The sequence below is a fragment of the Battus philenor genome, unplaced genomic scaffold (genome assembly GCF_028537555.1).
Source record: "Battus philenor isolate CCGP_79_NKW_IND1 unplaced genomic scaffold, ilBatPhil1.0.hap1 SCAF_18, whole genome shotgun sequence".
NCBI classification, from domain to species: Eukaryota; Metazoa; Arthropoda; class Insecta; order Lepidoptera; family Papilionidae; genus Battus; species Battus philenor.
In genome coordinates this window covers 9,320,100-9,441,995 of record NW_027181680.1, presented here as the reverse complement: position 1 = coordinate 9,441,995, position 121,896 = coordinate 9,320,100, and the positions used below count along the sequence as shown (strand labels likewise).

The following is a 121,896-nucleotide window of genomic DNA, read 5'->3' as shown; positions in this document are numbered from 1 at the left end:
ACGTCACAGTAATCCAATAGGATAATAATAAAACTATGTTCAGATAGATCAGTTATACAATAATAAATTTAAATTTGTGTTTTCATAGTAGATAGCACTAGAATTTGTGTATGCCTTCAGGCTATTTTAGTGTTTATTAAATATGTTATTCTATATTTTTCACAAAAATGCTTAGTCGCAGTGAATTTCTTTTGTTTGTTCTTCTCCGATCTGAGACATTTATTGTCGGTATTAGACTCAACTTTACGTCAATAAGAGTACATCTCTTGTATGTCGATATTGTTATACACAAAAAAACATTAAAAAACAAAGGTACTGAATAAAACCAATTCTTTTAAAAATTCTTAATTATTTTATTTGGAGAAAAAAAATTCTTTAATTTTCGTTTCATCGATTAAAGTAAAAAAAAACATTAAATTAAAACATTTCAGTTCACGAGAAAAAAATAAAAATCGAACATTCGTGATATAAGCCTATTCCCAATTATTTTTATATTTATTACAGCTTTATTACAATTTTAATGATAATTCCTTAAATTTACGATACATTAACGAAGCCTGTAGAAAACAAAACAAACTTGTATTGCACAGTATTAGAATACATTATCAATTTAATAATTATTTGTATAACACCTAAATATCTAATTATAAAATTACACATTTTTTTACAGTAAATTCAAAATCTCTTGGAATAAATTGGAATGATTTGAGTATTAATTATTTTAAACGAATTATATAATTTATTTGTCATGAAAAATTAGTCTAAATGATCGATCACAAACCAGAGACGTCAAAAGATTCTAGAACAATCTGGTTCTCTGACATAAATAAAAAAAAAACAAAAGTCATTATGCATACAATCGCTATTAATTTCGATGTAATTTGTATCGTTAATAATTTACAAGTCTTATTTAATTTTCGGCTATTATATTTAATATCTCTAGTTAAAAAAAAAAAACAAATGTAACAAAAGTCTTTGAGCCTTGACAACTAAAGAGTGGCCGCATTATTCTAGCAAACAATATTATTTACAATCAAATCTTATTTTCTCTATTAATAATATTATACAGTACGTAAAGTCTAAAATTTACAAAATTCAAGTCACATTTATCCTAAAGACAGTCGTGAAATACTATTGTACAATAATTTACAGGAAAGCTTATGTTTATGAAAGAATTGATATGCCACAAGCTATATAACATAGCTTTCGTTATATATTAATACAAAAACGTAATTTGTGTTATAAATTTATAAACATATCGTGCAAAAATTGAAATGGAGGATTTTGTATTTGTGTCTAAAGAATTAAAAAAAAACTCCCTTTCCGCCAACGTAAATTGTAATATTTGACACTAATAACTATTATTCATTTTTAGAATCTCCGTAAATTAATATTTTATTTTGTATATTTCGTTATTCCGATACCATATTAAAGTGAAATTTTGACGACGACCAAAAAGTCGAATAGATTTCTTAAACGAAAAAATGTAAATATTGTTTTTATTACAACAGTTGGATCAATGTTGGAAAAAAAATATCTTGTCTGATATTCAATGTCTGGCAGCCACATGGCCACATGTCCTTTAGTGTAATGTCTAAGTATCAATTAAATGATTTTAAAACTGTTCCTTAAGTAAAGAAAATAGTTTATTACTTGTGCCTTTAAAATTCGGAAATTAGTTTCTTAAATTGTCAGTAATATTACGGATTATAGTATATACATGAGCAATATTTATGAGAGATACTAATTGCACATTTCGCAATCAAGCCAAACAGTTATAACAAGCACCTGTTTTTGGCACATACACTAACAAAATAAATTTAATCATAATTTCCTAACATTTGCGGAAAAGTCTCATATATCCGTATACAATAATGTTTTTAACATCCGGCCTACAAATTGCACATAATAAAAAAAAAAACTTCGACTAAATCTCATAAACGATAACAAAAGAATCGTACTTAACAATAAATTTGCACAAACATGAACCAATGCCACATGTTTAGCCAACATTCAGATTCCAATACCAGCCGTTAATGCGGCTATGAACCCGCGGAGTACCAATTTGTATTAGGCGGTGCTGTTTTATCTACGGGCTGGTGCGAGTGAGTTGGATGCGCCGAATGCGCTTGTGGGTGATAAAGATGGAATGATGATGGCGGATGGAAAAACTGAGATTGATCTAATGGAGACGCGTAATCTAATGCTCCCGGAACCGCTGAATATGCCTGAGGTTTCAAAGGCAGTGGAGCTTCACCTAAATACGAGTGTCTAAGAGCATCTGAATAAGCAGTGTTGTCGTATGATATTGCATATTGTTGCTTGTCTCTAGGTGAAACTGAACCGGGAGGTGTCATCGCTGAATGGTAATCTCCATAACTAGTGTACGCTAATGACCCGATTTCGGTGCCTTTGTGACCGAGCTGTTCGCCGTAACCGGATCCTTCGCTCCCCGGCGGAGTAGGCAGAGGTCCGGTTTGTCCGTCGCTGGAATAATATCCACCACCTCGGCCGTCACTTAAGAAGTTGCTACGAATAACGCTCTCCCTATTCGCGTAGAGTTGTCTTAAGAGTGCTGATGCAGGGTTAGGTGTGTGATTGCCGGGCATTTGCCTATTTAGGTGATTCAGATGATGATTCTGCGTGCCTATCCACTGGATTGTCGACTTCTGTTGTTGCTGTTTTAATAAAGCATCCGTTGAGAAGTCAGTTGGTCTGTGCGAAATTTCTTTTCCATCCAAAGCGACGGATGGCAAATGTTTGGACATCGCATTTTCCAAATCCCTTACTGATGTGGCATCGCTAGCTCCTTCCGGTATTGACAAGTTTGTCTTGGTCATATCTCTGTCGGCTGGGGATATGGCTGCTCCTGGATTAGAGTTACTCTTACGTCTATCTTCTTCTCTGTCTGCTTCTTCTTCGCAGTCCGTGGTGTGCTTTCGTTTTTTCAGTCTTCTGGCCGGCATTGGCGATGTTCTTTCGGTATTAGTATGGAGAGGTAGAGGCTGCGTGTCGTTGAGTCTCGTTAGATGTGTGACGTCGGAGGTCGGAGGTACGGAGGAAGCTGATTCGGAGTTGGCGGGAGGGTCGTTGCGCTCGGCAGCGTGTCGCGGCGGCGGTGGCGGGGCGCCGGGCGTGTCCGCGTCCGGAGGTCCGTTTTCGGGGTCTCCAGTGGTCTCCTCGCGTTTTACTCCTTGTACACTCTCCTCCAGCTGGCAGCAGTCCATCACTGTGTTCGGGTATTCGCGGCCGCTGAAACGAAATAAATAATTTTTATATTAATCCAAAAATATTCATGTCTAGGAGGATAGGTAGATAGGTAGCAAAGACCCGAAAGCCCTTAAAACAGCTGTTCAGTAACAGATTTTGAGGGCGCTCTCTCTCTCTATTATTACACTTAAGTGATCACTACATAGAGTAATGAATCGCAAATATTTGTTTTATTTTGTGTTATTATCGTTGTGCAGATAGGAAAGTCGGGTACAGGTTCAGCTTCAGTACAGAAGGCTTTTACAGATTGCATGGAATTCAATTTGAGGCGTAGCCGATTGTAAAAATATTAGGGGGACCGGAAAGTAATATGGTTTCTGTCGATATATTTTCCAAAAAAAAAAAAACCGATAGATTTCTACCGCTCCGGTGTTGAAAATTTGTATACTAGATGGCAAAAGGTTGTTGATAACGAAGGTGAATATATTGTTGATTAGAAATAAAAACTTGTTAAAATGTAACCGTGTGAATTTAACTTAAGAAAGCAACATTACTCTTAGGACCTCTTGTTAGATTCGATATAGTAAACATAAAAATTTTAGCTCAAGTTTGAATATTAGCTTTGTGAAGACAATGACGCTGTTTGCAAAAACAATAAGTTGATTATTATGTTATAGACTATAGAATTAGATAGATAACTATTATGTTATAGCGTTTCTCCCGTACTCCGTTCTTACAAGAATTAGTAAATGACGTTGCTTACCTAATGACGTAGTTGACGCAAATAATGTTCTGTTCTTCGGCGTTCTTGGAGGAGCAGACGACTGTGGCGCAAGTCTGCATCCACGTGTATCCTCCGAGCTTGTTCATGATGCGATAGTAGTGCGTCAATACTTGTCCTTTGTTTATTACTGCAACAAGAAAATAATTTTTGTTGCCTGTGCCATTTTTACCGGTAAATGGTCATTTAATATTGAGGTGGGTACAATTTCGACGACTATTTCTACTGCCAAGAGTGTGTAATGCTTACATGCATATTTTCGGGGAATGTCCGTGCTCTTAGTTCAATGGTTCTCATAGAAATGAGGTAAGAAAATTAGTAATACTTATATCTGTGAATTGTAGATATCATTATCTTTTATTCATTTAAAAAGACACACCAATAATAAGTACCTACTTATATTAGTTCAGTTAGCAAAAAGCTTTGGCTTTATTAAGTGAATACTCTGAAAAATATTACATTAGTTATTTTTCTTTATCGGTTCGTGATAGGCTAATAACTTCTGCTACAAAGTGTGCAGGTACAGATACATAATAATTAATTTCACATTGTAGAAATTTAAATTTTGAAAACGCATTTTCTCACAATGTTATCATGACATTATTTGTTATTTCTGAAACTATTGATTTTGTATAGGATGTATTCAAGATTACTTAACAGCAAATAAGCTTTACATTCGCCCCTTTAAAGTCTTTACATCTATTTTAATCAACTTGTACACTGATATAGATGTTTAACTAGCTCCTCCATCAAAGCAATCCAGTGTAATTCAGACCGCTGTAAAGTAGCACTCTTGGAATTCACTTGTTACTTCGTGGATGGCGAGTATCCCATTGTCATAGTGTCCGAGCCATATGAAGGCTAAGGTAACTTAGTTTTAATGTATAATTGAGTAAAAGTTTCAAATGATATTGTTTATACGAGTATGTTTAAATTGTAGCCGTATTTACCGATAAGAAAAAATAATAATAAAATGCTGGGAGAAGAGTCCATATCAAATAGCTGCAATCTCTATCCCAACTGTCTGCGCTCGGTAAACGGGATATACAAAACACCCCAGCGTCACAAATAAGAATTAATAAAAAAAACCGTTATTAAAGATATACTCATACAAATAATATAAAATATATGTGTAAATAAATATTCGATATATTACATCAATGTACATTGTATTAAAACCAATACGAGTTATTGTCCTCGTGTGTTCACAATGACTTGAATTACGTCAAGCGTGGATTGGTCATCGATCGGCCAAAAATTCAAACGCATTTCATAAAAGGGTATGCCAGCCGTAGTGACCTAAAGCCTTCTAATCTCGACCTTGAATTAGTTCCCTTAATCGATGATCGATGACGATATTATTCATATTGTTCTCTACAATAAATTCGAAGAGCCTAAACTGGGATTACCCTTGTGCCACATCGTTTGGATATCCAAAATTATTTTATATTTAACCACCCCATCAGGCATCTCACTGTCAAAATTTGCTATTTTTTATGGATTAAGATATTTCTTTAAAATTAGACTAAATGTAATAAATAAACATTAGGTCCACTGAGTGGACTGCCGACACAGTTAAGGTCGCGGCAAGTGGCTATATGCGGGCAGCATAAGTTCTGTCATCGCGGCGATCTTTGGGGGGTGACTTCATATTATAGTGGGCGTCTTTCAGCTGAAAATAAGAAAATAAAATATACAGCCATTTATTTTTCATAAATAAACGGCTCAACCAAATCTACTTCTCCATTATAATATGTTCCATAAGACAAGGTTGTAAAGAAGAGAAGAAATATGAATGCGTTGTCATTTAAGTAGTTTTTAGTCGTAAATAACTACTTATTTAAATTTATTTTTTGACAAACATGGAGCTATTCCTATTTTTATAGTTGAAGATAGTTTCTGTTTACAGCTATGGGTAAATTTTATGTTTATGTCCTAAATTACGATATTTCTAATTAATACTGGTGACAGCTTCGTGATCCAGCGAATGGGTTAGCACATTTATAATTAATCGCAGTCAGAAACAATGTGAACGACACGTGTATTGTGCTACGTGAATCATTAGCGACGGAGCGTTATTTGGTTTTGTTGTCGCATTGTTTATTGTCGGTTAGAGTTTTAACCGATGCGCTTGGACGGGGTCCAACGGGCGAAACTTTAAAGGCGCCATTTGTCGATTGTTGGGACTCATTGTTGTGGTCCACTACGATATCTTTGCCTGCTTAAACAAAATCCGTAATTGTTTTATTTTTATGCAAATTAAGACAATTGCGTTTACAACAATGACTCGCCTACTAATTTAAAAATTCTATATATGAAGTTGTTTATTTTTATCCTACTGCTTTTTCAGGATGGATGCAAGTCCATACTACAGCTGAAATTATGGTAATGACAAAGATTCGACGTCACAGATGTATAACATTTTGTCGTAAAAAATAAATATTTAAGTTAGAAATTTTTTTATAAATTTTTTGCTTTACAGAGCAATTAATTATGTAGATTCTTAATTCTCGCAATAAGACTGAGTATGTATACTTTACAATAGAAACATAATTATTACTTAATGAATTGCAATTTCATTTATGTTATAAATGAAATTATGTGTAATACTAACATTTAAATTAATAATATTATATATTTTGAAATGAAAATATAAAACGATTTAACAAGTAATTGAAGTAAAAAAAATATTAGGTATTATTAAAACTAAGCAAGCATAAGAGGCAGTGGACAGCTCACATAGTATAACAGTTGGCCGCTGGGGCCTTAAGGTTCTAGAGTGGAGGTCACGGATCGGCAAACGCTGCGTGATGCGTGATGAGATCCATCCACAAGGATGGAAAACATTTTTAAGACCGTTGGAAGACACTGAAGACGCAGGCTTTACAACTGGTTCCATTGGAAATCTATGGTGGAGGCCTATGTTCAACAGCGAGCATCCTAGAGTTGAAATTTACTTTTCATTACGACAATAAAATGATGATGATGACGATGAGGAGGAGGAGAAGGCGGATGATGATGATGGGGATGATGATAATGATGATAATGACAACGATGGTGATGATGATAAAGGGAGCATAACATTGACTAACGTCAAGTAATGCTACATACTTTCTAAATTTTTAGGTACATTTCGACTGGTATGAAAATTCCTCTTGGGTGACTTGGTTACTTTCTTGTAAAGTTGAAAGAGATTGCAATAAAAATAAATGTAGTTTGCGTAAAAAAATGTTCAAATATTGAACGTTTTAATTAATTGCAAATGATATTAGTGAAACAAAGACGATTAACAATTTTATCGTTATAAAAGTATTCAGGACCATGACCAATTTAATTACAATACATATTTAGTACGCGACATTCTCATGCCTTTAATACAACTGTGTTATACGTAAATGTATTGATAGTAGTTTGTAGATACACTCAATGTCCTAAAAATGTATAAAGTAATTTGCTTCAGCAATTCCATAATGTTTTTATATTCTTTGGTTCAACTTCTATTATACAAGGCAGCTAGATTAAGCCTCGGCTAAAATTATAGCATATTTAATAAAGTTATTTAAATTAAAATAAAGTTACTTAAGATATCTCAGACCGTCCTTTTGTTACTTTTAAATCTAAAATTAAAAGTACATTACTAAATAAATCTTATTACAACATTTAAAGAGTTCTTAGTTGATCGAAATGTACTTGGTCCGTGGACTTATTTACATGGTTAATATTATAACGTAACATTTATTTAAAAAAAAAACTTCATTAAAAAGGAGCGACTGTTGAATTTCTTGCCGTTTCTTCTTGCAGATCAGCATTCTGACACTGTGGTAGCCTACTACTAATAATGTTAAGATAATAGACAATTTTAAAGTGCATTTAAATGCCTATTTGAATCAGTTTTTTAGAATTTTTGCGATATTGCTAAAAAGCAGATTTTTAAAAATATGCCGCTATAATAAATGAAAAAAAAAACTGTTTTAGTACTTTTGTTTTATAACGTGGTCAAAAACGTGTTGAATCACACGAACGTTTAAACTTATTAATGTAACTCTAAGACAAATATATACATTTGCTTTGCACGCAAAATTTGATTTAATGGTGTAATAAAAGAAATTAATTGATCAGGAAAATCAGAAGAAGATTTATTAAGAGCATTTTAAGACCTCAAAGCCTAAAGCTGAAAGTTCCCAAAAAATATTGACGCATTTAACATGTTAAAAAAACGAAACGATTATTTCTGCTGGCTTCTATTTACGTCATTGAGGTAAGTAGCAGCTGTCAAGAAAACAGTCCAGTTCTTAGAAGCCGTTTTAATTCGATAGTTTTACATTCAGGGGCTTGTTTTTATATTGTCGGAAGTCCCAGACGTAAGTATTCAATTTTATTGCCTTATGTACAAAATTTGAATATCAGGCGGCCAGTTATCGCCGCTGGCAACATCAGAAATCCTGTCCGCGTATATAGTTGTAACCAAATTACCCGCTTTCTAACAAACGCCTGGACTTTTATGTTAATTCCCACAATTGGTATTCTACACCCGGATTGTCCACATTTGACCGGCATCTGTAGAGACATTGGGCATTTTAAATTTAAATTAATCGTCTCGTAAAGCTATCAACGGTTTTGGTACTAGAGAAAAACTATGACGTTAACGCTCGTGATTCGTGTACATAAGCGTCCGCCATCTTGTTTTCGTTTGGCGCGAACGATGACAAAACCGTTGCATAATTGTTGTCCTTCGATTCATAACGTTTTATGAGTTATTTTGAATTTTAATCCTGGATTACGTAATCTAAATCCCATTGTTGTTATAATTTTGGTTTTATACAGGATAATTCATTACAGTAAACAGTAAAGGCTTTAACGGGATGAAAGTATAGCTCATTCGTCAGCAAGAACTTTAAAACTTTTACACTATATTTCCTTTATATTTTCTACAACACAGTATAAAGTAGTGATTACTTTTTTGAAATATTAATCAATAACTTCTAGCGGTACAAAGTCTACAAGGACCGATAGTAAGCAATAATTCATTATAATATGTATGAATCCGAATTTGGAAAACGTTTCTTCTTATGATATAATTATTGTTATTTATTATTTCTGAAACCATTTATTTTTGAATAAGGCGTGGCATACATTAAGTGACAACACATGAGCAATATATTCATGCCTTTAAACTTTTACGCCAATAAACAATCACTGAATAATTATAGTTAGTATAATTTAAACGAAAGATTAAAAGTTATTAATATTACTTAAACATTATTTTTTGCTCATGGTATTTTTCTTTTATAAAATATGTAATGAAATAGTAGCTAGGAACGTCGGAGGACATTACGGAACGACTTTTCCCACGTCTAAACCCAAGGAAAGGAAGCCAAAATTACATTCGTGGAATTATTATTCAAATCACAATTCATATGAAGACGAGACGGCGCATGGCGTCAGCGTAAATAGTATTCCTTTGACGAATACGTAAGAAGTAATGACTTCAGGAAGCTTATGGAGTTTGGGATTATGATCATTAATCTGATCTGATCTGTCATTTTAAGCAGATAAAGTTAAGGTTAGGTTAAGTTTTTTAAAGAACACAAACACAACAAAAACAATAACATTTATACAAAATAAAAACACCTCATTATAAAAAGTTGATACAAAAATATTGCGTAGTATTGGTCGAGCGTTAGTTTTCAATTTTGTTTAATACTCCATACTTGCTAATACCATAAGATTACATTTATTTTCTAAGTTTCTAATTTATTTCTTACGTAATGCTTTCTGAGCCCCTTTAAGATACAGATTGTTATATACCGTAATTTGAAAATTTATCGTTTTTTTTTGCATTATTTTGTTATAAAAAAAACCCAAAACTGAAGTATAAATAATACAATTAAAGAAACATTATGTAAAATTGCGAAAAAAGTTACGCTGACACGGTTAAGAATGCGGATACGAGAACCAGGAACTGTCGTCTTTGAAATCGCTTCGTACAACCAAAAGTTACCCTAAAAACTCAGCGGAGTCGTAAATTTTCCTCCTAACGTACCTCCTTCAACCGCTAGTCGTCTTGACATGGATTTCTATATGTCTCAGACTGAATACAAATCGTCTGTTGCGACATTTACTGGCAAAGGATTTCACCGCGCGTAGTGGGTCATGGATGGACGATCGATAAGTCGCTCATCGTTAATAAGAACAATCGATGATTAATCCTGCTACGATTGTGAAGCATTTTGTTTAGAATAGACTTGGTAAGGTTATCGATCTTCACGAGGTTGTTAACAGGATAAATTGAAGAGACTTATATATTGCCGCTATATATTTTTCTTTTAAATAAAAATAAAAAACGACTAGCTTTGTCTTATATAATTGCTCCAATTATGAATATAGTATGAGCATTATATTAGCAGGACCGGAAAGTAATGTCGATTTCTTAAGTTAAATTCACACAACTACATTTTTAACAAGTTTTTATTTCTAATCAACAATATATTCACCTTCGTTATCAACAACCTTTTACCATCTAGTATACAAAGTCTTTCAAGTACGTAATAAGCTACCAAATGACAATCAAATATCAACAGGTGCAGAAACGACATTATTTTCCGATCCCACTAATATTTGGACATTTTAGACAAACATTAATTTGTCTGTTACTATTAAAACGAAACATTAAAATTCTTGGTGGCATGGCGAAATAGTGAGTTCTTATTGGTTCATTACTAGGATCTATTCTATTATTTCTTATTAATTCTTTTATTTTTATATCTTGTATTAAGCTGTATTTATTATAACAGCCTTTTTATCAGACTTTGTAAAGGCTATGTTATCTAGTGTTAACTTAGTGCTTAATCTTTTCCAATCCTCTCTGTCTTCTACCACCCTTCGGCACATATTTTTCCCTATATATATGGGGGAATTTTTCTTTTGTGTGGCGGTACCTTTATTTCGGTTGGTGGGTCTACGCGGGGACGTAGGTCACGACTTGGAAGGTGCATTAATCTCATAAACATTTAAATAATGAAATATTTAAAACTACTTACAATCTACATGGCATTTTCTTAACTTGTTTGCGTCCTCGCCGTGACAAAGCGCGTAGAGGTTTTTCCCCGTCAGCTCTTCCGCGGTGTAACCAAGGAGTTCCGATACCCTGCTGATATAAATTTACATATAAATCAGTTTGTATTTATTTTGTTTAATTATTTTGTACAGTATATTGAATAGAGCATCGTGAAATCGTTCGAGATATCACTTTTTTCTTATTACATCAAACCAAAGACTCGGTGTAATGATAACTCAGTATGTGGGAGGTAAATTATTTTGCGTCACAAAATTATTAAAAAAAAAACTCAGATCAATTTATAAACTATTTTTTATCAAATATATGTATGTAAACTCATTTATAATTATCCTAACACTGGACTGGCCGTTTCCAAGCGGATTTATTAGCAAATTTGTAGGAGTGGCCTAGGTCCAATTGGACGTCCAACTACTGAAATGATGATAATGATGATATTTTTTTTAAAATGTATTCGATTTTTATTAAATTATGAAAAAGAATTAAAATTATGTATCAGAAATAAAAATGTGATTGTATATGTAATACCTGGGCTCGCAGTGCGCTATTCGGAAATCGAAATTGATTCTGGTGACGAACATATCGGACTCGAGACGTATCTCGTGGACAGATGGCGGTGGTAGCGCGATGGCCAGCGCCACCATCCCCAACAGCGCCGGTGGCGATTTGCGGCTGTGGGAGAACGTGTACTGCGGCCGGAGACGACATAGCATCAACACCACCTGGAACAGAGAAAAAACATTTAATAGATGTGTTATTAAATATAAAACAAACATAATAATTTCCTGATAAAGTTGTTGTTTTAATACAAAACGCTGAAAAGAGTCATCTTTCAAGTCAATACTTTTCCAATGGGAACAGTTGAAGATCTTAAGGTGGGCAGAAGTGGCCAGCGCTGCACTCGCAGCTCCGTGATCTCCATTCTCATCTCCATATTCAAGACCCCAGCGGCCATCTAATTACGTAATTTCTGATTTGATCCGTTGAGAAATCTCGTACAAGAGCCCTTTCCATGGTTGGCTGTGAGCTTTGTTTAAATTAGTGTTTTTTTTTCTAAATTTCAATATCAAAGTTGTCCGTAATATACATTTATTACGGCTTAAAAATTACCCAAGTACATTAAATCTGGTAGCACGTACGTAGGTCCAAAGTTCCTAGAATATTAAAACGTAATCAAAACTTTCTGAATATAAATCCCGTTGATACAGAACGTGTTTCATACAGCGAAGAGAACTTGGAACGGCACGTATACTGAAAATTTTCAGGTAACAAGCTCTCAATGAGGAATCGTGCCTGAATTTAGGCAATAAAGTACTCGCTCGGGGCGGTTCTCGGCTCTCGGATGTAATGAATGGTATTACTAATTGTCTATATCGATATTATGGCAAACGGGGGCCGTTAAGATGTAGATAATTGCGAATTATGGGCTTATTTCCAAATCGGATTCCTTGCGACGTAATTTATTTTAGTTCGTTAGTGTTCTCGTATCTATAGAAATTAATTTGTTAAGTCTTGCCATTATTATTAGAGGCTTTATATATAGCCTCAGTCGTTGCTTTATTTAAATATTACATCACATTTTTTATGGATATAGGTATCATGATCATCATAATTTCAGCCGTAAGACGACAAGTGTCAATAACGGACTCCCTTAGAGATTTCCGATAGAACCGGAAGGAAGCGGCCAGCTTCTCGCGTCACCTTGTGGATAGACATGCGCTTGTCGGTCGGTGGTCTTCACTACAGTACATTAAAGCCTTAGCGGCTATTTTCTGCACGCTATGTGGACTGCCACCTCTACTTGCCAATTTACTGGGCTTAATCGAAGAATTTCGTTTATCTACTAATCTTATCCTGATTTCGATCTAGTTGGGAAATCCTGTACATAGCCATCTCCACGGCACGCTGAGCAACTATGAGTTTGCCAATAAGGCACACAATGAGAGACCATATTACAGCGTTCTATACCATCAGTTGTAACATACATTGGTCGTAGACTTTTTTCTAATAATATTTTAATGTATTTTGAAATGTTAACAAATTAAATATTGTTAATTTTGAAAATGTACACGTATTTTTAATACATATCTATATTGGTGTGCAATTTAAATAGTTATTATAGTGTAATGGAAATCATAAAAATAAATGGTATCTGTTTAACGAAAGATCAAATACATTTTTGCGCCATAAAAAACGTCCACAAGTGTTCATGAAATAAAAGCGAAATTTTCACCCCGGAACAATCTATTAGGGGCAATTTTACGCACCCACTAAGATATTTTCATGTCGAGATATAATCACATTTTATGTTCTAACACTGAGTTCAGGAAAAATTATGGGCCATAGAGTTTGCCTTGTGGCACCCCGCGAACTACCATAACTCTTGCCAACGATGGTCGCGATCACGGGAGGATAAAGGCGCTACAATTATTTATTTAAGCGTTACTTATCATGATATCTTTACAACATTACTTTATAATGAATAAGAATATTTTACGATTACAGAATTATTTGTTACAAGTGTTAACTTATTGGTTGCTTTAAAGTCATGAATATGTAACTTATTTGTTGCAAAATAATGTGCGATAGATGAAATGTCAATAGTTTCACAGATAATAAATAAGGTAATGATAAAGTAGTAAGATTTATTTATTATTTACTACCTGTCCCTGCAAACTTTGTACAGTTAGAAGTTTTTTGCCTGTCGCATTCAAAAAGAAAAAATAAATTACTGTTATGTTACATTTTTAGTAGTATACAGTTTTCAGAGAGATCACTTTATAAAAGCTAATTGGAAATAATCGTACATCAGTTCATTATCGTAAAATTAGTTTAATGAAATATTTTTTCGTTAAATATAAGGTCGTTAGTAAAGGCACCGTTTCATATTAAAATTAACTTTTTGTGGACAACTGTATGTAGGATTACAATAAATTTCCATTTTATCTGTGTCATTTTGTAATAACACATTCAAGAAGTTTCTAAATCAAAAATACTAAAAAAAATCCTTTTGCCGTCTGAAGGGTTTTTAAGTAATAATAAAGATTAGTTATGATTTGCCCAGTAGAGCGAATCATGACTAATCATTAATACAGTAATAACTGTATCAATGATTTCTTAAAAGTGACCATAATCAAATCGTTTAAATTTGTTATAAGCTCTTCTTAGATTAAGGCGCGTTAGGAACGCTCGTAGTTTTAATTATAAGGATGCAATTATTCCAGAAATCAATCTGATATTAATTTCAATAAAATCGAAGTCTCTAGACATTTTTATCATGACAAACACAAGCGGTCTTTGTAAAGGATCCCTATCTGCATAATAAGAAGACTGGATGAGAAGATTAATAATACTTAATTACGTTGTTGTATGTTAATGTAAAAAAAAATGTAACGCGGAGAATTTGTTGTTTTAAAAACCACCGGAGGCTAATTTTAATGTTTTCATTCTATTTTCTTCTCGTTTAGATACCCACCCGCCAATTACCACTCTCTCCGTATCTCGTCGTATCCCCCTCCTTGCTTCTTGCAACCTATATCGAAAATGAAAATTCAGGGTACATTTAATTTTCTCTCTACAAACTAGATAAGAAGAAAAATGTCCGCAAATTTTCAGCTTCTAATGACGCGGAAGCTATAAATTTTTCTTTCGACGATAACTTTGTATCTCCATTAATCATCTTATATTTAGATAAATATGTTATAACTGATAATATATATAATAATGTTTACATTAACAGTCGTTCAATTTTAATGATTTTTTCTTCGGAATTGTGCGAAATAATTATTTGAATTATCTTAGTGTTTCGTTTATCTTACCCTGTATCCGGATGATTTAAAGTGGCAGCCTCGTTTTGTGAGTGTACTCTTCATTCTGACGCAGAAAGCTCGGTCCATTCCTCTGAACAAGACTCCACTCGCCGCAAGACTCATTTGTGATGACACTGCGATAAAAGTGATGTAAAATTATATAGAGTGACTGTTGATAGGTGTGAAAGCTTTAAAAGTTTAAATGTACGGCTGATTTACTGTCATTTAAGATATGATACACAGAATCAATTCTTTAAGAAATAATAAATAATATATAACGATAATACAATAAGAATAAGCATTTTCAAAATTCAGATTACTACATTTTAAAATTTATTATTGTTTACTATATATCCCTGTAGATTTTGTACCGCCACAAATTATTGACATGTGGCATTCCAATAAAAAAAAATGAATGTATCTTATTTCACTTCATACAAATTGATTGAAAATACCTGTAAGACACTTAACTTGTAAGCTTTTTGCGGACGTATGTGTCATACTCAAGTTTAAAGCTTTTAGAAGTATGTCCAATCATTTGTGGTAATATTTTTTATTTAAAATGTAGGTAATAGAGATAGGTGTTAAAAAGCATTAATCTTTCACACCATGAAAAAGCGAGTAATCATTTTAAATTAAACTATGAAGAAGTGATTGATTGGTCGACTGGGTAGCTAATTAAAAGATTCACGGGACTCCGCATTGGGTCCCAACCGATCACACTTACCGGCTAATTGATTTTACTTGGCTTCGTAATACTGAGAAAGTAAGCAGAGAATTTTAAACTTTCAATATCGAATTGTGAAACCAAATATTTGCAATTATATAAATAAATTTGTCTAAAAAAAGACAAAACAATTCTCAATAATTAATAGATATTATAAATTAAATATTTATGAAACTATGTTCGATGTTATATGTATAAACAAATAAACTCATATATATTTTGTATTTTCATTCAAAAAATATACGCCGCTGATTTGAATTTCTGTGACAAATTATTTTTGGACATGATTCAACCGATACGCAAAAGAACCTTGTATATATTAAATATTCTCATACTTCTGAATGACCTTCATAAGGTTTTTTTGGCAGAGGTGACATTGAGCTTTGACTGTATATTCTGGAGTCGAAGTTTATAATCTAAGTCTAACGTCAATCGTCCTAGACATATTTATGGCTTCTGTCTTTTTGCGTTATAAGCTTCAATAAATAAAGCACTGACGACATTGAATGTTACATAACCTATCGATTGACGAATTTATTTGCTGTTTTTATTGTATCTAATTAACGAGAACACAAATTAAGCCGGATTTGTTCGCGAACTTTTGCATGACGTTGAAGATAATATTAAATAATTCAATAAAAACTTAGTTTGAGAGTAACCTGTTAGTCTCCAGGCTATTTCAATCATTATTAAACAGGTATTTTTAAATTATTAAAAGAATACAATGTCAAAGAGTTTCTTTGGCATTTTCTTCTCAGGTCTTAAACTGAGACGGAAAATCGCACGTTGAAATAGATTTTTTTATTAATTTGTATTAATATTATATTTGTGGCCGAACTGTTTCTATTTATTGTCATCATAATTTAAAAGCTTCATCTCATATCACCAATTGATGTTCGTTAATATTACTTATTACTACCGTTAATATAACAATTTCCGTTAAATAATATTTATTATTTTACGGTACTGTTTTACTATCTACATGTAATTTAAATATACTTTTATACCATTTAATATTACTTATTTTAATATAATTTATGTACGAGTGTTGAGAACCTCTGTCTTCTTAAAATCAACTGCTGACACCATCACACGGATCTCAACCATTTTATGGTCATCACTCAATAATGTGCGCTTCTCCGCGCTCCTGTGTTCTCTGGTCCCTTTAACCACGCCAGTCAGACCACAATAACTTGCTGTCACATCGATCCCTGATTGATTTTTTACTCCACCATCATTTTTTTAACACATCACCGGCCTAAATTGAATTCAAGTGTTCGCTGAATGCAATGTTATTCCTTCGTAAAAAAAGGTCAAACAAACTATGTAGATCGTTAGTTGCCTCGTGTTTACATCTCGATTAATTTGCTACGAGATCAGTTTTACTAGGTGTCTTAAACCCGCTTTTTCTGAACTATAAATCTAAAATTAAAAATATATTAGCAGACACATCTTACTATAGCTCACGCAAGTTTTTAGTTGATCGAAATGTGTGCGACTTGGTTTATTGACTCAACTGTATAGTTGATGGTAAAAATCATTTTTAAATTTCTCTTGGCTTTTAATATAAAATAACATGTTAGAATTCATAGAAAGCTTCATTAAAAGAATTTTGAATTACACAACTTTATTTCAGCTTAACAGTTCCTCTCAGAACTGTATTAATAACGTAAGAAATGAAAGGTGACAGAAAAAACACAAAATCGCAAATTAAAATTTCTATATATCCATCTATATTTATATATCTATATATTTTTTCATGCTTATCTGAATTAAGTCTCAGACTAGAAGGAGATTTATTAGTAGACTTTTAACACGTTTAAGGCGTTCCACAATAGGAGACCCATCACATCCTTCACCATCTGTCAACAAGTTTTCCGTCTATCATGATGTTTCAATCGTATAGTTTAACTAGATATCTTGTTGATAAAAAATACAAAGAGAAACTTCTAAGAAAAATTTGTGCGGTCGATTTTCCTTCAACACATTATGAAACAGTTTTGGATGCGCACAAAAACTATATTAAACATGTCGGCCAATAACCCCGTTTAAATAACGAATACATTTTAATTTTTAAGACCAATTTAGATTATGATCTCAATAGTAATAGAAACAAAGTCTAGCAATTGACGGTAACAAAGTACGGGGCAAATACATTGATAAACAAAATTGTTAGTTGAAATATATTTTTCAGATGTTACGAGCACATCTAGGTGTACCTATAAATAATATATCAGAGATGTATACAATATCCAATATTCTTAATATGAATCAACGATTGTATTTGAATATTTTAATTCCGTTTTTGAAAGTCATTAGACTTTGCAGTATTATTATTCAAGTTTTCTGTCAATCATCATTGTCATTATCATTTTAGCCGTAAGATATCCACAGCTGGACGTGGGCTTCCCCTATAGATTTTTAATAGGACCGATTGGAAGTAGCTTTCGTCCATCCAGTGCCTTCCGGCGACCTGAACTAGGTCGTTTGTCCACCTTGTGTTTGGTCGTCCTAAGCTGCGTTAGTCGGACTGTGGTTTCTACTCCAGAATCTTAAGGCTCCAACTGTCATCTCTGCACTATGTGGCCTGCCCACTACTGGTTTAACTAACCAATCCGCTGGGCATAGCTAGTTTTAGTTACTCTAATTGCTAATGACATAATTTAAGGGATTAATTATTGATTTTTAACTGAATTGGCTTACCTATCAACGCTTCGGTTGGGTTAATATTAATGTAATTTGAAACCTAATTCATCTGTTGATAATTGGCTGAAGAATGGCGCCCATATTTCGACAAACTTTAATTCATTCCCATAGCGATGAGAAATATTAATCAATGGTATAAAAGTCTGTAGTGACTCCCCATTGACCGTTTCATAAGGTGGAACACGCCGTGAAGAGTCCATAATCTAATTTAAATTTGGTATACGACTTATTACAGGCCGCATTCAACGATTCGATGTACTGAGTGAAATTTTCTGGATCAGTATTGTCACTGGTTGAAGTAGATGCAACTGACTTGGAATGAGAAAATTTTAATTGAATTTCGTCTAGTTTTTTTTTTACATTCCTTTAAGATTTATCGACACGTTTTGTTTGGTTTTTATACGAAATATTTTTAATTAGACAGTTATGAATGAGCTTGGTCAAAGCGTTTAGATAAAAATATAAAAATTGCATCTCTGGAGATTTTTTAACGACAAGATTTTTTTGTTAATTTTATTTTTAAAAAACATTGTTTAATGAGAAAATATATTTGTGCTTAACTTAAATGTTATTTGAATGTGTCAATTGCACATAAAATTTCCACAACAAAGAAAAAGCTTGTGAATATTAATGTAAATCGTAAGCGGAAAATGATGAAAATACTGGGTCAATAAACGATTTATGTTTGACCTTGTTGGCATAAGAGGAAGAAAATTTCTTTATTAATGAAAGTATTAACATTGATGCCTCTTCTTAACTGCGACTTAAATATTTCTCTTATTTTTCAACGTTTGTAAAAAAATACTTCATAGCAGAAGTGAATAAATGATGTCAGCCTAGAACTGCATAGGATAGAAAGGACCCTGTTCAGCAATGTATAGACTGGTTCATGGTGATATATTCTATACACATATCTGATTGGTTCATCATCATTTTTGCTGCAAGATATAGGATATATATCTCCTCATAGATTTCTAATAGACACTTTGGAACGGCTGCGGCCAATGGTCTTTGCCTTTATTGTCACCATAACTTGCCAATCTGCTAAACTAATTCGGTTACTTTAGTATATGTAAAGATTTCCTCTCCTCTGATTCAATCTCATAAAGAAATCCCGAGAATAGCCATTCTTAGCTCGTTGAGCGACTATGAGTTTACCAATGAGGCATATCCAAAATAACAGCGAGATTTTTTAGATAGTGTAAACAAATCTTGACAATATTATTTTAGGAATTTCTTATAATACTTTACTACTTACCGTCAGGATTATTAGTTCCATGCTGACTGCCTTCTTCACTTCCTGATGCAGGACTGTTGAGACCGGTACCACCTCCTCGTCCAGCTAACGACAAGCCGAGCTGCTCTGCGATTTCCGCGTGATCGTTTTGATGTACGTAATCGAAGATGCTGCTACCCGTCATCTCTACCTGGGACAAGCAATTATTTATTAAAATATGGTCCAGATTTATGACAGTTTAATGAGACGAAAATAATATTTATAAACTTGTAAGAAGGTAAATGTCTGGGATTTTAACCGATTTTTTTTTAATTATTTAGCTTTTCCTCAACAGGTATAAAAATTATTTGACAACTAGTCATTATTCTGCTCCCAGATTATGGTTGTCTGCAACAAATTACCTTATAAGTGATTAGACTGCCTATAGTACACTTATTTCATCGTATTATTACCATATGGTTGTCTTTCTGCTGATGCGTGTGCAAAAAATATTAAAATTTAATAAGTAAATTAATATTAAAATTAAATCTTCAGTCATTCTAAATAATATCATGTTTAAAATATGTATTTAACAAGACAGTTATAATAAAATCATTAAAAACATTGTATTATTTTTATTTTACGATATTGTATGTATTGCTATTTAGACAACATGGTTGAAAATTTTGTTAAAAGAATAGGCATCTGTACACGTAATTATAGTAGAAATAAACAAAACTGTTTATCATTTAAAGTCTGCTAAAGTTATTCTGATTCAATAAAATATTGAAAAGTTAAATTTTTGTAAGAAAAACCTCGTTGAAAAAATCAAATTTCACAGGTGAATGTTATGAATGAATCTTAGATTCGTTTCATTTGATTCATAATCTAAATTCTCAACATTGTATACACTATGTACGGTGCACGAAATAAATCAAACAATCTTAAAAACCCGCACGCAATTTTTACCATTGCTGTTCACATAATAATGACCAGAATCGCTTATTATTTCGGACGGTCAATGTTGTTGAGAGGCCTACTGTAATTAAGCGGAGCCGTCACGTAGTCAGTCATCGTTATGAATGAACGGGCTGTTATCAGACATCGCATAGCAGGTGGCTTCATAGAAATACCAATAAAACTCGCATGTAACGAGGAAGTTGACGGAACCATCGGAGAGGATTTAGAGGCGGCAGTCGCTCACACTATCTTTCCTAAAAATTTACGTGATATATTAAATAATACATTGTATTTATTAATAAAAATGTTATTATAAATTTGATAGAATATACTATTCTCTTCTCAATAATCTCTTAATTTCTGAATGTCGTAACTATTTTGAAACATCTTGACTTGCGCTTGCTATACCATCCTATCCTCTGCTTTTAATTGCAATAGTAATAAAAAGTGCAGTCATTCTTGACTTGATGAGGTGGGTAGGTGATCATCTATGTGGTCTTTTGCTTTTGTTTGACCGACGAAGTTACTTTGTTTACGGGCGATATGGCCTAAATAACAAAGTATCTATACTTGACGAATGTTAAAAATAAATATTGTGCTACTAAATACTTGAATACTTTGAAGGAATAGCTTGTAAGAATAAAGACAACACGAAGAAACTAATGTTTGCTAAAAAAAGATCCCACTGTCTCAGTCTAGGATGATTAGCTGGAGAAATACGAAAGGTAATCGGCGTACAACCCTAGCATTTGATATATGTAGGGAATTTGACAGTATTAAGAAGTTTATTGCAGATAGAAGCCGTAATCTATAGCCCTTAGGAGTCGAATTTTTAAAAATGTACGAATTAAAAAATATGGCTGTTGACACAAAAAGATGCTGCGCAGTTATAAATATAATTATAAATACGTAAAAAGATATATAAGTATATAACGAAAAAGAAAATGAGGTTTCTGTTTTCATTTTCGCTTTTGTGTAAAAGGTGGTCTGAAAATAATACAATTTCCGCCAGGCTCGAAAATGCTCGAGCAGTTTTCGGGCTGTTGCCAGGCAGCTTTCACATCGAGCCTTTCACGGCGTATGCAAATGTATCTTTAAATAAATTTATCAAATATAATTGTGGGACCGTATTAAGCATTCAGCGCGCGCGTATCCGCAGTGTGGACTGGCATGTGAATACCACAGACAATGGTGACGTTACGGTGGTCGCTTCTGGGAAAGATGCTATGGATTTTATGGTGTTTACCGATTCGCCGATTGATGGGCCACAAATTTAAAGATGTTGGCAGGTGATTTGACGTTAGGTATTACATGAATAAGCTTTGCGGCTTCCTTGACCACGTTTCATTTTATTGCAGTTTTTGGGAATAATTAGGCATGACTCAGACTATAAACATATAAACTTATGACATCCGTTACGATTATTTACTTGCTATACCTTAAAAATACATTCCTTTGTATTAAATTTACAACAAAAACATTTGCCTTTTAAGTGGTTGTTGCACAATAGATGATATTAACAAAATATGTCTTAAAAAGTTTGTAAATACTTCAAATGAATTTTATATTAATTAATAATATAACAGTATACTGCTCGTATATAAAATTTCTTTGAAAAATTGTTACTTCTCTGAACATGTTGATACAATAAACAAAGTATCCATTATGTTTTTTATATAGGCGAAAATATGATTTCCCTTTGTCGAATCTATCATCAGCCGAGCCCCGAAAAAATGCCAGTAACAGAATTTAATATAGGAGCGTTGCGTGGCTCGTTTATAAGAAAGTTGTATCTAAGGTTATTTACCAGGAAGTTTATGTATTTTACGCTCACTCACACTGGCTTACGACGGAGACTTATGAAGGTACATGTGTTAGGTGTTTGGATGTCGCTTGTGTCTGTGCGGGTGTTTGGGGGTGTGTGAGTGGTTATGTCCGTATTAGGATGTGGATCACGCGCGCGCCTCGCCCGGGACGTGACCGGCATGTCGCATCGTCCCTTTCCCCCTATTCCCCGTCTCGCTCGCACCACCCTCCAGCCATGTTGGATTTTAGTTTCCCAGTTTTCGGATCTTTTCCCAGTTCCCTTTAATTTAGTAATGTTTAATTTTGTTTCACATGTTTTTTTTTTACAAATTTTCTCTTTTCTGTTATAATACAGACATTATTAAAAATACACGGAATTCATTAAGTTGTCATGATGTATCTTTTAAATAATGCTCTAAATATAATCAAAAGTTTGCAACAGATATCAAGATAATGAAAGACTGGAGCATCGAGAATTGCTGACAGATATAAAAACTTCATTTGACAATAAAAATTTATACTCATATCAAAATAATATAGTATATATGAATAAAGTTGTTTGCTACGCAGAATTCGTATTGGCCAGACGAAAATGACGTAATCGGCCACCATCATTAACTACGCCTGGTACTTGTTTATTATTCGTTTTCCGTTGTAAAACTGCTTATTCATTATACTCCTTGCTTCATATAATAACGTCACATTGTACAGTGTAATTGGTTACAGGTGCAAGAACTTTGAAGGTGTGGATTTTGGAAATTTTTTGACATTAATTTCTGTAACTTTTAATTACAACACTATATACTATACATTTATACTTGTGGCAGCTACAGTAAAATATTCCTTGAATAGATTCGTACAATGAACAATAGCTGATTCGATACAAAAGTCGCGATATCACTATTAAATTCAAATCAGCTGATGTGATTGTTTTCGGAATTCTATTTGGAAAAATGTGGGAGTATTGATTTACTATGTAGGCAAATGTATATGGAGATTAAGTAATACATCTTAAAAAATGTATGATAGAAGATCTCGGAAAAATATGCATATATACCCGGTACAAAACGCTAAAACTAAAAATTTAATATTACAATTAAAAATCAAGATAAATTATTTTTAAAAATATTATATATATTTCAAAATATTACTAATGTATTTACCTCCTATTTGAGCAGTGGTAGCTTAGTGGGACTGAGACTTAGATTATTAAAGTTTGATTCCCGGGATAACAGTACCCCATACAAGATGATTGATTATGGTGGGTGAAAGCTTTAAAAAAGCCTTCATTTAGCTATACTTTATCCATGTACAGTTCATTTGCTGTTAATTATTGTATGGTACACTCTGTCGGAAAATTCATATTACTACATATTAAAATAACCTTAATTTACTATCTGTCCATTCCTATAAAAAAATGCTTCATATTTCAGAGTGACCACTTTATACAGGATGATTGGAAATATGTGTAAAAGCTTGAAACTGCTGACAGATGAGCTAAACATTCGCCCCTTTAAAGATTTTACAACTATCACCAATCACCTTGTGTAAATTTATAAATTGGTGCCGCAAAGCCTTGAGAAGAGAGAGAAATTCTCTTTTACCCCTACATGATATTTACATTTATAAGCAATGTTTATTTATATATACAGTATATAAATAAATATGTAAAATACATAAATGACTAGTCAGATTGTCAATTTAAATTAATAGTGTTTAAAAAAAAACAAAGATGGGGGAGGTAAGCCTATATAAGAGATAAGGTTGACAAAGGCGTATCGATACAAGATTAACAAACCGCGTAAGACCCTTCCAGTCCAGCGTTTAAAAAGCGTCTACCCACGTAGCAGGCATAATGCGACACGTGTAGCGTTATCTCCGATCGGCCGCCATTACACCGGATGTCTATCCAGCGCCGAAAATTTCTGATTAAATCGTAGTGCCATGTGAAACTCGGAGCGTGTCTGAATGAATTCCGTTCAACACTGTAGATAACGCCCACAACCTCAGCCGGCGTTTAAACTTTTACAGTGATACAACAATATAAATACTTAGTATGTTTCAAAATATTTTATTAAGGTACCGAAAACACGTTGGTAGAAGTGGCGTGGGCAGAGCCCCACAAGGTGGACCGACGACTTAATTAAGGTCTTTGAGGGAGGTCTATGCCTTGAAGTGCGTATCTATTGCTATGACGATGATGGCAGGAAAGAAACCGTAATATACATAAAAAAATAAACGTAGATTTTTAAACATAACATATGATATATAGACTCCTTAGAAACCATGAATATTTCACTGTATCCATAACAGATTTTAGTTAAATATTTTTAATCATATAGCCTTCAAGACGATTGCGTGCCGGAGAAAAAATTTTCAAATTAAGAATTATTTTAGTGTCTAAAGTAAGTCAGATGTTTCCTCTAACATGCGATCACTTTTCCCATCAAGTTTTCTTGATTCGATGTGGTTTGATTTTACTTTCTGCAATATTGTATACAGTTTAATTTTGAATGTTGTGTCACTTATAAAGGAATACATGACCGAAACATTATTTATACGGCAATTTTATGTACTTTTAACTTATGTATACTACTGGTGTACCTAAATAAGTAAATAAATGTGATACTAAAGCAGCTTAAAATCTTTTAAATATATTTTTCTTACATGCGATAATCATACTAAGACAATTTTAAATATCATTAATATTTAAGAAGTCATAGTATTGTTAAGAAAGGTCATAAGACACTGGACGCAAAAAGGTTCTATTGAAAACCTATGGAGAGGCCTATGTCCACAAGTGGACGGACATCTTACGGTTGAAATGATAACGATGATAAATATTATAATAGTACCAAAAAAATTCTTTGGAGTACGAACAAATAAAATGATCGTCTTCAAAGTATTGTATAATTCTGTTTAGCTTATTTTAGTTCATTGTATTGTGATAACGTGGGTAGGAATAGAGTCCTAATTATTTATGAATATTCTAACATAAAGTCTTATTAAGCATACATGACCCTTATTTACGCATATTTAAATATAATCAAGTAGTATTTTGTATCTCAAAGTCATACAGGTTTTTAACATACTGCCTCTTAATTCGTCATGTAATAAATTTTAAACGTTCATTAAACAAAATCTTGTAACAGTATAAAGGATTTTTGAGTAATAATGAAGCTTGAAAATTTCACTTACTACCTAATTAATATAACTGTGAAAATTATAAAAAAACTGTCTACCTACATATTAGTTGTGAGCTTTTCTAATTGCAGGCGTCTAAACTTATAACAGTTCAAACGCTGGCAAATGTATGTATAAATATACCAAATTAATATTTTACTTACTTGTGATAATCCTAAATATATTGAGACAGTTTCAGATATGTACAGGAACCTCCCGTCAGCCGCCACAGACAGCGCGAACCCATCCAACGACTGTGAATAAAAACATTATAATTTAATTACTTGTATAATTAAAACGTACGAATTATATATGTAACTAAGTTGAGGCGATATACAGTGAATTCTTTCATCTGCTGACATATTTAGACCTATCAAGAGTGAAGATCAGATCAGTATTTAAATGTGCTTCCAAAATGGTATAAGTATCATTTAAAATTTAATTAGATAGAGAAGTCTGATCAGCAAAGGTGAACACCAGTATTTCTTTAAATGTCGTACATCATCAGCCAGGAGCAAACACGAATCCGGCACCAGCACGTTAAATCCGTGGATTGCTGACTAGTTACGTCTCGCTAGTATGAAATAGCCAAAATTATTCTAAATAAAAAAAGTAAAAAAATAATTCAAAAGACAAGTTTAAAATGAACACAGGTATTTGTAGTTCAAGATCAAGGCGTCAGTCTGGAGGCGTTGGTCGTGAAATTAATTGTAAAAAGAGAATAATCTGCTTAGCAAAAACTGCCGGTTTATGATCGATTTTCTTTTTAAGCTATCTAGGGTTGGCACATTTTAATATTGATACAAGATTCAAACATTTTTAGCCACGATATAAAATATTTAGACAATTTATCATTCCTAAAAACATATTGTCAGAATAGTTGATTTTTAAAGATATTTCGTTAGTGTACACATAGGAATTTAATCAAAGACAAGACGAATACACTATACATAAAACTTTGACCATTTGACATTTTTGTTTTCATAAACAGCCGATTTCAAACATAGTTTCGAGAAAGCAGTATTAGTATTTATACTGTCCGTGTCAATAAGGATCGAAGAGAGAGTTCGTTAAGTATTGAAAAATCTCTGTATCTGATTCAGGATACGCAATAGACTCTCAGCGCTTTCCAACACAATTTATTACAATTATAAGATTTCGTGTGTTGACCCTTTTCGGAAAGTTTGTCGCGCACGATGCTACACCATCTGTGCGGATCTTCTGGAGTTTGTATTACTTCGGCTACTGTCGACCATGATTCGGATCAGCGTATAGGGCTGCAGCCTCATGGTCATCGCCCATCCACTTTTCCGATGACCAAAGATTTTCTGAATTATTATCGTCTTTTTTAAGTGACCGAGATTTTTATGTTATTTCGTTACTATTTGATCCCTATACATATAAATACTAAACATACAGTATGGAAAACTTTACAACTACACAATTAGTTTGATCACGTTGTAATTAGGTTTGTAAGGAAAATTTGACATTTGTTATGAGCTACATTGCAATTTATTATTACGAGTTAATTTATTCTAGTTACCAATGTCATTATAAATTCAGGCGGAGCTAAAGCTGCCAGTCCTGTTCAATTGAAATTTGATTACGGTTAACAAGTGATTTCTAAGTTAGCAACAAATTTGAGATTTTTTTAAATATTTAATTTAATTTAATTTTTGTAGTATTCGTCAAAATTACATTAGTAAAAAATTTGCTGTAGAAACTTGCCTCGTACAAAATAGTGTTAAAAAATTAATAATTTTGGTAATTTTCTAAAGAATATATAGCAAAAGTCATGTTCGAAGTATTTTGTTGGATCTAATACTAAGTTTAGCCAACAGTTTATCATTTCTTCTAAAACAAACTTAAGTTTTGTGAAATTACTTTACATGTTTTATGCAATATTTTGTTCTATTTTTGTTTGTTTTCTTACACGGATATCTATTTTATGAAATCTATCTTATTGCGGTTTTGTTTTTCTTCTTCACTTTGAATCATAGAATATTTCTAATGATCAACAATTTTTCAAATAAAGATTTAAATATATATATCCATCACTACGCGTAGTCTCTGTCATTCGCTTGCGATTCACACGTTGTTATACATGTAACAAACTAACCCATAATTTAATTGCAATAATTTGTTGACGTTACTACAATACAAAAACCGATAGCTTTATATCTTACATCAATTTGCTGCCGACGGTAAAAAAGGTACACAAAACTATTCAACCATGGCCAGGGATCAGCTCGAACTACTATGACTAGATGTGGCATACTTAAATAAATATTATTTGTTCAAACATTTGTAAATGCATGTATAATCTTCTAATATTTAAATTATTCAATGTTTCCTTGTATGACTTTTCTATGGAGTTTTTTTTTTAAATTTGCATTGATTGTTATCATTTTAAGTAAATCTTACAACAACACATTTATTTTCATTTTAAGTATTTTTTATTTAGATAACGTTACGTATTTAATATCATACAATCATCGCTGCTGACTCGTTCAACTATGGATCCGGTTCTTACTGCTGCTATTCCACTTGCAGATTTTGTGGGTTCGAAGCGACAGGACGCAGGGGCCGTCAAACCTGAGCCCTCTCTTAAGGTAGTAATATTCGAAGGCTTTCAGAAGATACGCGGCTCAGGTCGTAATATACTACTGGCACTCGTCGATAATATCCGCTTAGCGTTCCGACATAAGGGCGCCCGTAAGTGTCGAATGCTGACTTGGTTAGTTGCAACTGCCTGGCTAATAACACTACGCCACGTTGGAAAGCATTAGCACTGGAAGAAGTGTCGGAAGAAACTCCAAAAAAGAGTCCCTCTAGTATGATCGGGACAGTTAGTCATTTTGATAATTGTTGTCATAAAGGCAGTATAAGTTACTTCTTAACAATTAATTATAATGTTTTGTACCTATAGACAAATAGACTAAATATTATCTTTACTCAAAACCACGCTACACCGCGTTTAAATATATTGGGAGACTATAATAACAAATAAAATAGAATAAGAAAGTTAAAATATAGATTTTCGAATTATGTTAAGGACACACATATAGTTAAAAGTATTGTTGTAAATACCAGATCTAGTATGATTATGTTCTGTGTTCATTTCATTTTCCCTGTAATAAGAAGTAACAAAATCAGTCTCGAGACGATTCACATTTTTTATCAATCTACGGCGGTTTGTATCAAAATAGCTTTCGCGTGCGTTTATTTACGTTAGGTACATTTTTCTAGCCTAGTTTCCAACAACACCTATCTGCTTCTTCGTTTCACTCATAATCGATAGCCGACCATTGCAAAAAACCTTCACTATATACTAAATGATACTTTTTAATGCCTCCTCACTAATAGAGCATATGTTTGATCACACAGACGTAGAACTCTCGAACAAGCGGACTTTTATTAGAAGCACGCTAATTTATGATAGTTCTAAATCCAAATATTCATGTTTTTTGAGAAAAAAAAATGTTATATTATGTATGTTATTTATTCATTATTAAAAAACATGTGTTAGAAAATAAAATTACAAAATTAATTTTGAAATAATAGAAATTTTTGAATTCTTTAAAATTTTTATTTTTACTTTTTATGATAATTCTTCGTTTTTTTTTCAAAATTTCAATATCAACCAGTGCGTGCTCTCATGTGTCTAAAACCAAAAAGTTTTGATAATAAATACTTTCATAAATTCTTGATATCTCATTTACTCTTATTACCTGTCTTCCACGTTTAAGAATTGCGTGTTACGATGCAGGTGATAGCAGACAGAGGACAAGCAGGTGATCTAATTTAATCATCGGCTTCCCGCAAACTCCTGAGGAACTAAAGCTCTTTCACTATCATGACTAGTCTACTATGAGTTACAATCGCGCCTTATTTTAAATTTATTCTGCCAGTAAATTAGTGATTTCCGCAAGACCCGTTTTCTTTATACTAGTCGAAATATATTCGGAATCATAGACATTCAGAGTGGTCTCGTATAAGTATGGTTATACCTGAAGATTTTATTAATCGACCTCCGATTATTTGAATTGTTAATACATGCTATTTACCATTATATAAATGCTTAAGCACAACTAATTACTTGAACTATGTGGTGAAACAAATCCGTATACATACGAGATCTGAGTCGAATGAGCAGGTCATAAGCAAAACAAACGCCTATTTTGAGTTTTGAGAAGACCATATCATTCGAAATAAGTAATAAAAAAAGTAGTAAAAGGATATTATTTAGAAAAATAAAATGCTAAGTTGTGGATAAAAAAAAATAATCATGGAGTTTTCAAAGAGCTATCATATGATGTGTGATATCGACTGTATCATTTCAACTATAACATAAGAATAGTCAAACGAAGGACGTAACACTCTCACGGCAATCGAGGCTGGCATCAGTCTGCTCTTTTTTATCAACAATTGCAGAACACAGCTTATCTGTAGCGAACGACCTTTAGTCGCGTTCCTTCATGCACGTCCTTATTTTTTCCGCCAAAACGTACAACTTGTCCCGCAAACGTTGTGTTTGTCTAAACTTTAGTAAAAAAAAATGTAATTGTCTGTCTGGAATCACGTACTGGGCCATTTTCATGCCGCAGAATAGAAAACCGCAGCACCCACAGTAATACAACGACACAGAATCGATTGCGCAAAATGATAATTTACGTGATCGAATGACAGTATAATCGATTTTTTAGTATTCAACCGCCGTTTGGGTAAAACGCAGAGCTTGCGAAGTCGATTTGTCCTTATACAAAATTCTACAATGAAAATCTAATTTAACAGCTTTGATGTAACAATGACTTTTAGCAGTTTTTTGTGCATTCTATTAGAAGTTAGGCAAGAAATAATTAAATAAAAAGTGTATATTTTAAGTTCTTTATTATTTGTATAAATGCATGTTTAGTGTTTTATATGTGAGCATTAATTTAGATTACAATTTATTCAGCGGCCTTGATAACATGTATTCTTTGTTATTAGTATCGTTAAAAAGATCCGTCATCAAGACTGTCTTAAAATATCAGTTTATAGCCAAACAAAATCAATTTAGAATAATGAATAACATAGTTAAATTTTGTAATTTCTTCTATTTTTAAATTGTATTTCTTTTCTCAAGAACACAATAATTTTATGTAGAATTAATTGCGTGTTATAATATGTTGTTTTAATATTTCACTAAGTAAAAACCTTTTAATATAATGTAATGATTACAATAAAAATATATAATGTGTTATTTGCGCGTTTGTTCCTTTATAAATTAACATTGAAGCACAAAAAACATAACATAGATTTATATTTAATCAATTTCAGGTGAAAACATCCTCTTGATTAAAAACCGACACTTGATTTGTCACTTTTAATGCATTAATACTTTATTAGAGTGTATGTCAAACCCTGTGTTACAAGATAGCGTGAATATACTGACCAAGTTTAGTTTATAACCATTTGACCTTACAAAATCATAACAAGCTGAGATGATGATGTCGCAAATGTAAATTAATTTAAAAAACGAACAGCTTTCGAATGGCGAACCGTAATTTGGGCAACCCTTTTACAATACCATCGACAACAAACGCATTCCATTAATTCCGTTATGAAATTTGAGTGAAACCGAAGAAATATTAGATTGATATTTCGCAACTGCTTTAGTGTGTCGATTGTGTGACGGTCTATTGTATGCATGACACTGTCCGTTCGGACTTAAAAAGCATGAAGTTTGTCCGCGATTGGGCAACGCAAAGTCTAGTTCGATTATGTCGAAAGTAAACAAACTCATTTCATTACGGATGTCAACAAATATTTTTTTAAATATAATGCAAAGATTACTAACGCGATTTTTGGAGTCATAAATATTCGGCGTAGAATCAATAGGCTTCCGCCAAATATATCTATGGGGAAATATACCATAATGGCCACGCTTCACAGGCGATTCGTCGATCGCAGTGTTGTGTTATGATACGCCTAGGATGCTACTTGCCCATCACCTAGAAACGTTTTGTGAACATAGGCAATCCCATATAATTAATGCACAAAGTGTGAATTATTTATAATTGTTCAATCGAACCCGCAACCTACGATCTCAAAGCCTTTACCACTGGACTACCACTGCGCTTGACGTCAAGAATCAATGTACCAATATCAATTAATTTAAAGAAAATTATCTAAATTTATGTTATTTACTTAGATCAGTGCCTGTCAATCTTTTTTTGTTCTAGTAGCCTTTAATAAAACAATAACTTTATCAGGAGCCCCGCCATGATACTTACTTCTACTAATAAAAATAAATTCCTTTCTGATAAGGTCTATCTGTTCTCCACCATAACTTGAAAATATACTCATTGTCTTTAGAGACTCGTGGTCTAGGAGTTTCTTTAGGTAAATTACTAAAATAAAACATAATTTTACTATATAATAGACGTATGCAAAGAAACTAGTTTTAAATTACTTCGTTTATTAATTTTTATACAGCTTTCTTTGTTAACAGCGATATTATGTTCGATGTAATTATGAGCATATCCAATAAATGGCACGCTAATTAATGAAGGCATTAGCAGCCACTAAAACAGATAGTTTTTTTTTAAATTGCGTAATTAGCTGATACTAAGCTTGTAGCTTATTTTATGATTAAAAGTATTAAATGTATAAGAAATAAATGTTGTATTTTTAGTAAGAAAAGGAAGAAAGGATTTAACGGTGGTAGTTGTGTAATTCACATTGTTTTCCACATGCGCATTTATTATTGGGCTGGTGGGCGGTGCACTTTGTTGCACGACTACCACTGCATGTGCGGAAGTGGCTAAATATTGTTCCTTTTCTTACTTAGAATGGACTTCCGCAAAATAACACCTGGTTCCATTAAATATTGTATTTTTGTTTTCATGTAGAATATTGTAGTGGGTTTGGTTAAACAGTGTTACTATTGCATGTAATATGAAAGTACTTATAAGTAATTTCTAATAAGTTTAGCGAAACACTCTAATACATATATTAATATATATTATTATATTATCATCATGTCAGTTGATAGACGGTCTTGCGGTACAGCGACTTACTGCGATTTTCATTGACTACGTCGTCGGTCCACTTAGAGTGTGACCTGTATTAACATATAGTGTATACTAATGTATACTAATTAATTATTTTAACTTCTCAATATCTTCACTGTTACATTGCTTGAGGTTTCCATCAAATCCCTCGGTTCGTAAATTAGATCATTTCGAAGGTTTGTGAGGCTGCCAAGCTTTTGGGTTACTTCAGCTAATGATTACGAAGTTGAACCTTAACAATGGAGTAGGATATGGACTCTATACCCCGATACGTTCTATTACCTATGGTAGCATTACACTAATCATTACAGTATCTGTACTTGATGTATCTTTTACCATTAAACAAGTCTTTTCTAATAAAGTTTTATTTAAAAAAAATCTTAAATGTGCCAATAGTCTGCGCAAATTATGACATAGTAGGGTTTTTAACTCATTTATTGCAGACGAAATTTCATGTAAAGTATTTGACAATTTTCTTTTACAACATATGGTTGTGTATTAAATAAGTATAGCTCACCTGGAGTATGTGTGTGCCTTGGTGTTGCTCAAACAGTTCCATCGCGAGCCCAGCAGACGTCCGCCTGTTTTGGGCACCTGAAATAATCGATAATTATAATTAATCATATTTAAATAACCTAGCTGTAATGTTAGGTTTGGAGTATAAGTGAATACGCAGGTCAAAAAGATGTATATATTTTCGATACAATTTTTTTTTCATAATTTAACGAATATTTTTTTAAAGAAGTTTTAATTGTCAAGGTGACATTTAATGTAATGACACAGATAAAAAAAACATCTTCAATAAGTGACTATGATTAGGAGACGATATCTGAGCTGTATAGACTGCCATTTCACCGGATACTCGGTAAACATATAAACATATCCTTCGCGTATAAAAAAGTAAAACAATTGTCTTTTATTCTAAGTAAACACGAAGGACAAAGGGATGCGTTCCGTCATAAAACAGTCAAGAAGGTAACCCGACACCCCGCGATACCATCGGCTCCGAGTCGCGGCGCGGTTGACACGGTAGCTGTTTTATGTAGGCACGCCTGCTAATATAATATTCTGATATTTTCATTAACTTATACACCTACAACGCCGACAAAATTATTAAATCTTACATATAAATAATTATTTATCGTCAAATAACTTCCTTAGCCCAAAACTCGAATACGATCCATAAAACATTTTTATTTACAATAACGAAATTCCGCTTTATAAAGTAATACAATCTACAGGGTGATTGGTCGTAGGTATAAAAAGCTTTAAAGGGGTGAATGTAGAGCTCGTATGCTGTCAATAATTATATGATACATCCTATCCAAATATCAATGGTTTCAGAAATATATAAAAAAAGTTTTTAAAATTTGAATCACTCTGTAGTAATTTTATTTTGTATCGGACTGTAATAGGCTTTGTAACTTTAGATAAAAACTTCGCAGTAAATTAATTTCCTTCATTTTTGGTTTTGTTCCTTCCTACATACTGTCGATGTTTCATTCATATGAACGAAAGTGAATGCGATCGTAGCTATTTCGGCAAGGACACAACTCCCTCGTGACCAATGCTTCGTGACGTCGGCGCAGACCATCAAGCGAACAAATAAGCACGACAAGCGCTGTAAAGCCTTCTCAGCCGCCGAGAACTGCATGCCCTCACGAGTGTCTTACCTAATAGGTAAGCATTCGAAGTTGTTTTTCGTGTTTAGAAATGGTATCACGCTTTTGAATGTGAAACAAAACTGGCTTGATTTTGTAATATTTCACTAATTTTAAAAACTTAATTTTTTTGACACCCACTGATGTCTAAGGGATATACTATAATCGACACACTTGGCAGGCGGGTTGGCGCTCGCACTGTGGAATTATGGTGCGCAGAAGACGCTGCTGCTCATCCACAGGAAAACTATTTGTGAGCAGTGGCAATACTATGAAAATAATGCACAAAGTGTGAATTATACAAAATTGTATCTCGGGAATCGAATCCGCGACCTATGATCGCAAGTTTCACTTATCTACCACTGAGCTACCACTGTTCAATTCAAGTATACTGTCAATTTAATCCAACTTGTTAAATTATGAGGTACTCTATGCTAAATGTACTAAGTTTGTAACGCCATCTACCGTCAATTGTTTGAATATATCATTAAAATGAGTACAGAATGATTGGTTATTGATACAAAAGCTTTAAAGGGTGAATGTATTGTTCATTTGCGAAGCTTTATAGCTTTCAGTGTTGGAATGCGGCACGCTTATAACTCATGGCAGTACAAAGTTAACAGTGACAGATAGAAAACAATAGTTATTTTTAATATGTTGTAATTAAAATTTTGTAAACGCTTTTTCGTACCGTGTTATCATCATAGTTTTTAATGTTTGAGAAATCATTAATTTTGCATAGGATACATTAATTGACAGCAAATGAGTTGTATATTCCCCTTCGTAAAGCTTCACACATATAACCACCGACCCTGTATTTTATGAGTAAATATTGATTTAAGTTTTTCGCGAGAGAAGCCGATTTAATCTGTTGAGATTAATATTCTAACGTCACTGAAAAGTAATTGTTATGTTAATTGTATTCTTTTGTAAAGACAAACATATTGATTAAATTTTTCGAACATTAAATACTTTCACTATCTCGAAACCAAAAGAAATAAATACAAATTGTAACCCGTAAAATAAATATAGCAACAAGGAATAATCATATTTTTGCCTTTATAACAAAGCAAGTTGTTTTTTTTTCTAGACGTTATCCAAAATACGAACTCCACATTTTCTTAACATCTCGGATATTCCTATGTTTAATAAAGTAACAACTCTGTTAGTTGTTATTAAATCACTGCGAATAACACATGTTTACACATTACTTTATGTTCCTAGATATTGTATAATTGGTTGATTTGTCCGAGATTGTTTATAAAAGATCGTAATTACAAATATGTGTCGTTTATTTAATTTTTATAAATGTCTTTGGAGGCATGGTATCAATCGAAGAACAATTTATTTTTTCAAAACATTCCATTATGCTCATCCTCGTTAAAAAGCTTATATCTGACTTCATTGTGTAACCCTATGCTACGGATTTTAAAAGAATTAGTGATACTTTAAGGAATTATCAATGTAAAAATGGCGTATAATTGTCGAAGTAGTCTGTAAACATCATGATGTATAAAACGGGTCAACGTAAGTGAAAGATAAAAATATTTAGTCCGTAGGTTTTAAGTTAGATGATCGAAAAAAACGAAACTACTCGCAGTTATTCATCACAGAATCTAGTAGCAGCACTCAAGTCCTATTTGTCTCGGAAAGGTTACAAATATGTCCACCTCATGCGAACATCGCGTCGGCATCCTCAAAGCAATATGCTCTCTGTTTTATTGAATTAAAACGTCATAAAGAACACGGTGGTACTATCGCGACATCTCGCGGCTTAAATATGGCCCGTAGCCTAAATCTGCCATGTGAACGTTTTTATCAGTGTAAAATTTCAGGGCAGATATAGACAACAATCTGGTATGAACGGTTCATTCTATTTTAAACTTAATCATATACGCGTAGTGTTTATTATCGTGTGGAAAGTATTAATCCATATTTGTAAACAAAAACCGTCTAGCTTTATTGGTGTGAGAGGTCACGTCTATATGGAATTGAACATAAAATTCATTCAAGAAAAAACATGAAGTTTTTCTTCGTAGGATAGAATATTCAAGTCGGATGTTAAGAGTATACTCGTAGTTGTTTCAGCCCACAGACGCCCACACCAAAGCATAGCCCCCCACCAAAGGTATTTATGGGGGGACATATCATAATCGTCCTGCTTGGTAGGCATGATGGCGAACGCAGTGCGTAATACCACACTACGGAAAGCTGAGAAAGATGCTGGCCATCATTTGGAAACTTATGAGCAGTGGACACTACTTTGTGCATTTTTAAATAGGATTTCCACTAAATGAATTAAATATATGATTAGAATATAGTTTGTATCCCGAGAAACGAACCCGCGACCTGAGATCGTAAGTCTCAGTCGCTTTTTTGTCACTATTATATGCTTAATATCAATTTACAGATAACATAGCGTCATGTTCTCACTAACAATGTCTACCAACAAATGTTTCTGCGAGCTTAAGACAGTAGAACGAGAGAAGTCCACTATATTTATGTAAGTTAATATTACATTCAGTTTTTGAACATTTTGCTAATTAGTTTGTTAATGTCTATATATAACTTAACTTACAAGTTATCAACGCGTCCTCACGTGGTCAAAATTCAGCTGAACTTCGTATTTACTTCGCACTCATTATAAAAAAAAACTAACTAAAAAGAGATTAACCTTCTAGTTGTATTATGATTTAAAGTGCTTTACAATGTAGCGCTATTTTTAAAATAGATTTTGTTAGACAGATATGAATATTGTTTTATTTTTCTAAATCGTTAACGTGATATTTGGTTCAGAGAGCCGAGACGAACGAGGTGCGATGGAACCATTTATTTTACTCCACCAACCCTAAGTTATGAACAAATTTTTATGAGGGCGGCTAAGACCCGGCATAATTTTCTCATCACTGGCCGCATTGTGGCTTTGCCCTTAAGTCTGACATCGTCCTCGTTATTACAACGATACGAATATAAGAACGCGTTAACTGATGTCCATAAACTCATTAATTTATTTTTTTTCTTAGCGTTCTAACATCTGCTTTGAACTGAATGTAACTTTAAAAACTTGTTGGAGAATTATTTGTAACAGCTTCTGGAAACTAATTGAATGATATCTAAAAATATTCAAAATTTTTGGAATTAAAAGGTATATTTACCAAAATAATTTGAATTTTTAACATTCATACTCGAATTTATCTAAAATGATAAATAGGTTTACTTTATTTGATATTAAGTTACCAACTTGTCATACGTTACAAACTTATTGCCCCATTCGTTAAAATCGATGATGTTTTGTTAAGAAATACTTATTTGTGTCATACAGAATCCAGGCCAGGAAATTCGTGCCATCCAATATCATGTAAATATAGAATTAAGAAATCAACTTCGTGATATGATAGTACTTTATAAAACTGCATTTTTACCACTGTGACTTATTAAAACAATTTAAGCACGCCTTTTACCTGGACAGCCTCTTGCTTAAAACGCCTGGGTAAAGGGTATCACTTGATCGTAATAAAATGTAATAATCATTGTAATACATTAGCTTCTTGCTCAGTGATTCTCAATGCGTATATACGTGACACAGTTTTAACTATTGAAAAATTTTAGTCAGTAAAATAGTTCTTGATAACAAAGAAATTAAAATTAAAGTGCATATAATATAAAACCATGTATCTTAAATAAGGGATCAATTATAAGTTAAAAGGACGACTACTTTCAAGCTTCACGTTATTACATGTATTATAGAAGAGCATTATAAAATTACTGTATACATTTTTAAAATTTTGTAGCTTATGTTTGAGAAAACCTGATTTAGCAAAATGAACCTTTCTAAAATTATTGATATGAAAAAATAAAAACCCAAAAAGGCGAGTGAGATGTATTTATCAAAAGAGAATAGCCAAAGTTCGGGTCAGCTAATTCCCCCTACCGCAATTTATCCTGGTGCCGCGGTGTAAATGTTGACCAATCAAACATCTTCGAAAAACCACGTATTTTGGCAGAAAAAGCAATAATTTGAGCGTATTTGCCCATCGCCATGTGCGGCCAGTGCCAACATGGACGGGGGACGGTATTTTCACAAGGCGAAATTAAATAAAACTCACTCTTAATATCGGAGGGTCAGCACAAAATTGAACTAGTTCAGTTATGTTAAATCTATTCCTAATTTCTTATCAATATATACATTTTCAACTATCAGTTTTTGGCTTGTCGCATGCAAATGAAAAAAGTAAATTAATGTAACATATTTTGATCACTCCACTTATCTAGTCAATTTCTAATAAATTATTTAATTTTATAAAACAATACTAACTCATGCAGCTGATAAACAACAATATAAATTTGAAGCGCGTGAAATGTCAAATGCGTGTTTCAATAGTAAATAAAAAAAGATATATAAATTATAAATTTTCGTAAATTTTTCAATCTTCTGCGTAATTTTCTCCTCTTTTCATAGGACCCGTCTACTGAGTGTTAAAAACTTATAAAAAAAGATGAATTAAATCGGTTAAATAGTTCTCAAGTTATGGCGTGACCAATGGAAAAATTAAACATAAATATAACCTACACACAAAATGTACGCTTAGTATTATCCTGGAAAAATTTAAAAGATAACACGCTTGTAAATATCTTATTGTAAACTAAGAAATTTGTTATTGCTTCAAACGTAATAAACCTTTGAACCATTCGCTTTAAAAACTTTTTTTTTGCGGATGCCACTAGTGGTTCCCTCAAAAATAATACAAGTTGCAAGCGTTGATTACCAACCCCTGGGGGCATCACTTGACCGGAACCCGCCACCTCTAATGAAGAATTACCGCCCTTTGTCGGCCTCTTTACCCAAGAGCCATCGATTGATCGAGTGCCTTTAACTACACCCAATACCTTACACATACAAGATCTTATTTTCTTTATTTTAAAACGGATATGTTTTTCTCATAGAGTAAAGTATTTTTCTTTATTATTATTCAAATATGAAAATCAACATAAATTTCAACTTTCACATCTCAAAGACCAAAGGTAACATTATATTATTTTTTCAACTAATTCGCCTCTAAATGTGAGGTTATTTTATAATCCCAAAAGGTAGCTTAGCGAGACGAATACTACAATAAACGAAACTGAAGATGAACTGAATATTGCCTACATGTTGTGTTAATAATAAATAGTAATAACTTATTGTTCGTAAGCCTCCTGTTAATATGCATTTTATAACGATTCAAAAATATACTTAGGTGGAATTTGATACTATCGAACTTACATAGTACCACTTATTATTAGTAAACGACAAAAAATATACATATCGCCAGTACCTTCATATAACTCTTGATTTTTCAAAAAAAATTGTATTTAAATTCTGTTTTAGGCACTGTCTTCTTTTTTACCGCGTATAAAAAAAAATCGTTAAAATCAGCGTAGAAACAATGGTCTATCAGGTTCTAAATGGATAGAACAGAAATAATGTGTATAAATATCATTATTATATGTTTTTAAATATATGTAGAATTATTTCTACATTTCTGTAGAATAATTCGACATTACATTATAATGTCGTCTTGTGCTTTATGAGTACCATCCTTTGCATAGCCCTTTCTTAGTCTTCATTTTCCACCTCTTTCATTGCGATTGTTTTTTTAACAAAAGAATCTTGGGCCCGAGTATATCTAAAATCGAATAATACTTTAAAAATTTATTTAGTTTAATTACGGTTAATATTTAGTCAAATCATACCTGTACCCATAACATGCCTCAAGTATTGAACATGAAATATATTGCAAAAAATCACAGGGAACAGTAATGAATTGTAACTAACCAATTACACGGACCGATAACCCTTCAACCGCCGACGCGGGGTCGCCCGGACCGGACGGTTCCGGATCGATCGATTGCGAATAAAAATAGCTACAAAATCCCGGAAAACGATGCTGCATTCAGAACACGTACTGTCAATATAGAATGGCGCAGGGTGATGATTGTGATGCACCGATATAAGGGAGAACGCACTAAAATGACGCTTCGGTGACTGTATATTGAAAATAAAACGCCAGACCGCTCTATGAGAGTGCCATTTCTTATAAATTATTTTACATTTCTTCTATATTGTTGATATTACTATAATTTTTTTCCATATAAACTATGACATAATTTTTCTATTACCAGATTTCGTCTTGACGTTGATTTATGGGAAACTCATACTTTGTTTGAATACTTTAGGAAATTATGATCGTGATAACACTTTGTATTAATATAAAGTGGCATATTTAGTACTTAAGACAAACATACAAATATTATATCCTTATATCTAATGTACATTAAAGTATAATCAATAATACACTGTAAAACAGCTAAGTTATGCACAGTTAAACAGGTTTCCGAAATTAAAATATTAGTTAATTATATCCTGTATGTGTCTCTTAGCACATTTTGACCTTTAAAATATTATTTAACTAAAAAAAACCTTAAAAAAAACAATAATAGTTTTAAATACGGAAAACATAATTAATAATAAACTTTAACAAAGTTAGAAATTGACAAGAATAAAATAAGAAAATAATCCCTACACATTTCAGATATTCCTTAACTCCTGTGTCGCCGGCGTTCGGTCGCATTTTCCCTTTATTTATTGTTATTTTTCTATTTCGCCGGCAGATGTGCCGTTGCATGATTTACGGTGGTCCAGTATTAAGGAAGGTACAAGAATTATAACTCTAGTTCCATTTGGTCAAGGGATAACCATGTTTTCTTTTTGTTTTTACACTATTCGTAGGTTTAAAAAAGTACAATAATTTATTATTTAGTCAAGTGTAACTTATATATGAATAAAAACAGGTAACATCGGTTCTGACGTACCTACGATACCATTTAATAATTATTATCGGATTTGACAGTATTCTAAAATAAAATCTATGTAACTTTTACCACAAAAGTTTAATTTTTCGAATAAATCCTGTGATATATTTTAGCAGTTTAAAATATAATAGCGGAGGTAATGTCATAAGCATTGTTTTTTTTTTAAAGATGATAAACACAATGATACACCTATTAGTGCTGCTGTGCAACGCAAGTGCTGCTATGTATATAAACTTCGTCGTTTATCAAAGTAAAATGTGTTTGTGAAAAAAATTGATTTTTTTACAAAAAAAAATTGTGGAAAAATGGTATATAAGGTAATATGTAAGGCCAGCGGGAGATATAAAAATCAATTTGCATGTGCAGATCTTTTTGAGTCGAAGTGGAAATTTAATGTTTTAATATTAAGCGTTTATAAAAACTTTGAAACTTTAATTAATGTAAATATTTTTTTATAATCGTACAATTATTTGATATTGTATTTGCAATTAAACATTTATAATTTTATAAAAAGTGTAAGTTGAACACGTCTTTACTCCGCGCCCGTTGGCGCCCTTTTGCTATAAATCAACCGTGCTGCCACCAAACGGCAATATGGGGAACGAAACATGTGTTTACCCCGGAGTTAATTTGTCGAATTTATCTCCTTGTGTCCTGTTATTGTATTGAGAAATATTGCGTTCCGCTGAGTTATGTGGTCTCATTCGACATTCGTATCTGCTTTGGATAATATAAATAAATGTTGTTAAAGACAAAATTTACTTGTTTTTCTTCGATACAGGTATTATTGACACATCGATTTCTACAATTTGATTATTCGTAGAAAATATTGTTTACTATGTGTTCAGCATAAAATAAACTAATATATTACCTTTTGACTTTCGTACGTGATAATTATGATATATTGAAAATATGATATTTTTATCATATCATCATCACAATTATCATCAGTTTATTATTCGGTAATGTATGTTTCTATCTAATTAGGGTTATTTACTGTGGCCTCTAGTATACGTTATGAGAAGAATTCCAAAAAAGCCCCATTCGATACATAGAAGAAGACTAGGCTCTCCTATAATGGCGTCCTTCAACTCAAATCTACGCTAGCAAGAAATGAATGGTAATTTGAACGCCATGACGGTGAGTACGATAGGGCGGAGGAGGAAGACTACTTGGGATGCATAGAGGCGACTACCAACTACGAAATAGTAGTATATGAGAACCTTAGATATCTCGAAACGCGAAGCCAGGATTCCAACTCATCCGTACAGGCGGGCATCTCAGAGGTGAGGCCTAGTGTTAGTGTCCCAAAGCTATTCAATGATTAAAGAACCCAATATTTAGGTTAGGAAATAATTTAAGAGATTTGGTAAAAACTATGGCCTGCAGAAACATTAGCAAAAAATCGTATATTGCCAACGAATGTTAAACGATGTTATCCGTTTCAGTCTTTTTGAACTATACAAGTTATTATAAAGAAATATGAATAATACATTTCTAGATATCGTCGCCACGACCGAATAAACCCCGTATTATGCTATTGTGGGCTTATAACGTTTCTTTTAAAATTCGGCGTTTCCCGGTAACCTTTTGGTTTTTCTAATGTAAAATGAAGGAAATGAAATTCTCGTAAATAGAATCGTAAGAGAGAGTATTATACGCAGGAAAATGTTCGATAAGTCTCCAGTAATGGGTATCACTGGTTACTTTTGTACCTTTTTATGAATATATTTCCGGTAAAGTCTTATTACCATAATCTATTTTAAAGAATCGATAACAAACTAGGCCAAAGCGACTTGAAAAAAACTGTAAAAAAACCAATGCGGTGAAAGAGTTGGCAGAGATATACACATAACATTTTATTGCAACCTTACTGATCTACGAGTATATCACGTTTCAGTCTCATAACATCTTAAAGGACATTATTTTCAAAAAAGTTGAATCTAATTCCAGTAAAATATATTATGCGTAATAATTCAGATAATTTCCAGAACACATAAACAGAAAAGATAGATTTGATTTGGTGTATAAATTACCCTTGTAGGTTGAATATAATGAAACTTATTTAAGGATTGCTCCTGCAAAATTTGATTCTTGCGATTACAAATTTATTCGGTGGAGGCAACGATATGTCCCGCGTATAAAAATAAAATCAAATCAATTAAATATTGTAATAACGTACGTATAAATTATACATTCGCTAAATACCAAATGCAAGTCCAACTCTACTCGATAAAATGTTATCGTTCAATTATGCCAACATTATGCAGCGCGGCGGCCACTAATTTGACACAACATGATTATTATGTTATCCTGATTACAATGGATTTACATAGGCATCATCGGTAATGTAAGACTTGCTTATATATTAGCTTACTTACTTCAAGTAAAGAAAGGGTGGTCTATTATAATAGTGGTCTATTTTTAAATATTAATATTTAGAAAATAATTGGATCAGTTAGATTATAGAAATGGGACTTTCCGAGATTCGACGTTATCGGGTGTCCAGTAAATGAAGAAACCTTGAGTTCATCATCATTTTAGCCGATAAATGCTGACTGCAAGGCCTGCCCCAGATATCGCTACAATGGCTGGTCATGCGCTGCCCATATCCAGTGACTTCCTGCTACCTTGACTGTGGCGTCAGTCTACCTAGTAGGGGCCTACCCACGTCGCGTCTACCGGCTCGTGGTCGATAAACCTTTAGGCTCCAAGGGGCATCGGCTGCAGGAGATATACCCCTTCCACTGCCACTTTAAAAACGCCTATTGACGCACAAATTACCCCGTTGTCCTCCCACAGGACCTTTGTGCCTAGATACCATAAAACAAGCGACTTAAAAAGAAAAGTTAATGAAACACCATGAGCCGTAGTTATTGATGGAACTCCGGAGTATATTAAAAACTGTTTTAGAACTAAGTGCTACCTGCATCCGCCGAAACTAAAAATACCAATAACGCAATTAATGAGGATAATATGATTTTATGTCACAATATAAATAAATGTTATATGATAATAAAGATAAAAATATGGTAATAATAATACGACGAGGTTAATAATTTTAATAATATAGATACAACTTAAAAATTCAAAGTTGAATCCATTGTGTAAATCAAAATGTATTTTTCAATAGCACATAACTAAAATAAGTATGTTGAAGTTTCGGCAGGCAAGCGACATAGCGCGCAGAACAAATGGTCGCCAAAGTTTTGGAGTAGAGTGGTGGTTGGAAGATGTTGGATGGCCGTTTTTAGCCGGTTTTACTGAAAAGTTATGGGGAAATACTATGTCCAACTGTGGACCTGCTATGGTCATGAACATGACAACCTTAAAGAGTTAAAATAGTTAGGACTTAGTTTTTATAGGAATAACAAAGAAATCGTAATAATTGATTAAGCATAATATCATCGTTGTATATCGCATGGTTTACAAATAACATAATTAAACTCGATATTCTCGTATATTTACATAGCTATTACGAATTTATACTCGACAATGTAATGAAGACGTATGTACATTGAATGGATCGAAAGCTTCAATAATTTACATTGCTTATTTAATATGCAGGTACCATAGTGAGTTGTCTTTCATTTATTTAATATTAAACAGGAGACTTTCCAAGCCACTTTCATGCGTGTTATTACTAATGTAGTATTATTAATAAAACTTATGTTTACTTTATTTTCTCTTATTTGCAGTTAAAATTAAATATAATATTAACATTTTTTATTTATATATTTAATCCGTGAATTGCAATTTTTAATCATCGTCTCAATCTACTCGTTTTTAGAATAATCAATGACGCCGATGTGGTTAAAATATTCAATAGACACCACGTGCTATTGATATAAAAGTAAACTATTGATCTTCTGGTCTATTAAAACCCTTTACCGATTACAGTTTAATGACCGATTGCAGATAAAAATTAAAAAAAAATCTAAGAGTAAGGAAAGTTTTTTATTTAAATTAAGATCTTTATGGAAACTATGGCGTAATAGATAAATTCAAATAGAGTAATAGCGAAAGTATGTGCTGTGGCAACACCAATTAAGCATCCAGACAAAATCGTCAAACGAACCCCAGTGTAATTTGAATAAGCAACCGAGTCACGTTCGCCAAATAAGCAGTCCTAACAAGCGGTATATCGCTTGCACTGATTGTTAATTGATTAGATTAAAAATTTTGGCCCAATTCGTCGGCCATTGTTACGGGGACCGCCCTTGTTAGTTAATTAAACTTATTAATAGCAGTGTCTTTTACAATTTGGATGTTGACAGATGTATTATTATGATAATCCATTTATAAGTTTTTCTACCTTATTCATTTAGTTACTCCCTTTGTTATTTACGTAGAGATTTATAAATATTTTACTTTTCTGTTATTTTACGTTTACTAAATATAAGGGGGATCAGAAAGTAGACATTACTTTCTTAAGTTAAATTCACACGAACACTTTTTTAAAAAGTTTTTACTTCTTATCAACAATACGTTCACCTTCGTTATCAACAACCTTTTGCAATCTAATATACAAATTTTTAATTCCGGAGCGTAAAAATTAATCGGTTTTTCTGAAGATATGTCGACAGAAACGACATTATTTTCCTGTCCCCCTAATACATAGAAAGAAATTTTCCATTTATTGTTATTTGACATCTGTCATTTTTGACATTGATATTTATAACACAAATAAGCTTTTAAATACGAAAGAAAATTGTAAAATCGAGTACGATTCAGACTATATCTTTAAAAAGACGTTCACGATATATCGATTCGTATTTTAGAATCTTCGAAATTCTTTATTGCGTACGTGAGTACGTTCGTAACTTCACAATTTACCTTTCTAAATGTTTCGCGGGCGACTGTCGTTTCTTCCCCTACAAACGTTTGTTCTTTATTATCTAGAATGATATAATTTGAATACAGAAATGCAGTTTGATTTCACAAAAAGCATGTGCTATAAAATTAAATGGCATCCATATATTTTATTTTTTATACATATGTTTTGTTTAGAATTTCCAGATATTTTTACTTCACATATGGAAGGTTTTTAAAATTCTTTCGTTGTGTTATTAAACGACATTTTAAATAACTATAATTTTATTTAGATGTCATTTTACAAGATTTAGCGTGAAGAAGACATTGTTTACCACTAAACATTTATAGTCTGCAAATTAAAGGAGGCAAAGCACTGAAGACACTGCGTAAACTTATTTAAAGTACCACCGAAATCGTTATACCTCGCCTTAGGTATGCGCCGGGTGAGACGAGGGAGCCCCGGTCGCTCCGTTCCGTCAGTCCGCCGTCAAAGTTTTTTTCTAAGGCACTATAATAACTAAGCTCGAGGGTTACCTCAAAAGCCTAGGTTTTTGGGAGCCTCGGCTTGGAATGGCACTCAATATGCGTTATGTATTCCAACTGTAGTGTGACCGGAACGGCAAAATTTCAGTTTGATCGGATACTGTTCAACTAAAATTAGTGTCCGGACGTAAATACGTCAAAGATCTTAATAAAATATTCGGAAGATTTGAATCAATGTACGAAAAAGCTTCAACATTTTTTGTGGGACTGATCTAAAATACTGTTCAGAGATTTGGTAGAGGCAGCTCCAGAATTAACCTATGTTATACAGTAATGAAAATAAAATAAAAACGCGGTACAAAAATGTTTATTTTAATACGTTCGGGTGGGAAGGAGAGCCGGTTTAAATTGAGTTAAAATGACGGCGGCGTACGTAGTGATTCGCCCCGCGGTCGCATTAAGCGCATTAGGGGCTGGAATTGGATTTGTTCGCGGGACGTTTTATTGGTACACTTGTTACGCATTTACTCCCCGAGTGTGTGAGTTAAAAAAGCTCTTTGTCAAGGTACTCATACGAGTTATTTGGAGGAAGAATAAATTACACGCTTCTGATATTCTTTATTCCGATATAAAATATTGCGGGTATTATAGATAATATATTGCAGATAAGTATTTTTTAAATTACTAAAATTCAAAAATCTGTAATGAAAAAATATATATATTGCAGATGTTTAAATAGAAAAAAAAACTAATTGGAATCTATATTTCGTAACGAAATGACCTACGCATCTGGTTTTTAACTTCAAATCACACTGGCAAGCTTACAACCGCTCAATGTGAAATGGAAAGGATTCATACTCGAGATTTATCTTTCATTGTCTCAGGAATGAGGAAATACGCAGACTAACGAAAGTAACGGACGTTATCCATTGGATTAGCAAGTTGAAGTGACAGTAGGTAGGCCACTTGGATCTTAAAGTTCTGGAGTGGAGACTACAGATCGGCAAGCGCAATGTAGATCATCGAAGGACCTGGAATACTGGTTGCTTCCTATCAGTCTTGTTGAAAATCTCGAGGGAGGTTTATATCCAGCAGTGGATGCGTTACGGCTAAAATGATGATGATATATGATCTTAAAACAATTTCCAAAAAATTAGCGAAATATTTAATAAGGTATTAAAACTGTTAATTTAAAATAATTAAAAACTTATTGGAAATATTTCTTATTCCAATACGTTAAAATTGTTTACTATCGTAACATATAGGTACGTCCTTTATCCAAAAGATAAACTTGTAAGCTCCTTTTTTTTCTTTTCTCATTCGTGCACTTAGACAAGAGTGGTAGTCGGTCGGTTCTGGTGAACCTGCTGTTCTCGCGAGTGTTGCCATGTAACTCGGTGTTTAGCGGAATGAAAGCATTCATATACTAACTATACGACAACGAAGAAATACTAACAAACATATAAGCTTATGTGATGCTAATTTTATATAAATTTCTTGTTAAATATTTGCCTAAACATTAGACTTTATGTGTACTGTACGTAAAGTCTAATTATAATTGAAATAATGGTTTTGAATTATTGAATGGCAGTCGTAGCAGATATTATCGCCAAGAAACCTTAAATTTTAATTTGTTGTTACTGAGTAGATCTCTTGTCATTTTTTATGAATGAAATTTATGTAATGTATGTCTGTAATCACGTCTTGCTTGTCTCCACTTTGTATAATATAAAAGTCCAACACAACGTGGTTACTCCGGGAAGCGTCGTTCCAACAGAAGTGATTGGCTAATACTTCATGAGCATGCATCACTAAGTGCTTCTAATTCAGATAAAAATTAGCAGTTATCATACTGACTTCCGGAGTAGGGGCGAAGAAGTGGTCGCACGAACCGTAATCTTAAAAACTAGATATTGTTGGGAGTCGTTAAAATAGATTAAGAGACTTACTTTTTCACTTAAAACACTGTAACATGCAAAATCGAAAAATAAATTAAAAGTTCGAAAAAATTTTACGTAAATGTAGACAAAGGCACGGGCGCTAATTTCTGTGAAACCTAGATTCTCATAATAAAAAAATTACTAACTTCCAAAAATGATTTAGTAAAAAACGTAAATGACTATTGTTTATATTGAAACATCGTAGTCACAAGCTAGTAACCAGTATGCGTCATACAGAGTCGTCAGAAGCAACAGCGTTTCCCTGTCGGTTGTGGGTAATTTATTTATTTCAAGCATTGTGGTGAATCAGTCCCCAAGGCGCATTTATTTGCGCGCACGCCTCGATTGTCAATGTTTGTGATTTGTCCCGGCGCGGGAGAACTTTTTTATTGACAGGGATTTCCTTGCAATTGAAATTACGATTTTCTTTCTTGCCTTTTTTCAGTTATTTAACTTTTTTAAATATACACGGTATTTAACTATGTATGTATATTTTTAAAAAGTCTGAATGCATAGTTCATTTTCTGACATTTAGCATATGGTATATCTCTATCTAAAAATCAAAGATTAGAGAAATAATAAATAACATAATGATAATATGCGAAAAAAAGCGTTTTCAAAATTCGAATTAGTTATAATTTACTATCTGGTCCTGTGGTATTTGTACTGCCTGAAGTCAATGACCTATCGCATTCCAGTATTAAAATAAACGAATATGACATATTTCAAAGTGATCACTCTTTATTGTTAGATTAGATATAGGTGTAAAAGCCTTAAAGTTTTTTTGCTAACAATCGAGCAATAGTTCACCGCTTCAACACTTTTACACCTATAACTTATCCTGTAATAAAAAATGTACACAAATTTTAGGTTTTCTTCAGGGGTTGTATTAGAAGGAATTAACATGGTGTCTTTTATTCGATATGACTTTCTTGGTCATAAAATAAAAGAGACGAGGATTGTCAAATTTGCAATTATTGAAACGCATAAATACAGCAAAATTATGTGTTTCCAAAGCAGCGTCAGAAGGGTAAATTTAAAGTTAGTATAAGTAGGGAGAGGAGTTTAGTCGATAAAGGTAGTAGTCTAGCAACCAATGCATTGCAAGAAAGCCTTCTTAAACTTGCTACGCGGATCGCCAGTCCCTTGCACTATCTTTTTTACACACAACACTATGGATCCAACATTAGTACTGTGAATAACATAGATGTAATGCCGGGAAGTTGCGTACCAAACGTTATATTGCAGGCGTAAACTCAGAGCCTGGCTGGGTTTCCATTTTAAGAAACGACGTAAATCAGTTTACCAATGATGTACGGTAGTTGTTTTCAATTTATTCTATTTCTTTTTGAAAATTGTCGATTATCACGCTGATAATTACTTTGGAAGAAATACTGTCGTTACAGTAGTATTTTAAAAAAGGACGTTATCCTTACCAGGTTATTTTATTCCTATTCCATTTATTACTAATTACAGCAAGTCAGTATATCACCATTCATAACGTGAAAAGTACTGCTTCTTTATCTTGTACATCATTTTCAAATATTTGACCATAACATATGTTTATTAATACCAGAGCACAAAAGAAGGAAAGTTTTTAAATCAATATAGCAGTTTGTGTGATAAATGTTATACGTTCTTTTTTATAGCCATATTATTGGCAGGATTGTACGACATTTACCACTAACTAGACTATTAGATGTAACTTGTTTTGCCAACCGTACGACGGCGCGGTAACTCAGTTAGCGTCGACAATGACTTGACGAAGGCAAATCAGATTTGCGTACCCTCCCGGTTATTTTAAACCTACTCAGTCATTTTGCATAGTTTTGAGAGGGGTGACAGTTGCGGACATTTCTGAAACTAGTACAATAGATGTATTGGAATTAGATTTTCTTGTTAGAAAATCATAAGCGTTTAAATTTCAAAAACAATTCTTGCTATTTATGTGTTTGTGTTTACCTATAAACGCACGCATTATAATTTACATATAACAGAATCGGGTAAAGCAATTTCTAATGCTCGATCTTAACAAGCCCATAGAGTCTGTAAATGTCAATAAGGCTTTTGCCGCGTCGATACGGACTTAAAAGCAATTGGATCAAATAAAATAAATACCTTTAAGAGCCTTGCTCGTCGGAGGAGGATCTCTGCTCCACGGCGGGTCACCATGTCCGGAGAAGTCCCGTAACTTGAGGTAGCTTATGGTGAGCCTAATTATGGACGCCTTGTCCAGCTGGCTAGTGATGGCGGCGGGTAGGGGGAGCATCTTGGCCAGTTCGTAGAACTCGTAGTTCTCTTTACCGCGCCTCGACCGGGCCGCATCGCGACTCTTTTCTTTTCTTAGCTCGAGGATGCTGTAAGAGAAATTTTCAAGTTAGAAAGGAAAAAGAGATTACTTTGCATGATTATCACCATCATTTGACTATGATAAGACTCATTCTAATTTTGCCCTTATTATATTATATGTACTGACTTATCACAATATCTCCGGAACCGAAAGGATTAGAGTCTTGAAGGGATATTTCTTTCGCTGATTAGATGTCAGATAAGTAATAGATATAATAGAGAAGCGAGATTTTACAAAATTCAAGCCACTTGCGGTCATAGGTGACGTCAGGTATAAACCTGTAAGTATAACATTTCGAAAATATAGAATAGTATCTTCTGAACCACTGGCCAGAACCTTAATAACTGCCAAGAATTTGTTTTATGAAACCAACAAAAGAAAATGCTGGGGACAGGTAACAGACTTTGTACTTTATGAAGATAGCAAAACATCGTTGTCAACGTTGCTTCGTCCCTTGGCTAGATCGATAAATGTGAACACGGCTTTCTAATTTTATTGGTTAAAGACCGCAGAAGTTGCGTGACAAAGATACATTCCTATTTTATTTTGTCTTAAGAAAATATAATACCTTATAATGCTTTGTATTACTTTATAACATCTTATAGTTTCTTATTTATATAATAAAGGGAATAAGAAAAATTGGTTGTTGATAACAACAACAACAAAGTTTATACCCATAAGAAAAACTTTTGACCTTCATCAGACATATAATATACTAAATACAGAGTTACTACAGTGTTACCGAAACCGCTGTACCGCGTCCTAGGAATGCGCGTGGCAAGACGAGGGAGAGTAATGGCTGCTCCGTTTAGGTTGTTGTCTGTGGGCGTTGTTGGTAGACCGATGGTCTACCAACAACGCCCGCAGCGGCAGCGCTCATGCGCTCTTTTCTTTAGCTACCATTCCGCCGCGATATTCTAATCAATTAATCTTATCAACGTATCTTGATAAAAACTGCGAGAATTCATCTATTGAATTAAAGACGCTAATAATTTGTTTTTAGTTTAGGTTTTTAAATAATGCATTCGAAGAATTTAGAATTGTTTAAGAATTATGTCTTTGTTCTATATGACTAACGGTTTTTATTTAGTAACAGAGTGATTGTTCATAGGTGTGGAAGATTTAAAATAAATAGCTAATTTGTCAGCAAAAAGCTAAATACTTTACACCTATTTCCAACTATCCTCTATATTAACACACAAATAAAAATCGTTTTAAATGTGTGGTCACACTAAAATATGTTTTTTGAAATGGAATGCGGCATACTAACATCTGGCAGTACAAAATCTACAGGAATTCGAATTTTGCATGCTACGAGTATATTATTAGTAAGTTACTTATTTTTTTCTGAAATCTTTGTTTTGCAGAAGTATAGGAAATATGTATATACACAAGCATATGTGCTTTTAAAGATTTTACACCACAGGTGATTGTTGTATGTGAATGTGTATTCGACATGATTTAGTTGATTTTTATTTAGTTTGGTAATAAGTAGATATAAGGTAAAGGAGTCTATAACAACAATGACTCATTTGCTTTTTATCGCTCCTTACGGAGATACCTATAGGACACTTTTATGATTTTTTGACATATCTATAAATATATATCCTAAAGTATCATGTCAGATGGGAGTGTACACCCGATCCAAAGCGCCACACCCACGCCACGCCCGCAGGCGGGGTCACTAATGAGCCCGTTGTTTTATCGACTGTACTTATGGAGCTTTATTTAAAACTGGCTTTTGGTCATTTACATTTCAAAATGTGTCGCTTGCGATCCGGGTTTGTTCGAGCGAGACATGTTTTTTTTCCTTGTGGTGCTTATAAAACATAGTTCTGATAAATGATTTATGAATGAAACCGATTACTATTGATTGGTTTCTTATTTAACGATATACTTTGTCATTACTTAATGTCTGCAGTAACAGATAAAAAATAATGAATTTTTTTATGTAGTATTCCAGATTTTTAAACACTCTTGCTTACTGTATTATAAAACCTATTGAATTTTTGATACGGTATTAACTGAGTATATTGATTGCAAATTAGTTATATATTCACAAATTTAAAGCATGTAATTAATCACCCCGTTAAATTACCATATCCTTAGCCTTTTTAGTTTAATGATCACTATAAAATCTTTAGTTTCCATAAAATTGCTTATTAGCACTATTGCAGTGACCCTTTCTGTTGCAAAACAATAAAGTAACATGTGACGTAGAAAATTAATTCCACGTAGTAGAAATAACGTAATAGGATTCGCGTACAACACGGTCACGTGAATCCGTATAACGTTAATTATAAACAAAGTAGGTTTTAATGGATTATATTTAATTTTATATGAACAAAATGATGAACAATACAAAAACGTACGTAAAATTCATTATGAACTGTACTTATCACTGTAAATTTTATTAAAATCATTTCAGGTTTCTACTACTACTATACTACCTATAAATTTCACAGTAATGTCGAGTTCCTACGTTATAGAAGGAGTACTTGAAAAACGTGAAACATAAAATCAATCATAAAATGTTACATGGGTTCTAACTAGACTAGTATATATTTTTTTATATATTTATTTTTTTATATATTTATATATTATTTATTGTTTTTATTTTTGTTTTAGAGACACAAAGTTATTTTCTTCTGCTTTAATGAGATTTATTTACTAATGTGCTTTTAATTTTAGATCTATAAGAATATAGAAAATAAGAAAAAGAAAGTCTAAGATTCGTTTTATAATTTTATTATATAAGCGTAGACAATTATCACTTCTTAAAGGTTATGGTTATAAGTAAGAATGCGTCTCAACCGCGTTTTTGTCTTAAAACCACTACGGTCATAAAAATAGTGACCCGCAGTTGAAACTCAACTTAGACATGACATTTGGCCAGTTAGATTAACAAAAGGCTTTCGTACTATCTTGCGTACTTACTTCACAACCTGTGAACATGGCTTTCTAATTTAATATACTTTAAGGTTAAGTGTCTTTTCTACCTTATTTTTTAGATGAATAAAAAAACTTTTATTAAAATATTTTTGGTCTCTAACAAAGTCATCTCTTCCCCTTATAGTTTGGTGACCTGTGCTTGTCGGTCGGTGTTCTGCACTACATAACCCGAAGACGCCAGCAATCAAAACTTCTATCTACTTTCCTTCGTCTATAGCCCTCTCCATAAAGTATTTAATAAGTAAAAAAAAAATTGTACAAACATTGTACTAAATTATTTATAAATCCATAACATAAAGGCGAGAACAGTGAGTCAAAGTAAATTCGGAATAAAACTCTTTTAACCATTAACGGACCGAGGCAAAGTTTACGGGCAGGGGTGCTTAGACCAGCGCGCCGTAAGCGATTCGTCGATGGGTCTACTTTACGATCGGTCTCGATTACTCGCCCCTGAGAGTGCTTACTTTATTGTCACCTGAGTAAGGTCATTCCGAGGTGGAATGGATATTTTCCGCTGAGTCAAAGTGACAGTAAAGTCTTTGAACTACCAGTGTTACTTGATGTACGCTTGTAATGGAACAATGATTCTGTTTTTCTTTTTAGACACTATATTTGTTTAAAAATCACATTACTTGCAGTGTATATATGTTAAAATATAGTGACTCATAGTTGTCTTTCAGCTTTGTCACACACCTTGACTTACATGCGACTTATTAAAATTGAAATAAAGGCACAACGCCTAAAATTCTGCTTAAAAAATTAAAAAAAAACCCTTCATGGTTTTGAGTGTACGCATATGTATTGTATAATAAAGTTTCACAACATTCCTTAGCATTCCCTTTTCATAGTTTTATATCTTATATTAAAGCTTATTATTATAGCATTCAAAAATTTTTTTATTTGTACTATATGCTTGGAGCCCGTTTTGTTAACACATTAGCTGAGTTTATATTATAATGTATAGATCCAACATAGTTAAATTTCATTTTAAAAGAGCAACTGTTAAGTTTCTGGCCAGCTCTTATCAGCAGACGAGCATTCCGAGCTGGTGGTAAGCTTACTTAAGGACTTACTACACTGGCCTTTTTATCATGTTAAAAATAATTGGCGAATCAAAACATATTTTGAATTTGATCCCGTTTTTAAATTTAGAAAAAACGTTCTTACTTTTATTGGTCAATGTGGACACAACTTTATAAATAAAATGATCTTATTGATCAAAAGGTAACTCGATCACATTCCTTATCAGAACCTAAGCACAGTTCAGGGACTAATAACTCTTAAAAATAAAGAAAATCTAAACAAAACCCTTTAAATGATAAAAGATCAAATTCTCCGATACCTTACAAACCGTTTATAGTATGAAACAAGTAAACCATTGTGTTTGATTTAATGTTACCCGAGGGTCGCATGGTCAGTTTTGGGGGTAAGGGCATTAAATTGTTTAAAATAAGTTAAACAGCACACGAGGGTTGGACGCCCCTTTCTAATGTAAAGCAAATCTTGACCGCTTTTAACTTAGTATGGTATGTGTACTTTAAATCAGATTTTATTGCTTTGCAATTATAGATTTTTATAATATTAATTATGACATATCTCTACGTCTTTAAAAAGACATTAACTGTGTGTTTCGATCAAAAAAAAAACTTTCTTAACTTTTCTTAAATAATTAAATAAAATATTGTAAATACGTTTATCATACAAGAATTATAAATTATAACTTTAAAAAACTGCAACACGTCGAAGAAGGTAATCTTTCTATTGTTGTGATTAAAGAAGAAACAATTTGTAACATTCTGCTATTTTATTATATTTTGCCTTAACTATCAATCTTCACTATTATTATTATTATTATCATCATCATCATCATCATCATCATTTCAGCCGCAGAACGTCCCCCATATATTTCCAATAAGAATGGTTAGAAGCGGCCCTCACCAGCATTCTCTTATCATCTTTACAATAGTAATCTCGTAAAATATCCTACAAATATAAACATTTTAGGGACTTATGAAGTAAATTTGAGTAAACTTAGTCCAGTAACATTGTTTTTAATTTTGCTAAAGGCTATCTCTTTTTAACACCGTCAAGGTTCATCTGAATTTACTCCCATCAGTGTAAAAGAGAGCCGTTTGGGCCGAAAAGCTTTCGAGTGCGAACCACGAGCTGCTAGACGTGGCGTGGGTAGGCCGCCCACTAGGTGGAACGACGACATAGTTGAGGTAGTGGGAAATCGCTGAATGCGGGTAGCGCAAGAGCGGTCATCGTGGCGAACTTTGGAGAAAATCTATCTCTTGCAGTGTGCTTCTATCGGCTAAAAAGAAGTGAGGAAAAATTTGAATTTTGTTTTCCATTTTTGAATTTGACCAATTTCATATCTATTGAATTTATTACGCTAATCAGACATACCATACCTTAACACGAAATGTGTATGTAGTTATATTTCTTATCTCTTGCCAGTACTTTATATCTAAAATCATTTTTTTTAGTGTCTTTAAACTTAGTTAAATAATAAAATGAATTTAGAAATATTTTGCTTAGTCTTTGCTATCCTTCACATTTGCAAACAGTCAAATGTATGTACAAGAAGTACATTTTAATGCATTTTTAATGTATTTAATTTACTATGAAGAAACTTTAGTAATAACAATACGAACATAATGTTTAATTTATAGTTAGTAATCTTTATTGTGGAAAGTTTTTATTTATTTACATATTTGATCCGGTCCGATGCTTTTTATTAAATATTTCTTTCAATACAAGTCGTCTCTAATGTTTTTGTTCTGTCCAATTTTTATGACAGACCTCCCTTCATCTTAGGAGCGTCTTTAAGTGTGCACGTACGTGCCCCGACGCCCTGTACACCTGGGAATCAAACCCGCAATACGCTACTAACGCCTTGACCCCCTACAAAACTATCCTGCTAATTTAACATACGAAGTTCAACCTTAAGACTAATACCAGAGAGTTCGATTTCAAATGTCTAGCTATTTTCGTACTGGTCAGCGATGATTGGTTGCCTTTGTTTGAAAAAAGTTTTATCTTCCATACCGGCATATAGGAAAATGAACCTAACTGTTATAACACTACGCGATACAGTCAAAAAATAAGTGGAGAAAAGATAAGAATTTTCTTCACAAATTGAAATAGGAGAAAGTCGAGGAAAAATAGGATCGGAATCGAGCCCATAGCGAAGTCGTAAAAAGGCGGCCATCGAGCAACCGTGTCGCAATAGTTACGCTTAATGTGCCCGGGACAAATTGAGTTGGAGCCGGTAGCGAAATTAGTTGTCCCGGAGGAATGCCGGGGCATATACATCAGCCGAATATGACAAGCGTGCTGTCTTACCCAATGGGGATTATTGAATGTGTACAGTGCTAAATAACTCATAGCATTACTTACTTGTTACTTATAGAATACATTAAATTTATTTATCTGCTAGTTAAGCTAAGTTAAGAAATAAATAAATAACAAATAACGATTATCGCAAACGATTTAGAACAAGAAACGTTTTATATTCCTTAGATTAAAAAAAATAGCTAATCTGATAAACTAGGTACTGTCTAAATTATTGACCTACTATAGACCAAATAAACAAATTAATTAATCAAATCTCTATTAGAGTGATCATTTTATTTATTGATTTAATTTCTAAATAATATACTGCGAGAATGAATTGAATTGAGGTAAAAAAATTGTAACTTTAAATAAAGTATGAAGATATATCTTCTGAATGGTTGTGCTATTCTTTAATTTTGCACGAAATAAAAACGAATGGCTGTCGCTAACATATTTCAACTCTGTTTAAACTTTGCCATCTGTCTACAACAGCCTTGCAACGTACACTGCGGTATTTATACTTTAGTAAGGACGACAACATGCAACATAAATAGATTTTACTTCTCTGGAACAGTGAAACGAAAGAAACAAAGAAGCCAAAGATCTAAATGGTGATCTGACTAGATATCTAAGAAGATGGAATTGCTATTTAGTGCTGCATCAAGTAACAATAGAATAAAAACAGCCCGATGACTAATTCAACATGGAAAACGACCAGTACTATGATTCATTACTTTAGTATTATTTTTTTTAACTTACTCCTAACTTTGATTATTTGTAACAAAGTGCACTGCGTCTTAATGTAAAGGCGATAATCACACGAAAAGCGGAGCTATGAAGAGCGTTTTTTTTTATTAATCCGGTAGCAAAAAATGCATATCAATGGTACATCGGGCCTCGTTAAATTGTCACCCGTCACCTTTGAAGGGTTAGTGTTAAAAGATTCGCGGTTAACCCCCGATGCGTGTTCTCTAATCGCCGTAGTGTTTGAACGTCTCGTCTGGGAATTTCCAAGTATTTTCTGCCTGAATAGTCACAAGTCCAAACATCGGTTTCTTTTGTTGCGGTTCAATGTGTCTATTGAAGATCAGACCAATAAAAAGCATGAGAAAATATAAAGACTTACAATGTTTTGGTATTATTATGTTTGTCCGATGTCTTCACGCCTTTAAACTGTTACGAATTTTGGCAACACAAAACCGTATGAATATTTTTTTTAAGTTTTCTATCAGTATAGATAAAACCTCGATATCGATAAAAGCTTTTTAATGTATGTTTTTTTCAACAGATTTTTAAAAAACTCGTAGTTATATATAGTCCACTCTTGGCATATCGATGCAAAATAAATTACTGCGGTATTTATTTAGACATTCTTTAACAATAAAGCTCAAACTGTAAATATACCTGGCCATTCAGAAATTTAGGGGAAAAATAGTTTTTTGATATAAAAATTCCCGAAAATTATGATTTATTTTTAAAAGGATACGAGGACTTGATATGTGTGATAAAAATGGGTTAGCATCGAGAACAATTTTGAGTAATGATTTTTTGAAAAGGCTTTTGTAATACGATTTTGTACTGCTGGTATAATGAATTTAAAGCCGTCGAAGGAGTATTTTCTGCACACAATAAAATGTATTTTGAAAATTGGAGCACTTTGAATCGTAACATCAGGCGAGACAGACGTCAAATGCTTGTTTTTTTAAACTTTCTTAGTGTTTCACGTATTAGAATGCCAATAATTAAAATAAATGAATAAATATAATTGCTAAAGACTTTATTTTATTATCTATAAATAAAATATAAAAAAATCTCAAAATTGTCCCATAAAATTTGTATTAGTAATCACAATAGAGTTTTGATTTTGTTTTTAATTTATACTATAATGTCATTGCGTGTTACTAAAACAAGAAGGCAACACTGACTTCGTCAACTTTATCTTTATTATACATCAATTGCTTTGAGTTTCTTTAATAATATGATCGCAATGCTTCCTTTATCCATCTTTATAGAATGACAATGGGCAATTATATTTTATTAAGATTAAAAATCTCAATAAAAACATGATAATATATTCTTTAAGGTTACGTTAATTGAGTTGTTTGTATATCATTAAGGTTCCCATATTTATTGATCGACAGATAGATCTTATATGGAAGAAATATTGCGGTTTTTATGACCAAAGCGCAGACAGTTTTATCGAATAATTCAATAGCACAGGACCCCATCACTCGTTTGAATGACAAATATGACACGTCGTATTGTCGGTGTAAAGTGGCCCTCGACGCAAAGCACCACTCACTTCGCTTCTGTGGGGTTATTAAATTTAACAGCCGACAACAATATGCTTCTTAGTGGCAATTTTTCTAGAATTATTATCCGTTTTCATTTACAAGTACGTATTGTGGGATTTTACAAAGACGGTCTTCAATATAACGGTTACTGTCACGTCTTAATAATGTGATAAAGGTATATAGACTTCAACATCATTAAGATCGTTGTATTTTTTATTCTTAATTTATATCTGTTAATGTGTTACCGGTGACGACTTACTGCACTGAGACTTTTTCTTTCACTTGTCTCATTGGCCAGGTCATTCAACGAGCCGTGAAGGGTTATGATCGGTATTTCTCCGCGAGATTGAATCATAATTGAAAAGATCTCTAGAAAAACGAAGTAACACGTTGCTTAGCGGCTTGACAAATTCAAGTGGCAACGGCCATGTCTTATAGCGCGCAGAACAAATGGAGGTTAGAGCTTTATAATTCTAAAGCGGAGATCACTAACCGGCGAGCGAAGCGTAGGAGGTCTAGAATATTTGTAAGAGTACTCAGAAGAAGATGGATACCGCTTCCTACGGGTCGCATTTTTTTTATTCGGCTACCACTGCTCATTATTACTGAATATTCATCATATAATCTCCCTTCATACAGTGCATTACATCGGATCGTCGGATCACTTTACTGCGAAACCTATACACCCATGAGAGAGGCGACACTATCCTCTTCTACCTTACAATTGGTCGTGTTGGGAATCTTCGGGAGAGACCTATGTCCAGCTATGGATTTCCTACAGCTGAAATGATGATGATAACGATTATAAATTAAAAATTTTGTTGCGTAAAATGCTATTGTATATTTATTAATTGTGACTTAAGCATTACAAGATTATTATATTTCAAAATTTTGGAAAAAAATATATATACATATATAAATATATATATATATATATATTCTATTCTAAGCTATTAAGCCTTGTCTGTATTTAGATTACTGAAACCTATAGATACTATGTACAAGTTCCATACTATTACATCTAATAAATAAATGCTAATTTACTGCTTTTTATACAGAAATAAAAAAATCTATTCTTTATTTATGATTATCCTGTCATTTTACGATGTATAAAAATAATAAAAGTGAATAGAATACATGAAACTATAAATATAAATATTTTTGGATTAATGTCTGTGTCGTAAATGTATTGCTATGAAAATTTTGTCTTCATAAGTCCTATGTGTTTCTAAATTTGAATGACTGATAGATAAAAGTACGCACGACTAAGGCAGTAACTTTACAAAGAGAAATTCACACCCTCTAAAGTTAAGGGTCGGCTAGTTTTCTTTAAAAGCGCGGGCATCTGAACCCTTGAAATTTAGTCAACCGTCCATTCCCTTGGGTCTATCAAACCCCACGGTCATTCCTTAGGAAATTTGGATAAATCGACGCACTAGTTCAGTTTATCAAAATTTTCTTTGACTAATATTTAAATAAAGGTCAAATGAAAAATATCTGACATATAATATACGATTAATCAGTTTTATTGACCATAAATAGTGTTAACATTAAAATATTGACATATTTTTTTATTATTTTTGAGACTTAATTATTCTGTGTGTCAACAAAAACATGTGAATAATTAAAATGTTTCTATTCAATTTATACATGCAGGATATATATTTTTTTAATGCTTTTCTGTCTGCGTTTGACTACCAATTCGACTGAAGAGATCTGGGTTATAAATCTCGGCACACAAGGAAGCCGGTAAATCCTTCCATAGACGGTCTATGAGGATCAGAAACGTTGAGTCAAAACGCTTGGTACTCCAAGGAAATTCCATAGTATAAGGGTGGTAGTGGCCCGAGTTCCTATAGAGAAAAAGGGATGATATAAAAAGGTCGTGAAGTTTGGCAGCACATTCCTCAGTGATATACCGTATATATACTGTATTTTTTATGCTTAGTATAATTAATTATCGTCATATATATTTTTAAAACAGATCGTCCTAAATTTAAAGTATGTTTCAATATTTAAAAATACAATATAATAATAATACGACTTATTAAGATTTACGTTATTAATATTTTTTTTTAAATAGTTAGAAGAAATTATATATATTTATATATGACCTATTCCCATCAGTGGACGTTCTATAGCTGAAATGATGACGATGACTATAATAATATATAATATTACTTATAACACATATCTATATAAATTTATTACCTAAGTAAAAATCACGGAATTAAATCAAATTATTTATTATAGGTCTACAATTACTTCGAGATATACATAAAACAATCAATAAATCATAAGAATGATATTTTGTTTATAATAAGAAATTTAAATTACTAATTAACCAGAAAGAAGATTAGTAAGCAAACACAATGAAGATCGTTTGATATTAACTAAGCGATGTAATGGCGTGACATCTTATTTATACGAAGGGAATCAAATAAATACAAATGGAGGGGTGAGGGGCCATATTTGACGTGGGAAATGAAAATGTCATCGGCTTATTACGCCTCAAGATTATTGATATTGTAGACGATTATTTTCGATATAATCTATCACTGTGTAATGTCTATTGAAGGAATATTACGGCCGCCATCTTTAATAGCACTGTTGGTTACACATAGTTTTCGCTGGACAGAGTTATTTCTATAAAACAAGTTTTCCTTTCCATAAAATTAAATAAATCATTTATGGCACAACCTATACGTACATATGTACAATAAAATTCTACAAAATATTTTAGATCTGCCTCTGGAGATATTTTAAATCAATATTAAAAACTTTTTTAAAAAAGTATGTCATACTACACTTAATTATTATGTTGATTTGAATGTTGTTGATGCTCACTCAGGAAGCTAATTATTGTCATTTCTCATTGTAAATCTTTATGAAAAGAGCAACTGTTGAATTTCTCGGCTCTTCTCAGCAAAACAGCCTTCGGAGCTAGATCTTATAGGAGTGACAATACTAAAATGTCAGTATTGTTGATTGTCGATTTAAAAGTGCTTGTAACAAGCCTTTTTGAATGAAAAATAATAAATTCAATGTTATACATACAACTAATTTCTTTGGAAATTGATAACGAGTTAAGAATGTGTTTACATGCATTTGTGTTTGCACGGTACGGACATGTTGTTTTGCTTATATGTTATTTCTTAGCGTCAAGTGTAGATCTTTTAAACTTAAGACAGCATGTATTTGGATTAATTTCTACTTAATTTGTGCTTCAGCATACTATTGTATCAATTCCTGTTTAATATGTGACTTAATTATATAAGATATGGATCATAAAAGAGGATAAGATATGGATACATTTAGAAAGAGACTAATATATATTCTTCGATAACAGTTATAAACACTATTGATTATAGTACATAAGTTGTTACTTGTTTTATAAATAGTAGTGACATGTAAACACACCTTTAAATTTCTTAACAACCGTTGTCCGCTTTACTTACAAAAGTGTGATTGAAAGATATCTATCTATATTGACTCTGTCTGGCACATTACTTGTAGTGCGTGTTAAAAGATTACTGATATGATTTTGAGTTACATAATATGATTTATATATTTTAAGCTCCAAAGTTATTTGTAGAGTTCCAGACTACCTAAGTTAATGAAAACTTTAAAAATTTATCCAAGCAAAAAATATTTCTTGAAGTTACTATTAGTTTCAAATTATTGCCCAAAATGAATGCATTTAAAGCTCCTAAAATAGTAAAATACAAAATAAGATGTGCTTTTAAGTTCACAATTTTTTGCACAGCCATTGTGAGTCGTAGAGATGATCAAAAGGTGACTGGTGACAAGAAATCTGAATAGGTACCGGCGTAGCTAAGCGGAGGTCACGCCGGTCACTCGCAGCCCATTGCTTGGTCGGGTGTAAGAAATGCTGTGAATAGTATTACGACCTATCCACCTTGATACTTGTAAATCGTGAAAAAATGGTCGTTTTATTTTTTTAATGTGAAACCTCTTTATACAAGATGATTGGCAATAGGTGTAAACTGTTTAAAGGGATGAATGTATAGCTCATTTGTCGGCAAAAATCTTTTCACGCTGTATTAAGTGATCACTTTTTGATATAGGCGACAATTTTTTTTTAAATTTAAGACAAATAACAAAGTCTACGGAAACAAAGTTGTATTTTGAAAACGCTTTTTCTTACTATATTGTCATTAGTTTATTCATTATTTTTGAAACTATTTATTTTTGACTAAGTTGATCGTACATAAATTTTCAGTAAATGAGCGTAATTCAATCCATAAAGTTTTACACCTACAACCAATCACCCCGTATATCATACATATTAAATGAGATTTTGAAATTACAACTATAAATATATTAAATGTTTAGTCACGCAATAGCGCTGTTTCTTCATTGATAGTTGCATTTACAGTTCTTTGCGGTAGTAGTGCAGTGAAAACTTTCTATGTCTCATTTGGAAACTTTGGCACGAACTGTTTCATTATACATTTATGTCGCCACTCTCTTGAATATCTTTTGGACATTTGGCAGTACAACTGGGCGCAAGGATCAAAGAATAGAGACCTATCGCTCTATACGCTTTGAACATTTTCATTCATCCAAGCTTTGGACCTACTCTCGATAGGTCAAAAATTAATAATTACAACTATTAACATAAATTCAACATTAAAATTCTATTTATAAGCTGAAAAAAATTTCAGCGATGTATTTTAATTTAATGTGTAGCATATCAAATAATACTAGTATCAAAATTAGTTATTCTTCGGTCTCAGTTCGGAAATAATCACGAGGGCACAGTCTCGCGGGACGGACATTTTACTTGGCTCGCACCCCCGAGATGAGCTTAATATGACTCGGCGAGTTTCCGAACGGGACTCGTGACGCCATGAATAGAGGCGGTAAGCATGTGTCTACAATTACATTAGAGTATTTGGATACCTTATCTTAGTACACATGATCACGTATAAGTCTGACAAATGCATTTATACTTATTTTCAAGTGTTAAAAAGCTTTCGTAAGCTTCAAAACAAGATATTAAACTTGTCTTCTTTATCCTAAACTATTTCCTCAAACAGTTTTTTACTTTATTATTTATTCAGAAAATTATTATAATGGGTATTTAGTTAAACTTAACTTTTCTCCCTACTACGTTACGTAAAAAAGATTTAAGGCAAACCATATAGAATGTGTGGCAACGTTCTTATAAGGATTATACTGTTAGTACACTAGCTTCCTTTTACAAAGAGATTACAAAACAATACGGGTGGTATACACAAGTATACACCATAAGTAAACAGTGGTATTGTAAAAAATAACATACACCTTCTTCCTCCAGAGAATGTAATTTGGCCACAAATTAAGTATTAAACTTCTGCATTATAGTGCTCAATCAAAAATTATAGTAACTGTTGTACAGATTAACATAGGTAAAAATAATTTATTGCTAAATATGTAAGGCTGAGTATGGGCTCCAAAGACATAATAAAGTTTAAAAAAATTAAAAAGCTGTAACATCCGCACACGGATATAAAAAATCTAATAATGTGTTTATAAAATAAAATAGATCTTTAAATAACCATCGTTGGAACGTGAAATGTAGGATCTGAAATATAATGCCTTAGTTGGTTTAGTATAGTTCACGGACCCTTTAGTTCCGTGAACTCATGTCAGATGAAGCTGTAAAAGCCTTTGGGTCATTTACATCTTCGAAACAATACAATGCTGATCATTAAAAATATTTAATATTCAGTGGGTATTCTGGGAAGTTTGTTATGACAAAGAGAAAGTTTTACCAACGAAGCAATCGATGTCTATAGAGTATAAAGGAATATGTATTAGAAATAACAATTCAATGCGAAATTCATAAAATTGCACGTAATTTTGCTCATTCGTCATGTCACTGTACAATTTGATGCATTTATATGAACGTAAGTTGTCATTACTTGTATGATATATCACGATAGTCCCACGGACTGTTGTTGGTAATTTAAGTGTTTTGCAAAGATAGAAATGGACATTACAGGTTGTTCCTATAATAGCACATATTATTTAATATTAAAAAAATACTGTTTATTGGTTAACCTATCCTAGATAATTATAGAAAACTTGTCATGAAAATCGTTGTACATTATTAAGATAATAAATCATAAAATATTTTGGGTATGTTACATGTAGGGATGTGCAGTGGTAGCCCAACGGTAGAGGGTTGAGACTCGATCATAGGTCGTGGGTTCGATTCCCGGGATACAATCTTACATAATTCACATTTTATGTAGTAATTATATATTATTTCCACTGTTGACAAACAAGTTTCCACATAGGCAGCAGCGTACTTTGCGTACCATAATACCACACTGCGGTCACCATTCCACCTGCCAAGAGTGGCGTCTATGGTATGTCCACCCTTAAATATCTTTGGGGTAGACTTTAACCTTGCTGTGGGATACGATGATAAATTTTTTTTCTTAGACCATGTCCACGTTATGACTTTAGACAGTATGAAGTCTGCTAAAAGCTCAGATAGTTATATTATTAACATTTTTTTAATTATTCTTCATTAATAATGTTCTTTTTAATCTTTTAAAGAGGGTTGATCACACAAAAGGCGGACATGTCATCAGAAATAGAAGGAAGTGTCTGGGTAAACCGAGCAAGGACGTATGGAATACGGTGGAGGAGGCTTTCACACAAAGAAGAAAAATACTAACTAACATTAGGTATTCTATAATGGAGGGTAGACTACCACCGATTAAGGTGGTTGGAAACTAAATGCAGGTCGGCTTCTTAGGAAATATATGGGGTAAGCCTTTGATCAGCAGTTGACATCATATCACCGAAGTGATGATGAACATTAAGGAACCACTTAACAACACTAATATTATTAGGACTGGATTTTTTAGATTTAGAAACATTTATATATTATCAATGAATTAGGTAAATTAAAATGTTTATATAGATATGGGTATGGCATAGTGTTGCGCCGACATTTCAACACAAAAATAAATAAATGTAGCAACAACTGCCCCGTCCGGTCCGGGGGTCCATAGGGACACGCGATTTGTACGCTCCCAAATTGCCAGCTCTTTAGAAAAGCTTTAATAATCACGTCATATCCAATTTTCCCTCCAAACGCATCGGGAATACCGAATAGGTGCGAAGATAGACGAACTTTGTTTACTTAAATTGCACATCTCTAACTTGAAAAGTATAATTTAAACATATCTAATGAAACAATTATTAAAAAGTAATATTATAGAAAAATAAGTAGTAATAAATAAAATATATTAATTAATTAAAAGTACGAAAACAAGATTTGTGTGCAATATTTTACAGTGCTCTGATACCTTCGGACAATAAATCGAAGGGATATTTTGACAACACTTAGTAAGTAATGATTTACTTATTCAAACATCTTTAATATTTGTTAAAAACTGTTATATTGTTAACATACCCGAACGTAAGTTACACAAATATTTATGTTCAAAAAAACCTTTACGTTCCGTTGGTAATGTCAAAATATCGCTTTACTCTTGCGTCTCACTCTCATTTTATTTTGCCCAAATAACCGTCGCGATAATCTGTAACATATACTTTTTCTAGAATTAAACTCATGAATTTTAATATTTTCACAAACATTTTATTTTTTTTTCACATTAAAACCTATCCATTCAAGCAATGTCGATGATTGACCAGCGCATGGTGATATGTCCTATGTTCAAATGTTTATTGGACAAGTGAATGACTGAATAAGTAATGTTTGCCCAGTTTGAAAATAGAACCAGATGACGTTGGAACTTAGACAAACTCTTAGAAGAAGATTCTATCACCTAAAAGTAATAATTTTGTAAAGGTACAGAGAAACTTTACGAAGTCAGAGTCGTGTCCGTTCCTTCTGGAATATAATTAACATGATCGTGAGTAGTGATAAGCAAACGACGCCAGGTAAAGAGCACTAATCAATTTATTTCGAATAATTTAACTCGTTTAATAAGATAATCACGTGCTTTTGTACGTCATCGTTTATTTAAGAGACAACTTGAATGGCGTTAAACGTAGGTGTTAGATATTTTTATGACTTGATATAAATAAAGAGAATACATTTTTTTGGATTTAATTGTTTAAATTACATTTTTAAGGAATATATATGTATATATAATTCTTAAAAAACAATTGCCAAATGTGCTAAGCATAAAACTCAAAAAATTTTTGACCATTTCGATAAATATTTCATATTTTCGCTAAGAAATCGGAAACGTTTGAATCAATAAAATAAACAATAATGAAAAATAAACTAAATAACACATTTATTTTTTCCTATAATTCACAGAACTAATTAAACCACCTATCAAATACATGTCGAAAAAAAAGTAATAAAAGAAGAGTCCAAATTATACAGGTAAAATACTGTTCTATAGAACGTTACAATAAAAATATATTTATATTATTACTAACAAGTAATAAGTTTTTGCAAGTAGTCGTTGTTAATAATTCTATTGAATATTAATTCAATAAACGAAGTTAATACTATGAAATCCTTTTTATTTTTTTATTAGACTGCGGCAGACCAATAACTTTTGACAGTATGAACTCAATCGAGACAAATAATAATAAAATTTATAATATAACAATTAGAAGAATTGAGGATTGAATTATAAAACACGGCATAAATATTTCGTTCTTTATTTACAAAGAACATATATATTAAAACAAAATTAATGATGATGATAAAATTTTTATTTACGATATCAAGCGACGCGTTCAACTATGATATCAAATTATTATGTCGACTGTCTTGCGTCACACACGGCGCACCCCCATCAGGCAGCGATCCTATTTAGCCGACAAAAAATGACCAACATACGCGACACGGCCATGACTAATGGTCCACTGTCAGTTAGTAAATTGCCTGTCGAAATCGCTGCGATGCCTGGAAAATTGTTTCATTCATAAATGCAATAGGTGGGATTTGCCGATGGCTTTCTGATGAATAAAATGCTCGCGCGGGCCTTGTAATGCTCCATCTGAGGTCGGCCTAATGTTATACCGACAAAAATTTGTTAGGATTATCGTTTTCGAAGATTTATCTCGAGTATTCTATCTCATTTTGAAAACTCTTATTTGGGCTATTTCTGTTGTGCTTTTTTTACCAACATAAGAAGCCTGAAACGATACATTTTTAGCTGTTTTCGTTGATAAATATACAAGATATTTAGTGAAACCATCTCATATAGCTTGAACCCAAAACACAGGCAAAAATCACTCTTCTAAATAATCGACGATAATTCAACCAGATATATATGACTTGTGTTAACTTTGAGATATCTGATCTCTGAAAATTGGTTTATCAAACCTGGTAATGGGTTATCGAACCTGCGAGCAAAACACAGCGAACACAATTACTAGTAACAAAATTTATTTTTAGAATCAAATGTAAATCTTACTAAAATTTAAATCAACCACATTCCATATTTGTTAAACGAAATATCCTTTACTTTATAAAGTATCGAAAATTAAGTTTTTATTCAAAATTCAAAATACCTTTAGTACTATTCAAGTACGCCTTTACATTCACTATTGAATCGTCGATTTTTTTAAGATTATACGTTGTAAATTACCGCCGGCACGTAATGCTGATCTACTGAGAAAAACAGGTAAAAAACTTTGAAGCTGCTCTTTTTTTAAATTTAATGTAAACATTTTTGTACATCTGTCATTTTCGATGTTCGATTCATTATAATATCAATCATGTAAATCAGTCAACAAACCAAGTCCCATACATTTTGATCAACTAAAGACTCTTAAAAGCGATTATTAGCCTTGATGCGATTAACTTAATATTAAACTTTTCTTAGTTATAAATCTAAATATTTAAATTTAGAAGAGACGTCTTAGATATCTTATGGAATTTTCATAAACATGCTTACACTGGACCCATAATCAAAATATTTGTATAATCAGTCTCTCAAGTTTATTATCAGGCTATATTTATGACAGGCAATTGATGTTTAAATAATTTTTATTCAAAACTTTACTTTTACTTACATAATGCAATACCGTCTCAGAATGAATTCGATCTAAATGGATAAAACCAGCTGACGATGGAATTAGCAATACAAAGAGAAATATCGGGGCTGCATTCGACGCCAATTGAATGGAGAAGGAAATAATAGTTATTTGCAATAATCGACTGAAGGGATGGGTGATTGCGCTCGAGGCGGTATTTTTCCCGTACATTCGAACTAGCCTGCAGTTTGGTAGCTCATTAGAGCTAATTTTATTTTACTCGCCGTTTCGTAGTTTTATCGCTTTATATATAGCCAAGAAACACTCTGTAGTTGCGTCGAAAATTCTTTTTGATACTTTGATACGCTCGAATTAAGAAAATAGTGATTTATTGTAGGTGTTCAATTCTGAAATTAACCAAACACATCCGTACTTTCAGAAGGTCTTACTTTAAGTGGTCAATGTGAATACGTCTTTCTAATTCACTTTTATCTTATTGGCATGACTTGGTTTCTAAATATAACTATAACTTTTTCTATTTTATATTTATATTACTTTTCCTGTCAGTGTAAATTAAATAGTTGGATAATTGTAACATTTCGAAAATAAACTTACTACATTGAGTTATGAATACGTTAATGTGACATTTACAAATTCTGCAAGAATATTCATTGCAGTAAGCTTGATCGTAACAATACATTCAGGTGGATATGAATATTTAAATAATAAATAAAATTGTCATTAAAATTTAGCTTTGAAAGCCGTAAAAAAACTACAAATTTCTTCAAACTATAAATAATTAAGTCCTAATCTAAGTATTGATATAATGATAAGAATGTGAGACAATAGAGATGATGATATAAACAAATCCAGATGAGCACATGTCATCAACGATGGTCAAAATGTAATCCTTTGTCAATGTGAAATTAGTAAGGTCTTAAAAAAAGGCAAAATAAAAACCGACCGCTAAGAAATTTCTCTTTATCAAATCCACCAACTGTCCATTCCAATCTACGTCCATTCAACCCTAAAAGAAGGAATTAAAACAACAAGGGTCGCGCACAAAGTACGTTGATGAGGTAAAGGGGGAATAATGCATCATTTTCGGAACACTTCACCCGCAGTTAATCCGCACTGACCGGGCCACTGATCGATTGTTGTCACCCTATCGTTCGATTTATATCGGTATGTCCAATTTAACTAGGAATGTAAGACAGAGAAAGAAATTTAAGATAATTTAAGCGAATTTTTATTTTATGGGGCGAATCAATCACCATTTATATAAACTTTGTAGAGGTAAATGTAAAGCACATTTGACAGCAAAAAGTTTTAAAGCTTTTTCGCCTATTCACGATTATCCTATATTCTTTTAATTGGAATACAACATGCCGATAAATTCTAGCGGTACAAAATCTGCAGGGAGATGTATTAAACAACAGTTAATTTTAATTTAGAATTATTTTTCATTTGATCCGAATTTTTTAATCGTTTTACTTGCAATATTATCATTATGTTATTTTTTTATACAGGGGCTGCAAGTGATTTTTAGTAATCCCCTTGAAGTGGTTTACATCTATAACCAATGATACTTTAGGAGAATCACCTTGTATAGTTTAGGAGCTCTATCAGGCAAAAGGATTTTGGGAAAGTTGCCTCAATAATGTAAAGTGAACACCATAAGGCTTAGTAAGAAAAGGACCAATATTTAGCCACACCACTTCCGCACATGCAGTGGTAGTCGTGCAACAAAGTGCACTGCCCGCCAGCCCGCTGATTAATCAATTATAGAATTAATAAATAAAGTGACCTGATGGGTTACCTGACCTTGTTTATATTTCAATTGTATTGCAACGCATTATCAGTTTATGTATTATAAGATAGGTTTTTTGATAGTATGCCACGTATAAAGTATAAAAATTAATAAAAGTTTTTAATGCAACGTCTGTTATACGCATATAAATTACAAAACATAACATTTTTAGAAAAATATTTTTTAGCACATAACATGATATACAGATAATAAAGTCAGAAAGCTTCCATTGCTAAGTTAAAAAAAATTATAGAATTTTTAGTGTTTAGGGTTACTGCATGTAATTTACAGACTTTAATGAAATTAAGTAATAATGTGTTCGACTTCCGGCTATTTCAATGTTTGTTAAATATATGTGATTATATTTTAATCAAAAAAAATTAAGTCTCGCATTTATCATTCCCATGGTCACCGCCTATTCTGTCAGGTGATAGATTCAATATGACGTTAATTATATATATAATCTATAGTAAATTAAACAAATAATTTTTGAATATACATACTCTGTAAATCGTCTTGTTAACCCTACGTATTATTCTGGTTTTAACTATAGTTCTTATAAACTTAGAGACGATTTATTAAAGAGTAGAAACTTTTTAATTCAATGTGTTCATATATCAATTTAAAAAGTTTTCCAAACAAAGCAATACATGGCTGATGAGAATCCCGCCAAAATATCTCTATCGAAATTCAAATCTACTAAGTAATGGAACCGTGAAGATATAAAGTAAACGTTTAACTCTTAACATTAAATAATATGTACCTTTTACGCAGCGCAATTTTTTTCATACCGCATACGACTTTGATGGTAGCTCTGATAATAACTGCATTCCACGATATTGTCGCTGTTGAAATGATTTTAGGTAGAAAAACATAACTTAAGCTTTTATTTAGATCTGTTAGAACGTTGTAAAAGTAAAGAAACCTTGTGTTCATTATTTTATGGCGCTGAAATAAAATAAATGTTTCGTTTTAGTTTTTTTTTCAATGATAATTAAATATATATATTTAATCTCATTACATTGTAATAACGTATAGTTTATGCGCCAAAATTTAAACACTTATTAATAAAAATAAACTTGTAAAGCCTAGACTAACAAATTCTTCAAAGGACCTGAGTGTAGTGCGCATTTATATACCTGAGTACAGTGCCTCAACATATCTTAGACCTTCCTTTTTCCCTTTAAATCTAAAATAAAATGAATTTTATTATATTAATTTTATAGCATTCAAGAGTTTATGGTTGATCCAAATATTACTTTGATTTGTTGATTCATTCATATTGTTGATATTATACATAAAGCATTATCAATATTTTAAGTATACTTTATAATATCATAGAAGACCAACTGTTGAACTTCTGGCCAGCTCGTCTCAACAGATCGACATTCCAGGCCAGCGGTAGCTTACCTATAGCTAATATTTTAAAATATTATAAAATTTTAAATTAAGAATATATCTATTTTCATATTTTAATTTTTTAACACGATTAAAATTTATATTACTTGATACATCGAAAGTAATTTCTGTAGAATCAAAATAAAATGCATTAAAACACCTGCATTAAACCGGCATCGAAACCGCAGAGATAATCGGTTAAAATTTATCAGGATATCGATTTTGGTTTTGATTTGTCTGCACGTAATCATTATTGACGACCGTAATTCGCCTTAACCGATTCAGAAACCTCAATTTCCTACACTTTAAACATTTATCCAATAATAAGCAAAGATTATTTGTAAAAATGAACATAGAACAACAGTTATATATAAAATGTCAAATTCATAGTATCTCTCGAATGTACTACGAATATTATATTATAATGAAGTCATTACATTTGTGAAGCAAATAAATTGAAAATAATGTCGTATATTTTAATCTGCTAAAATCATGTTTATCAAGAGTAATAATCGGATATTTATATGCACATGACTAAAGTTCAAAGTTAGCTTATTGTAGAAACCACTTTTGTGACGAAAAATTAACGAGACGTCAATAGGCGAACGAGACTTTGTGAACTTGTGCGCTGGTAGAAATAGAGTTGTTTATGAAATTTATGAAAGCCTCCTCCATAATGATTTATTTAAAATAAATTTATGTAAATTCATTCTTAAGTCCTATCTCTAATAACTTTTAACATAGCATAGAGTATGTAATATCTATAGAGACAAAACATTTGAAACTAGTATCATTCGATATTTTATCTGTTAGTAGCTTATTACAACTGCTGCTATAATTGAACCATAAAATACTTCGTGATTATGCTTAATAATTTAATATAGATTATCTTTAAAAAACTTTAAAAAGCTTCAAAATATATTTAAATACTCAAACGTAGTTATTTTCTATCTTTTGACACCCGAGCCGTTTGTCTGTCCGGTCGTCTTGGTAAAAACTAGAATGGATAGAGGGCGCGACGAATCGTCATGACTAGGCGTTTGGCCGCTGATTGAAGCTGACTACTGTCTTATAAAGGATGTTCGCTTTTGTGTTTAATATTTTTTAGTACCACAAACGTTTATCGTTTGGACATATTGATAAATATTTCTTTTCCATTATTACTAGATCATATTTTAGATTATTTTACAATTTTTGTTTCTAGAAAATTCCATAGCGACGAATTATATAACATTTTATCTTAGATAAATAAGTAAAATATTTAAAGACAATTTTTAACATTATGTTTAATTATTCTTATACATACCTAAGGAGTCTGTTAGTAATAAGAATATTGAAAAAATGTCAAATCAAACTGACTAATCAATTCTATGAAAGAAGGTATAAAATGATACAATAAAAACCTTATTTTAGGGTAAGGTAGCGATTCCTGATCCGACGCTTATATTTGATACGTATGAGTAACTATAAAAATTACTTGCGGAATTTTTGGTGCAGTCTTCCAGGCCGGACTTATTCCTACCAACCAAAACATTAAACCGTGTAGTAAAAAATTATTAACAGTGAAAAATAAACAAACCTCGAAACACACAACTGAAGTGAATAACTACTATCACTTAATTAACGAAATAATTAAAATTAAGTCTATATTTAATATATATGCGAAGGAGGTATGAGCGCAAGGTTTTAAAGCGAAATTTCTCTGTTACCTGCTTTAAGATTTAGAAGTATCAAGAACGAACTTTCTGGAACAGGCATCCAAATCAGGATTGGTAGGAAAATTTGATTAGGTGGCGAGAGGAGTCGGGTTGATGAAGTTGAACAGCCAAACATGCTATGCGGATTATTAGCTCTAGGCTCCGTATCTAGCAGCTCTCCTTATAAGATGATAGACACGGTAATCACGAGGTGAATCCATGAAATGTCAAGACGTTACGACTCTTAAGACCTAAGTCTCTGTTTATTTACGTCTGAAATTTTTGGGTCGGTAACTGAGAAAGAGTTATCATTTTAATTATTGTAGTTTTTGTAGTGCTAGTAGTTTTAGTTTATTCGACGTTGATTTCAATCTTATTATTTATTTAAGATAATATAAAACAGTATTGTGAAATTAGATTAAAAATATGTTAATTAGGTTTCATTTTAATTTGATTTTCGAGCGTTGTAAGAATTGACGAAGAGTATATCAGAAGACGTAAAGAAAACGATCAACCTGTAAATTATCAGTGGCAAACAACACAAAGCAAAACGTAATAGATCCATATATTCAAAAAAGGGCCGCCTATCGTTTCTAAAGCAACAAAATATTTATCTCAATAATTAACAGCGAAACATTCGTAAATCGATGGATTAAAGTTTAAAATCGCGTAAATAACAGTTAGGCGAACGCAGAAAATGTAGTTTTCAATTGATAGAAGACCCAAATAATTTCTATCCGTTCATTTGTGGTATGGTATTAGCTGCTTGGGCAACATAACTGAGTTCCGGATGTTGATATTAACTTTTTTTATTCAAAATCGGGCGAAGAAATCCATTCTTGCGTTTTTGCAGTATTTTATAATTATCGATGTTTGTTAGATAATAAAAGTCTAAAGCTTATTCTCCTTTTGATCACTTTCTGAGTTGGAGAGGGTTATAATCGGAATTTCTCTACGAAATCGTGTTAGAAATTAGAAGATATGTAGATGAAAAATATAACCGACATAGCCCGGCGGACTGGCAAGTTGAAGTTTTAAGGTTCTGGTAAGACCACTGACATGTAAACGCTGCATATGACAGCATCCCTAAAAGTTGCACAGACCTTATTAAAGTCACCAGAAATGATAGCGTCTTCTATCTAGATACAGGCCGCTTCTAACTGGTCCTGTGTAAAATCAAAAGGGAAAGGCCAGCTGTGGACGTTCTATGTTGAGGATGATTTAGTTGAAGTCGCTTCTACACTTTTTTAAGGTACGATGTTACGAAGGTGGCTTTATAAGTTAGTTATTTAGTTTTTAAATGATTATTATCGGATTCTCTTTCAGAGTACAAGACGGTGTAGTATGTTATCTCACTCATACAAGAAAGTATTCACCTGATTAGTGTTCCTGGATATTTTAGATACACAAACGTTTTCCTTAATTAGCCTACTCTTATATAAGTTAACTTGCATCCTTCAATCCATCACAGCATATCAATAATTCTTACCCGTTCATATACCCTTTACAAATGCGTGTATAAACAAACAAAACAAAGCACCCTATTTATACGTAGTTATATATTTAATTATAGATGTGATTCGCACAAAACGAAATTGATTTTATTTAATGAACCGTAAAACTTTTTACTGCTAAAAAATTCATTAAGTTTATTCAATTAAACAGAAATAAAAAAGAAATAGGCGTTACAAACTTAAATTGGTTTGTACCGTCTTTTTACTCCTGTATGTAGAAAGAGTTTAAATAATTTAAATCCAATTGTAATGTAATTTAATTCAATGAAGCCTTTACAAGTGATTTTGAAATGTTTCTACGTTTGTTAATAAGCTCGTCTTCTCATAATAAACGAAGTGGGAAGTAAAGACATCTAGAATTGTTAAATATATAGGTTTACTCTTCTCTATTGTTATTTTGAAGGTTGTGTTTGTCTTGAAATGACGTGCTATTTCTATGCCAACCTATTCTCTGCTTTCCCTAAAACAATACCCAGTGAGTGCAATTTAGACTTGGCTTAATCAGACCAGCAAGGTTATATAAACAATATTGTTGACCACAAGTCCAAGCCAAATGTGTTTTTTGTTAAGGGGAAATAAAAATCAGTCTTCTAGTCTTCTTCATATGTCAGATGCCAGCAACTACCGGCGACCTTAATTATATTACCTGGTATATCTATGTACCTGGTGGGGCGTCAGATAGAGAGAGAAGAAATATTTATCTATAACTTGAAACTAGTGCAATAGAGAAGGCTGTGCTTGAAGTTTTGCTGCCAAATCGTATCAGATATGAGATATAGATTAAATAAGTTCTCGTCTAAGGTAGAATTGAACGGGATACATCGCCCTTGCAACCGATGGTCTTTGGAGCCGAAAGGTTCTCGTGTGCCGACCACGAGGTCGCCAGATGCGAGCATAGCAAGACTGGTCAAGGAACCACTTGAAGTGGGCGTGTATCAGCTGACATGAAAGAATGAATGTATCATTTTACGTATCCTACTCTCTCTACAAACCTCTTCGTGGTAGATTACTATAAATTTATTTTAGAATCAGGATTTAGGTAAGACCTACTAGAGATATTTTTTTATCTGAAGTTCAAGTGATCAAAGCGTAATACATTGACAAACAACTTAATAAAAGTTTACAAGTCGGTAATCTCTTATTTTTGGTCTATGTGTGTGTAATAAGCTACTTAACACAAACTATGTATTTGTTAAAAAGCCTATTGTACTGAATTTAATTACACCGCGATTGTATGTAAAAAAAAACTATTCGTTTTTACTATCTAAATAAGATATCCATAATTCTTATATGAAATACGCGGCAGCCGGCCGGCCCAGAGCGTCTCATCTAAAAATAACATGTTATTCACAATAAAACCTCTAATTGCGGTTTCGTCGTACAAAAGAGTCGCCGAAATCGGAGCTTTTTTTAGCCGCCGCGTTTGCGGCACCGCCGTTTTTTGTGCACTCAGGTGTAGCGATCGAATTCTGCTTTTATACAAGTAAATATCAAGCACTTCGTTACTGTTTGATAGGTTAATATTTTTTTTTCCGTCATTAATTCGGTATCGATGTAACTGTATTTTATGGTGTTTATGTTGCTTTTATTAACTTTGTTGATATCTCAATTTCTCTCAGGTTTCCAGTTTTTGTAAATACTGTTACAATGTTTGAATTTTGTATAAATAAAGTTAAGTTTTAAAGTTTTTTAACTGAAACTTTCTACACTCTACCCACGCTCTATCTCAGAGACTTGACTTGTGTGAACACATGAAATTTTATTCTTTACACTTAAATCATTTTCTGTACATTGTTTAAAATTTTTGTTTTAAATTTTGATAGACACAAGCTCAATTTCTTTCAACGAACCAAGGAGAGGGCTATGCTACGAGATCAAATCAGGAATGAAAAGATCTCTAAACGAACGTAAGTAACCTGGCCCAGCAGTATAGTAAGTTAAAGTAGCAGTAGGCAAGCGATATGACGTGTAGAGCATGTGACCGCTTAGGCCTTTAGGTTCTTTATAGACCACGAATCTTGTTCAGGTCGATGAAAGACGCTGTATGCAGGCCGCTTATATCCAGGCTTATTGGACATATTTAAGAGAGGCCTTTGTCCTGCAGTGAATGCAATAAACCGCTTAGAGTTTATGCTATCATATTGACGTTGTATCGAAAAAACATGAAACAGAATAACTTAAAATGAGGTTAGGTAATAGTTAGCAAAGAAAGCTAGTAATATCACTGAGAATAAGCGAAATAGAACAAGCCTCCGTTATGTATGCCTTTGAGTATCATTAGAAATCTAGAGTAAATGTATTCAAGTTCGTCATTAGTTAGAATATTTAGGAATCAAAATTTAAGTTAGTGTTTAATGTATTTTGGAGTTTAAACTATTTCGTAATACAGTGCAGGAGGCTAGAGAGTTTAAAGTTTTTAATTTATTATAACAATCGTCGCCTAATATAGTTGTATTAATATAATGCATAACATGTTAAACTTTTTTTTTATACGGACGAAATAAATCGGTCAACACCGAGTGAAATGTTATTGTTAAACATTTGACTACGTCACAAGCTTCTTGACAGTACTAACGCCTGTTGCTTACGAAATAGTCGCTTGATGCATTTTAATATATTTTCGCAACTGCCGCTAATTACACAGTAAAATTGTCTGGCAGTTAAAACGAAATTAATGAAACATTCATCGTATTTTCTAGATTCATTAGCATTATGAAAGTCTAGACTTTGACTTGATTTTACTTTTGTCTGCTTTTTTCCACCTGGATCTAAACTATTGCCTTATTAGCATTTACTAATTTGGCGGCTTTGAAGTTACAGAGCATCAGAAACGCTTACCTTAAATTTCATTTACGTAACAGCTGGAAGGTTCGCTCAGGAACCTTGACAACCTTTACATAACAAGCAATGTTAACGGTCTGATTTTGTCTACATTTTGTTTAACTCTATTATGCTACCATTGTTGGAAGATTAGTCTTCTCTTTAATTAAGACAAGGTTCTTAAAGAACTGCTCAGACCCAATAATCTCTTTAGAATTTTTTGATCCAAAACCCAGGTCTTATCTTAATATTTTCATGCACAGACTCTGAACTATTACGTAATAAATTACTTAAAATTACTATGAATACGATTTTTAAGAAATGGTTTTCGTTTTCATACCTATTTTTTTTCTTCCTTTTAAATTTTCTTCTATCTTTTATGATATATATTCATCTTCATAGTTTTGTTTAAATAAATTGGATCGTCAACATGGCGCAATTGATAAACTGGTAGAAGTGGTAGAAGTGTTCCTCATATTTACCTTTCAAATAAAGTTTATTTTATTAAAGTATTGGAAGTTTGAGATTGATTTATTTTATTCTAATAATAAAAATTCCATGGAAATTTACATTAAACAAAATATATTCTGAAGCTGCTTTCGATCGTCCCTGAACCTGCTTAGTTCTATCAATGTAAGAGAACTATAACAACTGAGCCAGTCCTTTGTCCGTACGAGCATACATAGACTCGCGTTACCCAAATTCGTCACGCCTTTTATTTTTCAATCAAAATATTTTACACAACGGATATGGGTTTTTTAAGGTTTTTTTTTCTACTAAAGAGTCTGGATGGATTGGATGGAGAAATTTTAATAAGGTGTGAAAGGGTTCTTGTCTCATGATTGAGTCAAAAGGATAGTTTTTGTTTTCTTTAGGATTAAATAAAAACGGACAAAGTCCCTCTTGGCCTAGTCCCTTTAAATGAATAATAAAAAATTCCATCTTTTGTGGTAGAATTTGTAACGACTTAAATATATCTACAAAGGCTGTATTAACCATTTAACATTAGTCTTAGATTATTTTAATAATATATGACGTGATTATTTATATCCACATTTTGAATAATCTTTTTAATTGCGTAATACATGTAAGAATGTTTATTTTATACATTACGAGATGAATTGCGGAAGAGTCCAACATGAAGCTTTCTTTAATCAGATCGAGCTCTCTTATAGCATCCCTCAACTTAAAGCTACGTAGGTTCAAAACGCGCCTTGTTCTGAGGAGGGTCCACAACAAATTCAGAAGAGTTTCTTTTTGTGTTCACTGTTGATAAAACCAAAGGCAAAACAGGCCAGTTTTATCTAAGAATTATTTTTTTACTAATTTATCACGACACAGAAATATCCCCTTCTGATTCTGTGATACGTTTTTGTTTACTGGATAATTTTAATTAAGCCGTTCTTAAGTTAACACTTATATTTCCTATGATTACATAATTCTTCGTAGTACTACGTTTGTGTTTGCTACCTTCAGCATTTCTATGTTTTCTCAGCTTTTCACTGGATAAAAATTCTTAGCTCTTAGATCCTTTGGACGAGAGATCTATGAAGTGACGGTGTCTGGACCTTCGAGACACTTTAGCTGCTATACTTGGCTCTATCCTTTACCCCTCTTCAATAAGTAATTTATTAATACATGTCCAGATTTTTATTTAATTAATTCATGAAAGTTCTAAGTTGCCAGTTTGTTTCTTTTTCCTGTTTTAATTTCAAACTGGTGACCCTAAATATTATTTTAATATATGTAACAGGAGGGGAATTAGTATATTATAATACTTAATGTCTATTTTTTAAACGTTATATATTTAGCATTTGTTTTCGTATGTCGTAAAAGACAATGGTTCGGTGTGTACGAGTTAATATTAAATTTTATGTCACGAGAACGTTGTCGCAAGTCCGTCAATGAAACTGGTCTACGTAGGATGCTCTGTTAAGCAACGTCGAGAAAATAAAATGTTACACACACCGGACGGAGCTCTCCATTAACGAGATGCGTTACCCACTAAGTGTACCAGTTTATTTATTGTTTAACACGACGTCATTTTATACACATGTTTTATATTATTACTAGCTGATCCCGCAAACGATGTTTTGCAAAAAAAAATTAAAGTTTTTAATTAACAAATGTAAGATAAGGGTTGATCGTGGAGGGGTGAAAATTTAGGTTTGTATGTATTTTTGTATGTTGTATCATAATAAAATAAAAACCAAAAAAATTGTCTAATAAATTAAAAATAACATTTAGGGGTGGACCACTCTTATCACTTAGGGGTATGGAAAATAGATAGTAGCCGATTCTCAGACATACTGAATACGCATGTAAAATTTGGTAAAAATCGGTCAAGCCGTTTCGGAGGAGTTCAAGTTCGAACACCGTGACACGAGAATTTTATATATTAGATAATTGACATTCGACAAATATAAGAATGCGTACTAATTTGTAATTACTGCAACAAATTTTTGAAGGTTATATTAGCGGAAAATTCGGAAACTGTTTCTTTAAAACGACAATTAACTTAAAGAGTGGTAAAAGTTCATAATTGGTTTATATAAGGTTTATCATTCATATTATATAATATATTGGTATGTTAAAATTAATAGTGTAAGCTGTTGCTGGCCGATTTTAGATTGTAAAGAAGTGGCAGTCAATAGACCATATAATGCACATAATAGATGGCCACTGGAGCCTCAAGGTGATGTGAATGAAGACACGCATTACGTAGGGCTTCTTCTATGGGAGTGGCCAATGTCCAACAGTGGACGTATTACCTCTGAAAAGTTGATGATAATGATGGCAATATCTTAATAAATAAATTCATATTTTTAAAATTTGTTTGAAAAAATGTGATAAACAATTCGTAAGTTAATCATTCGTAAAATAATTTTTATATAATACTCTTTATTGTACGAGCTAGGATACATTTAAATAGTTTTATAATAATAAACAAAAAAGTATAGTGGCCGGTCTTACAACACGAGCCAGTCTCTTGGAGGTGGAGTTATAAATAATGGGTAGCATGTTGTAGTAATGTACAAAACATACATATTTACAAATATATATAGACATACATACATATGTATCGTGTAATACGGTACGGTATAATTTTATAAATATAACAAATAAAAACATCAAACTGACAAATAAAAAATAAAAAAACAGAACGAAAAAAATGCATTAATAATCATAGGTTTAAAATTATATTCATAAGCTTAAAAAAATTAATCGCACATTATTTCCTCCTAATAAAATATGTCGATACATGTTTTATTCAATTTAGAAAATGTAATTCTTGTTAATTATCTGTGTTGTCTATGCTATACGTAAAAATGACATTTAACGGGCTTAGTCTAGATGTGAGTTTAGACAACATAATCGGAAAGTATAATCTGTTATATCCACAGGTTAAATACATCCATACGTCATCCACGTTTAACTTGAAACGGAACGTAATTGAGTTCGCTCCCATGCCAATTATTGTTAAAGGAAATTATATTGTAACAAGTGTTTCAATTTCTGCACAAAAGTGAACCTCATTACTAAAAATAAAAACATTTCTGGGAAAACGACAAATTACGAAGGTGAACTACGCAGGTCATGATATATACTTGAAATTATAGAGCTAAAAGAGATTCAGATCTCGCAAGCGATGAAAAAAAATAACGTTTATGGTTATTTTATTACAATCGCTTATTACTCTGTCGTCAAAAGGTCAATAAAAATTGTCTTTGTTAACTTGACAAAATCTCATTGTCCGTTTTATAGGCGTTTTTAACAACTTTGTTTTGTTATTTATTTTTTACGTTTAACATTTTGTGCATGCTTTTCGTTTATTAAAACATTATGCGATATAATAAATTCTTCTTTGCCAAAACGTCTCGTTACTTAAAAAAAATGTTTTATTATAAATCTTAATGTTTAGTTTATACATGGCTAACTATATAAATACTTTTTAGTTTGTTTAGTTATTTTCGAAAAAAGAATAGAACAACTGTCAACTTAAACAATAAAGACATAACTATTTAGTGAAGTGTATCTAACCGAAAAGTTTTTTTTCTTGAAACAGTAAAACAATGAATAAATACGATTGTCATTAAAATCACAAAAGAAAATTGAATAAATGAACCATAATCTAAATTGGCATATATTTATTTATTAGAAAAAAAAAAACAAAGTTATACAAAATGAATTAAAAAGGCACAAGATATAAAAAATAGTAATGTCAGTACCAGTGAATGATAACATTATTTATTATTTTTGAAACAATTGTTTTTGGATAGGACAGTAAATTAATTGATGGTAAATTAGTAACATCTTCACCTCTCTAAAGCTTTCCATCTTATACATAAATATATATTTATATGTACATATAAATATAAAGTTATAGATGTAGCAAAACCATATTAAATTCATCTTTACATATTTGGTTAACTAAATGTAATGACGAAGAACAACATCGCACGATAATGAAAAAATTTAATATTTTTATAACTGCAACAATAAACGTACAGAAACATGCTTAATTCTGTACACTCGGGCACAAGGCGGCGTGGCATTTTATACGAGAGTCGCGTCGAGATAGGATCTTAATTTGTGTACAGCCCGCGCCCGTCGCTCTTGTTTCAAACGTAAGTTAAACTCGAAAAAAAAATGTTTTTAAGCACCGCGTGGGCTCGATTAAACAATTCTGCTCTGATTATAACTTGACATGGTAATTCCGCAGCCTACGTACAAGGAAATGGTGATGGACTGTTATTTATTTTAATGATATTGTATTTAATTAGTCCATACTTATAATAGTAATTCCCCTCATCATTATCTTCAATTCTGAGGATCATTACCTCTTCTAACAGAGTGACCGTAGTTTTCTTTGGAAAATAATATCAGTGGGCTTCGACGTTCTTGAGGAGTTGTGAGGGGATTTAGTCCTTTCGGTCACTGGGTACCGCGCATTTGCGATTTATAGTTAAGATGGTGGGTTATTTCACGACGCCTCAAGCGTTAATTTAAGTCAGGTATGGACATAGGTGATAGTAATGTTTTACTATTAACAGTGATACCATAATAGTACTTAAAGAAGGATAAGTCTATATTTAAAATTATACATTAATAGAATGATAATAATTATTATTTTGTAAATAAGTAGTGTAAGGGCATCGGTCCAGATAAATAAATATCTTTCGACGATTTTTTTTAAGGAGAGCATGGATTAATATTGGGCTTTTTTATATCTTTTAAAACGCCGTATTTAATACAGCTAATGTATATAACAACACAATAAATGAAATTTTTAATAATGATTTTACAATATAATATAATGTTACAAGACCGGCATTGTGTCAATCTTCACAGGAGGCCTGCAGTGGCAAGGCACTTCAAAGGTTTGCAGTGGGTTCTATCGTCTGACAAGTTAATGATGATGATGATTGGGTATGATAGGGTAATGATCTCATTAATCCATTATCTTAACAATCCGTGACGTTGATTTATATACATATGTCGATTTTTTAACAGGAAGTATAAATTATCTTCAGGTCTTGTTCACGCCTTAAAGTTACTCTCAATGGTTCTAAATGTTACTTGTTATAACTTTCCGTGTCATGGTGCGCTAGGAGTCATTATGACAGTGATGGCCTAAGAACCAGTTCGACAATGCCATCAAGATAAGTATCACAATCTTTTCGACTTCAATTTCGCGGCTTGCGCCGACCGTTCCTGCTTCAATTGTGGGACAAAAATAAAAACGAAAATGACTTTATCACTTTCACTGTGATAGTTTTCTGCAAAGTTTACCGTGTTTTTGTGTTGTGTTTTTTATTTATGACATTATTTTACTTTATAATTGTAAAGTACAAATTTTCCACTTCATTGTATCATCAGATGATGAATTATAGCTATGATTAATTTGTAGTTATATTACATTTAAGCCGTACGATGTCCACGTTCTACTGAACATGGTGTTCCACCAAAGGTGTTCAATTCATTCAGTTGGAAGGGTTCTTCATCCATCTCATGGGTGGAAGATTTGGAGATTTTTAGTAAAACTAATAAACTGAAATGTGTAATACCAATTCTCATTTTAAAACAGTAAAAAGTATAATATAGATTAAAGGTTAATATTTTTTTTTTTTTGTAAAAAGAATTTTATTTAAAGAAACACCTTCATCATCACCTTAGTCGTGTGCAGGTTGGAAAAGACTTTCATTGAGGTCCTCTATCCACCTGGTGGGTACTGGCTGCTGCCCTTGCCGGTGTTTACTCTAGAATCTTAACACCCTACCGGCCGTCTGTTATGCGCGCTATGTAACAAGCCATTTCGACTTGACCATCCACTGAGCTATATACAGAAGTACAAATGGCGGTCTTATCGCATTAGGCGATTTCTTAAAGACGACCATTGGATGGATTGGAAAAGATTTGTATTTTAATAGTTTTTTTTTAAATTGTTAATTCCATCACTGTGTGAGGACAATGTTCAGTGCTACTAAACCAGTACAATACCGTTAAAGAATCAGGATGACATTTTTTTAACATCTACAATTGTTAAGTAATTTTATCACAGTCATTGTTTAGTAGGTTGCCAGTGTTTTTTTTTTATGAAAGGTCACTATTAGCTGTTTTTTCCTAGTTTTCGGTTTCGAGGCAGTAAGTAAGACGCTGAGGGTGTTAATCTTAGACCTCCTTACAGTAATGAATCACGAAGGCTCCATCAGGAGCTCCTGAACGGGCTACAACATTATTTATTCGTCCGGACTAGAATCATCCATGGGATGTAGTACAAAGTTCGTTCGTTTGATTCTATAACTATATTTCTTTATTGTTATTATAATTTTGATGCTCTTACACAAACACTTCTATGGTAATCATGTCATTTATAATTACTACAATAGTGATTTAAAGTCAGTGTCTTGGGCTATTAAGTTGAAGTATTAAGTAGTTATTGAAAGCGCTATTGTATCAAAAATGTTTTTGGAACTAAATGAGTGTGTGAGACAACCTTCCTTTGCTTATTATTATTATTTATTTATTAGTGAGACATTAAAGTCGCCTCCTTAATTTTAAAGTTATCGATTTGCCTTATGATGTTAAGGTTGTTGAAACACAAGTTTCTTCTTAGAAAGAGAGCACAGGTCCAACAAGATAATTTATTGTTTACGTTATACGAAAAAAATAATTTTCTTATAAGAAAATACTTTCTTTTTGAAAGATCACGTAATTTATACATTTACCAAGAAGACTGCGTTTTGGCTTCTTTAAAAAATTATCTTGCGATGTAAAGTAATATATTTGACGACACTGAATTAAGCATTTCGAAAAATCATTCTTTGTGTCAAATTGAAAGATTGACATTTCGTTTTATCATCGTAATGAGATAATTATATAGTAGGCAATTAAAGTAATTATTAATTACATTGACTTTTTTGTAAGCACTCTATAAAACTACTAAAGAATACCAAAAAATTTCTCAATTACACCAAGAATATAAAATACAGCAACGATTTACTCTATGGCGTATTATGGCGAATAATTCTGGAACATTCATTCAGACAACATTTATATATTACTAAATCTAAAAGCTCGCCCAAACAAGCAACAAAGGTAAATAAACTGCAAAGTAAATTAAATGCTACACTTGGGTAATAAATTACGTCATTCAATCTGTCGTCTTTGCTTCTTAGATTGCAAAAAGAATGCCGAAGTTTTTTTTATTGTTTTTCATGTTGAACACAACAGTATTATTATTAGAAGCAAAGCGACAATTTGTCGAAAATACAGTAAATTAAAAAATAAAAAATATAAAGAAAAAATGAAACGTGCCCAGGTTCGAGATGCGATTGGTTGGATGCTTGTTGCTGCCGACAGATATCCGGGCTTGTCTGTACGAACCAGGAATGAGTGAAGGCCGGGTTCAAGCCCGGGTTAAGTCCAGGCCCAGGCCCAGAAAGGCCCATCACTCCAGGCAGGCCGCCGGGCCGTTGGTGGTGATGAAAACTAGCGGAAGCCACCGCATAGTCCATGGCTACCGCTTGATACGGCAACATTGTCACTTCTATTTCAAAATTAGTCCAAAACTGTTCCACTGAAAAGTTTTCGCGTTACGGGCAACATTTTCTAATGAAGTGTCAATAAAGTTCGCGCGCTATTCGAGTCCTCAAAAGTGTTCCAGTTTCGAATTCACACACACATGTACACTTATCGCTTTTATTTTTTAAAACGTTTACTGTCCTTTGGGTTTGTTTATGGACAGTTCTCCGGCGCTGTTCGTTTCGAGAATTTTCACGAGTCGCGGAGCTTTCAGATTTCGTTTAACAAACAAACGCCTGTCCCATTTCCGCGACCGATCATTTACGGGGCGAGATGGTCGCTGGGGAAAAGTCACGCACAGCCACCCACTTAATAAATATTCTGGGCATATATCCGTTTTTACGCGGACGTGACTCGACGTGCACTGTCCGATTTTCACGTACGGAACGCGCGGGCGATTATCGAAAACAGTTGCATGCGTCCCCCTCTTTTAACTTCGGACGTGCAACTGAAAGCGAGCACGCGCCTAACGCGACTCTATCACGCTCGGGCTAGACACCCCGGCAGGCTAGGGTTCGGCTACTGAGAGCGAGACGCGGCTCTACAGTGGAAGGAGACAGGTGGTTCGATCGCGAAAGTTAAAAGGCTGCGTCGTTACACGATCGGTAATAGGCGGTTACGTGATTGGGCGTGGCGTTGACTATTAAGCTGAATCGTCGCGCTCTGATTGGTTGAAATTGGTAGTAGCAGCCTACGTGATATGTTCAGGAATACGTTTATAGCCTGTGCTCATAGAATATAATAAGTGAGTTGGAGATTGGATGCGCGCCAGGCGGACCGCTAGTGCGGGAGCTTCGATCTCGGCTCGCGCCCACACTTTTAATTACCGTACACCGCTAATACACTTACTTTGATCAATATTAAGAACTTTAATATATCCGTACTACATAATATATAATATAGTATAAACTACCATAATCTTAAATTATAACCATAAAACTCTTTATACCGAAAAGAAAATACATAAAACACATTTTTTCGACCACTTTCGAAAGATAAACTAAATCTCCGAATTTGATTTGCCTTTTTCATAGAAACGTGTTCCACTTTTGTCTATCGTGGGTGATTAAGCAATATATATATTCCATTTTCACCACCAGGTTTTCGTCTTTCTCTATTTCTTTTAACGTTTCTTTATTTCCATCCAGTTGTTTACGGGGGTTGGATATAAACGATTGAATAAAATGGAACATTGACATGAGGTCAATAACATGGCGCACCTACATTCACTGACATATATACAGGATAGTGACATAAATAATTATTCTTAAACTATAAATTTTCTTTTGTACAATTTATTTCTTTTCGTATTTTTTAACGGAACGAACAGTTCATTAACAATCGGTTTGTGGTGGTTCTAGCTGACCGGCGAAACGTTGTTTTTCCAGATAAAAAATAAATACCCTATTGAGTGTGTACTTAATAAGTGAACACTAGTAAAAATTGTTATAAGGTGGCGAATAAACCACTATTGGAACCTGGACATTATTGAACAAACTGTTAATAATTAGAAATAAATTGAACCATTTAAAATTTACAGCTAATTGATTAAAAAAAAGAGATTCGTCGTGACTCAGATAAACCACGCTTCGCTAAGTCGAGGCTTGGTTCAAGCGCCTTTGAATCAACAAAAATCCTAGTTCGGACCTAGTTCTCTCGAGGCCCTTCAGCCATGGAGTGTCCGCCTAGGCGATCTAAGAGCTTGGTGACCTTCCAATTCGGTAAAAGTGAAATATTTAACAGCCCGGGCCGAGAATTCCCAAGGAGCCCTCGGGCTTAGCTTCCTTAAAAAAATAGGTTAAACACCTTCTGTGCCGTACCCACTGAAACACGCGGAATCTGTAAATGCCTCTTGAACAGTAAAAATAAAAATACAAGCTACATCTCTTGATCAAAAGGTGAGGTATTTATTTCTAAAATTAATCAAAGACGCGTCTGTACTCCTTAAAGAGCTTATGTCAACTGGTCAATATGAACACGGCTTTCCAATTTATGTTAGTAAATTGAAAGTTTTCCTTTGTTGACCCACTAAACGAAGCTTGAAATCGATATAGTTAAATAGAAGCGTTTCGGTAATAGATAGGATTGCGAAGTCCATTGGGCTTACAGTATTAGCACACAAATCGGCGGCGAATGGCGGACGGAAGCCGCAAACGCATGCCACTTCCGGCGCTCGGTCGCCTAACTGGAATCGAACCTCGCGCCCGTTTAGATGGCAATCCTAATCATTTTCTATTGTCGGGTCATAGCCATTGATATCACCGGCAGTCGAATGCGTTCCAGTACATTAATTTTGACAAAACATTTACCGGAACATAGAGATGAATCACAGTTCTGATATTAGAATTAGAGTTTCATAAATTAAAAATAACTGTTTTTTTTTTGGAAATATTAAAGGCATCTTCAGTATACAAATAATAAATATATGTTTAAAAATAAATATTTTTTCTAAAGTACATAAATTCGCTTTTGTACTTTAGTAAACGTGGTTGGTCATAGATGACAAAGCTTTGAAGAGGTATATATATATATAAATATGTAATAATGCATGAATTGTCCTATCCAAAAATCAATAGTTTCACTTCCTAATGATAATATACTAAAAAAAAGCTTTTTTGACATTCTAATTACTGCATATTAAAATAAATTATTGTTTACAGTCTGTCATATGTCCCTGGAGAATTTGTTCTGCCCGAAGTAAATGGGCTGTCGTATTTCAATAAAAAAAAATTATTGTAACATATTTCAGAGTGACTGTTTTAAATAATATATACAGAGTTAAAGGAAATTGGTGTTAAATCTTTAAAGCTTTTTTTCTTACTAATAAAGCTATATATTTACCCGTTTAAAGTTTTTACTCCTAATATCCTATAAGTGAAGGATTAATTCTTCTACACTTACGCATTCTATTAAGAATATTCCTTGACTATTTTCAAAATTAAGTAATTTTTTTTAACTTTTTGGTAATATGGCGTTTGGGCAAGAAAATGTATTATATTTTTTCCACACTGTAAACAGACGCTACGTTTTTTTCTAAATGTTTAAATTTCATCTATTTCTTTCCATACGGAATAAATATGCTACTACATGATATAAATAATATAATAATTGATATTACACCTGAAATTTAATTTGAGACAGTCGGAATATTTTATCGGACGATTTGTCCCGGATAAATTGAAAAGAAAAATAATAATCTGGTAAGTCAAACTGTAGTAAAAAAAAGACAATGTATGACATAATATTTCACGTTTATGCAAACAGTGAATGATAAGAAAATTTTAAATATTTTTTCCAGATTGTGTACCTGTTCATGATCAAGTAGGTGAGATTTGCTGGTAGGAAATGTATATATTTATTTTGTTTCGACAAGTAATAATCTCATAAATCAGAGCAGTCATTTTTAAAGTTATTTTTGTCAACTTCAAAATCCAAAATAATCCAGAGCTTATAAGAAGGTGGTCGCGAGTAAAGACAAGTAATGATAATATAAGTTTAACAATAACAAAGTTACTCGTGAAACAGCAGAGCGCTGTTAGCTTCCGTAAATAAAAGATTCAGAATTGTTACAATTTTTCGTTTTTGTTCTCGTAACCGCTTATTGGGTAAAGAGTGGTCCTCTCTGGTCATAATCAATAAAGAGATCGCTCCGATGGACACGGTCACGCGAACAGCGCTCAGAAGCGCGGACGCGGAGGTACGCGCGGTGAGGGCTCAGTGATGAGACGGGAGCGGACGATGAAGCGAGAGCGAAAACTCGCTTACTTACTATTCTACTTACTTCAGCTAATTTCTTATTCACACATATCTAAACAAGTCATTATAGTAACTATAACAGACCGAGACAAGAATAAAGAGCGGGTAGACGCAGGTTGACTCACGGGAAGTTACAAGGATACGGGTAGCGCGGGAGGTGTTATCGTGGCTATTTTTAGGACAGACCTGAGCATTACAGTGAGCGTCTATCGGTTAGCGATGATGATGTTATTCTATGTTTACATCTAATTGGTAAATGAGAGTGTGGCTTAACGATGAATGACTTTAAAATCGCAAACACAATATCAATAAAGCCCCCAGAAAGCAAGTGTTATATTTTGATAAATTATTTTCTTACGATAATCTCACACAAAAACTATTTACTATACGTATTCTTGTTATTTTAATATCTATAACTCAGAGTTTCTGCTTATTTTAAAATAAAACAAACTTACCAGTTCGTGACACTAACAAGCAACACAATTATAATATATTTTATTTGAATTGATCATCATTTTAGCCGTAGAACGTGAACAGCTGGACAAAGACCTTGAAGACGATGTACATACAGTGTTTTCTAACTACCTTAACGTGACCATCTACGCTGAACTTGCCGGTCAGTGGTCTCCAATTCAGAACCTTAAGGTTATTTTGTAAATAACATTTATTTATTAAAGATTATACCATAATAAAATTATTACAAAGTATATATGACCAGTAACATAAATATAAGAATTGATCCCGCTAAGCTCATCACTAAACGTTCATAATTGCTGAAGTCAGCCAGAAAACTGCCTTCTTATTGGATAATTCGTGATTTTTCCCTTTTTTTTTCTCCGAGCGCAGCGCGACAGGTGCTTGAACCTGGTACCCACGATCTTGACATTGGTGTTTCGATGATAATCAAACGCCAATGGGACACGAGTTCAACGAACTCGATTAAATCTAGTGCGCCTCGCAGTTACGTACAGAATCGATTTTACTATCGATATCGTTTTGTTCAGCGCATTTACTGGGGAATTGAATCATTCTACACTCTATATATTTTAACAGTACGTTATTTCTAGCTTACGATGAAGCCGTGAAGCTAGCATTATTTACACAACATTTTAATTAAACATTAGATCGCGAAGATATATAGCCACTTTGAAATATACAGGATGATTGAATATATATGTCATAGCCTTTTATACGAGGGTCAAACTGAAAGTTCTTAGAAAATCAAAAACTAAGCATTCTAGCAAATTATTAGTTTTATTATAACTTTATAAAATAGCGTCCATTTACATCAATACATCGCTGCATTCGATGGAACCATTGAGAAAAGCACCTTGCCCACTCGGCCTTAGGGGTCTCTTCGACGGCGTTTTGAAACGCAGCCACTGCTTCTTCGGCGTCCATAAAATGTTTTCCTCGATGTTTTTCTTTTATTTTCGGGAATAAATAAAAATCGCAGGGTGCGAGGTCGGGGCTATACGGCGGGTGACCCAGTAATTCCACGTCTGAGGTCGCCAATTAGTCGATCGTTTGCCTGGCGGTGTGCGACGAGGCATTGTCGTGATGAAGGAGGATCCTGCTGCGAGGTCGTTTCTCTCGAACTTTTTCCAAGACAAGTGGCAAACAGTTGTTAGTGTACCACTCTGCATTAACCGTTTTCTGATCCTCTAAGACAACTGTCGCGTAATGACCTGTCTTTCCGAAGAACGAGGCCACCATCTTTTTTCCAACACTTCGAACTCTCTTCACTTTAGTTGGCAACTCTTCGGAAGGAAACACCCACTGAGCAGACTGTCTTTTGGTTTCCGGATCATAACAGTAAATCCAGCTTTCGTCACCCGTTAGTATGTCGAACACAGCATTTGAGTCACCTCCGTTAAATTTTTGGATCATTTCTCGGCACCAATCAACACGGCGGAGTTTTTGAGCCTCGGTCAAATTATGCGGTATCCAGCGGGCACAAAGCTTCCTGACCGCTAAATGTTCATGGAGGATTTTGTGCACTTGACTCATACCTATGCCTAGACTTGTCCGAATCTGCTGATAGGTCACTCTTTTGTCAGTCTCTATCATACGCCGCACAACACTGATATTGTCTTTAGTCGTCGCTCTAGAAGGCCGTCCCTCACGCAAATCATCGGTGAGATTAGTTCGACCACGTTTGAATTCATTAAACCAGTTGTAAATTGTGGCACGAGATGGGGCTTCATCGTGAAAAGCCAATCGAAGTCTATCATAACTTTCTTGTTGACTTATATGACATCGAAAGTCATAAAAAATCATTGCACGAAAATTTTCTCGGCTTAAATTCATTCTGACGTGCACAGACAATTTTCAATTTGCCGCCAAATCGTAAAACAAATGACAAATGAATGAAATGTATACTCAATATTATTGGTAAAGAGTTCTATTTTCAAAATTTAAACTTATTTTTTTAATATAATGCTTTTAAGTTGCCAGTTCTAAAAACTTTCAGTTTGGCCCTCGTAGGTGTAAATACGTAGCTTATTTGTCAGCAAAAAGCTTCAAAACTTTTGCAACCAGTAGGTGATATTTTGCGCAAATGTGGTACCTGCAGAGGTTTGAAATTTTAGAATAGAAAGAAAGTGGATGCCAGACACTAACTGCTTCCATCAGATTCCATTAGAAGTTTACAAAGGAAGTTTAAGTCCAGAGGTGGACTTTCTGTGTATGAAACGTTCTTGATGAAATTCATTATTTAATTGTGTGACGTCATAGTGTTCTAACATTTTATTTACAACACAGTATGTTAAGAATTTATCTCAGTTCTAAATACAATCACAGCACAAAGTTATGTGTAGCCAACAACAATATCGTGTCCAGTGTCACATGAGCAGAATCCATTATTAATATTAGTTACAAATTCCTCTAACACTATCGACGGCTTGTTAATACATCCCCGCACCATTCTAGCGCTCGATACTGAATTTTAAAGAGGATCGATCGCATCTCGTGGCCTACATACAGTGAGGCAGTGAGGGACGGTCGAGCAATGACCTGCCCTTAAGTTTATTGGTAGGGTGTCGACCATAAATATTCGGACGTGTGATCTGAGTACTGAAATGGTACACGATGCATAAATACGGCACATGTGCTGCCTTGTCTAGGAAATGTCAATGACGTTGATAAAGGATCGTTTTAACTATGACCTTTGTCATATGCTAAAACAATAACAATAATTATTATTAAGTCTACTTTACGTTTTTTTACGAATCTAATACGAAATAATGTTAGTCGTCGTCGTCATTTCAGCCTATAGATGCTCACTACTAGGTATAGGCCTCTCCAAAGATAACTACGGGAAAATATATCATAATCGACACTCTTAATAGGCGATCGTTACGTGGTATTATGATACACTGAGATGCCCATCCTTTGGAAACATGTTAGCACTGGCAGGAAATAAATTCTCATCTCGTGTTTAAAATAACGTAGAACACGTATAATGCTATTAAAAACCATTAGAAACTAATTAAATAGTCATAATATTATTCATTATTCAAATATTTTATCCTGGTGATGATGTCTTGGAGATGTCAAATAACACACATCAACTGCTATTTCAAATAATAAGGGGTTTACCCATATCTTCCTTTTTCAAATTATATTTTGCTTGCTTGAGATCAACAAGAAATAATGGCAAATTGTAAGTTTCGATACTAGCTTTAAACAGAAACCGATCAAGTCGACTCGAACTCTTTGCTCTTGATCATGCCATGGAACTTTCGCACAAACGATCTTAGAGCTCGATCTCTTTCAATCTCTCAATAAATGAGCCTAGGCACATGAGCACTCAATTATAGTTATTATAAGAGAGGTTTTAGAGGTTTATGCACTCCACGTTCTGCTATCTTCAAAATTGCAGTGGTGTTATCTTTATCATTTTAGCCATTCTACGTCTACTGCTGGATACAGGCTTCTTCAATAGATTTCCAAAAAGACTTGTTGAAAACAGACTGTATCCAACGTCTTTCTACAACCTTAACAAGGTCGCCTGTCCACGGTCTCCATTACAGAACCTTAAGGCTACAACCTCCGTCTGTTTTGCGTGCTAAGTAGCCTGCCCACTACGACTTCAACTTGCCAAACCGCTGTGTGGTTGTTTTTTTTTTTCGTCTACGGATCTCCTGATTTCTGAACTTGGATCTCGCAGAGCCAATTGAATAGACAATTGAATAATAAAAAAATACAGTGGTTTTTTATTGAAAACGGTAAAATAAATAACTGAACTTATACTTTTTAGAATTAAAAAAATAATACCACTAGTCTTGTGCGGTGCTTTGTAAAATGCAACATGTCTACAGAAGGCTTTTGTTTCATCGCTATAATCAACATAATTTCCGCCACAGAACGTGTACCGCTGGACATTAGCCACTTCCAAAGATTTCCAACAGGACTGATTGGAAGCAGTCTGCATCCAATTAAAACAAATTAACTAAACTACTACCACGAGGAAAATATAACAAAACAAAGCCCCTGAAGAGTTAAGCACATATCTACATAAATTTGCCGCATTATATTCACTTACAAACAAATAAACATGTCCGAGCGACGCCCATGACTCTTTATCTCAGTATTACCCCGGAATTAGGGAAGCAGATACACACATTAAGATGGCAACCCTGATACTTTGATATGAATTAAGATATTCTAATTTTAATTGCTCATACGCTAGATTCTACCAGTATTGCCGGAGAACAACAAAATATTTATATGTCATGGCTTTCTTTTTATATATCCACAATAAACATGTACAAATTTTGTTATCTAGACAATTATCTGCTCTTTATTTGACATATTGTTTTAAAATTTATAACAAAAAAAAAAGAAAAAATAATCATTTATAAACTTCGTGTATTACGTTATCTTAGTAAATTATTCTAGAAAGTATTTTTTAATAAATAACAATTTAAAGTTATTCAAATTTTTAAAACACGGATCGAAATTTAAAATGTGTTCAAAAACAAAAAAAGTGCGTTAAAACGTTGGCAGCAATTTTTTCCTTTAAATTTTCCACATCTCCATTATATTAATTCTAATAATTATTATAAATTTGTCTCTTTAATTTGTCGTATTCAACGACTATTGTTGGGCAGGATATTTAATCTTAAAAGCTTATAAAAGGTGAAAGTTATTTTCATGCTTGTATTATTGCAAAACATATAATCTTTAATAAAAATTGTAATAAATTTAAGAAGTTCATTCAATTAAAACTTATAAAAATTCTTATACAGTTTAAGTTTTTAAGTGATAGTACAGCTTGAATATGTACAACTCTACTACTGTATTAAGGATATTGCAAAACGACCAACAAAAAATCCGTATGAATTTGTTTGGGTTCTTTTTACAGGGCGCTTTTGGTAGTTAGCTCTAAGTTGAAGGATACTTTTATAGGGCAATTTAATCTGATTGTAGTTTCTATCAAATCGGTCTCTTCTGGAATTTTTCTCAAGACGTAAATAACATACATAAATAAATATATTAGTAAAATAATGACAGATGTCAAAACTTTAATCAAATGTCAAAATAATTTTTTGATTTCCAGAACAACAGAGGTTACGTTATTTAAAATTATTTTTGAAGCAATGTAGAATTAAAAAAAATAATGATAGTTGAAAAATTCTGGTTCAATTTTAAATAAGTAGTTAACAAACAAAACATTAACAGAATAACTATCTTCATTTGACACATCTCACGGACTGTGATACAATGTTAAGAAATGAAATTAGTTAATACCATGTATTAATATTTGATTTAATCCAAAGGCTATGCAAGCCAGATGGCCTCTGAGGCCTTAAGTTTCTAGAGTTGATCGACCAGCGCAATACGACCGCCCACAAAGTGGATCGTGTTCTTGTTAAAGTTGATAAAAGACATTGAATGCAGGCTTCTTCCAACTGATCCTCTTGGGAATGTATGGGAGAGAGATATATCCAGCAGTGGACGTCCTTCGTTCGTTCATAGCTATGACACATGAATGACATATGAAACATACAAAAATAAACGAAGAAACAACAAAAATAAAATTTAAATAGGTATTCTCCCACAATTATATTAACTATTGCATGTTTAGTTTCCTAAACATGTAGATACAATGTAATAGCCGATGTCAACAGTAATAAAATGTGCCACGAAACAACCCTTCTCTAAGGAAATGTATTAAACTAAGATAAAATCGGATCGCAACACTAAACTTTGCATATGGGGCCAATTAGGACGGAATTTGTGTAATTCCGTAGATATGCGAGTAAATAAATTAATAAAACAACCCCAAGTGAAGGGTTAAGATTTAAACGGTCGCGATATGATCTCTCAGCCCTCAGGGTTAAGTCGTATCGCTCTGGGTGGCATTTATAAATTATAATGGCATTAAAATTTTAAATTCCAAAACAATAGCAAAAACAATTATGAATTTGTAAAAAATGTAGTATATGCATACATCATATTTTTAACTAACAGGTTTTTTATTATGTATTTCATTTTATTTTATATTTATTAAATAAACGTCTGTATAACATGTAGATATACAGAGGTTTAATAATAACTTTTATTCGCAATAGTTATGTTATTATTAAAATACTTATCATTACAATAAATACCGCTGTGAACATTTTATTACATCTGAACTCTACGGAATTTTTAGTTCTTGATTCACTAGAAAATATTTGCCAAATCATAGCATGATCAAAATATTAATAATTAAACCAAGTGTTTAATAATAAACAGATGTGGGGCCATTTGACTTTGATTCTATTACGTCAACGGTTTTGGGGGAATTTTTAGTTCAGTCTGTATTAGAAAATATTTCTTAAATAAGCATTTCAGCTTACATTTTTTTAAATATTGCTTCTAACACAGATATTGTCGTCAAAAATATAAATAATTGAGACAAACATTAATTAACACGGATATGGATAAACAGTTATATAACACTATTTTAACGATCATTTACATTTTTTATGTCTGCGATATTTTCAAATAATAATGGTTCAGCAGACATTAAAAGTTTTAAAAGAAACATTTTAACGGTTTTTATTAACAATTAAAGCATAAATCAAAACTGTACGTGTTAAGGTTAAAGTAATATTAAAAGATACAGGCGTCAAAAAAAATTAGTAAAATGAAATATCTGTAACACGCGTCAAAATTTTTAAAAACAAATATAGAGCTATGTTGTGACGTCATGAACATTGCAGGAATTTAAAAAAAGGATTTACTACTAACAGTTGCAATTAAATATATAGGACTACTAAGCAACTAAGACATATTTAGCTTTTAAACAGATATATTACGTCATCACGAAATATTAGGTTATTATAATTTTTAAGCGTAACGTCTTTGCAAATTTTTTAAAAGTTTAATGTTTGTATTTATTGCATAAAAACAACAGAAAACCGTTTCAAAAATATTTACTAGGTAAAGTTCACAAATCATTATTAAAACATCTGAAGCTATTATTTTTTAAAAGACCACTTATAATTAAACGACGATTTTACTACAATAAAAATTTACGTGCCTATTCACCGTCAACTTTATTAAGTAATAACCATAAACAAAACGCTATTTAATATTTTTAGCAGGAAGCGACACGCTATTAACGCGTTGAGCCAGTCCCGGCAGAAATAACAAGGCGAGTTGTGACGGATATGAGTTTCGGGGCTTTGGGAGCTGATCAGGCATTCACTGCACGAAGCAGAGCCCCGGCTTCGTCTTACGGAGCCACGCCACTGTTCTATTAGCGAACGTACGCGATTGACGAACCCCCACACGTGGCGACATCTTATAGCGTTCTATACACATAGCATATCGACGGAATCGCAAGAAATAAATAGCTTCATATAGCTGTTTATATTTTGTTTGCCTGCTTTATTATTTATAATATCTGCATATTTTTTTTAATTTTTATTACAATAATAAAAATATATATAGTTATAACAAAAGTATTTGTACGAGTATCATGTTAAAATAATATTCATACTTAACCAAAAATATGTATAGCATTATAAAGCATTACGAACAATTATAATGCTAATTGCTTTTTTATGAGATTGGAAAAAGGTTTAAAAGTCGTAAAGTAATAGAGGATTTATTTAATTTTATATTTATTTAATGTATTTTAGCTAATTTTTAATCAATATTAATAAAATGCAGTTAATACTTTAAGTTACCAACACTAACGACTATTAAAAATACTGGATATTTTGTGATTAATAAATGAAGACAAAAACCATTGTCTTATATAAAACAGATGTTATTAAATTCATAATTTTGTTAATCACAGCGATTAATTACCTCTTAATCTGGTATTAAAATTATACTTTAATTTTAAAATAGAAATGACATACTGCGTACAAATTACTGGCCACTGCAGTCATTAATACTTTTTAGTGTTCATTCACTATTGCGCGTTCGAATTCAAATTGGAACGCCGATCTGAATTTAGACGCCGACAGGGAGACAGTTACAGCTATCGCGTGGGGGTCATTCATAAATGTTTGTTTCCGTAATATAAATACATTGACCACAACTGGCTTTAATTTTTCTCGCCTTCGAAGAATGAAGTAATATATGAACTGGTGGTTTCTCGTTGCCTCTCGAAAACCCTTCCAGAAATATAGCACAAAACAATTATAAATTTATTTGTTACATTAATTTATACCTCGCTTAAATTAGTTAATATTTACGTTTGTACGAATCAACAGGAGCCTTTTGATTCCCGACAGACACGCTGCTTCAATTGTAAGATCAACATCGCTAACGAACGCCCTGAACCAAAAATCACAAAGAAATGAGACTTTTGTCAAGCCGCACTTGGCTCACGTTAAATACAATCTGTACCATCTCTAAATGAAGGTTTGTTTGGTTTAGACGGATGATCACTGTTACCCTATAAAGATTTATAGATATCCCGATTTTGATAGCAAAACTCGAAGGTACGCTTTGTAGCTTCGGCTCAAGCCGCTATAATTTGATTACCGAACTTTAAGACAGTCGAGCTTTTAGATTACTTGGGCGGACGGTCCATGGAGTGACCTGGCACGAGGCTCTCGAGAAGGGACCTTTGCTTGGGCTCTCACTTAGAACGCGTTAATATTCCGACTCAAGAGTGCCTTGGAGATCGAGGCTCGACTTAGTCGATTTATATTGCCTGGTCAACGTTATTATCACCTCGAAAAGCGTAAACACTAGGAGAAGAAGTGTCGGAGAAAATTATGGAAACACTTCTACCTACGATGAACGGGGCTCGTTCTGACTGATCATAACTGGTTTACTAATAAAACTAGAAGAGATGGCAACAGAATGCATTTAGCATTTCGAATCATAAGCACCGGAGAATGCCGAACCTTAGTTTGGTCAACTACTACTTCTTCTTATGTTATATAGATAAATATAAATACACTCCACCGATGACAGTCACAGATGCGTTACATACACTATGTTACAAACTTTTAAATAAGGGTCACGATATTCAGTATTGAGGGCTACGTCGCAATAAGGAATACACAAAATGCAGATAAGAAATAATGTGCATTTTTCCTCATCTGACTTTCGAACAGTTTAAACACATTACAGCGAGCTTAAATTCTTACAAATTGCTACTAACAATTTAAAAAAGCATTATTATGTTAACGCCTCCCCTTCGCTACAAAAGGTACACTTCATCACGCAGTTCCCTCCGTCTATTTAAAATGAATCATACTATAATAGCACTTATGCAAAAGGAAGTAAAGATTACTTTAGCATCAAAGAATTGTTAGAAGGTCTTCTTTTTTAGGTTGTACGGTAAATTTTTCTCGCTTCAACGGCTGTGCTGCATTTTTCTTTTCCTGCGACTTGTCAGTAATAAGGGCGTAAGTGAATTTTTTCGAGACGCTCCGGAACCTAATAACGTGGGTAATTTTTCAATTGGCCCTATTGAGCTTCGAGTTGTACAGCAATACTCACCTTGTAATTTGGACGGTGTTAAGCACGAAGGAGACAGTTAATTTATTTTCTGAATTCATTGAGAAATTTATTTTCTTGAAATATTTCTATGCGGCTAAAGTAAGACATGATATTTAATAATTCATCTATGTACTTGAATTCAGTAATTGATTTTACATTATTTGATTAGTATTTTTTTATTATACCAGACACTAACGAAATAAGATGTGCAAACGCGTCAAACTATAATAATGCATTTCCTTTATAAGGTTTGTTGGGCATTGACACATACTATATATCCAATGGATTAGGTTCACTGGTTCAATCTGGTAATATTACAAGTGATGCAACGATCCGAGCCAAAGTTCCTGAGGAGCCCTCATAAGAGTTAAGCACTTTTTACGCTCTCCTCTCTTCTTTTTCTTCTTTTCAGCCGATAGACGCCCTCTGCAAAGCATAAGCCTCCTCCAAAGAAATTCTAGATGAACTTCTTAACCCCACGGAATCTGTAAAACTATAGAGCAATAGTGCGTTCTGCATCGAATAAAAAAGCATTGGGTGTGAGGTGGCAATGCGCTGAAGCCGCTCAAACTTAACCTCTTCAAAGCAACTAGCTTAGAGTGAGCCTTCGGAAGTTCCACACGTTGGGAGTTCGGATCACATCAAGTATTCTTTTGTGTGGAGATTACCAAAATAAACTTGTTGCGAAATCATCTACTAAAATAAATATTTGTAGAACAACAAATCTATTATCAGACTTTGTAAAATTTAAATTTTAAATGTTAAAAAAAAGTAACATATAGACGTGTGATTAGAACATTACACTATATTTTTTTTGTTGAATAAATGATTTGCGTATTCTTTTTAGTCCCTTTCATTTTCGAATTCGACGAATCGCAAAAATATTTATAATTAGAGCGTTTCTTGTCAGGCTAATTCATATGAAATTGCAAAATAAATTTGTAAACTATTATTTTATTTTTCAGTCACATTATTATCTCAGTAAGAATATCAATTTTCTATGAATTTTCTTCAATCCAAAATACACTTAAAAAGTCTAAATAACATAACATACTATGATTGTCCCTTATCGTAACGTCAAATAAAAAATCAATTAAGCAATTGTATTTTTAGAGTAAAAAAAAATGCTTGTCAATGACGTGTTGACAGCCGGGTAACTTTCGACCGTCCCACAACTAAACGCTTCAGCTAATTTTCTATAGACCTACTTTATTTTAGAAATGACACATAGTTTTATTTACCTAATAAAGATAAATAAACATAATTATAATAAGGACATAATTTTAAATAATACATATACACGCTTTATAAACGTTTATTTGTTGATTTAAATAAACATTTTAGCTATAAAAATCACTAACTATGCAATTTTTTTATCTTTTTGTTTATGTATAATATTTAATTTAAATAAAAAATAAATAACATGAAAAAGAAAAAAAACACATCTGATATTTTTGGAAATCTACAGGAAAGGTTTCGTAGAAGACGACCTTCGGCAGAAATGGTGATGATGATGAACAGAAATTGAAGTGACAAAATTATTTTTATTAAGCCACATCTGATTCTTTTCATATCTACGACCCACCCCTCGACTGAATGTAACGAGAGCAATCTTGTGGGTGACTCGAAAGTTAAAAAAAAAGAGTGGAAAAAATTTCTTCTTAAAAACATGACTTGTGCATTATGGTGGACAACATTCGGCTTAATGGGAACGACAATTGAATAAAAATTATGAAATATAACGTTTTGTACAATGAAATATTTTATCGTTCAGAGATTTTAACAATTGAGTATAATAAAAAAAAATTTAATGTTTCAACCATTCGAAGTTAACGACTGAAATCGTAAACATTTTAATTAAAACATAATTAGAAATTAATTTAAATTTGCATTCATAATTTAGCTTATATGTTATATTGTTCACGTAAATACTGGCCAGCGATAAAAATATGTGAGCGGTTAAACAGGTGAGGGCGCAGATAACAAGACGCACACGAGATATTTGAGATTAGACGGCTTGACGTTTACCTTACTCTTCCGTCCTGCCAGACATACTACATTTGCGATCACACTATATTTCAGAGATGCAATATTAATATCTGCTGTATGGAATACGATCAATGTGTTACCGGTGATGACTTATGGCAAGCTCACAGTTGGTCAACAAGGAAGGGATAAAGCTCGGGATTTCTCTACATGATCGAAACACGAATAAAAGGATCCGTACACAAACAAAAGTAAATGACATAGCTCACCGACTGACAAGTCGAAGTGATAGCGGACTGTCTTAAGGCTTTGGATTGAAAACCAAGAGCTGGTAAACGTAGGGTAAAATTACCGTCTATAAGGTGGAAGAAAGACACTATTAACGTCGCCGGAAGTCGAGAAAATCTTATGGTGAGGCCCATATTCAGCATTGGTCTGGTCGATAATTGTATGTAATTTTCCTTAATATATTTAAAATAGATCATTAAAATGTGTTTTATTTAAATATTCAGACTAATACTTTTTGATCATAGCAAACATTGGTTTCACAATGACGATTTTTAGAATAATATTCGTTAGTTAGTATCAAGACATGTTAGGTGTAGTTGGATAGACAGTTAACCGGCAGTAAAACAATGAATGGAAGAAGAGACAGCCGACCAAAAGACAGTGGCTCAGGTATGCGCTCATACTCATGTACAACGCCTACTAATTCAAAATGACGTATGATTAATCTTGATACTTAACACAACACATTAGTATATTAATAATCTGAGCTCGGGTATTCCTATATACATTATCTTAAAGTTATAGCATTAAATTATTACGGAGTCACACTTTTATTATAATACTTCATTATCCCCAAGATGGTTTTGCAAGAGAGGTTGGAATTGCGCCAGTTTGTACGGAGATAAAGACGAAAGAGTCTTCTTCTGATAATTTTTCTATTAGGAAGTCATAAAAACTGCCTTCAAAAATTAATAGCCTATTTTAAGTTCGTTAAGTGTCTAATGGTTTGAAATATATATATTTTATTAAATTAATGGAAAAAAAACAAAAATAATTTCATATTTGCTTTTGCATTGCACTTACTTTTGGATACTATTTCAATACACAATGCTTAATAATGTAAAATATAAAACAAATAGTTTATTTGTATATTAGTTCTAAACAGGCAAGCCAGCAGCAAAACTAATATAAGTTTACATTAGTTTTGTATAAAACAAAATCAATTTCTCTGCCTGTTGTAGATGTAAGTACACAGTGCTGGCTATGTGTATGGTATATCTAATTAAGAAATGAAAGAAAAAGAATAAAAAAAAACCGAATTAATCGACTCTCTAAATAGTAATTAAAAAACTCTAATAGTCTATATAAATTTATAGCGCCATGGTTTCTCTTAAATAATTATACTTAATAAAAATTTGTACAGAATAAAATTTGATTCTGTACAAATTTCCGAACAAATTTAGTAAAAATATGATATAAGTACTATTAATATATTTTGGAAAGCATTGTGAAATTAAAATAAAAAAACAAGTTTAGTTAACTACGTCTCCAGTTTACAGTTAGTGCAATACAAATCGACTAAAAGCAATCGGATTTCTTAAATGAAGAAAAAAAATGTCAACTAAAGTAAAGGAGTGGGTCCACTGTCATTTATAATTAACGAGCGACCCAATTTTTTTTCAAGTATCAAAACGATTTACCCCGCGCACGCCCCGAAGCCAAAGTCGCACTCAAAAGTCACGTAGAGGCGCGGTCGACCGCACGTACACCAATCATCTGAATCGCGTCCGTGGAGGTATACGCGTCCCTCTCCCTCTCGTATCAAAAACCTATACTCTTTCGACGACAAAGAGTATCCACGGGGAAATCTGAATGGTATACAGGGCTACTTTGTGCTTCCGAAGAAAATATCTAATATTTTTAACGCAATATAAAGTAGGACAAAAATTTGACAGCCGAAATTATTATGACTACCAATAGTTACCAAAAAATCGTAAACAGGATCTGTGTTATTCGTTATTTTTCATTAATAACATTCAACCGTCTCATTAAAATGAGCCATCTAAACGGTCTTAGTTACTCTACACCACGATTATTTTATTCAATCTAACCTTATTCCATGATCAAAAAATTTAATCAAAAATTATTCAGAAACTAAAAAATATAATATAGATAAACTATGAAAATTTAAAAGAAGTCATAACAATTTTATTTTATTTCAAGTAGGTTTAACTTATAGATGCTTTTGAAACATCAATTCTACATATTTTGGCTCTAAAACCGTGTGTGAGAAATGGAAATTCGCTGAGAAGCGTCAAGACAATCGACATATGCTCATTTCAAAAAACTAAGAATATTATGTAATTATTTTCATTACAAGATATATTAAGTTTGATAAGTTGCGTTTGACGTATTACATACGAGTATATATTTTTGCAACATGGTTATGGTAATAAAAAAAAACTTTCAATACAAAAAATGAACCAGCTTATATCTACAGCAATCTTATGTCAATGGCATAACAAAGTTTTCATTGATCCACGAGACAACACTCGGTTGTGCTATCGGTGCAAGAAGCAACTTTTATTCTTCCGCCCTCAATAATTCACTTTAGCAATCAAGAGTCTTTTTTTTGTGACAACCCTAACGAAAAGCCGTTGCAGTCGAATTAGGTGCTTTGACATTACAGTGTAAGGCGTTGGCAGATTCCGTTTGATATCCTCCTTTGGAGTGTGACGGTGAGCTGTGAAATAGACGGAGTGCGATACTTTGTAAATAAAATTAGATAAAATTGCTTGCAGTAGTCTTATCATTACAAAAAAAAACAAGATTTTTTAGTCTACGTGACATTTATTACTACTACATTGTGTTAGTTCAACAGGTTAAAATAAAACCATTTAAAAAGTATACAGCTTATTCGAAGTAGTCTCCACTGGCTGCAATACAGTGCTTTAAAGGCTGAGACCAGTTCAACAGCACGCATTTTTTCTATAGAAATCTTCACAATCGTTAGGATTATTTTAAAACTCCAAATTATCACAGCGTTTAGAGCAAGCTTTACTTTTAAAAACCGATTGTAAATCAGAATCCGTTACATTAAGATGAGGACTAGATGATGACCAGTCTCCAGCTCAGATGAAATCCAAAGCGTTCGTTTATCACCAAAATTGGGTGGATCAAGCATTATGACCCGGCGCCGAGTCTTGCTGAATGGACCATTCATGTTCAAGAATGGTACATTGATACACCTGTGTCTTTTTTTTAATATCCTTTTCACAAAAATATGCCTCAATCACTCCTGCATAACTAACACCCCACCAAACCATCACTGAAGTCGAATAAGTATCCACGTAATCCACGTTGTACTCTATTGACTAATTAGGAAGCTTATTTTAAGCTTTCAGCATGAATACGGGTATAATGTTTGTTAAATTATATCTCTTTTAAAAATTTCCATTCGTGAAAAAAAATCCATCCCTTTACGTACCTTTTAAGTAGTTATTTTGATTTCACCACCCTATTCTTTTTTAAAGTATCAGTTAGAAAATGACTAGTGCATCCCTTAAAGGCTGCAAGTTCTATTTTATCTTTTAAAATATGCTACATGGTTCTTGGTAATATCCTCATCTTCCGAGATAAAATCTTTTACTTACGGACAGAATTTCTTTGAATTATATCTCTTACTGCTTTGATCGCCTTTTTGTAACAAACACTACGTGGACGCTCATATCTTTTTATGGCACAAACACAGGAAGTTTTTTTTACCTATCAATAGCTCGGTACACAAACATTTGACACAAGCGTATGAAGGATTTTAAGTTGTGTTAGGCCCCATACCTGCTTCATGTAATGCAATCACAGTAATTCGGTTCTCTTTATCAACCCACTCCGTTTTAACATCACAAATAATTTTACAAAATATTGTCTCGAAAAAAAAAACAATAAAAAAATCATGTAAACATAAGATATTCCAAATTCAAAAATATTAATTTGCTTATTTTTAATTACATAACAGTTTTTATGGCTAGACTAAAAAAAACTTTGAGTAATCCGACTAGAAAAATCTTTTGTTGTTTTTCAATATTACTTATACTCACTTTAAAGGAGCTTGTGTAAATTTTTTTTATATAATAATTACAAATATTAAAAAAGAAGAAATGACGTTCTTTCGTTTTGGTCAGTTCTTCACAGCAAGGATCGTTACTCTCACTGTCCAATGACTACATTTTTCTTTAGTTTTGTCTACTGTACTTTATAAATATTAATAAGGCAACAGAGCGAACAAAATATATGTCTAGGCCAATAATATTTCCAGACATGGTTGGCTATCTGTCAACTTCGTAGAAAAAAAATATCTTGAGCAACATAGACTTTTTCTATCTACAGTTTGAGTTGTTGTTGTAATTTTTTATCTTTTTTTCTGCTAATTACAACCTTTACTTACTTATAAGGTGATTTTCATACGACGTGTTCAAAGCTGCTTCTTTTACATTCATTACCTAAAGAAAATAGTTTGTGTAAAGCGTGTGTGAAGCGTATAGTCTTTTTGAGTTGAGTGTATGTGATCAATCAAGTCGTTTCAAATTATGCCTTCAACTAATCATTATGAACTCAATGGTTCACTGCATTCTCAACACGAGCTGCAGGCTTGCGGCACGGTCGTAAGATCAATATAAAATAGCAATGCATCAGAACACGTTGCGGTTGTCACCACACTGTCTGACACAAGTCCCGATTTCATTTCCGCGAAATACGCACGAACGCACAACACAGGGTTCCGTCTTACGATCACTCCACGCTGCTGTTATATTTGAAAATTGTTAAAAGAAATACACAATTTTTATTTTTTATTTCTTGACTGAAAATAGGAGAATTATGTGTACGGAAATAACATCGAAAGAGATTTGGCTTAAGATTTATGTTGTTTTAGTATATGAACTGCAGAAGCAAACATTTCTTTTTTTTGTTTTAGTTGACTCATTTCGCTGACAGATACATTACAAAAGTACTATTTTGGTGACGGAGAATAGATGAATTAGACTTAACCGATAACACTTTTACAGGTTAGGTTAGGTTTATTTTTAAAAGCATTTACCTTAATTTAATCAAATATGGATATAGAATTGAAACATAAATGTTAAATATACAAAATGGTTCAAGTTAGGTTTATTTTACTATACTTATTAACTCATATTTAATTAAATATTAATATGTAAATGTTGCCATAAAGTCATAGAAAATTAATGTTTATATACCGTCAAGCCGTTCGAGTCAAGATACCGCAGAAACGTCTAGACTTTGTCATTAATAAGTAACTTTTTTCCGTGCTATTCTACAATCAGTCTCAGAGTGTAAACAGATTAGTTTCTTTTACTTTACGACGTTAAAAGTAGAAGATATCTCATCCTTTACCATCTATCACAAAGTTTTAGTATATCATCATTAGAATAACTTATTAAAATTTCAGGCTTTCGTAACATTATTAATAATTTATACTGGCGAAATGTATATATAAATCAAAAAACGAACGAAAGAAAACAATATTAGGAAGTATAAAAAGTTTTAATTACTAACGAAACGAAGTAATTTACCAAAGCGTTTAACTTACAACAAGTATATATAAAGGTATGAAGTTAATTGATTTAAGCTATCAATTTTAAGGTATACGAGGAAATTGGATTAATTGGTTAGCAAATTAATCAGCAAAAAGCTTTTAAGTTTTCACACCTATTTCCCATCACTCTGCAATGCGTTTCATTAATATATTAATTCTTTTAAAATGAGAAAGGAAAATAACTTCTAACAGTAAAAAGTCTGCACGGAAAGGTAGTAAAACATATTTAATTTTATAACGTAGTAATCGGAATATGTGAAACGCTTTTTCTTACTAGTTATTTATAATATTATTTTTGGAACCATTGATTTTTGAATAGGGTCTATCATACATTAATTGCAAATGAGATATACATTCATACTTTTAAAGCTTACACATCTATTACCAATCATCTATATATACTCCAAAGAAATATCTGAGTCTATAAAATAGTTACGTTTTAATGGAGTCCGATTCAAAAGGACCACGTCGATAGATTTTTCTGGTCAAACGAGCGTCAAACGGAACGCGGCACTGCCATTGCCGATCTATCAAAGTTTCGCGCGCAGAATTACAAATTCGAAATGACCACTCGCTGCCATCGAACCGAACAGTCCTATGACCTTTCACCGATTGCTTAAAACTTAAACGAATGACTTTCGTATTAAAGCATCTATTCCATTATTCTTTCTTAAAACGTTTTTCAAAGATACACTTTAATTTTGAACTTTTGCAGTACGTAATAGAGTCGATTATTAAATAATGAATGAATCGTGGACCTCGGTTTATAGCTACTGACTTGGGAATATAAACTATTTCCTGTTAAAATGTCTCTTTCGCCCATTGTTGTTGGTTTCTCTTTGTAATATTTGCGATGATGTCATATGAAGTAGTTGAAGGAATCATAAATAAATTTTATAGTTTTATTTAAGAGTTTTTCGCGGGTTCGTTACGGATGTACAATTGTTATAGTGTGCATGGAAATGTTTGTCACCGCATGAGTTGTCAGCAAGAAACGGAAAGGACGTGATTGATACAACGCACACGAGATTTGAGAACAGACTACTTGATGTTGTCTACTTCTCCAGCCCGACAGGCACTAGCGCGCAATTTCATTCCAACTTTTTGATATTGTAATTGGGCTAGAAATAGTATTAACATATTTTTTCCCTTCCAAAAACATATATCATCATAATATCAGCCGATATACGCCCCCTGCAAGGCAAAAGCCGCCCCCAATTTTTACATCGATGCTGGTCATCTTGTCTTGTGCTGCCCTTGTTCAGCGTCTTCCCGCGACCTTGACTATTTAGTCAGTCCATCTTGTGGTCCATTTATAACAACATCTAATATACGAGTATAAAATTCTCGTGTCACGGTGTTCGAACTTGAACTCCTCCGAAACGGCTTGACCGATTTTTACCAAATTTTACATGCGTATCCAGTATGTCTGAGAATCGGCTACTATCTATTTTCCATACCCCTAAGTGATAAGGGTGGTCCATCCCTAAATTTTATTTTTAATTTTTTAGACATTTTTTTGGTTTTTATTTTATTATGATACAACATACAAAAATACATATAAACCTAAATTTTCACCCCTCTACGATCAACCCTTATCTTACATTTGTTAATTAAAAACTTTAATTTTTTTTGCAAAACAACGTTTGCGGGATCAGCTAGTTACTTATATAATACAATAATGTCGTATTACAGATGTCGAAATTAGAATAAATAGAATAAATGCTTAGTCTGGTCATAAATACGCTATAATCAAATATAAACAAAATATTATTTTTGAATATGGAATCCGTTATTTTTAATGATTGTTCATTATATTTTCTCATTTTTGCGTCAATATGTGGTATTATAAATTATTTTGTCATCCTAATTCACTGGATTCTAATTAATGGCCAGTCTTAGTGAGTAGGGCTTGCTTTAAACGCCTTGATAATTTTGATTGCCTAAAACAATCCATACAACTGGCAGTGAAGAATTTTAACATAGAAGGAGCGCGTGCTGCTCAACGTTTAAAGGACTTTATTGTAGCCAATGGAGACCACTTCGAATAAGGTTTACATAATTTTATAATATTATATTAATGTATCAAACCAAATCAATGTAATAGTAATAAACGATATGTTAAATAAAAAAAATCTTTTATATATAACAATATTTATGGTAAGAATAAATATAAAAATATTATCACCTTTTCTTTTTTAATAAAGCAACTATTATTTAATTTTAATATACTAAATTACTCATATTTAGACATTTAATATTTATGTATGTAAAAGTATGGATAATAGATTCTTTATTATAATGCTACCGAAAGCGGTAGTCCATGTCTTAAATATGCGGGGCGTGTCAAAAGAGAGTATTGGTCCTACTGTTCGATTACTCCGCCGTCAACCCTCGCGGCATAGGCGTTCATGCACTTTTTTCTGGGCTCTCACCTCTCCACGCTTTCCTGAGGCACGGAACAGCGGTTTTGGTAGCAGTATAACGAATTATTGATATTAGACGGTTTTGGAAATATCATGCTTATCAACTCTCTTTTCTGGCTTATGAGGAGAAAATAAAACTATACTGTTGATTACAATAAGAAACTTTAGATTTCACTAATGTGCGAAAGACATAAGTTAAAACTCATTAAAAATATGTTAAAATTTAAACTTTCGACGTCCTATAGAAACTAAGAATGCCTCTGTAAAATTCAAAATAAGACCCATATTTAATCGAATACAACCTTCAGTTGTAAAGCAGAAATAATAAACCATAAATCCAGTTAACAACCCTTCACTGCAGGTGGATAAAAATAATTTATTCAAATAAATCTCGAGAAATTTTCACAAGGCCCCAGGGTACCGTTCTACAATTCTTTTAAGTGCACCGAAGAGATTCTTTCTTTCTTGAACCTAATGGAAATGCTAATAAAAATGTACACCATGAAAGAAACTTCGTTTTACATATGCTAATAAAAATGTTTAAAAGAAACTTCGTTTTACATATTCCTTTTATGTTGAATATATTGCAAGTTATTAACGAAATCTTGGTAAATTTGTAAAACGTAAAACTACTTATAGCAGCTGAATTTTCACACATAACCTTTATATCTCCTATCCACACAATATAGAGTACAGTTTTATCAAGCAATACATTTAACTATACTTCTTCAATCAACATCAAGGGATATTGGATAGTTAAAATCAATTTTGGTTCGAGTCTCTCAAACCAGAATATAATGATTAGAAATAGTTTACTTCTGAGACATAGCCGCAGCTCGGCCATTTCGGGCATTTTGGAGTGGGAATAAATGCGTTGACAGTGATAGCCCAAGCGTAGAATCCGGCTGGGCTCTTTTGTCCAGGCACCAAATGAAACGTTCCTCCAGACCTACAGTTTGGCGACTTCCAGATCAACCAATCCACATTTATTGAATTAAAAAAACATCATCGTTTCAGCCATACGGCGTCCACTGTTGGGTATAAACCTCCCTCGTACATTTCCAGTAAGACCGGCAGAAAAGGGCTGGACAAAAATTTCCACTTATAAATTTTCCAAGTAACTTTATGTTCTAGCATTGGCAACATCACAAGGTTAACGCAACAACCATTTGCTTTCGGTTTTGACAGAAATAAATTCTGTGATTCATAGTTTTTACAGACAGAAAGGATATAGTTGAAGTAACTTGACGTGACTAAGCTTTATTGTACAGAAGGTCACTCTAGAACTTAGTGACACTAACATTCATTAAGCCTTGAAAGTGCTTTGCAAAATTTTTTATTTAAGTAACTACGCTCGAAGGCTTACCGATCCTTTAGATAGATATTTTATTGGAATCCGAGTTTCTGGGTAGTCTTGGAGGACGTTTTATGAAGTAATTTTAAAGCCCATTAGCTTGGGATGTCATTCGACACCTATAGCAGTGTGCTAGTGTGCTCCCGAGATGCTAGACTTCTAATGTTGTTATTAAATTTCAGAAGATCGATTAAACAAGTACTGTATGGAACAAGCTTACTGGAGATGTTTTCGTTTTACATCGTTATTCGATGCACGTTCAATTTTCCTATTTTTGTACTTTTAGATTCTGGAGCGAAGACCATGGTCTGACAAGTGCAGCTTAACCTATCGTTAGCCGAGAAGAGTGCAACATGTCGACTACCAGTGTAGGGTACGATTTTTTAACGACGAATAAAAAAAATTTATAGTCCTGTGATCTACAGTATATCTAGAGAAAGCTATTTTAAACTGTATTAATGTAAATATGTCTATAGAAAATTAACGGGTTAAGATGTCCACCCACAAGAAGAACAAACGACCTTGCTAAGGTCATTAGAAAACGATGGATTTCCATTCGTTCTTTTTGGAAATATACTCCTACAGATGAAGTGTTGATAATATTGGATCATTTATTGTCAGGATGAAGTAAGATAGTGGGTGTATCAATTACAGCAGACAAAAACGCAACAAAATGCAATGGACTAAGGAGTAGGAAATGCGCGGCTCATAAATAAAACGCGAGATAAAGTCGCCATTATCGCTTTCGTTTTAATTTCGGCGAGCATTAATCATCGCGGCATCGCACCGCCGCCGCGTCGCAGCCGTTTGTTATCGCTCGCGTTCCTTTTTTAATTTGTTACCGCGTTTTAGGGTTGACTGTTTTCTTACATTATTTATATTGCGATTTTACAGATAAATAATAGCTTTAGTATTTTCGAACGATGAATACATAAGTAACTAGAATGCAACTTTAGTGATTTAAAAAATATCTCATTTTTATATAAAAGGTCAATAGGTTTTCACATGTAGTAGTCAAACACACATCGGTAATCATTCACAGCGCTCGTAGGGTGGTGAGTGACACTGTTAATAGAAACAAAACAGTATAGATAAGTAGGTACCTAATAAACTGCACATAAAGTAACTAGTCAATTAATAATAGGAAAAATAGAATAAGAAAAGTGTTGTAAAGTATTAAGAAAGCACAACCCAAAGTAAACTGTGATAAAAAAATATGATATGTAAATAATAAAATAAATAATAAAAAAAATGTACCTAGCCACCTAAGAGTAATAAGATGATGGAAGGAAGACGATGAAAACAAGAAGAAATGAAAGATATTGTGATGGAAATAAAGTAAGAATAAAAGAAATTGAGAAGTATGACAGTGAGTGAAGAATAAAGATGAAAAATCTGAAAAACTTATTTGTAAACAAAGACCCTGATCCCAACTAACTAGGTGTACGTGAGGTCTCCAATAGCAGGGGCCATTAAAAAAATCATCCACAGCGGAACTATAGTTGGCGTTGTAGTAATAAAGTAGATCCGCAGGGAGCTAAAAAGAGCCTGTGGTTTTGGACTCAGGGTAATCCGTGATACGTTTAGTGAAAAGGTCAAGTGCGTTAAATACTGGTGCGCTTTTCTTCGTAAGGAAATCTAGAAATATTTCTTCCAGAGATAAAACTGCATAAGCGGTAGTTGTCGCCAAAAAGCGGAATTTCATGAAAGTTTAGTCATTAGTTGGTGCATGCTAAGGGCGGGTATACTAAAACATTTCGCCATATAAAACATTAAAAAAGAACATTACGGCAGGTATTGTAAAAGTTATATTTACACAATTAAAGGACAAGAATGATTATTTTTATTAAAACAAAAATTACATATGTATAATTGCACTAATATTGTTAATAATAAAACTGTATACGCCTTAAACTCCTTATGTCACATATACTTTCATGCAAAATTTTGCAAAAAAATTAAAAGAATATAAGCTATAATTTAAGTATGTAATATTATGTCCAAAGGAGCATACACCATAAAATCGGGATGATGAAGTTCCGTCATACACTTCTCTTACCGCCATTTGAACTGTGCTCTATTTTATGATAGCTGTACATAGGTTGTTTTTTTTTTTTCAAATATTTTTATGAAAAGCTAAATTTTTATTACTCTGATATTATAAATAGTTGGCCAACAGACCCAAGACTGATGTGATATTTTACTATATTTTATATAAACGTTTATTAACTTTTAAAAATATATTATTTAACCACTTTTTTATTTTACGTAAAACAAATTTCATTACAAACCCACCATTGCAGGAAAAGGATATGTTATAACGGATTTGCATTGCAGTAACCCCCATCTTGTACCTAAAATCAAAGATATGTGGTGAGATCATAGGAACGCACAGTTTGCTTACCTTTCGTCCTCTCTACCTAATTCGGAAAACTGACTCCTCGAAGTCAATCATATAGAAGCTACGGAAACCATGAAAACCAGTAATTCAACCTCCGTAAAACAAAGTAAAAAAATTTTCGAACATTCGCTTTGATTTCGGCCAAGTGTATTTCGGTCAAATATCTTTGGTTATTATATCCGGACATGACATTCTTTAGTTTCGTGCTAAATATCATATAATATTTCCGAGAAACGGAATATAAAAGTGATATGTAGGGATCAAAGATTTTTCCATAAACATTTATCGATAACGATTATCGCAATTCAAGACTACCGTTCCCATAGGCCTGGGTAATAAAATGTCAAAATTATGAGAGGATATGAATAAGTGGGTTTTTTCTATACGTTGTACGTAGTTGGAGGTTTAAACAAAGGAATACTACCGGGGATTCGTCTGCAACTTGGTAGGTTTTCTTAAAGCAAAAAAGATTAACATGGATATGATTAATTAAAATCACTAGTAATAAATAAAATGATTTTTACGTCATAAACATAATATAATTTTTTAAATTAACGTTCAAAGTTTTAATGTTAAAGAAAAATTAAATACGTATAAAATATATATGTAATGAAACGATATACTGTTTTCTTTTTAAATGATAAAAATTAACACGCTATTATAGGGGAACAATATGATTCGAGTTTTTAACAAATTAGGCTGAAGAATTTTAAGCTATTCGGTGAGAAAGGTAAACAAAATATGAAAAGAAATAAGTATTTATTTGATCTTGCAGTAATTATACGTAATGAATACGTATTTAAAGTCTCCTTTTGGGTATAATACAAATGTATTAGGGCTCTCTGCTCTTTCTTAAACAAATGTGTACATATAAACAAAACACAAACAGGAATAATAGGCGCATATATGTATGTATGTGTGTTTACGTCACATATTTACTTAAATTATATCTAAAAATGTTATCAATCTAATTTTAAACTGTTTTAACCGGGTAAAAAAATAATTATTTACATTTTTTTGTGTGTGATGGTTTAAAATTTAAGTTTTTTAACAGCATTCAGCAGCAATGATATCATTCTCTCGACCGCATCATAGTGTTTTTGTCTTTTAGGTGTGATCTGAGTGTTATAAATAATACTACTACTAATACAACTAATACCTCGGAAAATTAACACATTGAATTTTCTTACATAAAATATAATTTATAGGTTTGGAATCTGAACCGTCTGAAATACAGCATTTTAAGAAGATCTTTTATAGACGCTTGTCTTATCTTTACTATTCTTATGATGATGCGCCTGCGCAGGCGCCCGTTTTGTCAACAGCCCATTGTGGTGCGCGAGCGCAGTGGTTTACGACATCGTAAATCTACGAGCCGCGATCGTTCGCTGCCAACCGTCACAACGCACAGGTGTCTATACCTGCACTTTAGGGGTCGCGTTTTTCCATGTAAAACATTACATCATATTATCACGCCTGTAATCTCAAAAGAGGCAAGCAGAGTTCATAACTAGAACGAACATTTGAAAATAAACATAAATTACTCTCTAAATTAAATAAAAAAATTGTTATAAATAATTTAATACGAAATTTAGACTTACTTTTAATAAATCTGATAATTCATTTGTTTATATATTTAATAATTGTAATCACAGATTTTTTATTTTTTTATGAACCTGATGCCTTACTGAACGAAATCTTTGGAAAGTTAAACTCTCCTTTTAGGCTTAGTTAATAATAAAATTTTAATGTACATATTTCGCGATTTGGAAATTCTCAAATAATTAATTTATTACTATCTAGTTATGGACATATACAGTAAAATTGATCATTGATTACTTATGTATGATAGGAGAGGGATGATAAAAGAACCTAGTTAGTTAGGAATTAGAATAAAATTGAGCTTCCCTGTCAAAGCATTCTTCGACTTTGGACTATGAAGATTTTTTTTGATCTGGGAAGAACCTGCAAAAATATCTTACACCTTTTTTGGTGATCTTTTTTCAGCCGATATATGCCCACTGCACGGTACACGACTCTCAAAAATATATCCATTAACAGACGGGTTGGCAATCGCAGTGTAAGGGTAAACAGAGGACGCTGCTGCCCATCCTCGGTAAACTTGGAAGCAGTGGAAATCCTATATAATTAATGCACAAAGAGGTTATTATATGAGAACGTATATCGGTAATCAAATCCGCAACCTACGATTGTAAGTCTTAGTCCTCTACCGCTGGCCTATCACTCATCACTTTTATATGTAATATCATTAACTGTAGTAGAGCAATAAATTCCCAAATTTTATTTATTTATTTTACTTTTTACTCGGCAGGTTTAATGCTTCATAGCCATTCTCCACGTCACCTACAGTGGTGCAGAGATAACAAGTAGAAAGATGTGTAAATGTGATAGAAATATAATACAAAACATACGAATATATACATAAGTAGAAACTAATACCACTTAAAATCTTCTATATTGTTATAGGGCCTTTTTGCAAGGTTTTGTTTAATGAACTTTTTATATACTTTTCTTGTAAATCTAGTGAGCTACTAATTTTGAAAAATATTAATTTAATTGCAAACAATAATTAATAATACTAAAAAAGTATTAGCACAAACGTAAAGAAAAATACAAGACCTCAATGCAAGTGTTAAAATCTTTACACATGCACGGCTCACACAAATGCAACACACGCACACGCGTGTAAGTTCCAACCAACCCTTCAAACGCTTACTAGGAAACAGCGTAAGCAGATACTTCTAAGATCGTCATCTAAGATTTTTCTTTGAAGTGGCAGCAAAGTTTTGGGGTAAAATTGAATATTAATAGCGAAATTATACCCCGACCGCCTGCTCACGGCACTTTATTACTTTATTAAGGCTCTCTTCTTGTTAATGTGATATAAACAAATCGTTGCGGCGTTTATATGTTCCGAGAAGGTGACTGGTGTCAAAAAACGGTAGCATTTTTATAGCTCAATCGCGTGTTTCGTTTTTTATTATTTACAATTATTAATTTAAATTATTGCTATAACGTTATTTCGAAATGGCGGTGAAAGATTTGGAGATTTTTTTAAATTGCTAATAAATTTTAATGGATTGTTTCATTTCTCATTTTTAAGACAGTAAAAACAATCATATGGGTTACAGCCTTAAAGTTTTAAAATGTTTTTTGTAAAAAAAAATTTAGAGAAATATCATTGTCTTTATCACTTCCGCCGTGGGCCGGGTAAAAGTGGTGTACATCTAGATTCTCTATCCACCTGGTGCTTTGACTGACTATATACCACATAGCGGCCATCTGTTCTGGCCGCTATGTGCTATTGCCACTTTAACTTGTCAATATTAACTATTTATTACAATTAGACTATGGAATATAGAACTAAACAAAGTAAAATAAACAAAAATGTTAAATAAAAACTGAAGTGCAAAAATAAATAAGAGTAAATATAAAAATGAAGCAAAAATAAAAATGTAATAAATAGTATTCAGAAGGTGAAGGCGAAGTAAGGAAGGCTATATAAGAAAGGAAAATAAAGTAGGGAAAGCGATTATGTGACGAATAAAAAAAAGATATTTTTTTGTACATTGTATTTGTATTAATTGAAATGGCTGACGCTGGATATTTGCCGCTTCCAACCGGACCCGTTCGGTGTCTGTGGACGTCTTATGGCTAAAATGATGAAGATGTAAAAGTAGATATGTATTTATAGAAAATATTCTTGTATCTACACTGTAAAACCAGTTACTCTACAATTTGTAACTGAGAGTTGTTAAGAAATTTGTATGTTTTTTTTTTAATAATCGCACATAGCTATTAAAACATTTTTATTTAAATTACAATAGTAGAAAAATTTCATTACTTTGTTAGTTTATTTATTATAATAACTGTTTTTGTTTGTATTATTTACGTCAGATTAAAGAATTACGAAAGAAAACAAATTAGCGATCAGAAAAAAAAGGACTATAATTTATATCTTTGGTAGAACGGCTATAAATGTCAGAAGGTCTTAAAGCATCATCCCATAGCGGTTTGAATTAAGTCATATATTATCCGCAAATTGTTACAGATGCAATCGATAGTGTTAGGTTACAAAACATTGAATTCGTTTCTATTTTTATGCGATCGTAAAGTTTTTTTTTTCTATTTTTTCGATGGGAAATTGTAATGATTTATTTGTGGTACCGTAATTTAAAAAAATGTAAAATTGACATTTATAGCTTTTGTTTCGTTGAATAAGATATTCCTCTTAAAATTATAATTGTGTTACATTTATGGAGTTATTGCTAAAAATATCGAGTGATTTGTGCAATTGCGTCTTATACCTCTTATGAAATACTTGTATCTGTTGAAGAGAAGACGAAAGTATTGTAAAAGAAAAAAGTTTTTCGGCGGAATCCTTTATTAGCGAATTTATTCCATTTTACTTTTTGTCTTAGTTGATTGATATTATCATTTAAGCCGCAGGATTTTCGCTGCAGGACATATGCCTCCCCCTAGATTTCCAATATGACCAGTTGGAAGCGGCCTTCATCCAGAGTCTCCCAGCGACCGTAAGGTTCTGTATCTGTCCATCTTGTGAGTGGACATCCTACGGTCCATGGACTCCGCCACAGAACCTTAAAACTATAGAGGCATCGATAAGGATCTAAACTGGCCAAAATTGTTAACAGTCAGTATGTGAATTGTCTAAACATTAAATCAATAAATAAATAAATTCCCAACAGCACCACATTTCCAACATAAAAAATTAATCACATAATCACATGTTATATTCATTTTGTAAATTCTTTACAACATTCTAATTTCAAATATATTTTTATTATATTGAGTGAATTTACGGTGGCGGTTGTGTAGTTGGCATTGTCTGTCGCATGCGCATTTACGAGCGGGCTGGCGGGCGGTGCACTTTCATGCACGACAACCACTGCATGTGCGGAGGTGGCTAGATATTGGTCCTTTCTTATTTAGGATGGACTTCCGCAATGTAACGCCTGAATCCATTAAATATATATTTTTATTATAAATGATACATGATGGTGTGTAATACACAGCATATTTTCTGTTAATTAATCTATTACTATTGTACACCCTATAAGTTATCGTTTCATAAATAATAAATAACGTTATAATAATTAGATTAATACAGTATAAATATTTCGGTGACTGAAGACGAAAGTCTTTGACCAGTAGGCGATGCCACTAATAATTTACTGATCCAAAACAATGTCTCTTACGGTTGGTTCTATTAGAAAGGCTCAAGGTCACTCAAACAACATAAATATACGACTAAAACGTCTTCGACGATACTATGATTTAGGTTTAAAAAAAAACTTACACTTGAATATATACTTATAAATGTTTGGTTGATCTTCGTAGATAGTAGTGAAATTAGTAGATTTACCAAAACAGTAATTTAATCTGGCGATTGAAAAACTTTTAGATGAAAAAATAAGCTGATATTTGAAAATACTGTAGTATCAATAAATAAATACATAAAAATGGAGACATTCTGTTTAATTTCGCAATTATAAATTAAACTAATTTTCTTTACAAGTTTAAAAAATATAAAATCGCGTAGAAATAATTTCTAAAATATAAAGCACAAAGTACTTAATCCTTGAACTTTATTTAAGTTAGATACATAGTAGTTTACCGAACAATAAATTAGAAAAATTACATAATAAGGCTTTCGATCTTTTAAAATCCCAGCCTACAAAGCCTCTAAGCTAAATCAACAAATAAAGAGAATCAGTGTTTGTTCCGACCATCCCCAAAGACAGCAGTAAATAAAACTCGGAACTTTCCGTAAGGGGTCAGAGTTAAAGGTCACCCCACGTCACTTTACATACTATAACAGCCAGGGGACCGGCGTTTAGCGACTGTCCACGAAGGAAACCATTTTTCACCCGTGAGACTTAATTTCACTCGCGTCGTTTTTCATCTAACCCTATACGTCTAACGGATCCAAGAAATAAATGTAATGCAAAGAAAAAACTGTAGCGAATTTTTGTATTATTCAATATATTTCATGCAATACTTTAACTTTTTTTATTGTTTTAATATATTTTTATTCGTGATTATAAATAAATGTATATATGTAAATATATATATTCTAAACTATCTAGTACACCCCACGATTACTCGCTAATTGTCCTTCTTTTTCTACTATACTACAGTTGTCTGTAAAAAAATTGTATTTAGTAATAAGACCGTCAATTGTACATTATTTACTTATTATAACTATGTATTTAATTCTGTTACATCGCCAAGTATTTTTTTTTTTCATTAAAAATCTATATTTTTTTACTTTTTTTATATGTTGTGTAAATAAAAAGTGTTTTTATATGCGTTAAGTCGGCTATTATTCTAGTCCATTTTATAAAAAAGAGTAGTATACATACATTAGAATGACGTCTAATAATCAAATAATTCGGCACTTATTTGCAATGAACATTTTTATTTCAATAAAACACTATATATAATTTGATTAGTTATTTTATAGTATATTATGTAACAACTTATTAAAAAAACATGTTTAGAATTACTGTTAGTGACTTTTCGTTTTTACATTCGGATTGTAAAAAGGTTGTTCGTGCCTAGAATCACTCCGGACCCCATTTGTTGCGCGACAAATATCCTTTCTTAAAATACGTATGGCCCCTTGGCATTGACGAAGAAATATACGTAGTACGATGTTCCTTAAATTGTTTACCATAAAATTAAAAACATTAGCTATATACAACATTATTCTAAGAAAAATCTATTTATAACCTTTATTAACTAGGCTAATATTTAATATTTTAAATTTTATTTATCAATTTCTTTAATATAGAAAAAGTATTTTAAAGTATAAGGTATGTATAATTATAATAAGGTGACAGATTTCTAACTATTTAGCGGTGTAGGGACGTCATTCATAAGCTTAACGGTATCGTAAGGTCGATAAAAGATTCGTCAAAATATTACATAGCATGAGATGTATACAGAAATGTTCCCAAAATTTTTAATGCATACGTTATTCTCATAAATAATTGTATAACAGTTTTGCGAAGAATCATTTTACATGAATATATATGGCCTAAACGGCCGTTCAAAAATTGCCATAGCGGTCGGTATTTCACGACCACAAGGCGGGGTATTGGTAAAGTTTTCAACTAGCAATAATCGCACCTCGGATTAACCTCATTGGTTACGATATTGCCTCTGCGCAAAGTTAACAAAAATGCCCGACCCCGATGTACTCATATCCTCTATGTCAGCACAACCATAGCGCGTTGTAACTGTACAGTAGCGCCATCTATTATCAGTAGGCTTAAACTATATATTTTATGAAACTAAGTTATTTCTTGTGTATTTAATTTTTTAATAAGTTTAAAAAAGCAGTTACTATTGTTTAATTAATATCTCCTTATTTAGTTTGATAAAATATGCAGATGCAAGACTATTATTATGCTGATTTTCTTTTTAAAATCAATTGTATTTATTTTTTTATACTGGCTGTAATTTTTACGAAGTGTTATTCTACATTTGCCAAATTTGTTTCGTATTTTTTAGAAATCTTTATCAAAACTAAATTTGAAACATTTGGATTTAAGCCAGGTTTATAGAGACATTTATGTTAAGATTTTGCAATTTAAAAAAAAAAATTATTTTGTGAACAGAACTGCGGCAAACTGATAGAAATTTTGCTTTGAGTTTTTAGAGACCATTCGATTTTCAATCTATGAAAGTAAATTCCCCAAGAAATTAAGAAAAGGCGGTATTAAATTTTTTTTTATTTCCCAATTGTGTCGGACGACGTCTCGGTGTGTACGGAATTTCTGCTACAGAAATCGCGCCAAAATCCGTTTTTG

General features: G+C 32.7%; 1 protein-coding gene and 1 non-coding gene across 2 annotated transcripts; both read right to left on the bottom strand.

Annotated features, from left to right (window-relative positions):
- Window positions 1-1,274: 1,274 nt before the first annotated feature.
- Window positions 1,275-86,948, bottom strand: trh (trachealess). The gene is made up of 10 exons (XM_068763381.1): window positions 86,262-86,948; window positions 50,398-50,636; window positions 33,046-33,122; window positions 25,638-25,727; window positions 19,567-19,735; window positions 14,885-15,009; window positions 11,595-11,788; window positions 11,032-11,138; window positions 3,974-4,121; window positions 1,275-3,252 (listed from the first exon to the last, which is right to left on the bottom strand). Exons 1-10 carry the CDS (start codon window positions 86,483-86,485, stop codon window positions 2,043-2,045), a joined length of 2,583 nt encoding a protein of 860 aa, XP_068619482.1. The 5' UTR covers window positions 86,486-86,948; the 3' UTR covers window positions 1,275-2,042.
- Window positions 86,949-121,119: 34,171 nt separating this feature from the next.
- On the bottom strand, window positions 121,120-121,258 carry LOC137920723 (U4 spliceosomal RNA). The gene has a single exon (XR_011106979.1). It is a non-coding gene; the product is annotated as a U4 spliceosomal RNA (small nuclear RNA).
- Between the last annotated feature and the right edge of the window lie 638 nt (window positions 121,259-121,896).

What these genes read in the sequence shown, in the direction of transcription:
- trh (XM_068763381.1), bottom strand. Translation starts at nt 86,485, where the DNA reads ATGTTGCCGTATCAAGCGGTAGCCATGGACTATGCGGTGGCTTCCGCT. An exon ending in CAATCGCATCTCGAACCTGG is followed by an intron (nt 50,637 to 86,261) that starts GCACGTTTCATT and finishes TTTCTCTTACAG; the next exon opens with CATCCTCGAGCTAAGAAAAG. An exon ending in TTAAATCATCCGGATACAGG is followed by an intron (nt 11,789 to 14,884) that starts GTAAGATAAACG and finishes TCTCTGTTCCAG; the next exon opens with GTGGTGTTGATGCTATGTCG.